Source organism: Candoia aspera, chromosome 4 (assembly GCF_035149785.1).
Source record: "Candoia aspera isolate rCanAsp1 chromosome 4, rCanAsp1.hap2, whole genome shotgun sequence".
NCBI classification, from domain to species: Eukaryota; Metazoa; Chordata; class Lepidosauria; order Squamata; family Boidae; genus Candoia; species Candoia aspera.
In genome coordinates this window covers 102,238,737-102,376,558 of record NC_086156.1, presented here as the reverse complement: position 1 = coordinate 102,376,558, position 137,822 = coordinate 102,238,737, and the positions used below count along the sequence as shown (strand labels likewise).

General features: G+C 44.8%; 7 protein-coding genes across 11 annotated transcripts in view; 4 read left to right on the top strand and 3 right to left on the bottom strand.

The window, feature by feature from the left end:
- Window positions 1-4,110: 4,110 nt before the first annotated feature.
- PRR14 (proline rich 14) lies at window positions 4,111-16,220 on the bottom strand. Of its 2 annotated transcripts, none has more exons than XM_063301380.1 (12): window positions 16,065-16,220; window positions 12,918-13,100; window positions 12,549-12,816; window positions 11,331-11,461; window positions 10,841-11,096; window positions 10,676-10,725; window positions 10,193-10,284; window positions 8,365-9,079; window positions 7,459-7,558; window positions 7,205-7,311; window positions 6,428-6,499; window positions 4,111-5,244 (listed from the first exon to the last, which is right to left on the bottom strand). In XM_063301380.1, the coding sequence occupies exons 2-12, from the start codon at window positions 13,013-13,015 to the stop codon at window positions 4,995-4,997; spliced, it is 2,139 nt and encodes a 712-aa protein (XP_063157450.1). In that variant the 5' UTR covers window positions 13,016-13,100; window positions 16,065-16,220; the 3' UTR covers window positions 4,111-4,994. The 2 variants fall into 2 exon arrangements, with proteins under 2 accessions (XP_063157450.1, XP_063157451.1); XM_063301381.1 differs by lacking the exon at window positions 16,065-16,220 and adding an exon at window positions 15,951-16,018.
- A 9,009-nt stretch (window positions 16,221-25,229) lies between these two features.
- On the top strand, window positions 25,230-44,583 carry LOC134496778 (uncharacterized). The gene is made up of 9 exons (XM_063302489.1): window positions 25,230-25,863; window positions 26,483-26,623; window positions 26,738-26,854; window positions 28,353-29,353; window positions 34,568-34,581; window positions 34,803-34,897; window positions 35,383-36,099; window positions 41,372-41,405; window positions 41,738-44,583. Exons 1-9 carry the CDS (start codon window positions 25,765-25,767, stop codon window positions 43,711-43,713), a joined length of 4,194 nt encoding a protein of 1,397 aa, XP_063158559.1. The 5' UTR covers window positions 25,230-25,764; the 3' UTR covers window positions 43,714-44,583.
- Window positions 35,194-36,247, top strand: BORCS6 (BLOC-1 related complex subunit 6). The gene has a single exon (XM_063301377.1). The coding sequence runs from the start codon at window positions 35,404-35,406 to the stop codon at window positions 36,109-36,111; it is 708 nt and encodes a 235-aa protein (XP_063157447.1). The 5' UTR covers window positions 35,194-35,403; the 3' UTR covers window positions 36,112-36,247.
- Window positions 44,584-45,119: 536 nt separating the features above from the next.
- ITGAL (integrin subunit alpha L) lies at window positions 45,120-113,123 on the bottom strand. The gene is made up of 30 exons (XM_063301379.1): window positions 112,890-113,123; window positions 93,224-93,341; window positions 89,164-89,258; window positions 88,765-88,829; window positions 86,243-86,357; window positions 84,270-84,400; window positions 81,605-81,750; window positions 80,418-80,562; window positions 78,617-78,767; window positions 77,802-77,869; window positions 70,207-70,339; window positions 69,171-69,319; window positions 68,186-68,323; window positions 67,467-67,670; window positions 66,426-66,556; window positions 64,919-65,079; window positions 63,011-63,162; window positions 62,425-62,553; window positions 62,043-62,116; window positions 61,248-61,389; window positions 60,916-61,020; window positions 58,955-59,034; window positions 58,272-58,358; window positions 57,529-57,601; window positions 55,692-55,805; window positions 53,164-53,232; window positions 51,323-51,427; window positions 48,827-48,922; window positions 47,911-48,018; window positions 45,120-46,360 (listed from the first exon to the last, which is right to left on the bottom strand). Exons 1-30 carry the CDS (start codon window positions 113,011-113,013, stop codon window positions 46,175-46,177), a joined length of 3,594 nt encoding a protein of 1,197 aa, XP_063157449.1. The 5' UTR covers window positions 113,014-113,123; the 3' UTR covers window positions 45,120-46,174.
- Window positions 113,124-115,730: 2,607 nt separating this feature from the next.
- Window positions 115,731-123,532, top strand: SEPTIN1 (septin 1). Its single transcript, XM_063301375.1, has 11 exons — window positions 115,731-115,960; window positions 116,065-116,155; window positions 118,546-118,632; window positions 118,733-118,856; window positions 119,298-119,432; window positions 119,802-119,919; window positions 120,743-120,844; window positions 121,030-121,129; window positions 121,228-121,393; window positions 122,327-122,411; window positions 123,110-123,532. Exons 1-11 carry the CDS (start codon window positions 115,958-115,960, stop codon window positions 123,188-123,190), a joined length of 1,092 nt encoding a protein of 363 aa, XP_063157445.1. The 5' UTR covers window positions 115,731-115,957; the 3' UTR covers window positions 123,191-123,532.
- A 1,887-nt stretch (window positions 123,533-125,419) lies between these two features.
- Window positions 125,420-132,448, bottom strand: DCTPP1 (dCTP pyrophosphatase 1). The gene is made up of 5 exons (XM_063301376.1): window positions 132,310-132,448; window positions 130,474-130,740; window positions 129,424-129,545; window positions 129,193-129,303; window positions 125,420-126,170 (listed from the first exon to the last, which is right to left on the bottom strand). Exons 2-5 carry the CDS (start codon window positions 130,726-130,728, stop codon window positions 125,942-125,944), a joined length of 717 nt encoding a protein of 238 aa, XP_063157446.1. The 5' UTR covers window positions 130,729-130,740; window positions 132,310-132,448; the 3' UTR covers window positions 125,420-125,941.
- Window positions 132,449-134,592: 2,144 nt separating this feature from the next.
- Window positions 134,593-137,822, top strand: part of QPRT (quinolinate phosphoribosyltransferase) — a 9,756-nt gene continuing 6,526 nt past the window's right edge. Inside the window, exons 1-3 of one of the 4 annotated variants that reach the window (XM_063301367.1) lie at window positions 134,772-134,832; window positions 136,639-136,769; window positions 137,189-137,745. In XM_063301367.1, the coding sequence (XP_063157437.1) occupies window positions 137,194-137,745 (552 nt within the window). In that variant the 5' untranslated portion in view covers window positions 134,772-134,832; window positions 136,639-136,769; window positions 137,189-137,193. Of the gene's footprint in view, window positions 134,833-136,638; window positions 136,770-137,188; window positions 137,746-137,822 lie in introns of all 4 variants that reach the window. The other 3 variants (XM_063301369.1, XM_063301368.1, XM_063301366.1) reach the window with 3 other exon arrangements.

Here is a 137,822-nt window from a genome sequence, read left to right as displayed (position 1 = left end):
TTTTGGGAGTTGAAGTCCACACAGCTTAAATTTGCCAAGGCTGAGAAACACTGGCTTATTCAACAATGATCTGTGTGGGACAGTTGTCAGAAGAAAACCTTTTCTCTGACCTCATCTTAACAACTGTCATCTAAAACAGGAATTTTCTAACTTTTCAGGCTGTGGAACCTGTTAGTATTTTAAAAAATCCTGCAATCCCTGATCAAGACGCTAAGCTCTAGTGACAGAAAATCAACTGCATTTGAATAAACTTTTTTTTAATGCCCTTAATCTCTCAAGGAACATCATCAAGTTCTCACATAACCCTAAACACAGAACACAGTTTGAGAAGCCCTGATTTAATGTATGTAAAAGAAAAATGTAATAAGCCTGAAATGTTTTAGAACGAAGAAGTGCTTTGAACCGATGAAACAGGGATTGAACTGTTTGGCCACAGCCATGTAACAAAGGGTGAAGAATTTGAAGAAAATATCACTTTACCAACCATTAAGCATGAGAGTCACTCTGTTATGCTTTTGGTGTGTGTGGCTGCCAGCAGTACAGAAAATCTTGTGTGGATGCAAGGAAGAATGGATTCCCCAAATATCAACATATCCCACAGTGAAGAAATTGAAACTGGAAAAAAGGTTGGATATTTCAGCAAGACAACATCTCCGAATCAGCCATGAGGTACTTAAAGAAAAAAGAATTAAGATTTTGAAATCATTTTCACACTCCCCAGACTTGTGACACTGTGAGACAATCTCAAAACATGCTGTGCATGCAAGGAGACATAAGAATATTTCTGAACTAGAAGGGTTCTGCAATAAAGTGTGGAAAAATACTCCAAAGCAAGAATAAAAAGATTCTTAATTGTATCAGGAAATGTTGGCTGCTATTATTTCTGCCAATGGAGGTATTATGAAGTAAAGTCAAGGATGTCCAAACATCTGCACCTTCCATATTCATGGTTTTCTTCCTCTGAATCTGTAAACTGTACAGAAATAAGTATGAAGTCATATTTGCAGAAAGATGGCATGTTTAACTTTGTGTTACATAGAAGTTGTGTTGCCTTCTACTCACTTAGGGATTCACGGAAACATACGATTATACCAGGCATACCTAAACTTTTGTGTGCAACTGGATATACTGAAAATTCTATAGAATGCAGAATTAAGGAACATGGAAGTAACATATAGGCTGAAAAATAGGACAGTCTGTATTGGATGAACACCAATGCCAAATCAGAAAGTAAACCTGGAGAATGTTGGCAGCCTGGCATGATGCCATACATTTCTCTAGGCAATAGAAATGTATAAAGATCCAAATCATTGAAATAGGGAGAAAACTTCATTCTCATCTGAATGGCAGCTAGCAGTTGTTTGGGACATTCCACCCATTGAGGAGGGGCCATGTATACAGGCATGACATCTATTGCCAAGTTCAGTTTCAGATCTACTCTAACACTGGCAGCGCTGCTAAATGAAATAATCATTGTCTCACAGAGAGTTACTCAGAAGTAATTTCACCAATATGATATTTAGTTTAGTTTTTCTTATCCACTTCTGTTTCTTAGAAGGGTTAATTATTTTTTTTAAAAAAAGATAATCCTGCAGGTTTTTTTAACAAAGTGGTATGTATCGGTATTGTTAGATTCTGATTTTCATTGTAAAACAGTCACAATTTATGAAATTAGGGAACACTGTTCCTACTTGATCATGCTACTCTGCTGTGGTAAGCAGTCACAAGATCGATTCAACGGCATGATGCAAGAGAATGATTGCCACTTGTTATACTATTGAAAACTAACCCATGTCCTCAAAGCCAGTTTAACTTTGAATTAACATGCGTAGATTGCAAACATGCAGGTAATCACTAGATGGCAGCAAAGTGATACAGAACTTGCTTATCTGTTGCTGCCATCTACTGGTCATTCAGATTTTTGTAGTTTAGGTATGGCAGTCATAATCCAACCTCTTGGACACAGTCTACACTCTGGTCTCATCATCTTCAAGGTCCCATTTTGAATTCCAGACATCCAAATTGTCAATCACATATCCAAAAAGCACTCTCTAGTAGAGGGTAAGAAAATACGACCTAGGCCATATGGAATATGCCCACATAAAAACTAAAAAATAGACCTAGTATTCAATGTATTCACCCAGAGAGTTTGCATGCCCTCAGGCTAGAAACAGGGATGCCTAAAATTGATGTTAGGGCATGGAGGTTGATGTTAAACTACTGTCAGAAGGTCCAGTTCTTCCCCTCAAGACTACTCCCATTAATAATGATCGATAACTGCCCCTTAAGCTGGAACAATGTCATAAAACAAAAATTCATGACTTGTGGGTTATCATCAGAGTCTCTATGAACCTTGGGCTATGGCCGTGCCAAACATACACTTCTCCAAAGATTTAATGACATTGGATTTCAGGCAGAAGTAAGTATCTTGTCACGGAGAAATAAGCGTTGGATAACAGAGCTTTTGAGAAACGGCCAGCTGTCTCTCTTCACTGACGTTCCCCAAACTAAAGACGGCTTTCTTTGGGGCAACAGATAATATTTTGCCTTTGGCACTATTTGTCATATTTCTTCACTGCCCATCTCGTATTACAACGGCTCTTATTACGGAGAAGATACCCTAAAGTCCCATTTGAGAAATGGGTTGCCTGGGGAGATGTTGAAACAGTCCAACACACACGTACCATCTATACAGATACTCATAATGCTTATATCCTGCCTCTTCTACATCAGTACCCTGGGCGATCTGACAATACTGACACTTCCATCCTTTTTTCAGGTTGTAGATTGCTTATAACTCAGATCACAGCAAAATTCTGTGCAGCAGCTGTGAAAATTAGGCATCAGTTCGTGAAGGGTCTCCCACAGTTTTAACATACTTTTTATATCAACTCAATTGTCTGTAGAACTTGTGGTATCTAGTCTGGTGCCTTAACTGCTATGCCAAACTGGGTCTCTATTATTATTATTAATTATTATTATTATTATTTTCTTAGTTGTATGTTTTCAGACATACTTTCTATCTCTGGCTGCAATAAAGATTAATTAATTAATTCAGTGCATTTAGCTGTTTGGACAGCTTGAGTCCACCTCAGGTAGAACTGACAGAAGACAAATTCTCAGAGCTACATTTCAACAGCCAACAGATCATGCAGTATGAGAAGGGCAAAACAGCTGGATCCATCCCACATCTGCACCTGCACCTACATCTCCAGGTACAATCTAAAGAGCAACACAAGTAACTTTGTCTGGGGGAGCAGATTATCTACTGCAGAAAAACTAGCCAAGAGTTATGGAGGCACCTAAAGACATGATACCTGAACACAAATGTTAAGAATCAGAATTTTTAGATGTTTTTGGAGGAAATGAGGAAGCAATTTCTGCCTCTAACAGGCTCTCTCTGACTTCCTTCTGTTGTAAGGAATGGAGGGAATGCAGGTTCAAGCTGGAACAAGGCCTGGGCAATGAAATCACAGAGACTGACACAAGTGCCTTCAAAACAGGGGCATCCAAAAGGAACCATTCTCAGATTTGGAAAAATATGATCACCTGCCAATGCTCTCCCTACTTTTTCTGTAACTGCAAGTGGTACAGGGCACTGTAGGGTAGGTTGTAATAGTTTGTAGCGTGAACAAGTGATCAGTAGTACTAGTTTTCACTATTTGTAAGTGGGAAAGACCTTGCAGGGGCGGGGGGCAGATGCTGCCTAGGATAAGAGAGGGCATAGCCCACAGCTGCATAACGGGCAGAGAGACTCAGAAAGGACCCTCCCTAACTTCTCAGGCTGTAAAAGAGACGGCGGGAGATTTATACTTCCACACTTGCAAGATTCTGTTAATGTAGCCTTACAATAAAGTAGTATAGCTCATCTGGTTGTGTTTCCTGTCTGGTCTGCCTGGGAAGGCTGACAAGTTGTGAGTCTGCGTCTTGAAACCAGCACTCCAGAGAAAGGCCATCACGAGGACTTGGTACTGTAGCACCAAAGGAAGTACGGTCCACAGCTACATTTTCAGTTTGTTAGACCTGGAGGGAACACTGGCCCTGAAACTTACCTATGAGCCATTTTTGGCATCCTCATCAACAAGACTGGAAAAGGAATAACTGAATCTTTTTTCCTCCCAAGCAGAAAAGTTTATTAGAAATATAGATTAATACAAAAACGCAAACAACTCCCCAGCCCCACCCAGCCACGCCTAACAGAACACAACCCCAGTAAGTCCATTTAAACTTGGAATACTGAAGCAGGATTCACAGCCATTTACGTTTCAACAACGGCTGAGGACACACATCCTTTCCCAGCCTCTTGGCACATCTTCCCTTCCTTCCCATTTTTTCTCCTGCCCCATTACAAGCCTGTTTTTGCTCTTCCTCTCCTGTCATTCCTCTTCGATCAATGGGCTTTTATGTTCCAATCTTCTGGTTTAGTCAAGATGGCAGCCACAGGATATGGGTAACTTGATCTCCACATGGTTGGACACATCCCCTGCTGTGCTGAATCTCTAGCAGGTGGGTCCGCACACTCTTCCTGGTGAGGCACTGATGGTCTGACTGTGCACTGGAAGCAGAATGCAGGGAATGGGCACCATCAATTTTTGGGTGCCTCCAACGTTCTGTTCTTCAGGCTTGTGAGCAAAAGAAAAAGGGGAATGGCAAAATGAAAAATCGGGCAAGGAGGCAGTTAGCTGAGGGAAGCTGCTGGGTGACATCCAGCCCTGTGTTCATGACAGCAATGTCTTGGCTTGGAGGTCAACCTAGGATCCCTGGATGATGAAACAACTGTCACTGGAGATCAATAGGTGGGAATGATATGGAGAATGAAGAGAACCAGGGGAGAAGGTTGGAGTGCTCATGGGGACTTGGTGCTTGGGGAAAAAATATTAGACAAAACACATGACTGGTGTGAGAAAGTGTCTTGGGGAAGGGGGAAAGACAGAAAGGCAAGTCATCCTAGATATACTTTTCCTTCTCGAGAGTGGACGTAGACTCTGCTCGGTTCAACCCGCTTCCTCCTCAGACAGGGCATCCAGTTCAGCCAGCCGCTGCTGTAGCATCTCCTCCAGTTCAGTGGACGGGGGCTGAGCCCGTCTTCCCCTTGCCCGGCGTCCTCTTTGGAAGCGGGGTTTGCGCTGCTTGCGGGGAAGGCCCCCCTCCCTGAACTCCATCGCCCTCTTCAGCTTGCGTTGGCTGGTGAAGACAAGGGCTCCATTGCGTTCCAGGGGTACCTCAAATATGGTCTCAAATGATCTGCGAGGGGAGGGAATAGGAGATGGGACACCACATTTAAAAAGGAGAAGCCATGTCTGAGGTTCCTCATAGTGAGACCAGCTTAGACTGGGAGCTATCCAACAGGCTAAAATAAAGAGATTTAACTATAAAACTCCTCTTCACTCCCAATACTTTGCAGCTGGGGGAAAAGATCATGTGGTCATCAAGCGCAGAGCGTATCGGGATGTAAGGCGTGGGACCGAGTTGCAATCGGACGATTTGGGCAATCTCAGTAGGTACGCACGCGGTCAAGAGTGAAAGAGATTGGAAAGGGGGTAAAATGTGAAGGCAAGGAAAAACTTCAAACCCCTCTACAGCAAAACAACTTCCTACTGGATTTAGACCCTTTTGTATTCACCGCCGACTTGTTAAGGAACCGCTCGAGCCACCCCAAGAATGAGAACATTCCAAAAAGTGCCAATAGGCAGCTTATTATAGAAAACAGCACAGAAATCCTGCACAGCAGCAGTAAATGGGAAGTACAAGATGAGCCAGGATCGTAATCGTTATTCAATGCTGAATTCCCTAAGTCCTCCATGGTCTATCAGCTAGATGGATGTGGCTGACCGGCGCATTTGAGTCCAACGCAGTTAACAAAACTCGCACATCGCTTTCACAACAGGGAGCAAATGCTAAAGCAACAGAGCGTTGATACTTCACTTGTGTTGCTTTTTCAACACTGCTGCTCCAAAGCAATTGGTTTCTACTATGAACAGCCTCGTAGTTTTAGACATGTTAGCTTTCTTCCACCTAGTGCCCTCAGGTCCACCAATGTCCCAACCTTCCCAGCCAACGTTGTCAGAGGATCTTTGGTAGAAACCCTGGCAAAGCATTTCCTTCCCTAGCATGTTTACTCTACCCGGCCTCTTGGGGCTGTGCGCCCTAGACTCCGTCTTCAAGGACTGAATATAGACCTTGTACTATGGCTTGCTTAACTACGGTTTGCAGAACAGCTCATAATTGGTTTAACGAAGCTGCTGAGCCATAAACCAGAATGTATAAATGGTGAGGTGCACGCAACATACTCAGCCACAAAACAAACTTGTGACTCCACCACGTAGGAGCTCGGCCAACCTCTGTCAAGACAGGGACCATACAAGCCCTTCTGCAGCATTTCTGTAAGGACATCATCACCAGCATCTCCGAGAGCCACCCTTCTCACCTCTTCTCTGTGGGTGTGTGATAGTTCTTGTTCGTGTAGATCTCCTCCAGACTGAACTCTTTCTTGTTCAGCCTGAGGAAGGAGAGAGAGAGAGAGAACATATTACTTTGAGATAGCTTGGCCAGCAGGGAAAAAAATATGTTAGACAGGAGAGTCATTCCACAGAATAAAAAAAACATTCTCTCACAGTGTATTGGGTTTTCCCTGCTACATTCTCAATTTTCAGACAAGCTTCTTAGTTCACCATTCAGTTAGATCAGTGTTTCTCAGCCTTGGCAGCTTGAAGATGTGTGGACTTCAACTCCCAGAATTCCCCAGCCAGCCTTGAAGTCCACACATCTGCAAGCTGCCAAGGCTGAGAAGCACTGAATCAGACGCCAGCAGATCTGCCCACCGGGCCATATTGCCAACAGCATCTTTGCAAACCATTTCAGACTCAAGGTTCCAGGACTTCCTTCTCTCCAGCCCTGTTCTTCAGAGTTCCCAAAAGTTGCTCTCTGACCCACCACCAGAACACACAAGTCCTAGGTTTGTTCCAGTGCAGCTGAAAAGCAAATGACCAAGCTACAGGGCGTAAGCACCAGAAACAGCCCAGCCCTTTCTGCTTACACGTTGCCCCCTCCCGCAAGGCACCCAGCTGCCCTCGGGCTCACAGAGAATCCGAATCCCGGGCTCTCAGGTCACCACCGGGCTCTTTTGAAGCCCAGCTCCACCTTTCTGCGGAGCGCCTTTCCATTTGGGGCACATTCTCCCATTTTCTTTAGGGCATGCTCTCACCTGACCGGACGGGGAAGCCCCATGGGAGTGAGATTGGCTTGGTGCCTGGCTGGCGTCTTGCGGATTCTTATGCAGGACACCTTCCCTATAGTGTTCTCTTGGGATCCCTGCAGGTTTTAGGGAAATTAAGCGAGGATAAGAACGCACGTGACTGGAAAGCCAATCCCTATGAAGAGGGAGGGCATCTTAATCCACCACCACCCCTCACTGCACAGCACTTCCTCTGTTATGCCCCCTATCAAACAGCGACTGACCTTCATCTCAACGTCTGAAAGCATCAACCGCTCTGATGCAGCCATGCCTAGGCCCACAGCAGGTACCCTTTGCCCACCACCTGGGGAGAGGGAGATGCTCCTAAAAGGACAAAGGAAACAAAACACGTACAGGTCAAAGAGAGTCCAGATGTTCTCCGCATTGGAGGAGTCTGCTCATCTGCCAGAGGAGGACAGAATAGGAAAAGAACTTAAATTCAGTCTCCTCCCAGTCCTCCTCCTCACCCTAACCCTCCAGACGTGTTGGATTACAAATCCCCACATCCTCCGCGAGCACCACCAGGAGCTGCCTAGCCCAACACATCTTTTGTGGAAAAAAGCAAGCAAGCTGACTGAACAGGATGACCTAGGATTAAATACGCAAGGCTCCGTGGGCGTTGCGGGAAAGGCGGAGCAAGGGAAAAGGCAAAAGGAGCAGAGACTCTCCTAGCAGGTTCCAGAACGTGTCGAGAATCGGAAATGCAGCGATGCCTTATACGGAGAGACGGACCTCAGGGGATCCCAGACTAGCGTAGCCTTGATCTTACAGAACGGCTTCCTAACACTCTTGCTTGAAATCTTGTACAGCAGCCTTTCCCAGCAGTGGCCTCCAACGTATTCTTGGACTGCCACCCCCATTACTCCAGGCCATGCTGGCTGACAGCGGAGCCCAAGACCACCTCCCAGCATAAAGAAAGGTGCCGTAAAAGTCGCAGCCTTTCCACAGGGAGGGATCGAGGCTCCTGTTGCTTTTTGGTCCTTCCTTTCTTTTTAAGGAACAGCCTGGAGATGAAGCACCTGCACGTGCCTTCAGGACTGCTCTTGCCTTGTTAGGGTGGACTTGCGGTTTTTTGAGCTTCCCCAAGGACAACATACATCTTTGGGGAGCAGGGATGAAAAAGCTTTTACCTGGAATGGGCCGGGTCCGATTCATGACAGCAGGATGACGCAAGGGGAGAGTAGGAGGACGGATCGCAGCGGGCGGCGTGAACCAAGGGGCCTAGCAGGAGGCGGGCAGGAGGAATGCTGAAGGGGTACACTTCCTTGCGCAGGCAGGGCAGAGTGGGACGGCCCAGTTCTCGAAATACCTCCAGACTGCAAACCGTGTGTCGGCGTTGCCGCAGCTGCGACGGGGAAGGCCCAGAAGAGGCGGTTTGCCAAGAGCAGGCTCTAGGAAAATCAGGGCAGGAGTAGCTCCGTCCAAGGCGGGGCTGAGCAGCCGGGTCTCCTTCCTTCAGGCGCCACTGGCGGATGGGGGGCCTCCCGCTCACCATCAGGTCGCTTGCTGCTGCTTTCTCTTCTTCATGGCAACAGCTCCTCTTCCGGGGACGCGGTTCAGAAATGGCAATTTTCACCTCAATCTTGACCCCCGGGCGAGGGGTAGCTGGCGGAGCACCTGCCGCATCATCCGCGTCTCCTGGAGGATGTGGTAACAGGGAGGGGGGCCCCTCAGCAGGCGGCAGGGACGGTTTGGAGGGGCTGAGGAAGATGTCGGCGAAGGCCTCCAGTTTCGAACGCATGCTCTGGAAGACGGGGGCCAGGCCCCAGGGCCTGAAGCGGGGGACCGCAGATGAGCTCAAGAGGGTCAAAGCTGAAGGAGGGCTGGCTGCTTCAGAGGAGAGATCTGTGGAAGGGGAAAGAAATGGCAGTTACACAGGAAACAGGTCATAGAGGAAAAGCAGAAGTATCTTGAGGGCTGTTTCCACAAGAGGCTCAAACGCAGCTCTGCAATGATTTCACAGCCACAAAAGGAGAGTTCGAAGTATTCTCCTTGCTGACACCCATAAAAACTTTTTCAAAGGACATTGGTGGTCAGGAAACCTTGCTTCCAATTAATTAAGAGGGAACTCCTAGATCACGGTCTTAGCAGGTGGCAGCACATGGCTGACTTTGGCTGATTTCAGAAGCTAAGCAGGGTCAAATCTGGTTATTACTCAGAGGAGAGGCTCCTGACCCCCAGAAAATTCCAGAGCGGTTGCTAGAATTGGAAATTGAAGAAAATCCTGGAAGGAGGCAGTTGTAAGCCATTTTCATATTATTGCCAAGAAAACTGCATGGATCATCAACGTGAGGGTGTCTGACTTTTACCAAAAGGTCAGTTTGCCTTGAAAAGAGCAGCTTTTTGTTGTAGATCACATCCTTCCCTAGGAGACACTGCAAGCGATAGGAAGGCCCAAAGCCAAGAATCCTCTGGAGCACCCTTTCCCCTTCCTCATCCTTCTCCCCTCTTTTCCTTCCTTTTTTCATTGTTCCTCTTTTCTTGCTCTCTCAGGCACAGTAATATAGCTAAATAGTTACAAGGGCACAGTAGTTCACGTCACTTTCATCCCCAACATTTGTGCGTGTAATGCTAGTGTGCAAAAGCTAATCAGTAAAGGAGAGAGGAGGCATTCTCATCACCCATCAAGATGGAAGAGAGGGCCCTTCCCCTTCCATATGGGTCTGGAATCTCTTGGCCACACAGAGCCTCATCTTTTCCAAACAAGTTCAGGAGTGGTATTTCGTGACATGAATCCCTCCTTGCCTTCCCCATCCGCCAAATGGTGTAACATTTCAGTGCTATTCCTATGTCGCCTTTGGAGGTCCTCTCCCAAAAATGCAGACCTTGGCCACACAAAGGATGACACCCCCCCCCCCGCTATAAATGTCTAGGTGTAAACACGTCTTTTGCCCACCACCTGAATACCTGGACAGACAGACTGCCAGGTCACTTCATTTAGTTCGAAGCCCCACCGACCTGGGCGACAGCCACAGTCACGTAGATCTGAAGGCGCTGGCTTTTCTGCACTCGAAGATGATGGCTGATGAGGCAACTCCAGCTGATCACTCCTGAGCAAGAGCAGAAGCAGTGGGAAGTGATGGGCAATCATTTTGGCTCTTCGACCTAATGACGTTCTAGGACAGCCTTCTCCAGCCGGGTGACAGTTGGAGATTTACCCAGCTAGGGGCTTTAAGGTGGGATAAAAAGCATCAGCATTAACCCCTGGACAGCCTTCCCAAACACGGGGACTCCAAAGAGACTGGACTTCCACTCTGGTAATTCTCCAACCAGCAATGGCGTTTGGCGATCTTGGCACTTGGAAGGCTAACGCATCTGGAAGGCACCTGGTTAAGGAAGACTACACCCAAGATCTATCAGCTGTTTTGCTGCACAATTGTAACCCTGGTGAAGGGAGGAGGGCGGCATCATCACTCCGCCACCCTAGGTGGAAACGCTCACCTGCAGGGGGATGGAAAGTTCTCCAGCAGCTCCTTGGCAACGCCGGCATCCTGCCGGCGAGAAAAGATGTCTGAACCAACATGTGGACCAAGCCACCTCCTCTTGACCCCAACCTGTGAAGGTCTGCCCATCTTTTCCCAGGCTTATTTTCCACACCAAACTCACCTGGGCTTGGTTCAACTGAGAGTCGTCCAAAGTGGGGGTCAGCTGATGAGCTTTCTCCTCTGGGATGGCCTGTGTCCCCTCTCTGCCATTCATTAGAGAAACCCCCTTCTGCAGGCGCTGCCTCTTGGCTTGCAGGCGCTCTGACTCACGGCAGCGAGGGGGAGACAGCCTTTGGTCCCACAGATGCCGGCAGGTGTGAGCCAGCTGCTTCCAAGGCTCCTGGCAGGGCTGAGAATCTACCTTAGGGGGAAGCAATCTGAGGGAGGAAGACAGACAGGTAGCTATCTGAAACAGTGTTTCTCAACCTTGGTGGCTTGAAGATGTGTGGACTTCAACTCCCAGAATTCCCCAGCCAGCAAGCTGGCTGAGGAATTCTGGGAGTTGAAGTCCACACATCTTCAAGCCACCAAGGTTGAGAAACACTGTTTCAGACAGCTGCTGACATCCATAAACCACACTATCAATCTTTCTCTCCTGGATCCTTGCTCACCTGCACACAGTGCTACTCTGCCCTTTTCCTGACCAGGAAACTTCGGTCTCATTCCCAACTGTCGGCTGGAGGGGATTTGTGGAAGGAAACAAGGCAGGCCTTTGTAAAAGTGAGCACCTTTGTGAAATCTCCTGGACAGAGGGAGAGACAACCCAACTTTCAAACATCTCTGAACGTCAGATCAGAAAGCTCCCTTCCTCACTTCACCATCCAGTCACACACTTGCTTTCAAACAGAAGTTCCTCCTTGGGTAGAAAAGATGAATTGGTTCCTCTCCCACTGAGCCAGAGAGAACTACAGATCATATGATGTAACTCGCCTGATTCAATTACACAAAACATGGCACTTGCAGGAGGATCTCAGCTGGAAGGGACATTGAAGCCACCAAGTCCACCTACCTGCTCTGTGCAGGAATCCAAATTCCAGCACGTAAGATTTGTGAAGAGTTTTGGAAGGGCAAGAATTGTAAGACGTTTCTTTTTTCCTATCTCATTCTGCCCTACCATCATAGGTCCTCCTGGGAATGTAACTAAATGCAACCAAAATGCCTACTATTATTGTCACCATCACCACATGAGTGATTAGAAACAGGAAAAATAACTTGCAGGTTTGAAAGGAATTCTAAACATAAAACAGCTCAGATAAATCAAAAGGTCTCTGCTTAGTAACAAAAAATCAGGCATCACACAAACAATGAAACAATCCTTCATAGCTTGCTGGGTCACCTGGTGTGGAAGAGACATCTGTAAAAGGGCATTTTTAAAATGACTTTTGTTTTGTACCCTGCCTTTCATTTATATTCAAGCCCTATGAGTGGAGTTTTCAGTGTGCTCGTGGGTAGATTTGGGGAAAGGAGTGGTTTCAGTACTTTAGCCAGAGGGCCCAGAAATAGACTGGGCACTGATTCAGCTGGCACAGCACCAGCTTATTACTTCAGAATGCCCAGTCCCAACTGATAATGAAGAGGCTGACATCTGCCTATGCAAAGCCTGTGAGATACAAAAGGCTCCCCGCTGCAAAGATCTGTACTCAACGAGTTTTTAAACCCATATGTGAATGCCTGAATAAAAATGGAACAAAGGGCAGAGGCGTTTCTAGCGAAGAAGCAACTGGAGAGCATCAAGATGGAATTAACCGCCACCCCCCATTTTTATTCAGTTTGGTAGCCTATCCCAGACACCTCTTTAACATGCACCCCATGTTTTACAGCATCCTTACAGGCACTTGGGTTGTGGAAAAGTCTTGCAGATCAACAGCCAGCACCCTTCGCTGTTTCTTCTCCATGGGAGATGCCACACGCCACAGGGTCTCTCCTGTCCCACCACAACTGCCCCTGCTCTTTTCTGCCATTGGGGGGGAGCCCTGTAGAAGCCGCTGCCTCTTCTTGGGTGACCACCTTTCATCCTCACACAAGGGGGGTGAGGTTCTCCCTCTGTCCAGGGGCTCTGGAGGAAGTACAGGGGTTTCTTGCTCCTCAGCCGCAGGCCTGCAAAAGGTCAAAGAGACTCTTAAGACAATAGCATGATTCCTCCTCCTCCTCCTCCTCCCACTTGGAATTCCCAGGCAAAAGACACACCGTTCTCTCACCTGAATATGAGGACTTTTCGTCGCCTGACTGTCTTCTCAAAAGTGGATAATGGCCGAGGATCCCTGCCAGAAGTTCCTTCAAGAAGAGCGCATTCCATGGCTGGACTCAGACCCCACACCCCCTTGGGGTCAGCAGCTGGGAGGCCCCCCCATTTTTCCACCAGATCCTCATTTCTCACTTCTCTGTTTGGAGTGGGGTGGGAGAAAAATCAAATAAACAAACATTGACTTATTTTCATAAACAACACATGCACATATACATATTGCTTCTCATCTGCATAAATCCTGAAATAATTGGCAATGAGAAAAATACTTCATTAAAAATTATCCACAAATCAAGGTAAGAACAATGGCAGAGTTAATGGCTGGGAAGCCCAACATTTTAAAAAGATGGATTTTGTATGGCCAAAAAATACTAAGCTTGAGGCTTGGTACACCCAAAAGGGATTATGCTGAATTAATTGTATTCTCTGGGTAGTTCTCAAGGAACTATAAAACAATCACAGAAGCCTAAAAAGAAAGGAAAACTAACAAAAAGTGATCACATTACAAAATTAAATAAGTTTAGTAGCACCAGAACACTGCAGTGCTTGAAATAGCCCCCCAAATACACTGCAAACTGAAAATACATCCATAAGGCACCCAAAGAACCATAGCAGAGCCTCTCTAAGAAGGATATTCAGAGGAAGTAATTACACTGTTATACCCCTATGGATAATAGGTCTGTCATTCCCCACCTTCCCCAGTTTGGAATTTTAATCATGTTTAAATTTTAAAAAAATCATTTTTAATCATTCCAGCTTGGAATCAAAATGCATTTATTTGAAAGATATTCCACCCACCACCCGTTCTATTCTCATAACCTGTTAATGCAGCTGAGCATCCTAAAAACAAGAGAAGGAAATCATTTTTATTGACGAATTAAAGAAAAAAAATTGACAGCCTACCTCTACACAAAGCTGCAATTCAATGGAACATACTTACTCCCTAGCTTTGACAACAGATCAAGTGTGTGGTGGGGCGCGCTTTTGTAAGAATGACTGCAAATCCTGCTATCAACTTTGAAAGGGTTGCTGGTTCAAATAATTATTCTTCTAAATGGTGCTGCACAATACCCAGTGGTAAGTGAGGAGGGGGGATTATGTCTCTCCCAGAGAAGCTAATTATAAATCATTAGCAAACATCTAAATTGTATGTTACTAAGACTCATTCTTCCTCCCACAGGGGTCTTCTGGGATAATCAAAAGTTAAATTCAGATAGTGCTGGGAAAGCTTTCCAGCCTAAACCAGGGATTGCTTTATACATACATACATACATACATACATACATACATACAGTGTGTGTGTGTGTTCCTTCAAGTCAGTGTTGACTTCTGGTGACTGCCTAAACTAGTTCCTGCAGTGTTCTTGGCAAGATTTTTGGAAGCGGTTTGCCACTGCCTGCTTCCTAGGGCTGAGAGGGAGTGACTGGCCCAAAGTCACGGAGCTGGCTTTGTGAACTCATGGTCTCCTGGTTTCTAGCCTGGTACCTTAACACTACACCCAACTGGCTCTGCTCTATATAGTATAAAATAAAATAGGAAAGAGGTACTGTACTAAAGCAACCAGAACAGGGCAGAAATCATCCCCCATCACTCCACAACTTCTAAATGTACCAATACACATGATAGGCTAACATTTGCAGGTCAATTTGAGTCACTACATGACAGAATTCAAAATCCAAAACTATGTTAATTTTATCACCACCACTCAAAAAACACAAAATAGTACATCGGCTTTCAGGTTCCCTAAGCTTCCAAGCAAGGTGTTGGAAAAAGCAGGGTATGGGGAAGAAGCAATTTCTCCTTCACATCAGCCTTTTTCACACTCTTTCCTACTTTTGGCCTTAATAAAATACTTTTTTTTTACATGTAGCAACACAACTATGATTTTCCCTCTTTATATTTAACATAAATGAAAACTTTCTCCTCTCCTTTCACTCCCCACTACTGATAAAAGGGTTTTGCAAAATTTCTCACAAAAGTAAAGGGGGGGGGGGACAGCAAAACCCAAATCATGGGATAGAAATCAAGATTAACTCAACCCAGTGAGTCCTGCCAGGCCGAAATGAATAGAGGCCAACCAGAGCGCCAGTCTTGCTAAGCTGATAATTTTAGGAAACATCCATCCCGCTTTTGCTACATAGACTCAAACAACTTAGCAAGGAAGCAGTTATTCCAGCATCTCTCCTCTCCCAATCCTTCCCCTGCCGGCAGTTTTTCAAATCTCGCTTTCTGCAGCGCTTGGCTATGAACACACAGCCAGAATTCCGTTACAATGAGTCTCTCCTGTTGTGTCCGGTGACTCCTGGCACCGATTTTACCAACCTTCTCCCGATGAGCAAGTGGAGGGAGACAGGAGATCGCCTAAGCCCGGGCTAGGCTTGAAGCAGCTTTCTCCCAAGGCTATTGGCACTCCCTTAACCGCAGTGCAAGCGATTCCAGAGAAAGGGTAGAGCAGTGTTTTTCAAACTTGGCAACTTTAAGGTGGGTGGACTTCACCTCCCAGAATTCCCCAGCCAGCATCGCTGGCTAGGGAATTCTGGGAGTTGAAGTCCACCCACCTTAAAGTTGCCAAGTTTGAAAAACACTGGGGTAGAGCGCAAGCAGAGCGGAGCCTTACCCAGCCTCGCTTTGCAACCTTTGTGCCCCTCCCGGCTCGGGGAGGTGGGCAAGAGATCTCAGAGGACCCCCCCCACACACACACACAGACAAACAGTCGCGCTGACCCCTCCGCCCGGGCAAGGAAGCAGCGGCCCCGCCACTCCTTCGCCCGGCACGGAAGAAGCCGCGACATCCGCTCCCGCCGGGCACTCCAGCGCTGACGGCCGCCGAGGGAGCGAGCCGAGGATGCCCGGCTGCCAGCAAAGCAGCCGGAGCGCTGCCTCCCGCTCCCGCCAGGACTCCTCACGGGGGCGCCCTGGCAGCCCCCCGGCTGTCCTCATCCGCCAAGCAGACCTCCTCAGAGCCCCGCACGCCCCGCCGGGGACCTCACCTCCAGCCTCCGCAGGGAAGAGATAGCCGCGCCGCAAAAGGGAGGGAACGAAATGAAAAACGTCTCCCCCACCCAGTTTAACAGCGCTTCCTCCTCCCCCAGCCCTTCTCTCACCAGTCCCTCGGCACGGCCCGATCCTGCTCCGAATCCAGCTCGTCCAATAGCGGGGCGCCTTGTTTTTAGCCGCAGCCAATGGCCTCCTGCTTCTTTCCTTAAGCGGCAGCTAAAGAGTTGCCATCATTACTTAGGGCAGGAGCGGGCAATCTGTAGCCAAGGCCCGGATGTGGAGCCCCCACTCCTTTTCGGCGGCCTCAGAGCCCACTCGGGATGGGCGGGTGGGTTTAGTGCTGGGGATTCAGGAGGGGTGTCTTCAGAGACAAAACGGGTGCTTTAAACCTAGTATAGCCTTAACAAACCCCTATCAGTTTAGTTCCACCCGCCACCCCCATTAAACGGATTTCCCGGCTACCAAAAGGTTTGAGAAAATATACCTCTCTCACCCTGATTTTCTCCCATCTTTTTAAAGGACTCACGCTTCGGTGACGTCATTACGTCACCGGCCGCGCCTCGTTCGGCTCCGGAAGCCTCCGTATTTATTTATTTGTTTTTTAAAAGGACGAGCTTTGTCAATTCCGGGCCTAGGGCCAAAAAAGGGAAAAAATGAAGCTAGACGTTGCGTTGGAAGAAAAGCGTTGTAACCCCCCTCTTGAGTTCGGGTGGAAGGACTGTTGAAGTCAATGAGCCCACCATTTTGGGTGTGGGCAAGAAAAGGAAAGTTACGAAAATAAGACACCCCATCAAAAAGCGGTAGCCATTTTGGAATAGGGCAGGTTCAATGTGGAGCCGTCTAGGGTGCCGCCATTTGAGGGGAGGGCCAGAAAGTATAAATTTAAAGGGCCAGTGCTTTCTTCATACTTTCACCCTTTGGAAAGGTGCTACCGTTTCAGTTGCTATTTATGTGACAATTACTTTGTTCTGAGGCGAAAGCTTGATTTCAAAACAGATTTTAAATGCGAAAATCTAATTTTTGAGCCGATGGGAGAAAATGGGGGTGGGGGTGGGGATTGGATCTTAATCAGGTCCAAGGATTTGGCTCATAGTTTCTCCAATATCATAATTTGCTCCTTCTGGGAAGAAGGAAATGGGCTGATGGGACGAACTCCCTCTCGCGGGAGGTTTCCACACGGGGCCTGGATGGCCAGCTGTCAGGCATGGCTTTGTGGATTCCAGCGCTTTCTAGATGGGCTAGATGACCATTGAGATCCCTTCCAGTTCAAACATCCTCTGTTTCTTTGTAGGTGTGCTTGAGTGTAAGTCTCTGTAATTTCAGCTACTTTTAAATAACGCCCCCCCCCATAAATGAATTTTCTGGTTGCATTTTTTTCCTCTGAATCGGGAATATAATAGCCTGATATCGGGAGGGGGATTCTGGGAGTTGAAGTCCACAAATCTTAAAGTTGCTGAGGTTGAGAAACACTGCTCGAACCAACACAAGACCAATCCCCAGCCCAAGAAAGCTGTTTGGTAGGAAAGCAGCTTTTTCTCATGCTCAGTCAGCAAGGAGAGCATTGTCCCTCACCCAGTTGGATTTGACAACTGGTCTGCAGGCAGGAAAGACGGGAAATGCAGAGAAACTATCCTTGCAGCTAAAGAAGTGTGTTTATTTTCCTAAATACCATATATGTTCTGTAAGTTGTTCCTCGTTTTCAGTTTTCAGGGTGGGAGCAAAGGGACTTGATTGATGGTTCTGGGTAATTTGTCGTTTAATCATATTGGAATTCCTCAGAAGTCTCAGGGAGACAGTACATGTTTCACAATGCACTGGGATGTGAGATTCCCTTCGCAGTAGAGAATTGACATGGCTGGGTAAAAAACCTGAAATAAGTCTTGGATAGGATATTTGAGAAAATTTTAATCCAAAGTGGCTGAAGGAAATGGTGTGGGGATTTTTGTTTGTTACGGTTATTTTAGAGTAAAAGGCATTTTTGCTGTAGAAATCCATCGTGGAATAGATTGGTGAAAAAAAATCACGGGAGTGAGAAAAATAACCCTTTGTTCCAGTTAATTTGTTCTGTGTGGATTTAATGGCACTTTATTTTTCTTCTCTTTTGTAGACAATTGGGATAATTTGGCCCTTTTTCAGATCAGAAGTTTCTTGCAAACAAATTATAGCTGTTTTTACTCAGAATAACACCCACAGCGTCCAATAAGTCCATACACACTGGGCTGCAGGCTGTTAGAAAACCGCTTTTAATTTTTTAAACAGTATGAAGGAAATGCCGCCATGTGGTAGACTTTTTTGACACACTACTGCACCAGAGGTTACACTATTACTGAACAATGCCTAAGTCCCTGTAATTTCAACTACTTTTAAATAAACCTGCCCAAAATGAACTTTCTGGGTACATTTTTTCCCTCTCTCTCTTGGATTTATCATAGCCTGATATCTGGAGGCTGCGCAAAGGATGTGTTTGTCTTATTTGTCCAAGTATACTTCTACCCTGTCTGACAGTTGTAACAATAAATTTGCATTAGATCTGTGATGTTTCAGCAAAGGTATTAGATGAGAGGTGGGGAACATAGGTTCAAATCCCCACTTAGCCATGAAGCTTATGACTTTAGCCCTACCCTCTTTTTTGCCCAACCTACTTCCTAAAGCTGTTGTGAAGATAATTTGGAAAGGAAGGGATGAACCTGTTTAATGACTCTTAGGCCATCTGCTGGGAAATTTGCAGTGGAGGGGGCTTATACTCTTCAGTCCAGCTTGTGAATTTCCCAAATCTATTCAGCTGGCCCTTCAGCAAAGGATCGTTACCTTGTCGTGGTGCTGGAGCTTGAGCACCTCAATGATGCCATGAGCTAAACCGTGAAGGGCCACCCAAGACGGGAAGGTCATGACAGAGAGGTCAGACTAAATGCGATCCCTGGGGAAGGTAATGGCAACCCACCTCAGTATTCTTGCCGTGAAAACTAAATGGATCAGTACAACCAGAGATATGTCGGTATACCATCGGAAGATGAGACCCCCAGGTCGGAAGATGGTCAAAATGCTACTGGGGAGGAACAGAGGATGAGCTCAACTAGCCCCAGACGTGATGACGCAGCTAGCTCAAAGCCGAAAGGACGGCTAGCGGCCGACGGTGCTGGTGGTGAACGGCGAATCCGATGTTCTAAGGATCAACACACCATCGGAACCTGGAATGTAAGATCTATGAGCCAGGGCAAATTGGATGTGGTTATTGGTGAGATGTCAAGATTAAAGATAGACATTTTGGGCGTCAGTGAACTGAAATGGACTGGAATGGGCCACTTCACATCAAATGACCACCAGATCTACTACTGCGGACAAGAGGACCACAGAAGAAATGGAGTAGCCTTCATAATTAATAGTAAAATGGCTAAAGCAGTGCTCGGATACAACCCAAAAAACGACAGAATGATCTCAATTCGAATTCAGGGCAAGCCATCTAACATCACAGTGATCCAAATATACGCCCCAACCACAAATGCTGAAGAAGCTGAAGTAGAGCAGTTCTATGAGGATCTGCAGCACCTACTGGACAACACGCCTAAAAGAGATGTTATTTTCATCACAGGAGACTGGAATGCTAAGGTGGGCAGTCAAATGACACCTCGAATTACAGGTAAGTATGGCCTGGGAGAACAAAACGAAGCAGGACATAGGCTGATAGAATTTTGCCAAGACAATTCACTCTGCATAACAAACACTCTCTTCCAACAACCTAAGAGACGGCTTTATACATGGACTTCACCAGATGGACAACACCGAAATCAGATTGATTACATCCTTTGCAGCCAAAGGTGGCGGACATCTGTACAGTCGGTAAAAACAAGGCCTGGAGCTGACTGTAGTTCAGATCACGAACTTCTTCTTGCACAATTTAGGATCAGACTAAAGAGATTAGGGAAGACCCACAGATCAGCTAGATATGAGCTCACTAATATTCCTAAGGAATATGCAGTGGAGGTGAAGAATAGATTTAAGGGACTGGACTTAGTAGATAGGGTCCCGGAAGAACTCTGGACAGAAGTTGGCAGCATTGTTCAGGAGGCGGCAACAAAATACATCCCAAAGAAAGAGAAAACCAAGAAGGCAAAATGGCTGTCTGCTGAGACACTAGAAGTAGCCCAAGAAAGAAGGAAAGCAAAAGGCAACAGTGATAGGGGGAGATATGCCCAATTAAATGCAAAATTCCAGAGGTTAGCCAGAAGAGATAAGGAATTATTTTTAAACAAGCAATGCGCAGAAGTGGAAGAAGACAATAGAATAGGAAGGACAAGAGACCTCTTCCAGAAAATTAGAAACATTGGAGGTAAATTCCAGGCAAAAATGGGTATGATCAAAAACAAAGATGGCAAGGACCTAACAGAAGAAGAAGAGATCAAGAAAAGGTGGCAAGAATATACGGAAGACCTGTATAGGAAGGATAACAATATCGGGGATAGCTTTGACAGTGTGGTCGGTGAGCTAGAGCCAGACATCCTGAAGAGTGAGGTTGAGTGGGCCTTAAGAAGCATTGCTAATAACAAGGCAACAGGAGACGACGGCATCCCAGCTGAACTGTTCAAAATCTTGCAAGATGATGCTGTCAAGGTAATGCATGCTATATGCCAGCAAATTTGGAAAACACAAGAATGGCCATCAGACTGGAAAAAATCAACTTATATCCCCATACCAAAAAAGGGAAACACTAAAGAATGTTCAAACTATCGAACAGTGGCACTCATTTCACATGCCAGTAAGGTAATGCTCAAGATCCTGCAAGGTAGACTTCAGCAGTTCATGGAGCGAGAATTGCCAGATGTACAAGCTGGGTTTAGAAAAGGCAGAGGAACTAGGGACCAAATTGCCAATATCCGCTGGATAATGGAAAAAGCCAGGGAGTTTCAGAAAAACATCTATTTCTGTTTTATTGACTATTCTAAAGCCTTTGACTGTGTGGACCATAACAAATTGTGGCAAGTCCTTAGCGGTATGGGGATACCAAGTCATCTTGTATGCCTCCTGAAGAATCTGTATAACGACCAAGTAGCAACAGTAAGAACAGACCACGGAACAACAGACTGGTTTAAGATTGGGAAAGGAGTACGGCAGGGCTGTATACTCTCACCCTACCTATTCAACTTGTATGCAGAACACATCATGCGACAAGCTGGCCTTGAGGAATCCAAGGCTGGAGTTAAAATCTCTGGAAGAAACATTAACAATCTCAGATATGCAGATGATACCACTTTGATGGCTGAAAGTGAAGAGGAACTGAGGAGCCTTATGATGAAGGTGAAAGAAGAAAGTGCAAAAGCTGGTTTGCAGCTAAACCTCAAAAAAACCAAGATTATGGCAACCAGCTTGATTGATAACTGGCAAATAGAGGGAGAAAATGTAGAAGCAGTGAAAGACTTTGTATTCCTAGGCGCAAAGATTACTGCAGATGCTGACTGCAGTCAGGAAATCAGAAGACGCTTAATCCTTGGAAGAAGAGCAATGACAAATCTCGATAAAATAGTTAAGAGCAGAGACATCACACTGACAACAAAGGCCCGCATAGTTAAAGCAATGGTGTTCCCTGTAGTAACATATGGCTGCGAGAGCTGGACCATAAGGAAGGCTGAGCGAAGGAAGATCGATGCTTTTGAACTGTGGTGTTGGAGGAAAATTCTGAGAGTGCCTTGGACTGCAAGAAGATCCAACCAGTCCATCCTCCAGGAAATCAAGCCAGACTGCTCACTTGAGGGAATGATATTAAAGGCAAAACTGAAATACTTCGGCCACATAATGAGAAGACAGGACACCCTGGAGAAGATGCTGATGCTAGGGAGAGTGGAAGGCAAAAGGAAGAGGGGCCGACCAAGGGCAAGATGGATGGATGATATTCTAGAGGTGACGGACTCATCCCTGGGGGAGCTGGGGGTGTTGACGACCGACAGGAAGCTCTGGCGTGGGCTGGTCCATGAAGTCACGAAGAGTCGGAAGCGACTAAACGAATAAACAACAACATTCAGCTGGCCAATGTGGGACACAGAATGCAAGATTAGTTTGGCTATTGGCCTGAACCAGCAGAGCTCTTACGGTCTTTTGCTTATTAATTGATTTATTGTATTTATAACACCTTCAACCACATGACTGTCTAACAGGAAGATAATTATAGTAATCAACACATTGGACGGTCCAATTATTCTTGCGTTCTCTGAGAACACTGTCCGGTCTTGTTCAGTAAAGTAGCTATATTCCAGTGACACATGGAACTGCAGAGTAGCCAACTTGATTTGGTTGTGTAGTGTAATGTAGTGTAGTGGTTACGAAATTGAGCTCCTGGAGAACCAGGTTTAAGTTCCCACCCTCTGCCACGGAAGATCACCTGAATGACATTGGACCAATCTTGTGTGAAAATTGGAGGAGGGATCCCTTTGCAGATCAGTGGCATCCACAGCATATTGCAGTGACATCAAAATGGCGAGACATTTGCGAGGACATAGTCAAGCAAATCCTAAATTGCATACACATCTCCCGATGTCTGGTACAAGGACATAAGTTGCGGCCTTTGCACAATCATCATTACGCATGGGTCATCATTTCACCCTCCCTTTCTCTCCCCAGAGATGCCCATATGCTGTCTTCTCTGTCAAAAGTTCATATGCCTTCAGCCATTACATGACAGGATGACACTCCAGTGACAGTTTTACCTCTCACTTTGATCTTGTGACCAAGAAAACTGGCACGTTCTGCCATTCATCCAGCCTGTTCCTAAAGACACAGAAGCCTCTGCCGGGAAAGAAAATGGTTGTATCTCTTCCTTCTCTTCAAATAATGCTGAAAAAAATGGGTAAGAAAATATTGTTTGAAAGGAACCACTTCTTAAAAATAAACACTGATTACCATAGGAGTTATAATCCATCATAAAAGACATGATGTTGAGGAAGACTGTCTCATCCTCAATCTCTATCAAGCATATTTTAATATGGAAATCCTTTTGTTTAAGTGCCAGTTGCCTGAAGAAAAAATTCCTGTTATAAGAGAACGAGAGCCAGTTTGGTGTAGTGGTTAAGGCACCAGGTTAGAAACCAGAAGCCTGTGAGGTCTCGTCCCACCTTGGGCACGTGGTCAGCTGGGTGACCTTGGGCCAGTCACTCCCTCTCAGCCCTAGGAAGGAGGCAATGGCAAACCACTTCCGAAAAACCTTGCCAAGAAAACTGCAGGGACACTTCCAGGCAGTTTCTGAGAATCAGACACGATTGAACGGATTAAAAAAAAAAAGAGTACAAGACTGAGAGGACAGCCCAAAGCTTTCAATCAATGGGAACATGCAAGAACTTAAGTTACATTCCTTCTCCTTTAGAAACAGAAGATCCATTTGGACAGGACTATTTGCATGATAAAGTCAAAAAAGTCAAGATGGTGGCCAAGCTGTGTGGACTGGGGAATTCTGGGAGTTGAAGTCCATATGCTGGCCGGGAAATTCTTGAAGTCCACAAATCTTAAAGTTGCCAAGTTTGAGAAACACTGAACTAGCAGAACATTTTACCGAAGCACTTTGTGAAAAAAACACTGCCTGGGTGGTTGTGTATTGTGTGAAGCCATTCCCTGCAATTAGGTTAACTGAGTTTACGAAAGGAAAGTGAGCATTTGTGATTATCAGTGTTTTATTAGGTAAACTACTTCGGAAGCCTCTGAGATTCAGGAACAGGATGTCAGTTGGTGTAACAGCAACAGTAAATAGCATTTATTTCTCGACTGCAGGTTTCTCTTTAAAATGCCTCCTCAGGAGAGCTACTTTATAGCGATAACCCCCTAGAGCAGCGTTTCTCAAACTTGGCAACTTTGAGACATGTGGACTTCAAGTTGAAGTCTTCAACTCCCAGAATTCCCCAGCCTGCATGCTGGGAGTTGAAGTCCACGGGTCTCAAAGTTGCCAAGTTTGAGAAACGCTGCGCTAGAGGGTACGGAAGCTGACGTCTGCGGGGCCAACGGTAACCGCCGCTTCACGGTGCTCAAAACGGTCAGACACTCTTGTCCCTGCCTGTTCCAAAGACCCGGGGCGTATGGAAGTCGACTTCAGGCTGGGAAGGACTCAAGGCAGGGAATTTCCCGGGGGAGCCTTTCCCCGCGCTAACGCCTTGCTTCGTTCCCGACGTTTCGGAAGGGATTCCTTCCCCGGCTGCTTCTGCCAGCCGCACGTTCCGCCGTTTCCCTTCCCCGCCGAGGCGACGAGGCGGTCCCAGCGGCGAGCGGCGTCCAACGCCTCGCGACCGGGGCCGCAATCGCAGGGCGGGGAGGGCTCAGCGGGGCAGGGAGGGAGCGAGGGAGGGAGTGGGCGGGGATAGAAGTCGGGCGTCCAACCCCCAGCTCGGGTCTGGCAGAACGGGGCGCCGCTCCAGCAGTCGCCTCTCCCCGTCTGCAGCCAACCTCTCCACCAATTACAAACCAGGAGGGGGGCAACGTGAGCCAATCTGCACGAATCGCCCGCCTTCTGTCATTCCCCCCTCCCCTCCGCCCGACATTCCTCCCCTCCCCCTCGGAGCCTTCCCCCCTCCTCCAAGCAGGGTCGCTACTTCGGAAGGGCGGGCGGGAGAGCGCCCCGAGAGCCGATCGTGCGCGCGGTCGGGGCGTTTGCCAAGGGCGGGGGAGGGAGCCTTCGGACCTTCCTTCCCGGCTCTTCTCCCTCCCCCCCCTCCCCCCCGCGCATCGCCCTGTTCCCCAGCATCAGCGCTGCTCCCCTCCCCTCCAGAGGCCCGAGCGAGCGGGGCGGACGAGAGCGGGGTGGGGAGCCGGATCGCAGGAAGCAGTCATCCCCTCGCTCAACTTCCTTCCCGGAGTGGCCGCTCTCCGTCTCTCGGCCCCCCGGCTCCAGCCTCCCCAACTCTCCCTGCGCTGCGCAGAGGAAGGTGGCGTGGGAGGGAGAGCCACACGTGGGCTGGGGAAGCAGCTGTTGCTGTGCCCCCCCCCGCCTCGCCCCCGCTGTGGAATGAAGGCTAAGCCCGCAGGTGAGTGTTAGGGACCCAGCCAGCCAAAGCGAGGGGGTCGGGGGCAGCGGTTCCTGGGTGCAGCCTGTCAAGCTGGGGGCTCCCATCCCTCCGCGGTGGGTATCTTTGAACCTCTGCGAAGAACCACCCTTCCTCCGTGGCTTGGATTCCCTTTTTCTAAAATAAAGGCAAGCCTCCCTTTATTTCCTAGGGATCCCAGTCCAGACAGGAGTAAGTCCTGGGATCCAGTTTCCATCTTGCCTGGAGATATTGTACTGCCTTGCCTTTAAGGCCCCCTGGAAGCAAGGGTGGTGCTAAGGACTTAACAGAAATCAGGACCTTCTTCAAGGATGAAGCCAGTGGTGGAGGGCTTCGAGTGCCACACTTGAGGTGGCCTCGCCTACTTCATGGGGTTGTTGCAGGACCTGATGGGTGACAGTTAACAAGTTACTTGCTTCCCAGCTGCTGTATTAAAGAGGGAGATTGCCTTTAATTTGGTTTCTCTCCTCCAAAGCCATGCACTTCTGCCTTTGCATTCATGATGGATCAGGACAAGGAGAGCACGGGAAAAGCCAGGTTCAAGGGAATCCCCATTCTAGAAGCCCTCACAGTGGGTAAAAATGAGGGCAAAATAAATAACCACTAACCCTGAGCATCCTCCCCTCCCCAGTTTAAAAATGCCAAACACGTTATCTCTCTTTCTTCTCAGACTACTACTATGAGAAGACCTGAGTAGGATATAGGAGGTGCTTAGAATATTTTGATATCTCATTTGGACTTAAGCCTAACTTTTTAATGGATCCCCCCTCCCCTTCTGTATTTTCAGAAGATACAGATGGATGGACCGCTGATGAAAGATGAGGGCAAGTCCTGGGCATCCTTGGGACTCAGTGCTAGACTGAAGAAGGGAGTGGCAAGGATACCAGATATCAAGGTGCACGAAGCCCACGAAGCCAGATTTCTAGGGATGAAGCTGTGTGTCTTTCCTGAAGTTCAAGGAACAAGCCAGATCTGAAACAGGCATATCTTTCTTGGATTTAACATGATGGCTAAAATCATGGTTAGGTTCAGTGTGAAACATGCCTCATACATGAATGAACGCCACACAGATTTGAGAAAATGAGTGCAGGAAAGAAACCACAACCAGGATTTTAGGATTCTTTCAGAGTGATATGAAACACTTTTGGTATTTCAAATGGCCATTCCCTATGACATATAATGGGAACATGTATCTAAATCTTAAATATGTTTGACTTGCTGAGTACTTAGTATTAATTTTGTCTTGTTTCATAGAGCTTCACAGGATTCCTTGCTGACACTTAGTTGTAGCAATTTGCAACCTAGTGAGGTTATTATACCTCACTGTGCAAATTATCATTATGTGTATATGATGAATCTTTATAGAAGAATGGCTGCCCAGGATATCTCAATGTATTGTTGAGATTCACTTTTAAGATTGGTTGTAAGATGTTCTGTCTACCTCTTTTTCTGAGAGCAAACTGAACCCAGTGTAAATGCTGAATCTCTTGTTCTGCTCCTTTGGTGTTTTCCAGCCGGATCCTTCATCCTTCCAGGATAGATTGTCAGCAGTAGTGGGTGGTAATGAAGAAGAGCTGTTACTTAGAGTAAAGACTGAAGAAAAGAAGGAAGAGGATCTGGAAGTTGAGATGGACTTTTCTGCAAATGGGAAGCTGGTGGGTGGAGACAAGGAGGAGAGAAGTGGATGGGTAGAAGAACCACCTTTCGAGGAAAGAAGCAGTTATTTAAGGTTTGTTATTATTTTGATTGTTTTGTCTCTGCTAAACCAGCTTGATCCTGCACCTTCACGAGGTTCATCAACTGAGGAAGAGATGAAGGTGGAGATTGAGGAGCAGAAGGTACAAGAATTTGAGGTGCAGAAAATCACCATCCCAACTGAGGGTTCGGTGAGTAGTACAGAATTGCAACTGTGGGAACTTCAAGGTACCTTGAGGAAGAGTTGGGACTTGGCCTGAGCTGTTGACTCAGCAATCTTGGGAATATGGGGTTCTCCATTAGGTCCAGGCCTGCATCCTGAAGATACCTGTTTGGGTGAATCTCGCAAGAGCAGGGTTTTCTGGTTATTTGATAAAATAGCTCCACAGCTGTGCATCAGCACTTGGCATGTCAGACCTTCCAGGCCCTTGCAGTATCACAGTTCATACAACTGCCTAGCAGAGCATCTTTCACCCCAGATCTTTGAAGGAGAATTTGGCCAGGGCTGCAGCACTGGGGAAATCTGCTTTAAACTAGACTTCCAAGCCTAGTATCCTTAAGATGAATCTGGACTGCTGTTCCCAGAATTCCCAGCCAGTGTTACTCAGGTTTTTTTAGGGTTTTTTCCTGTGCCTCTTGGATATGGAGTAACCATTGCTAGCTTCACCCCACCTCTTATATACCCACTGGAGGCATCTGTGGGGGAAGGGTCAAAAAAGTCAAGATGGCTGCAGTGACTGTGTGATCAAAGCCCACCCCTTTGCACATGACACACTGAAAATGGGTGGGGCTTCAGTTGTGTGGCTGTAGCTGCCCTCTTGAATTTTTTGACCTCCTCCCTTGCAGGTGCCCTGATCCACACATAATAATGAATGGATGGATGAGAGGCCCAGACATTAGGAAAAGTTGAGCTAAAGTGTTTATCTTAGCTGTTGAGCAGAATTTAGCACATATTAGTTCCTGTGCTGATTGAGAAGGATGTTCTAAAGTTTGCTGCCCTGAGTCAGGATGGAGTTGGGTGGCCAATAATTTAAATAAATAAATAAAGTGATGAGAGAGGACAGAATGCTTTTGAAAGAAAAATATATTTCTCCACTTGAAGTTTTCTGGAGTAGCCCCCCGACCTTATTTCCTAGAATCCTCAGTTCATCAAAAAGAGACTTGAAGTTTCTGTTGTCCAATGCCGAGCAAAGAGGAACTTTGTGTTCCCCTTTTGGACTGGGGCATTCATGCAGGGGTGTATATGTGTCAAAAGCTGAAATGGTGGCTGCAGGAATGCAAGTAAAAAGGGGCTTTGATTGTGTTGTTGGGGTCACCATCTTGATTCTTTTTTGACCCCTTTCTGCAGAGGCCCCTGCTGGTAGAAATTCAGTTAACTATAGCAGTGTTTCTCAACCTTGGCAGCTTGAAGATGTGTGGATTTCAACTCCCAGAATTCCCCAGCCAGCATAGCCAGACATAGCTGGCCAGAGAATTCTGGGAGCTGAAGTCTACACATCTTCAAGCTGCCAAGGTTGAGAAACACTTAACTACAGTATCTTGCAAAAAATTAGAAATGCCACTACTAAAGGGATGGGGCCCGAATAAGCCTCGCTTTCCTGAGTGCCCATTACAGAAATATGTAAAAAAGGCAGATGCAGGCACACCCTTTTTTCAAAACCCACAGCCACTTCTTCTCCATCCCTGCAGTCTTCCTCTTCACACCCAAACACTTGCGCTGTGTGCGGGAAGAGCTTCAGCCGCCGTTCAAATCTGGCCAAGCACCAGATCATCCACACGGGAGAAAAGCCCTACCGTTGCAACGACTGCGGCCGCAGCTTCAACCAGAGCTCGGCACTCACCAAGCACCAAAGGACGCACACCGGGGAGCGCCCCTATGTCTGCGGGGACTGCGGGAAGGCTTTCACAGCAAGTTCCAACCTCCTCCAGCATCGGCGGTTCCACACCGGGGAGCGGCCCTATCGTTGTGAATTGTGTGGCAAGGCCTTCTCTCAGAGCTCCAATTACAACTTGCACCGGCGCGGCCACACAGGGGTTACCCCTTACCAGTGCAGCGTGTGTGGGAAGCGTTTTACTGGGAGTTCGTGCCTTACTCGCCATCAGCGGACCCACACCGGAGAGAAGCCGTACCAATGCCAGGAATGTGGGAAGCGGTTTTCGGGGAGTTCTACACTGGCTAACCACCGCCGTACCCATACGGGTGAGAAACCATACGGTTGTGTCGAGTGTGGCAAGCGGTTCACCCACCACTCCAATCTGGTGGACCACTGGAGGGTACACACAGGAGAAAAACCGTACGTGTGCACAGAGTGTGGGAAGAGCTTTCGGCTGAGCTCCCACATAATTCGCCACCGTCGCACTCACGCCAACGCTCGTGGCCCCAGTGTGGGCCACGACCTCCTCTGCGGGGTTGACACAACTTTTGATGATGCCAACATCATCAAGGGCCACCATGATGGAAGCATTGGGATCCCACACATGACTGTCCATGATACTTTGTGCGCTGATACCAGCGTCACCAATGGCAATAACAGCTCAGATGAAGAGGAAGGTGACCGGCTTCTTATCTGTGGCCACTGTGGTAAAGGTTTTCATCTGGAGTCTATCCCCCAGAAACCTAACCAGGATGACCTGGCACTGGGTGAAAGGCCCTATAGTTGTACTGAGTGTGGTAACAGCTGTTGGACATAGCTGGTTCTCTAAGGCGTTGGATCAAAAAGAAAAGCCCAACGTATAAGAAAAGAGAATTATCGATCTCCCTGTCAATAACAGACTGGGATGTAGATTAGGGTGGGGGTAAATCTGACCCCTTGTTTACTGAACAGGCTGACCCTTGTATGGAGCTGGCCTTGAGTCTGCTTCTTTGGCACCTTCAGTTCATGTCCAAAGGCCTCTTCTTGCTTCTGGGGTGAAATTTAGGTCCGTGTTTTCCAACCTTGGCAACCTTGAGACAGAAAGTCCACACTTCTTAAAGTTGCCATGAGAAACTCTGATCTAAGTTAAGGTATGGATTTCTCTCTTCAGCTCCCTCTTCTGGCAGGGAAAGGTACAGTGAGGGAATGAGTACAGTTGAGTCGTGTTTCTCAAGCTTGGCCATTTTAAGATGTGTGGACTTCAACTCCCAGGATTCTCTAGCCAGCTTTGGGTCAGAGTTGAAGTCCACACATCTTAAAATGGCCAAGGTTGAGAAACACTGCAGTAGAGTGACAATAGATGGAGAGACCTGTTAGGGCTTGTCCAAGTGAGCAAAAAAAAAAAAAAAGCTGGCTCTATATCAGTGTCTTTCTCCTCCTTACCACGATCTTCAGGGGCTTCTAGAGTAGCCAAAAAAGTGAAGCCCGATATGGATATAACCTGGGACGCTACAGGGACGAACAAGTCGAGAGGAGACTTTTTAATACCTGTCCCTTGACCTTTGGAAGTAATTTACTTTCTAATAGTGGCTGATGTTTGATTGCACAGCAAAACAAGCTACACCCCTGAAGAAATTCCGGATGGACAAAGCAGGGTTTTGCTTGGCCGCCAGGCATAAATCTGATCACTAGAGCAAGCTTATTTAGTTAGCATGCATGTAGAATTTTTACATGTCCTGGAGCTTTATATTCGGGCTCATCTTTAGCTTCGTACCCGGGAGACGAAGTGTCCCAAGATCACACTGTTTTCTCCAGTACCTTGGTTAACCTCTGATACTCTGAAGAACAGCCTTACCAATTTTCTACTCTAGAGATTGTTTGAAAGGCCAAGCTTGTTCTGCTTGGATAAAAATGGAAAACAGTATCTTACGAAAAATGCACGCTAGGCTAACCTGAATAAATTGTGCCAATTAAGCCCATTCCAGAAGGCTTGCTTATTTTGTGTTATTTATCCTGTTTTCCCAAGTCCCAGGTAAGGTGAGCTTCTCTGTAGATGGAAAGCCTCAAATTCATGAACATTACAAGTCTTGATTATCCCTGCAGTTGATTTCTGGTCTCACCAGGCACCGGCTCACATAGCACCGTCGCTATATTTTACCTTAATTTATTGAAAGAAATGATACAGCTGATGGATACAACATCCTACTTCAAAACCACAAAGCTCACAATACCTGAGTGAGTTACTGTTGATATATATGAGACTGTTCATCATCATCGGAAGGGCTAGAAATGGATGTGCATGTTTAAGCCAAAGTTTCTGAACCTCAGTGTATAACTGCTTAGTTGCCATTTGGTAAGATAAAGTTTAAAAGTTAAAAAGGATACGTGGACTTCAACTCCCAGAATTCCCCAACCAGGAAGTGCACATATCTTAAAGTTGCTGAGGTTGAGAAACATTGGTTTAAAGTAAGTTCATTATGTTAAAAATCTCTCAGTTCTGTAGAATGCTAATACTTGAAACTGGCAGCTGTAGTATATTTTTTTCCTGCTTCCAATTGTACTGCCCACTATATTTTCTGCTAGCCCATGTGGCAGAGTAGGGTAAATGTATATTATACATTATACATAAAATATATATTAAATTTCTTTCCTGTGGCAGTCATTATATAGTCTTCCTGCGGTGATTTAATACGAAACAAAAACAATCCTACAGTCCAAATTCAAAAGTCAGCATATAATAGCAGATTAAAATAATAAATACAAGACAAAGAGCAGGTTAAGACATTTCACAATTGTTTAAAATGTTTAAATAAGCATACTCGATCAAGAAAAACACCTTTGCTGAATCAGAGCAAACAAACACAAGCCTTGGGGATGGGGGGCATTCCAAAGATGAAGACATTAAAAAGGATCCCTAATATTTGGCTGCAAAGATGGTTTCAGATGCTGACTTCAGTTAATGAGCAGAAAGCTCCAGGTGAAGACCTGCTATTGTGTATCTGAGCTTTACAGAAAAGTACCAAAACTTTGAATTCATCAAAACAGAAATGGGCCACTGTATCATTTTCAAAACAAGCAAAATACAAGGCCAACACTTGATTCCCAAATGGCAACCAAGCAGTTGTACACACAGTTGCCATCAATTTATTTTTCCTGATCATTCAATCTTCTCTCTGAAAGTTCATATAGCAATTTTAACTTAACTTGTTATATGCACTTTCAGAGATAGGATTGAATGATCAGGAAAAATAAATTGATGGCAACTGTGTGTACAACTGCTTGGTTGCCGTTTGCTAAGATAAAGTTAAAAGTTAAGAAGTTTTTTTGGCTGGAACAGTTACAGAAAAAGCCATTAAACTTTCTATGTCAAGCGGTAAGTATTCTGGAGCACAGCCATTAGGAAAAACATACTCCTTGTTTCTCACAAATGTGTGAATTGTGAAATTTCACCTTAAATTCTTCCACACTGATAATATGTTTCTAGACTGACCCTGTGGAGTACTGTGGTAATCAAAATTATTTCAGCAATTCCATCTTTCCCTCGTTGCTTTTTTCCAAATAATTTTTGTGAAAAGAAAATGAGAGAAGAATTGGAAAACACAGGAAGGCTACAGGTGGAAAATGTGTGGGATCACGGATCATGCTAGGTCACTGTTTATTATTTAAATGTATTGGCCACCCAACTCCAGCGGACTCACTGTTTGTTGAGTAAGTTATAATTAACTGGGTTCACACTTTGTATATGTGTGTGCGTGCCTTCAAGTCAGTTTTGATTCGTGACGATAGGGACAAATCCATGCAATTTTCTTGGCAACGTTTTTGGATGTATTTTGCCACTGCCTTCTTTCTAGGACTGAAAGTGGCTGGCCCTAAGTTAGAACTAGAACTTGGGTTTCCCTTCTCCTAGTCCACCGCCTTAACCACCACATGGGAAGTCATAAACCACAGTTCATGTGGCACAAAGGTCAGATTTACACAATACACTAAGCAAAATCTATTTATACAATACACTAAGCAAAATCAACCATGCTTAAAGCATAGTGTAGGATGTGCGCTGAGTTAATACAGTGGTACTTAAAATTTTGTGAACCCATTTGAATTTTCAATATTTCTGCATAAATATGACCTAAAACCTGATCTGTATGCTTTTATGTAGAGCAGCTGTTGCCCTGCCAGGGGGTCTACCTTGTTGCAGCACCACCAGAGGATGGGATGCTGGGTGATGACTCAGAGAATGGGGTTCCTTAATTCTTTTATTGAATGAAAAGCCTGGAAGAGGAAAAGCACAGCATTCTGGTCCTTGCCAAACTGGGCTGCCAGGCTAAAAGAGCTAGAATGAAGGCTGACTGCAAGGTTTCTGAATAGAAAGAGCCCCTTACAATGCTTATTATTTTATTAATTGTAACGCATTATTCCCATTTTTCAGATAAAAAAAGATCCTAAATTCGTTTATGAATAAGTCCGTATCCTCCAGCTTACCTCCTAAAAAATACAAGGAAAAGAATTTGAAAGAGAGGAGGAAAGACAAACACTATAAAGGCACTGCATATGTGAAATAATTGTTTTGTTTCTGAACAAGTGAAAGTCATGTTTGTATCTTGGTAGTGCTGCACAAGCCTTAGGCTACTCTTGGGTGATATTTATACAAGTAGTTACTTCACTTTATTAAGATGTGTCTTAAAGATAATAGAAATGCAAATATTATCTTGGACTAGTAGGAACAACAAATGCAAATACGTAGTAATTATTGGTTATGAAACTGAATTTTTTAATTCATCCGTTTAAAAGAAAAAGGCAGAAGCAATGCAAATAATCTGTTACAAAAACTTTTTCATTCCAATAAAAGGTGCAAATTGAATCATAATCATAATTTCCCAACTCTTTTTTAGCTTTTGCATCATTACTCTTCAGTGTTGGTGGCATGGCACATCATTGGAAGAGAAAAAGGGTGTTTTGCTACTTATGCCCCCCACTCGCCCCATTTAAAGTACTTCCTGGGAGTAAACTTCAATCTAAGATAACCTGCATAGGTTGGCCTGGAACAGCCTTCCTCAACTTTTGGACCCTGGAGGAACCCTTGAAATATTTTCCAGGCCTCGGGGAACCCCTGCCCATTCAGGCTCAACTACAGGCCAGAAGTTACAAAATTATTACATTCATTTCCTGTGTAGGCCTGTATATAGGCATTAACAATGTTCTTAAACAAAAATAATGAAGCTTACCTCTTTAATGTGAAGTTGCCCGAATTTGAAATAATTTTTTAAATAAACCCTAATCTCTCAGGGAACCCCCAGTGACCTCTCAGGGAACCCTAGGGTGCCACGGAACCCTGGCCTAGAAAGTGCCTGACTGAGCAATTAAAGATCTAGAGCTGTTTTCTCCAACCCTATTTTTTAAGTTATGTGCTTATTGAAGTCCAGTACAAGATCTTTTTCTCCCCACAACAACAATCCTATGAGGTAAGTTGGACTAACAGGAGGTAGCTGATCCAAAGTCACTGAGTTAACTTCTCTGGCGGAGGATAGCCTTGGACCAACACCTTAATCACAACGTCATACTAGCTCTCCAGTTGTTCTCTCCAGGCTTCTCTTAGTTTAAGCCACCACAGCTATTGGCCATTTGATAGCAGTTACAGCCCAGCAACTTAGAGCAGTGTTTCTCAACCTTGGCAACTTTAAGATGTGTGGACTTCAACTCCCAGAATTCCCCAGTTGAGAAACACTGATCTAGAGGGGAAGCTGGTCTGAATTGCCCTTTGGACCACTTCGTTTTGTTCTCATCCTCAAAGTATTGAGGATTAATAGGGTATGTCCTAGGCTGAGACCTGTAATGTTTGTTCTTTCTCATCTCCTTTGAAAATAGCTGGATCTTGTGAGAAAAAAATTGAAGTTAGTTGTACAATTTGAAGTGAATGCTTTGTAAGGAGTTCTAATAAGTGATGAACTGAAAGGGACTGGAAACCTGGATTAAACAGAAGCAGGGCAGCATTCAAATAATCAAGTATACACGTCTGCTTCTGTACACGTCTGTTTACTTCTGGTCTGTCAGCAGCTGCCTGGTGGAAGGTAAGTTTTGGAAATAGTCTTGCATATCCCCGGTGCCTTAGTCGCTCTCACCTTTTAGGGCGGATATCTCAATGACCAGCAATCCTCCACCTATGCAAAGCCAAGGATAAAGAGCTTTATCGTTTAAAGATGGGGACAGGCGACCAGGGATAACTCCCAAAGAATGAAGGGCAGAATACGGATTTAGCTTGCAGGACGGCAGTTCCACGTTTCTGTCACAGAATATACTCTCTTCTGCTTGGAAATAACAGCTGTATTAAATCTCATCCGGCTGCACAAAGAGATCCCCGGGATGAAAAGGAAAGGAGTAAATGAAGTAAGGCGGTAGAGGAAAAATACGTATGTCAACATTTGGGTTCCGGGAGACGAGACGATGCCTCTACTCCTTTAACGCCCGCTCGGGCTCCCCTTTTCCCACCCAGGGTGATATGTTGCGGGTGTCACGCTCCTTCCGGCAGAAGAGAGCCCAGCCAAAGAGTGTCCGATTTTTCCACCTTGATTGGTGGACCTTTCAAACGAAAAAAGCCAATGAGGAGTTTCCCTCAGTCCTATCTACCAACCTGCTCTTTTTCCCCGCCTCTTCCTAGCCGATTCTCCGCCCCTGAGGAGCGGAAGGGCGGCCGTCCGTGTTCAGATGCGGGAGATGGGAAAAGAGAATCGCTTTCGTGCTTTGCCTGCGGAAGAATCTCTCTTTCGTCTGAAGCTCCGTGCGGCTGTTCTCTGCGTTTTGCCCCCCGGCGCCTCCTTCCGCCTTTGCCTCGCACCCTCCTCCCTCGCTTCGGTGCCTCCCCCGCTTCCTAGGTTCCCTTCCTGCATCACGTGATGGAGGGGCAACATATAATGGCCCAGGTCCACATCCAAGCTCCCTCGTCCTCCTCTGTGGCCGGGGAAGAGTCCAGGCGGTTGCCGAACCCCGTGCGAGTTGCAGCCCGGGAAAGAATGGCGGGGGGACGCCTGTTGGACAGTCACAGCCTGGATGGGATAAGCCAGGTATACGGTGCATCCAAGAGCCAGGAAGGAAGGAGGGCCACCATATCAAGCGCCTTGGAATTGGAAGGAACCGTGAGTTACGATGGGGACCTGACCCATTTTGTGGCCAACAACCTGCAAATGAAGATCAAGATGAGCTCTCGGGGCAGTCTGGACGATACGGAGCCCATCTCCTCCACCTCGGTGTCATCCCAACTGTCTGTCCGAGGCAAAACCGCAGACATCCCACAGGTCGACCCACAGGTCCTTTGGGATCTGGAAAGGCTCACCAGGGATGTGGCACAGAGAGTGGACCAGATGCTGAGAGCCTTGAACAGCGCTATCCAGAACATGACGGCGCTCAGCGTGGGGTACATCCAGACCTACCGAGATGCTGTGGACAGTTTGGGCGAATCCGTGGACATGAGCATCAAAGGGATGTACACTCTGATGGCGAGGTGCGAGGAGCTGGACCGGTCCATGCAGCCCATCCACATCCTCGCTGACCAGATCCGGGAGATTAAGAGGACTCTGGAGGCCTTTGAGGCAGTCTGCAAATAATGCCCTTTTTCAGAAACGGTTAACTTGTGGAGTGGTGGGGAATGAACCAGGAGTGAGCGTTTGACTTCCTGCGATTCAGGCTTTGAAAGGGAAATTCGTGTTTTTCATGTTGTGAAATAAATAAATTATGGCCATACTTGTCTCCTGTTGTGACATTTGCCCTTTTCAGTGTTTACTAAATATTTCACAACCTAACCCAGAATTTTGGAGACCCCCAATAATCACAATTCTTCCATCCATTTCTTCCCTGAAAATCTCAACACATTTGCTACATCTCACCCCTTCTAGTTAACACCAGTTACCACTATCAGTCAAAATACAACATGCAAGGCAGAAAGTGGCTTTTTTAAGGCTTTTCTAGGCAAGTAACTTCCAACACTTTCCCTGCAGAGTCCCTTTTTTCATATTGTACCTAAACCCGGTTGCTTTTGCATGATGAGAATATACTGTACTCTGAACCAAATCCTTGAAATAAATACTCCGGATTATCAGGAGACGTTAGAGTTAGGATTTTTCTTTTACTTTTAATGTTCTTTTATTTTTCTATCGTTTGCAAGCGGCTGTGAGCCGTTTGGGAACTGATTAGGTGCCTTCAAGTCGGGGCTGGACTCTTAGCGACCACGTAAGATTGTTTTTTCTCCAGAACTGAGCGACATATAACTTGCAAACATAAATAAAATCATAACGGCACGCTCATGTTAAGTGCAGGAGAGGGGAGGGAGCCAAAGCTCGGGGAAGGGGGAGGAGAAATTAAATCCGCCTCTGCTATGAAATACGACGCGGAAGAAAATCAGCCGCCACGCGCCTCCAGAGGTGGGAGATAAGCCGAAGAAGGCGCGTGCCTCTTCAGGGCTATTTATAGAGCTGCCCGAGGAGGGGGCGGAGTTAAAGGCGAATGCGCGCGCCCTCAAACCGTCGGACACCTTCCCCGCCCACCCCTGCCCGGGAGTGGCGAAAGTCCGCGATTGGAGTAGCAAAATTTTCACCAGAGGCATGAAAGATCAAATTACTTTGGCGGGAGCCCAATAAAATAGCAGGAAACATTTCAGAACAGTGGCTCCTTAGCTCATGCTGGTGATTTTCCGCAGGTGATATGCTATATATTATGATTCTGCTGCAGATTTTTCCTGAATTCGGGGATGGAACAGAAAGGATCTCAGTGATTTTGAATTATGCTTTATGTTTTACATATGATAAATAGGAAATGTTGTTTTCCCATAAAGCCCAGAATATAATGTTTAGGGCAGAGGAGAGGTAACAGAAAAGGAAAAAAAAACAGATTGAACTAAAAAAGTATTATTTTAGTTGGATCAATTATCAAACAATCCTGCCTACGTTCACTTGGAACACATTTAGGGGGCTTTTCCATTAATGCAGAGAGACCAGCTTCTAGGCTGCTCCGCCTGACTTCCATGTAGCTGGCCTGTGCTCCATTGTGCATAGGCAAGCTGATTTAAAACAGGATCAGGTTAATGGAGGTGAAGGCTGTCCGTGGCTGCTAGTGCTAATCATCAATGAAATAATGACATAATCTCCGATGATGAAAGCAATTCCCAGGAAACATGAATATTTCCCATTTTGGGGCTTCCTAAGAGATAACCCCCGGAGGAACGGAAATGGCATTCTTGCAGTATATACTATCCCTTCTTAGAAACCAGCCAGTTTGGTCTAGTGGTTAAGGTGCTGGGCTAGAAACCAGGAGGTGGTGAGTTCTAGTCCTGCCTGAGGCATGAAAGCTGGCTGGGTGACCTTGGGCCAGTCACTGTCTCTGCGCCCAACTCACCTCACAGGGTTGTTATTGTGGGGAAAATAGGAGGAGGAGGAAGGAGAATTAGGTATGTTCCCCGCCTTGAGTTATTTATAAAAATAATAAAGGCGGGATAAAAATAAAATAAATAAACTCAGCTACAGAAGATAATAACCCAAATACAATGGAAATTTAAAAATGAACTCCCTTGGAAAAGAATTCAAAAGTGGAAATGTAGCTGCCAAAATGGCTTTCTCCTTCTTCCCTCTAAATATCCTTCGGTGGACTGCTAGATTTTGTTTAGGAATCTTAAAATTATTTTAGTATGGAGCAAGGTTCATATGGGACAATTTCCTCATCCCAATCACTGAGAGGTTTAAGGGTCACAGAACTCTGAACTGAACCCAGAACAAAATAGAAAACCTGTGTAGAAATTTCATGAAGACAGTAATTTGTCTGTTTGTTTATTCAGTTTGTGTGGCTGCCCATCTCAACAAGTGACTCTATAGGGAGTAATAGCGTCCTTGTACCTAGACCCCGTCCACAAGCAGGCTGATGCATTCTGGACCAAGAGCAGCTTCTGAGTATGTTTAAATGGTGTAATAATAATAATGATAATGATAATAGAAGATATTGGACATTGCAATTCCTGGAGACAGCAGAAGAGAAGAGAAAGAACTAGAGAAAATCACAAAATATAAAGACCTGCAAATAGAATGACTGTGGCAAAAGAAAGCAAAGATAGTACCAATAATAATAGGCGCCTTGGGTGCAATTCCAAAACATCTGGAGCACCACTGAACACCATCAGCATTGACAAAATCACCATCAGTCAATTGCAAAAGGCAGCTTTACTTGGAACAGCTTACATCATGCGGCAATACTTTTAATGTTATTAAACAGCATCTGCCTATCCCAGGTTCTTGGGAAGGACTCGATAGGTGGACAAAAATGCCAAATCCAGTCTAAACTTCTGGCTGACTGTGCGACTAACAATAATATATTAAATTTATATGCTGCCTGACTCCCAGCGACTCTTTACAATTGTTAAAACGTTTAAAAATAAAGAACAACCGAAAAAAACCCAGCACAAACGAACAAGGATGGCACAGAAAATAAACCCAGAGGGGAACAGAAAGGAAGAAAGTGGCATCAGTCATCCTCTCCAAAGGAAGCAAGTGCATTGCAAAAATCCACAGATGATAAAACTCAGGTATCTCCAGGAATAGGTATGCTGGAAGCCCCCAGCTTTGCTTGTCAAAATGCCCAGCCATGCCACAACCATTGTAGGTCAAGGCTGCTGAACCCAGATAACTTTCCAACTACAAGCAAACTTTTCAAAGAATTATTCAAGCTAGTATAGTACAGGTTGAGTCTTCAATCCATAGTCAGCCCTGCTGCCAAAGGCACCACATTTTTGTGGCCATTCTGTCTGTTAGCCCGAATCCAGGTTGCTGTCTCATATATAGACCATGAATGTACATAATGGGTGTTAACAATGGAATTCAGGATTCTGCCAGAAAAAGTGAACTATTTTAATACATTCTACTTTTACTATGTTTTCCTCAATTATCCTTCCTTGCAGGGTGACAGTTCTTCACTTAAAATATTGTTTCTAAACCTTGTTCACATACTATATAAATACTGTTATTTGCAACAGCAGTTAACTGAATTAACTCCCACGTGCCCTAAGAGGCATCTTGAGTGGGCATGAAAAAACAATCGACGGAAACCATGAGATTACCAGAATAATGCTTCAAAAAATAATAGCGAAACTTGCGTTTGAAATAAAGAACCTGTATTAAATTCTGTAAAACTGCTGTGGAATAAGGACGTTTTTCTAACGAGGGTCGCGCAGCAGCAGCACTCGGGGAACCGACTGAGTTAAAACAGTAGAGCTGACCAGATTTGTGCTGCCTAGAAAGGACCCAGAAGGAAGTACGGCAGTAGAAGGGTCTTAATCATGAAGGGACCTTCCTGTTACAAGCGGATCTCTATAGCTAGGCTCCTAGCAGCCTCCCCATGCCCACTCTTTAATGGAAACAAAGCCAGTGGGGAGCACGTCAGGGAGACCACACCAAGTAACAAGGTTTGACATGGCTGCGCTTGCAGCATCTCTGGACAGCCTGAGGAGAAGATGAAAGGGCTGTGAACATGTGGGAGTCGAAAGAGCAACCTGGTCAGGAAATTGTAATGACAGCAATTGGGGTGGAAGAAGCTAAGGAGAAAAGCTCCGTTCCGGCTCATTCGCTGTATTTTTATTGTGCAAAATAGTCGAGGAATGGCTTTGAAATAAGAGATCTATGATTTGGTTGAATACTTTTTAAAAAAATCTGTTATGCTAGGCTCAACTCTGTCCTATCTGAGTAGGAATGTCGTTGTATAGGGAATAGGAATCTTGTTTTTAATGGTTTGGATTTATGAAAGATGTCTGCTCTATGAAATGTAAGGGGATTTGTGCATGTGAGGAAACTAGCAAATACGTGTATGTGTGAGAGAGGGAGAGAATCATTTTTGGGACTCTAGGGACCAGACACTTTTTTTTTTTGAGACAGAATTTCACAGACATCTGCTTTCCCCCATGCTATACAAATCTGTTTCTTTTCCCAGAATCAGGATTCCTCAGAGCTAACTGTTGCGATTTTCCCATATGGAAAGTGGGAAACAAGCATATGTTCTGGACTTCCAGGACTCTAGTGAAGGAGAGACATTAAGAGGTGAGGAATAAATCAAACATATACCACATAATAAGAGTGAGCTGTGAATTTGGAATTCTTATTTCAAATCTCAGTTTTACCTTATTAAATGACCCTAGCCTAGTCAACAATAATAGCTCTAAATAATAGCTCTCTTAATAGCTTTTTAAAAACATATTCGTATTGGGTATGAACCCTTATCCCAGACCTATCATAGAAGAATATTGGCATAGATCTTGGATTTTAGTAATAAGATTTAAATCAGGTCTGTCTTCTAAATGTAGAAGGTACTTCCAAGCTTTAATCAGTGTATTTGCTTTTAACACGTTGCTGCTTAAGAACGTTTTATTGGGGCTGCTGCTTTTATTGTGTTAAATGTTATATATTTAAATTTTTGTGTTCTGTTACATATTTCAGTTGTTTTAGATAGTTGTTTGATTTTGCTGTGCTGTAAGCTGTCCTAGAAAACCTGAAGGTGTTATAAAACAATAAATAAATGCATGCTTGCTCCCCAACCCCTTGATTCACAACCAAAATCACATAACAGTCATCTCTCTTCTTAAGTTTTCTTTGAGGCTTCAAATATTAAATTCTCCATGCACTTTATGGGATATATTCTAAATACTTAGAATACTATTTAACCTAAGCTCTTTAACTTCTTTGTTTGATTACATAATACAGGAAACAAATGTTGCTGTCTGGCTTTGTCTCATTAAGAGATATGCTAATGACTGTGAATAAGATTGAAAATGAAACTCTATGCTGAAATTATTCATTGACTGTTTTTTACATTATCATTTTTCAGAGCTGAATTCTGCTTCATTTCAAGTCTTATAGAGATTCTGCTAGATGTAGGTGGACAATAACATTTAAATTTTCAAAGATTTCTATGTTTTACAAGGATTCAAGGGAATCTATGTTCAGACTACTTACCTTAAATGGGAAAATCAGTAAATAAACTTCTAATAACTAAATTAACCTCTCTGTGTCATCTTAACTGGTATGGGCTTGTGGCAGTGTAAATCAGGAATGGACTTGATTCAAAGAAAAATTCCTTTGAGTTTGCCATCAATTATTTATTGCCGTATAATCTGCTTTCCTAAAGCAGTATAAAGTAAAAAAAGTTTGAATTGATTTGGCCAGAATGAGATTAAAAATTGTGATATAATTGTTCTGACTGTAGGCATTGAGATGACAAACGAAAACAAGGAAGAGGAAGCAGAATCACAGAACAAACAGAAAAAAGACAAAGAAATGCAACACAGAATCTCTCCAGAGAAAGAAATTATAATGGGAGACCATCGAATGGAAAGCACTCGGCACGAGGCCTGTAATGGTGAATCTGTCATATCTCTGGAACAGGAATCTACAGATCATCTTTCTGACAATGACAGAGTGCCCAAAGCTACCATTTGTCCCGACTGTGGGAAGAGCTTTAGCAACAGCTCCCACCTAATCCGTCACCGTCGCGTCCACACAGGTGAGAAACCGTACAAATGTCCACATTGTGACAAAAGTTATCGCCAAGACTCTCACTTAGTTCAGCATATGCGCTCTCATACAGGTGAGAAGCCGTACCGGTGCACACACTGTGGCAAGGGCTTCTCACAGAGCTCCAATCTCATCATCCACGAACGGACACATACAGGTGAGCGACCCTTTACCTGTCCAGAGTGTGGGCGGAGTTTCAGCCATAGTTCTGATCTCATTCAGCACAAGCGGATACACACAGGTGAGAAGCCGTATGTCTGTTCCATCTGTGGGAAATGCTTTTCTCAGAGCTCAAAGGTTACCCAACACAAACGCTTCCATTCTGGGGAACGTCCATTTTCCTGTGGAGAGTGTACCAAGACTTTTCGTCTCCGTGCTGATTTAGTCCGTCACCTCCGTGCTCATACTGGGGAGCGGCCTTTTGGCTGCCCAGAGTGTGGAAAACACTTTGCCGAGAGCTCCCATCTTATCCGACACCAGAGGATCCATATGAGCGAGCGTCCCTTTCGCTGCCCAGACTGTGGGAAAGGATTCAATCAGAGCTCCAACCTCCGGCAGCATCAGCGGGTGCACCGAGGCCAGAAACCCTTCAAATGCAATGAGTGCGGGAAAGGTTTTGGTGTAAGCTCGGCACTCTTGCAACACCAGCGCACTCACACAGGTGAACGACCCTATTGCTGCAGCCATTGTGGGAAGAGTTTCAGTGTCAGCTCCACCTACCATATACATCAGCGTATTCATGCAGGACAAAAGCCCTATTCATGTGCAGATTGTGGGAAAGGGTTTGTGCGTAGTTCTGCTCTTCTTCAACATCAAGCAACTCACACTGGTGAAAAGCCCTTTCGATGTCCCTATTGTGGAAGAGGTTTTGGACAGAAGTCAGCACTTTCTCAGCATCGGCGAGCCCATGTGAGAAGAGGGGAGACATTGACTTTGATGGAAGGATGGGCAACTGCTGGGCTGGAAGGTGTTGGGGACCAGGGGGTGGGAGGAGAAGCTGACAGCATGTGGCAAGGGAATGGAATAGGGATTATGGAGCCAGAGTGGCACGGTGATGGGGACGAGACCGCAAGACAGGGGTGGGAGGAGGATGGTGATGAGGCCATGAGGGTGGAATGGCAGGATGATGCTGATGAGAGTCTGGAACAACCATTACAGGATGATGGCAGAGAAAGTATGAGGCAGAACTGGAAAGATGGTGTGGAATCCTCCATGAGGACCGAGTGGCAGGATGATGAGGATGAAAGACTGGAACAGGGATCACAAGATGATTGTACTGAAAGCATGAGGCTGGAATGTCAGGAGGTTGATGATGACGACGACGACGACGGGGTGGAGGAGAGTTTGCAGGATGATAATGTGAGTGTGAGACTAGAGTGTCGGGATGATGATGAAAGTGTAGAAGAATATGTACAAGATGACAGTAATGCAAACATGAGGGGAAAATGTCAGGATGAGATCACAAAGCAAAACTGGCAGGATGATAGAGATGAAAGCATACGGGAAGAATGGGAGACTACTATAGATAATTTAAGGCAGAAGAAATTAATTGTGGAACAGGAATGGCAGGACAGTGAAGATGGTAGTGAGAAGCAAAGCTGGCTAGGAGATGGGGAGGACAGCTTGGAGAGAACAAGGAGAAAGTCAAAGACAGAGTCACCCTGCTGAGGATGGGGAGCATAAGGAATTGAAATGATTGACTGGGATATAGCAGAAGAGAGTAGGATGCCGACAATGTCCATGTAATAGCCAAAACCAGCAAACCAGCAAAAGACAGTGGACAAACAGCAGAACCATACCCTGATGCAAAGTGGTCACGTCCTTCTGCAGCAAATACAGCTGTATTTATATGTGTAGGATATTCTGTGGTGTCCACGCTCCATTTGAACGTGTTCCTCGCTCCCAGTACCTGCATGTCTGTGCCACGTAGCACTATGTGATGGCTGCCTCATGGTCAAGCTATATGATCCAGCTCCCTGTATCATTCCAAGTCTTGTGCCATGTGCTGATCAAATTAATTCCAAAGGGTGATTTTATTCAGTCAGTTTTTAAATTTTACTCTACGTATACAGTATACATGGTGTATTATACTACCCAGTCCAACCCAAGTTTTGTTAAAAAAAATTAGTTTCAGAACACCTCTAAGGTAAGATGCCTTTTCATAAATAAGTGGGTGTCTTTCCTTATGGTGGGGGCAATTCTTGCTGGATTCCAAGACTTGATTTAGGAGAAATGGTACCATTTCAGTCTAGAAGCTTTGAAATAAATGACTTAGGAGGTTGGGATTCAGGGGTGGGGGGCAAATATATATATATATATATATATATATATATATGTTTTATTTTCACAATTTTTATTTAGGAGCCCAACAGAATGTGGGGACACTGTAAGACTCCAATATTTAACTAGAACAGCTTTTTAAACTTCTGTTGCATGCTCTGGATCTCTCCCAATTGTAGTTATTTTTGTAACATTCTAATCCCTTGCTCTTTTCTGTGTCTCCCTCTGATGAACTAATAAATGCTCTTTTTGATTCCACTCAGGCACCCTGCATTCTTGAAAATTGAGCCAGGGTTATTACTCAAGTTAACATACTTCAAACCAGTTTCAAGATATGTTGCATATAACTTGGATGTGTGATCACAATTTTTTGTGAATATTTTTCCAAGCAGGAATGAATGAATGAATGTGTGTGTGTGTGTATGTGTGTATGCTCAACCTTGATTTTTTTCCCAAACAGCAGCATAGCAAATCTCTTTTCAAAGTTAGGGGAATTTCATTAGTGATTTGTGATATACAGTGGTTCTGGAAATGTAAATTTTTTTGGTTCTGAAAAACTGATTCCATTTATTAAGGTAAAAATGCTCTAAAACAGCCATTTATTTTGGCTACTGCCTGTGAAATTGTTTACTACTTTAATTTCATCTTTTCACATTACCTTCACTATAGAGATACTCTGAAAAAGTTACACGGTGGCAAATACATTACAAATATATGTATTTTTTTTAAAAAGCACTTATTGTAACATTGTAAGAAAAGATCAATATGATGAGGAAATAGAAATAAAGGCCAAATTCAACAAACCTTCCCAAAATATTTTAATTTAATGCAGATCAATAATCAGTGCAAAATGAATATACTGAAAAGCTCAGACAATCCCTGAGTTTGAAAGCTGTATAGGTTTGATGCCACATACCCTGCCTACATTTTGCTTTCAGCTTGATCCTGATTTATGGATTCTGTTCTGCTGCAAATTTTCTGATGACAGAATGCTTCAGTATTTCCAAGGGCTTAGCCAGCAACAGACTGGCGAGAGGGAGCACCCTTTGCTACCTTTCCTGTCTTTTGTTTTGATGTTTGCGGGTGAAGTGCACGTATTAAACATGGGAAGAAATATAAATCAGATCAAGAATATTTAGAGACAGCTGCAGGGCCAATGGTGTTTAAGAGGGTGAAGCTTCTGACCAGGGCCCTATCCATTCTGTCTCTCCTCCTCCTACTCTTTTGAGGATTCCTGAGACCAGGATTTCAGAGTCTGGTAAGAAAGGGGAAGAAGTAAACTGGTTGTTGGATTTGCCCCCCCACCACCGCCGTAATCTCAAAGGGGAATTTATTTATCTAATGGTCTATAGGTAGGTTACTGTCCAGAATTCCAGAGAATTGCCTTCATCCTTCGCCAAGTGAGGGGAGGGGGGCAACACTGATTTGCATAATTCCCTTTTTAAATCTTACCCATTTCTGATGTGCAACTGATAGATGAAAAACGGACAAAAATCTGCTATTCTCTAGAAAAGAGCCTTAAAAACAATACGCACAGAAAACAGCTGATTTGTCTCAGATCACGGGGCTAGCAGAGGACGCAGGCAACACGGTCATTTAGAGGAATGCCACTCCCGACTTCATCTTGTTCTGGCCATCTCATCATGTCATCTGCTGCCTCCACAAATACAGATTATGGTTCTCTTTCCAGTAGAAGCACTTGAAATAAATGCAACCATGGCTCCTTTTTTCATTTGTAAAAGGAAAAAGAAAGCCTTCATTGCCAGCACCAAAAAGTCTCTCTTTTTTTCCCACTGAGCATTTATATCAAGTGGCCTGGCTGTGGTCTCTGGAGAGGAATGGGATTTGGTCATTGAATCTCCTTTTCTTCATTTGATGGTTCTGTAAAGAGTTTGGTTTCATTCTCTTTATCATTCCCTACGTTAGAACCTTCTTTCTCTGCACCATCCTCTAGCTTGTCAGCTGTTTGTAACGCACTCTCATTTTCCTCCTGAAGTTCTATCTTCTGCTTATAATTACGTTTGAAGAATCCGCACTGTAATGCAAAGCAGGGAAAACCATTAGAAGCAGAAGGTGGATATGGCAGACTTAGCTTCGCCTTTAAGATTTTGACCTGGCCTGAGGCAAGATACTGCCTCCCAGGCCTTTTCCAGCAATCTTCCATTTCGACAGCCTCAGTTTTTAATACGGGATGCACATTAAATATAGTTCATAGTTTCTCCCGTGCCATTTCCTTTCCATTTATGTACATGTATTAAAAGAACAGACAGACAAGGTTAGTGTGGATTTGCTTATTTATTTATTGGTAGCTTATTCATGTACTTATTTATTTACTGCAAGTGCTTTAATGCTGCTTTAATTTAAAAAACGGATCTAAGCGGCTTGATATCATTCAGTTCAGGCCAAGCTGTGCAACGCTTGTGAGCTAAAACATAAGCTCTTCCACAGAACCAGTATTAGGAATGTTGTATGTTGCAAAATAAAAAGTGTTCTAGAAACACAAATAATCTAGTCCTAATTAACATAATGAGGCCAGTTGCTTCTAATGGGAGATTTAAGCATTATCTGTTTGTATCTATGAATCTTAGTTTTACTGGATGGTGTAAGGCTTTAGCACAGTGTTTCTCAGCCTTGGCAAGTTTAAGCTGCGTGGACTTCAACTCCCAGAATTCCCCAGCCAGCATGGCTGGCTGGGGAATTCTGGGAGTTGAAGTCCACACAGCTTAAACTTGCCAAGGCTGAGAAACACTGCTTTAGCATAAACAGTCTCTTTATGGTTAAATGGGATGGAATCTGGTCAGGAGGCAGCATTTTCATGTTATAGATTTGCATCCCCATCTAAATGAGAACACTTTCTGGAGCCCTTCTGTGGAGACAATAAGGCCACATTTTATAATTCCCAAGTTTCTGCCCTGGGAGAAGATCCCATCCTAATATAAAAATCACTAGTTTATACTTTAGTTTGTCCTCCCATATGTTTGTGTGAGAGAGCCCAGGGAAAGCAATGAGCTATTGATAATCCTTGCGAAAATATACATATAAAATTATTATAAAAATAATATATTAAACACTATAAAAATAAATTTTTTTTTCTCCCTTCTCCTGAAATATATTTCAGGAAAATCCAAGTGCAGCAAAGCAACTTGAAAGATAAAGCAGCTCACAGCCCACAAGTATGCTGCTTTTCTGATAAAATTGTTTTTCAAACTTAGTAAAATATTGTAGAGCAGCTAAATCAGATTCAAGAATTCTTAAGAATTTAAGAATTCCAAGAATTCTTTCTTGGACCCATGAAACAATTTTCCATGCCAGAGGCAAAGTCAACCACTATTAGTAGGGCAACAACTAGGAAATGATCCCCACTCAGTGGTATAGTCCATGCTTTGCAGTCAAAAGATCCTAGGCTTAGTTTCTGCCATCTCAAAGTAAATCCTAGCTGAAATGAGCTGAAGAACTTTTGGATATTAGCAATGCTAGTTTTAAATATTACTGATCAAATAATTTTTTTAATCCAACTGACCAGAAACAGCCAAGCTCTCAGTTCCTCAAAGCTGGTATGGATTTCTGAAATAAAGCAATTCTTACCTTGTAAAGTCCTACAATGAAGAGAATAAGCAAGAGCAAGCCTCCAATGGCACTGCCTATTATAATTGGGAGATAATTCATCATGATGATCACCTCCACTTCTGTGACCTGTGGGGTATGTAGAAGAAAGGGTGCTCAAAGGAGAAAGAAGAAAGGGAAACACAAAATTCTAACAACCTGTAAATCAGCAAACATCACTTAAGGCTGGCATATGACCCAATGCCATCTCTTCTCCATCCAAGTTTTATTTAATTAAGTAGCTGCTTTAAATAAAAATGATAGCTAGCAGAGCAAGCCTCCTATTTTCCTTCCTCTTCAGCTGAAAATTCTAATAATACAGACTTTATTACCTCATATCATTTTCCCTTCCTTTCTCCTCCATTTATTATTATTAATACTCTGCCTTTCAATCCACTCAAAGCGGCTAACGCTCTAAAAAGCAGTGAAAATCCAAGAAAAACAATTCAAAGGGAGTGGTTGAACATGTTTTGTAATGATGTCTGATAAGGAGGTTTGGATGATGAATGCTTATCCAGTTGTTGGTGTATGTGGTTGGTTCTAACAAAACCTACTGCCAAATTATACTTTGGATTATTTTTGAAGGGATGATATGGCTTATTTGATACTGGAGGTAAAATTGGTAGACTGCATCAAAGCTATTCTAAAAATCATGGGATCTAAGATTTGTAGCCTGTTTGATCAGTTGACCATGCTGTAGTAAAAAAAAAAGGCCATAAATTTAAAGATGGTCTGCAACCTTTCTGTGAACTTTCTGAATGGCTTTGAGAACTTCTACCCTAAAATAAATGGATTGGATGGAGGAACACTAGAGTGGAAGAGATAACAAATAAATACCACAAAAAATACAAATAAATTCTCAGCGAGGGAGGAAATAAATTCTCAGCAGCAAACCCACCTGAACCTGGGCAAATTCATGACTGTAGAAATTTTTGAATCTTCTAGTATCAAATTCTACCCACAAGGCTGTGCAAAGCTTGGAATGAAGGGAGTGCTAACAAGATAGAGAAAGGGATAATGAACTTGAAATTGTATCAGGCAGCATAGGTCATATGAAGAATATCCCAACTTTTATAACAGCAAGTCATTTGTTTTAAAACACATGGGGTTGCAAGAACAAAATCTGAAGTCTATGTGACTTTAAGAAGCCCACGCAAAAATGTCTGCATCTGTTTAAGGTTTATAATTATAAATATTGTAGGTGGAAAGCCATGTTAGTCTATGGCAGTGTTTCTCAACCTTGGCAAGTTGAAGCTGTGTGGACTTCAACTCCCAGAATTCCCCAGCCAGCATACCTAGCTGGGGAGTTCTGGGAGTTGAAGTCCACACAGCTTCAACTTGCCAAGGCTGAGAAACACTGGATTATGGTATCCCAAAATCAGAAGGAGTCTGGCAGCACATTTTAAGTAAAATTTGTTAATCATAAGACATAAGATTTTGTGAACTACAGTGACTTCATCAGATGCAAGCAAGTAATGATACTGATACGGGATTTACATTAAGATGGGGAAAGAAAGGTAGGGAACACAGCATGGATATGCGAGACAGATTACAAATACTGTGTGAATTGACAATTGTAATGTGTTCAGAATCCATTAACACATTACAATTGTTGCAAGCTTCAGAGATAGCCTGAAATCTTTTGATGTATATAACTGTTTGATGTTCAGCAATTTATCACTTAATTGTGCTGGCAAAGTTTCTCTTTTTCCAAGATGGCTACTTTGAGATTTGTAATGGAGTGTCCTGGAAAGTTGAAATGCTCTGATATTACTTTATCTTTGTTTTGAGTTCTGAGGTCAAGCTTGTGTCTATTAATGCTTCACATTAAGAGCATGGGGGATATGCCATCATCTGCCAGCAATGCCACCCTGGATTCTGCAGAGGACACCCAGGCCAAACTTGGCTCAAAACAATTAATGGACATCAGAACTCAAAACAAGGACAAAATAATATCAGAGATTTTCATTCTTTCAGAACACTCCATTACATTACAGAGACTGCTGAACTCACATACATCCAAAGGTTTCAGGTCTCACCAACTAACAGATTTTTAACAGATTTTTATGATTGTTCATTGATTACAGGTACTCCTCACTTAACCGTATGTCTAGAGATGGTTCAGACTTATGACAGTGCTGAAAAAAACAACTTATGACCAGTCCTCACACTTACGACCATCCCAGTGTCCCGGCAGTGACATGATCATGATTTGGGCACTTGGCAACTGGTTCACATTTCTGACTGTTGCAGCATCCTGCGGTCACATGTTTGCCATTTTTGACCTTGCTGGCTGGCTTCTGGCAAGCAAAATCAATGGGGAACTGCATGGTTTGCTTAATGACCACCTTGTTTGCTTAATGCCTGCAGTGATTTGCTTAATGGCCACCGCAAAAAAGGTAATAAAATCTGGTTGGATTCACTTAATGACTACTTTGCTGAAATTCCAGTCCCAATTGTGGTCATTAAGTGAGGACTACCTGTATATATTTGTGGTCTGTCTTACATGTAACTTGCATCTGCATAACTATGTCTTCTGACTTTCCCTCCTTTGCCCCACATCCCAATTTAAATCCTATATGAGGCAAGTTACTTCACTGCATCTAGTGAGCTGTAGTTCATGAAAGCTTTTGCCTTTAAGAAAAGTCTGAAAAAGTGCTACCAAATTCCTGATTTATAGTTTATAATGTAAAAAATTCTTATTTAGAATGATCAATATGTATCACACTATTTATGTGATGCTCTTTGTTTTTATTTATATCAATATACGTTGATATAAATAAAAAGAAAGAAATACTGTATAATTTATAAACAAAATATCCAGAATTACAGAAGGCGTATCGGTCAGTAACACAGAAAATGTTTATGCTGAGAGGGCCTAATCCCTGATTCAATTCCCAATGTATCAAAATCAAATTAAATAAAAATCCTGTTCCTGGCTTCTTATCTTGTGCTAAGACTAGGTCAGCTAAACCATACTTCATAGAATAAACCAGAATGTATTGAGTTTGCTTCATACTCCACAAGAAACCATGGTTAAAAATCCACAGTAGCTGGGTTCCTACAGCATGCTAACCAGACAAATTGTATCAAGGTGTAATATTAGGTTATTTTGAAACCTGGATAATGTCCACGATACAAAGATAGCTAGATTAGAGATTTGCTCACACCACAGCCTCTTGATAACACCTAGTCTCAGTATATTGCAGGCCTGAAATTTCTTTCCTTTGCAGTCCGCAAGCTGCATGACCTTGCCTACTTAAATATTCAGACGTTGAATAAGTTGGAATCCAGATCTATTAGATGAGGGAAAAATAAATTTTCCCAGTCTCCAGGTTTCAGATATAAGAGGAATGGGGTTGGTGTCCATTGTCAGTCATTTAGCTGTTTTTACCTCTGTACTGTTTTTGGTATACATTATTCCAGTAATATCAATTGTAGATGTATTTATCTGTCCAAGATTACACTTGTAGATAAGATATTCATCAATTGCACATTGCTAGAAAGAAAAAAGTGGAGTTAAAGAAACATTCCAGCTGCACCTAAAACATCTTTTTCAGGAATTGTTAGATTTCTTAAATGACAAGTAATGTCTATTTTGATCAAACCAGTATTCCCATACATAGCAGGCCGCCTAATATACTCCCTTGTGAATAATAATACCACAAAAGAAGAAACAGTGGGGGACATTTTTAGGGCAGAGCTCTGTCCCCAGCTGGTAAGAAGAAATTATTTCTTACTATTTCTTTGAAAGATAAGTCAGAAGCAAGGGCACCAGATGACCCAACTGTGGTGTTACTTCCTCCATTAAGTTGGGAATAATTATCTGGGCAGCTAGTTGTTTTAATGATCAGGCAATTCCATCATGAATCACACCATTTATTAAAAATATTTCAGTAACTGGACATGCCCCAAGCGATCTACATAAGACCTACACAAATGATTTACACAAAAATTAAAAGGCAATCTGTGATTTATGGATGATACAATTCCAGGAAGATATCAGTACATTTCAACCTATTCCTGTGTTCCTAGTACAGAAAGCCCAATTCATTCAAGAAATCTACTTGGATGGAAGAAACTGGGGTGGTTTAGCTAATCTCTTTGAAGAAGGACTCTATCCTACGACACACAGAGGAGGAATTATGCTAACCAAGCCCTTCCTGTTCTTTATCTCAGAGGGGCTGGAAGAGTATGATTCCTCCTCTGTGTCCATTAGGATAGAGACCTACCTTTAAGAGTGTCATAAATGTTCAGTTTCTTCTGTCCAAGTGGATTTCTTGAACGAATTGGCCTTTCTTTGCAAGGAACAGAGGAATAGGTTGAAATTAGTTCAAAATTAGATACACATTTGTTCTTGAGTAGCTGATATTTTTACAGATAGTCCTTGACTTAACGACCATTCATTCTGCAAACGTTCAAAATTACAATGGCACTGGAAAAAGTGACTTACGACAGGTCCTCGCACTTACGACCATTGTAGCATCCCTGCAGCTACATGACCAAAATTCAGGTGCTTGGCAATCAGCATGTATTTACAATGGTTGCAGCATCCCGGGATCACATGATTGCCATTTGCAAACTTCCCAGCCGGCTTCTGACAAGCAAAGTCAATGGGGGAAGCTGGATTCGCTTAATGACCGTGGCAAAAAAGGTTGTAAAATTGTGTGTGACACACTTAACAACCACCTTGCTTAGCAATGGAAGTTCTGGTCCCAATTGTGGTCATAAGTCGAGGACTACTTGTATTGCCTTTTCTTAAGCACAATTCAAAATGAGGTTGCTCATTCTTAGATTTCCTCCTTCTGAGTCCTTATCGCAATATATCCCTCTCTTGATCATTCATCTCCACCAGCCTCCACTATCCAAATATCTCCCATAAACCAAAAATACTTCTCTTTCTGCCTTGCTGTCCCTTATCCTGGATCTAACTCCCAGACTCCTATGAAGACTATTAACTCCTATGGACTCCTAGCTCCTATGAAGTGGATTTCCTTTCCCAATCTACCTTGTGCTAACCCCTGATTTACTGGAATCAAGACTATTTAAGTGAAATAAATAGATGTTTTTCCTTGGTTTATCTTTGCTTCCTTTTCTCTTTCATCTCCCATCTGTTGTTTATACAATATGAACCACCTAGGGCATGGGCCTGCACATGCACAGCAGCATATTTTTAATTACTTAATAACGTTGCATTGTATTTAGAGATGGAAGTCTCATACTAAGATAAGATACCTTAATTAACTTGGGATAATTCCTTGTGGCTTTGTTCATTTCATCAGGCTGGCAACTCACAATGGGATCCTAAAAAAAACAATTCCACATTATTGCCATGCAAAACTTATGAATTATTAGCTTGCTGCATCACATTTTTAATTGATATATTTGCCATGTGCATTTCCTACTTCAGTTTTTACTGTGCACTCACCCAGAATCATCCACAGAATTTTATAGAGCCAAGCAATTATACAATCCACTTTATATGGGTCAGTTTATGTTTTTTACTGTTTCATCTACCATTTTCTGAAATGTAAAAACTAACCAATCTTTCCTGATTACTGTTCTGCTGAATTAAACTGCTCTCCACCCATGCAAATCATCAGGAAATTATAGTGGCTGAAATTTGTTCCCCCACATTGCTGACCCTCCATATCCTAACCTCTATAGCACCTGACTGGGCTCTCTGTTGAATGGTGGTGTCCTAGTTATGGGCTTATCCACACAGCCTCCATGCCACATGTACCATTTCCTGAGGATGCCTCCCCCTCGTAGACAGGCTGCTGCTAAAGAAAGATGAAGCCTGGTCAAGACGTTCCAGCACAGAAATAGAGTTTTTTCTGGAAAAACAAAAGTTGACCTCCTTCCCAGACAATTCCTGGCACACGGAGGAGGAAGGCTGAGGTGATGCAGTCTGGGTGATGATCTGCTCTGCTCCCTTTGATCTGGCATGGAGCCCTCTCCTCATTGGGCTGGGCATCTATACCTCTGTGCTCTTTGTGAGCAGGGCCAGAACCCGGCTTCTGCAGCCATCTCAATATTGTTTTCTTGAACTTTTAGCTTGACTGGTCAACCTAAGGAGCAGTCACTGCCACACCCCCTGTTGGTCAGTACCGGGTTCAACAGCAGGTAGCAGGAGGAAAGGGTGAAATTGACCAACTACTCTTTGTTTCACTAGCTAAATTCCTTCAGAAAGAGAGTTGGGGCAACCAAAGGGAGTCCCATGTCTCTGCCTGCTTCCCACCTGTCCTGACACCTCAGAAACCAGGTTGAGGAACTGGCCTCTGCAGGACAGGTTTGTTTGATGATGCAGGTGTCAAGAGGAAGGGTTTTTTGTCAGGACACAGCAGCGAAGATGCTCATTCCAGGCAGTCTGGCGGATCCATCCGCATCCATGAGCCTCCCTTCCAACTGAACTTGTGAGTGGGAGCAGTGGCCAACTTGCTCTCCTGACTTCCTGGGCTGGAAAGGGTCCCCACAAAGCTGACCGAAGCTGGCAATGGGGTTGGCAAGAGCAGACCTCCTCTCCCTGGTTAGAGTTTGCTTGGCTAGTGGGTCAGAACTGGAGGGGCAGTGTCCCTTGTTCCACATGCATGGGCAGCAACGGAGGTTCTGGGCACTGGCACCAGAGAGGGAAATACCCTCTTGTGGGCTCTCTAGTCAGTGCAAAGGCCCTTTCTGCCTGAATTGACTCCTAAAAAAGAAAGGTGTGCAGAGGCTGCTGGAAGCTTTCTTCTTCTCTTAAAATAAAAACACACACACAATTAAAATGATGCTGAAAAGCACCCATTTTACAGTGACTAGAGGTCTGTGATGACTGTAAGGTATTGGGAAAGAGACAGGGATAACATTTGGCTCCATTGTTCTCCTTCTGGATGGACAGTAGTGTGAATCTACCCATCAGAAAAGAGCTAAAGCCCCATCAGAAAAGACCTAATGCCCCATCAGAAAAGAGCTAAAGCCCATCAGAAAAGAGCTAAAGCCCATCAGAAAAGAGCTAAAGCCCATCAGAAAAGAGCTAAACCCCATCAGAAAACAGCTAAAGCCCCATCAGAAAACAGCTAAATCCCCTGACATGTGGATAGTTAGTAACTTTTTTCTGCTTTTTCGGAAAGAGGCCTAACAAGTGGTGCTTGAAGTATGCTCAAAGTATTCCACCTTTCTTCTTTCTGAGTTTTATCTCTGTATGTATCAAATGGTGCTGAGGAAATATATAGTAATTCTAATCTGTCACTCCTGTAAAAAAAGGGCTGGGGCTTTGCATGGTTCTGGTGCCATCTTCATTTTTTTTACCCCCTCCCTGCAGACACTCCAACCTTTTTGCTGGTAGAAAAGTATGCCAGCATAACCTGTGCATCCTCTTTTCCTCCACAGTAATGAGACTGGTGAGTCACTTATTCTATGTATCAGAGAATCAAATACATATGACATCATGTGAATCAAATGGATAGTGCATTATCCTAAAGTACTTCAAAAAATTTAAATGTGTCTGGTAATTGGAAATTGGTGTGTGAGTGTCAACCTGTAAGATTCAGGCATGACATCACAATCCAAGCCCCACCCCTTTTATGGGTGTATTACATTAACGAAAGGAAGGGGCAGGCTCTGATCACGGTGCTCCACCTGCCAAATTGCAAGTTTTGGTCTCATCTCCAGTGGATGCTGCTGCTGGAAACAACCGGATTTTCTAAAATAGAGCCTCATTAGGTTATATTTGAGCCCAGAACAACAGTTCACATGAGTTTCCACTTAGTCAGTTGACATACCATAGTTAGGACACTATCAACCATCCATGCCAGTCCAGCAGGAAATTTAGTTGGCACCTTCACATACACCAGTAGTGCAGGTGATGGGGATGCCTCTATGGGCCAGTTTGTTACCTGAAAGTGAAGGAAGATAAAGAAAGTAAATTATTGAGATGCAACAAAATCATCCTCAAGGAAAAGCAGGTAGGTAGAGAACACAAAAAGTGGGCAGTGGCAGTACAACACAAGGCAGCTTTGTACATCCAGATCAGACTTTTGGAGTCATGTAGCTCAAGCTTGTTTCCTCTATTAGCAGGGTGTGTTTCTCAACCGTGGCAAGTTTAAGATGTGTGGACTTCAACTCCCAGAATTCCACAGCCAGCATGGCTCCCAAGTGGGAGCTTAACCACTCAATGCAAGAAGGCCCAGTTCCAATCCAGATTAGGACCAGGGTGTCTGAGAAGAAGGCTTCAATCTTATCACCCTTCCACCATCCTAATCTGCTTTAGCCGCTCTCCCCACTTCTCCATGCCAGCATTTTAGTTTTTTGAACAAGCCAACCATGCAGAGCCAGTTCATCACACAAAAACTTCACCTCTGGTTTAGCCCCCAAGTTTAGAGACAGCTGGGATTAAACCTGCCTGCCACTAAAACAAATGTTGTGTTCCCATGCTATGTCTCCTCAACATTTTAGAGTACAAAAAATATCAGGAAAAAGGTGGAAATATCTTTTCTTAGAGCACTTTCTATTGTCTAAGAACTGCTATCCTTTGTTATGCTCTGTTGTTCTGTTTTTAATTATTTTAAATTGTATTTTGGATGTTGTAAGCCTTTTGGAGCAGGACAGGAATAATAATAATAAATTATTAATTATCATAAATCAATCATTAATTTATCTATAATAATAATAAAATTATTATTAAATTATTAAATTATTATTATTAAATAAAAGAGTGTTAAAGAAAGAAACTGAAGGCTTTATTTCAGCAGTTCAAGAACAAGATTTGCCGACTAATTGCACGAAAGCGAAAATTCATGCAATCGTGTAACAAACAACAGTGAATGTTGCCTTTGTCGTAAAAAGGATGAACAATTGACCATTTCATCCGTGGCTGCAGCAAAATTTCACAAAGTGACTACAAGCAGCATCGTGACCAAGTTGCCAAAATTATTCATTGGAAACTTTGCCAGAGGTTTTGATTTGAGTGTTGCAAAAACCACTGGGACCATCAAGTTGAGAAGGTTTTGGAAAATGAATGGGTTAAGATCTTATGGGACTTTAAAATCCAAACAGACAGGCACCTTGTTCATAACACACCTGATATAATAGTCATTGAAAAGAAGGAAGTCTGGTTCACTGATGTTGCTATGCGGGTGATGCTAGCATTGAGGAAAAGCAATCCGAAAAAATTACAAAATAGCGGGACTTGAAGATCGAAGTTGAATGCTTATGGAAAAAGAAATCTGCTGTTATACCAACCGTGACTGGAGCCCTTGGAGCAATACCTAAAGGACTCCCTCGATATTTGGAAATTTTGAATATATGGGATCTGAAAACCCTAATTTTACAAAACAATACTCTGCTTGGAACTGTCTATATCCTCAGATGCTACCTTAATAATTCTTAGGTCCTTGGTTAGGACTTGAATTATTAAGTTTTCACCAGTCTTTGCCTGTGCAGATTACCAGAAGGAGAAGGCAACGGAGGAGGAGGAGGAGGAGGAGGAGGAGGAGGAGGAGGAGGAGGAGGAGGAGCTGCCTCTTTGCGCCACTTTCTCCAAGACCACTGGATTCCAAGCACCATAAAAGACATTACAGAGTTCTTATTTTGGGAGAACGCTTGCAAGCACTGACTCACTTTATATGAGTGTGTCACAGTCTTGTTTTCTTGCTGATCAGAACTGAAGTTAACATAGCTAGATGTTTCTGACCTGCAAGGGACAAAAAGCAGGGATGGAAGATGATGGAAGCAAGAAGCTGAGGAGTGAAAGCCTACCCCAAAGTGGAATTTATGCCACTGCATATCATCACAACCCCTTTGTGTCCACTGTCTCCAAGGGAACACCCACAATACTAGCTAAAAAAGGAAAAACAAATCTGCAGTACCTCCAGACAGTGGGCTCCTGATGCTGTTAAATCAAAAGATATTATGCAGCCCTTCAGTCTTTTTAACTGATTCTGTTTGTGGAAAGAAAAAAGACAAGTGGTGGGAGAAAAAGGGAGGGCTACAGCTCAAAGCTGAGAAGGTGTGGACTCTGCCTAAAATTCTGTGAATCCAACGCAATAAAAGCTTCGTTTGGAAACACCCCCAATCTTGGAACCAAGCAAAGCAACTGTATGGTATATTCTGCGTTTGTGATGCCATAATTAGCTATTTCTGATGCCATAATAAGCAGCAATTGGAAGCCAAGGAAATGACATAGCTTCTGGGAAGTGAGTGCAGAAGATTTTGCAGGAATTTCAAAATCAGGTATTTGTAAAGTTATTAGATCAGAGTGTGGTTTATGAATGATCTCTAGATCGTTCCTGATGTTAGAATTATGGACAGCTCTGCTTTCATTCCCAGGAGAAAAACGGAAGAAAAGGCAACCAGAATCTTACCCCTTGACAATGATGTTGATGGGGTACTTTACAGGGATGCTGTGACGAGCTTTGTTGTTTTGAAGAGTTTCATTCGCCTCATTCTCACTATAAGACAGTGATACCAAAAGTACACAATATATTCTTAGAACTACTTGTTCCAGAAGTGATCTGGATTTCTGCATCCATAAGCAACAAATACATTTGGTTGTAACAAACATGCAGCTGATTCTTCTCCAGCATCTGACACTACTTTACACCAGTGTTTCTCAACATTGGCAGCTTGAAGGTGTGTGGACTTCAACTCCCAGAATTCCCATGGCTGGCTGGAGAATTCTGGGAGTTGAAGTCCACACATCTTCAAGCTGCCAAGGTTGAGAAACACTGCTTTACACTCTGATGGCTTCTGTTGTGCTGTTTTCTGCAGCAGTAATCTCATCTTTTTTCATTCCACTTTCCTCTTTCCTTTAAGATCTTAACATTTTCCGACCCAGCCAGTTTTACCACGAGCACCCTGCCACCCCTACGTGATTCTCCTTTCCAAAACTTTTTGTTAATCCCCCAACTTTTCTCTCCCTGCTCTACCTTGAGTGGAAGATTTAAGGTTAAGACAGCTCATTGTGCTTTTGGTGTGGCCCCTAACACAATAAGGCCGCAAGAGATCAAACAGAATTGGTCCAGTAGAATCAATATTTGGAGTTTACCTGCTGACATATGCCTCCATCTCCAAGTTCTCTCTCCAGGCAAAGCTGGTAAGGACACCAAATTGGAGCTGGATCAAAGCCTGAGAGAAAGCAGATCAACAGTTAGACAGTTCACAACATCTGCCAAACATTTTGCTGTCTCTTTCGTTCTCTGCCCTTTGAAGCTCCAAATCAAGCACCTTCACCCCCATAGTAAAGGTAAAGGTTTCCCTTGACGTAAAGTCCAGTCGAATCCGACTCTAGGGGGAGGTGCTCATCTCCATTTCTAAGCCATGGAGCCGGCGTTGTCATAGACACTTCCGGGTCATGTGGCCAGCATGACGACTCGGAACGCCGTTACCTTCCCGCTGAAGCGGTACCTATTGATCTACTCACATTTGCATGTTTTCGAACTGCTAGGTGAGCAGGAGCTGGGACGAGCAACGGGAGCTCACCCCGCTGCGCGGTTTCGAACCGCCGACCTTCCGATCGGCAGCTCAGCGGTTTAACCCGCAGCGCCACCGCGTCCCATAAAACTCACTAAATAGAAGATGCATGCAGGTAGTCCTCATTTAACAACCATTTGTTTAGTGATGGTTTGAACTTACAATGGTACTAAAAAACCTATTTATGATCGGTCCTCACACTTATGACCATTGCAGTGTCCCCGCAGTCACATGATCACAATTTGGGTGCTTGACAACCGGTTTGCATTTATGACTGTTGTAGTGTCCCATGGTCATATGACTGCCATTTTCAACCTTCCCAGCCAGCTTCTGGCAAGCAAAATCAATGGGGAATTGCATGATTTGCTTAATGACCACATGGTTTGCTTAACGACTGCCACAAAAAGGTTGTAAAATCAGTTTGGATTTGGTTAATGACCGCTTCGCTTAGCAACTGAAATTCTGGTCCCAATTCTGGTCACTAAGCGAGGACTGTCTGTATCCTGACATTCAGAATTGCAAGAATATTTTTTTAAAAATTCACATTTTCTGCTCTTCGTCCTCTGAATTCTCATGGCCAAGATGCCTAAATACAACTCCAGAGACATTGACGGGGTTCACCCAATGGTGCCGTGCCAAAATGAGATTGGGCTGTTGTTGCTTGGAAGGACGTTGGGGAAAGCCAGCTGCTGTGGTTTGTAAACTCCTGTTTCTAGCTTAGCGCAATATATGAGCCAGCCATTGTGGATTATTCAGAAAACCATGGCTAAAGCCAAGTGTGGCTTAATGTAAATTGTGAGCTTGCAAATAATTTCTTTCAGGGTACCAGTTTTGCTATAGGCCTCATCTTTGAGCAGCTTCTGCTTCCAAAGCATGGGCAAAGTCATAATCTTTAGTATAGAGGATGCTAGTAGGCAAAGGCATAAATGCAAGATGGTCAGCTGCTACATGCTACTCTGACATAAGATGACTAACTGAACTGCAAACCGTAGCTTGGCCCTAGGAACAGTTCAGGATCCTTCGTCCCTGTATTGACTAACCTAGCGTTACGGTATGTGGGGATGACCTCGTGGGAAGAGCTGCAGCCAGGGCATCAGTCAGATAAGCAGTAACTTGGCCCACAAAAGGAACGGGGACATAGCAAACATCCAGGAAGGGACCCCCCCCCCCGCCTAGTTTCTTGGGCTGTAAAGGTGAGGGGGGAGGGATGTACTTTCAGACTTGCAAGATTCTGCTAATGTAACCTTACAACGAAGTTAGAGCTAGCACTTCTGGGTGTGCTTCTTGTCTGGACTACCTCGCAAGGCTGATACCCAGCAAGATCGCGCTGGAAAGGAAGGAGATAAGAAAGCACATGTGCTTAATTTTGAAATCAGCCTGTCTGGCAAACCCAGGAAATTAGGTTAGTTGAGTAAACCATGGTTTAATTAAGTACTGGTAAGCATTTCTTGCAATACAGCCATCAAGTCCTGCATAGAAGATGGTGAAGATCAACCACTGCCAGCCCCCTGCCACCGCACTGGTGTTATCCGATACCTTGGTGCTATTCCTGAAGATGGGGTGGCTGATGTTGCAAGCAAGGCCTTTCTGGTCCTGACCAAGCAGCATTCCATTACAGCTCAACATGATATGAGTGTTGGACTGGGAAAGAAGAGAAGCAGTGGTGAGACTCATCTTGAGACCTTTGGGCCCTTAGAAACACCCCACCCCAAAAAGTCTCAAGATGTCAAACTTTGTGGCTTTTTTCTTATGACAATTCTTCTGATGGGGTAAAAGTTGCTGCTTAAATAGACGCTAGTCTGAGAAAATCATGGCACAAGGGTGGCACCCACTGTGAAGTCCTGCCTTTTAAAAGGTGGAATACATACTTTCAGCACAGAAGATTTGCGAAGAGAAAGGCCTGGCAAATAAGGCACGTAGAGAGTTGTAAAATATGCATCTTCCCGCTGGTTCACCAGTTCCAAATTCATTTCTAGGGGATGGTGAGAAGATATGACCAGTTCCTTAGACCTGGGTGTAGGGGAGAAGAAGTTGATTAGCACTATTCCATTCCCAAATTCAAGAGCGAAATTTCATAAGTACCCTTGAGAGCTGGCGTAGCATTCGTTTCTCACTTCAGCCAGGACCTTGCTAAATGGCCGTAAGAGCGCGTTTACACAATGTGATTTAACCCTGGAATCTTTAGAACTGTGGAAACTGTGGTAGAAGAGAAGCCAGGAATCTCTGAAAGACCATTTGTTGATGCCTCAGCAGCCAGAAACCCACGGATTCTTCCACAGAGCCATCTTTGTAATCTGTGGCAGATCAACTTGTGGAACTGGGTTTATTTTAAACTGAGTCTTACTTAAAATATCTGCTGCTGCCGCTAGAAATATTCCCCTCCCCACACCCAATCTTGGCACATTTTGGTTCTGTTATCGCTAAGTTTTATAGTGTAAATGTGCCAAACCTGTCTTTGCTCAGCTTCTTTCAGCTTCACATTAAATTTTGGTACCTTACCAAGCTAAATGTAAGGATTGTTAAAACAATGTATTTAAAACCAGATGGCATAAATATGGCTTAGTATTTCCAAAACTTAAATCCTGCCCTTCCTGGATAGCTTCCAATTTTTCTCATATCCTTCAAAGAAAAGCGACTGACAGAATCACGGAATTTATGCTTACCCCGAAGAATGGAAGGCAAGTTTCAGATCAGTCACGCACACGTCATCCATCCCACAGTTCTTCTCAAAAGGAATCTATTTTTGATAAGAGGGTAGGATAGGAAATATTTATTTACACCAGTTCAGTGTAATATCTTACCCTGCTGAAATTTCCCAGATTGAGGCCCACCTCTTGGTTCCTTTCCAGCTGGCTTTAAATCAGTGGATCCCACCTATCTGCATCCTAGGAAATTCACTTGTCTCTAACTGCTGAAGTTCAGTTTCACTCAAAACAATGTAAGTTCCTGGTTTCCTGCATTCCTAGTTCTTCTGCCACAAGCCACTGAACCACATCTGCCTTCATGGCTAAATTTGTTATTTCCCCCCCCAAAAGAGGCTCTCACCTCCACCACTGTCCTATTGTTTAGAGGATTCAGAATAGGCCTGGGAGGTCCATTCTTCAGCTGACCGTCTTCCTCAAGGGACAGGTTCACAAGGAGCTTGATGGCTGACAAGTAATCCTCAATGCAGTTCTGAAAGGTGAGGGAGGGAGCTGCTGTATAACTCTTAAGCAAGGATTCTTGTAATGGCAATGTGGCTAGTAACCATTACGTTAGCAATATCCGAGGGCAGCCTGGCCAATTTTCTCAACGAGATATTGGTGCCTTCCTTGTTACACCAAAGCACGAGAGGAAGAAATCTAGAATCTAATAGCTTTGAACAATAGATTCCACATTTGAAAGAAATTACTTGTTAGAATTCTGGTGCTCTCACTTCATCCTTTCTCCAATAAATCTTAGACACAGACAGAGACATAACTGAAACTTTTTAAAAAGAAGATAAAAACTAATACAAACTAATATAAAGTAAGTAGGTATTGTAGATATATGACAGACCTTCCCTGAGCCTGTACCACTGGCAACACCCAAGGAATGCCCGGAGAAATAACTTTACCCCAAAGAAGTTTAAGAATGAGAAGTTTTGATTTACCGTGATATTAATTTCCTCCGGTATGCACACTGATCCTAGAGAGATTTCTTTGACCCCAGTTATAACATTCTTGCCATTCCTAAATTCCCCTCGGAACTTCACCCTGTCTGGGTCGATCTCCAGGCGAAACAAGAGTTTGGCAGAGAGGTGTCCTGGAGGGAAGAAAAAGATCTTTGCATACAAGGCAAAGCAGAGATTCCTCAAGCCCTCTGACTCCTTTGGTGGCTACCAGAGCATCCTCCAGATCATGCTGTAACAAAACTGCAACCCTCCCCCCTGTGGCTTAAGAAAAAAATACAAAATCAGTACAGGAAGTCCTTGTTTAGCAGCTGCCTTGTTTAACAACCATTCGCAGTTACAACAGTGATGAAAAAGCAACTTTGCAACTAATCCTAGCATTTACGACCTTTGCAGGTCTGTAAAGCAAAGGAAAGCTGAAGTAAGATCATAAACACAGTCACGGTTTCACTTAGCAACTGCTTTGCTTAACGACCAGTCTCAATAGTGGTCGCTAAACGAGGACTACCTGAAATTCATACCTTTGTAATGCTTTACGTACATGTCTTGCACATAAGATCCCCCCAACCATTTTTGTTTTTCTATGAAGTCTAAAGTGGCACTATTAATAAAGCAGAACACAACATAGTTGTTTTATCACAAGATCTTCCTTTATTGTTATTATTTGTTTGACCAGAGGGCATTCTTACACCATTTAGCGAGAGCCACTCTGGTGTACTGGTTAAGGCACCAGGCTAGAAATCGGGAAACCGTGAGTTCTAGTCCCACTTTAGGCATAAAGCTAGTGAGTGACCTTGGGCCAGTCAGTCTCTCTCAGCCACAGGAAGGAGGCAATGGCAAGCCACTTCCAAAAACATTGTCAAGAAAACTGCAGGGACTTGTCCAGGCAGTCACCAGGAATCTGGTGAGTCAGTCTTGACTCAAAAGCATACACATTCCCCCCCAAAAATTCCATGCAATGCAGGTCCTCTGCAGTATTAATTAATAGCTGCCTCCCTGAGACTTCATCCCATTCTTGCTCTTTCTTAGGAATGCTGCCAGCCGGCCAAATTATCTGATCCATTAACTGCCTTATAGGAACTGAGTCTGTTTGTTTGTTTGTTTGTTTGTTTAACCACCCAGAGTCCCCCTTTTGGGAGAGATGGGCGGTAATAGAAATCTGAAAATAAATAAATAAATAAATAAATAAATAAATAAAATTTATGTATTTGCCAAATCTAAATGGCTGCCCATCTCACACAAAGTGACTCTGGGCAGCATCCAGCAAAACCAACTATTAAGACCTACTACAGAACCAATTAAAAACAATTAAAGCAATAAACATAAATAATTTTTCTTTAAAAAGTTCCAAGTAAAGGAGGCCTTTTTCCCTTTTAGGGAATGCATGACAAAATTGTGCTAACTGGAAAAAGTATTAGAAGGAATCATTAAGGAAAGCCACCAAGGGGCTTATTACGAGCCGCTGGGGTCTGTTCTTAAAGAATGCCAATGCCGTTGCTTCATTGAACAGAAAACTACTTCAAAAAGGCTGAAACTCTCACTTGAAGCATTTAATGAAAGATACAGCTGAGTCCAAAGCCCTGCTGGGGCTTTGCTAACCCAACACTACCATACGGTTTTAAGTGAAAAAACAACAGCTTGTGAGGGATATAGTAGGACACCAACATAGAAAACACTTAAATCTAATGGACGGGCCAATTCTACATTTGGATTCTTTCCAAGTTGGCAGTTCCATAGGAAAAGCAGCTAGGATGGAAGAAACCATGGGCTGTTTTGACTTGTCCTCCTATCAGTTGCTATGCAACCAATGTGAATGTTGGATTCTTCTTTGGATTAGGAACAGGATCAAAGTAAAGCCTTACAGTTTGGTTATTCTCCAGCCTTCCTCACCTGAGTAACTCTTGGTGGCAAAGCTGTTGTTGAAGCAGATAACAAGTTTCAGATTTATATTTTGCCAGGACTTGCTATCCCCAGAACATTCAACATCTTTCACCGGAATTTCCTTGGGCTGGGAAGTCACTTGCGTGGCCACGTTAACAATTGGTCTGGATCTGCAGGTACCAGAAACAAAAATAATTTACTAGTCCCTATGGATCAAAGTTTCTATGTCTAGGTGAGGCGGGAGGAGGGAATCACCATTTATCACAGAAGAGAAAGAAATGAAGGAGTTGCAAATTGTGTACTATCTGTAGATTCCATAGAAAAGGGAAAGCACTGTGTTTATGCAATAAACAATGTAATGTAAGTAATAATTTTCCAGTTTAGACAGACCCCCATCTTCTTAATCTAAGCAGTAGTGCTTCTGTCCTGTAGTTCACTTCCAAGCAATCCAGGATTTTATTTCCAATAATTTACTCCCCCCCATCTCAATCAGTTAGAACAAATTCAGTCACCTTTCACAAAAGTAAGAATGCTGTATTTTCTCTTTTCCTGCAACTAATTATCATTAACAAGAGTTACCGTTTCCCTTTATTCTACCCTTAATCTACAAGACTTAGTTCTGCTTTCAAAACAGGAGAGAGAAGGGGAAAAATCAGATAGTTTTTCTTTCTCATGCATATATGGTATCTAATATAAATCTCAAATTCCTTATCTTCACTATTTAAATGAAAGGCTATATTTTCAATTATTCTGCCGAAGCCTCAAGAAAGGAGTGTCTTTTAAATATCTAAAGCAGTGTTTCTCAACTTTGGCAACTTTAAGATGTGTGGACTTCAACTCCCAGAATTCACCAGCCAGCCATGCTATCTACATATCTACTATCTTAAAGTTGCCAAGGTTGAGAAACACTGATCTAAAGCCTCTTTTCCTTCTTGCTATAGTATATCTTGAGGGCAATGAAAAGCTATCTACTTCCCACAAGTTGTGAAGTTTTCATTTTGACATTCGTTTAGATGTAATCCTTTCTCAATTCATTGTTACTTCTGTAGGAAATCCTTTCTAATATATTGTTATTGCTATAGGAAATGAAAACTCTCTTAATAAGTTCCTAGTTAAAGAAAAGGTGGAATTTGAAGATGTGCATCACATGTCCTGCAACTGATCTATGGTCCTTCCTCCACTTTCTGAAGTCTTACGGCCACTCCTGTGTCAGGCCTTCCAGGTAAAACAGATAGGAAACATGACCAGATGAACCAATTCTACTTTATTGTAAGGCTACATTAATAGAATCTTGCAAGCCTGAAAGTACAAATCTCCCACCCTCCCTATTTATCGTTTCAGTGGTCAGGGTGGGTCTTTCCTAGGTTTCTTCTCTGGACCCTTACCCTCTTGTGGAATTCCTTTCCTTTTATCTGATCCTTCCCTAGGCAGCATCTCTTCCCTCTGTTCTCCAAGGTCAACCTCACACTCCGTCGCACCTGGCACAACCCAAGACTATGAATTCTCCGTCACTTACTGGAGCACCACCACCTTTCCCAGGGCTCCAACTGCGATGTTTGTGAGGCCATCTCCACTGAGGTCCGTCTTTCCATGGATGGACTGTCCAAAGTATCTCAGGCCAGGAGAAATGCTGGCTCCACTAATTCTCTGCAGGAGATAAATGCTGTTGACTTACATGGAAGTAAAGGCTGGAAGGGCCTTTTGACTGATCCTTTCCAAGCATCAGAAGGGTGGTGCTTAAAAGACCAATCTTTTAGGCTGCATTTTACGATTTCCGTTGCTGCATTTTAATATATTTTATTACTTTTTTGGAATGATGATAGATTGTCATCCAAAAGTTTTTTTTTTAAATGCAGCTACCCTTCCCAAACCTGGGGTAGAAGAAAGCAATCAATAGTTCTTCCATTTGTAATCCTCCTCTTACCATCACCCCATCATTTCATATCCTTTTTATCTTTATTACAAAAGATCCATTAAGGAGGGAGCGACAGAAGAGATGCAAGGTTCCTTTGGTCAGCCATGATGAGGCTGTCCATCCAAAGACATAACAATTGACAGGCAGAAGCATCCTTGTAGGCCATGGAGAGCTCCTCAACTCTCCAGGCAGCTAGTTCTATTGTTCTTCCAACCCAAAGACTGACTTTCAGAATGTGAAGTGAATGTGTCAGAGGAGTTCTGTGAAGCCCTGTCTTGAGCACGTCTCCTGATTGATGGTGACTTGCACAGAAGTGTTCTGGGCGGGCTCCTGGCTAGCTGAGTGCCCTGGGCTCACAGGGACCTTTATTTCTTAGACAAGAAAAAGGTATGTTCCCCTTCAAATCGAGGGCCGTTCCTGGTGATTTTACAGGAACATCCATGCAGTTGCATTGGCAACAATACGGAAACCGTTTACCATCGGCGTCTTCTGGGGTGCCTGCATCTCTAGTGGTTTCCAACCCAAGTACGACTCTGACCTGACCAGCTTAGCTTTGGAGGTCAACAATGATCAGCTGGGGGCTGCATGCTAGCAAATCTCTCAGGTGGTACCAGCATGCTAAAATCATTGCTGTAGTCATACCTGGCTGTACCCCACAGGCAGAGCCTTCTCATGGCCATTGTAGATGTAGACAGCTCCCCTCTCTTCATCCTCTAAGGGAGCTCCTATGGCCACATCCATCTGTCCATCCTCATTGATGTCTGCCAGATCTGTGATGGCTGCTCCAAATCTGCCCAAGGGGTATCCTGAATCCCCGTTAAATTCTTCGAGGAGAACAAGATTATCCTGGAAGGAAAGGTGTCTTTGAGAGGGTATTCACTCTCCAAATCCATGAGGCAAGGTGGGGATCCCACAGATAGATAGAACACAGGTAGTCCTCGCTTACTGACCATTCGTTTAAGAACAGTTCAGAAATATGACAAGGTTAAAAAAAAGTTACTTATAACCTGTCCTCAAAGTTACGACTGTTGCACCACCCCATGGTCATGCAATTGAGCTTTGGGCACTTGGCAACCAGCTCACATTTACAACTGGTTGCGGTGTCCTGCGGTCACACAATCACAATTTGTGACCTTCCCAGCCAGCTTCTGACAAGCCAAACCAATAGGGAACTACTGATTCACTTAACAACCATTGCAATTTGCTTAACAACCATGGTAAAAATGGTCATAAAATCGGGTCTGGTCACATGATGCCTCGCTTAATGACTGCCTCGCTTAGTGACCAAAATTCATGTTCCAACTGCAGTCGTTAAGTGAGGACTACCTGTATGTGTTGCCCTGCCCATTTTCCTTGCTCACCTCTTTCCAGCCATATGCATAAACCCGGCCTCCCCTTGTTTCTGAGAAATATTGCTGGGCCCCAATAAGCAGCAGGTCAGTTTCTTGATCACCATCTATATCCACAGCACAAAGCACCCCGCCAAAATATGACCCAGTCTGCAAAAGAAGTATCAGAGGGCAGATAGTAAAAGAGTGCCAGCACAGGATCCCTAGTCATATATAACAACACTTGATCTTTGTACTGTACTTTGAAATGCTCATATAAATTTACATTGTCTGACGAAGTCTGGCCTGTTTGAACGTCTGAACAAACACTGGGGTTTTTTAACTCATGACACTAGTTAATTGACAAGGTATTTACAATTTGTCTCTCAAGTGAGCCTTCATCGGCAAAACCATCCCGTCTCCCCACCACTTCCCCACCACCACCGCCCCATCTCTCTCTCTGTCCTCTGTGCACTGCCACGCTGCGCATCTGATGCAGTGAGCTACAGGTCGCAAAAACCCATGCCTTGCAATAAAATTTGTTAGTCCGGGCTACCAGATTCCTCCTGATTTTTGCCTCATCTCTGTGTATTTAAATCCTACTGTACATCAATGAAGTCATTTCCACGCATAAAATTTGTTATCTTAAAACAGTGTTTCTCAACCTTGGCAACTTGAAGATGGGTGGACTTCACCTCCCAGAATTCCCCAGCCAGCATGGCTGGCTGGGGAATTCTGGGAGGTGAAGTCCCCATCTTCAAGTTGCCAAGGTTGAGAAACACTGTCTTAAAAGGTGCTACCAGGCTCTTTCTGATTTTGACTACCAGAGACTTTGTGATTCTAGCTTAACCTCTCAGCCACCTCTCTGCCATCTACAAGGGAAAGAGAAGGAGCAGAATCTGGATTAGGTTCTGTTGGGCCACCCTGGCCATCCTTTTGCCTAGCTGTAGTAGCCAGATGTTAGGCAGCAGTGGACCAAAACATCCAGGGAGATCCTTATGATTCTCTTTTCCCTTACCTGTTGCCCTTTAATTTCCTGCTTTAATGTCCAATTCTGAGGGATAGCATTGGCCTCAAATAAGAGGACCCTTCCCACATGTTGATATCGAGGGGCACCAACAGCATAGAACTTTTTCTGATGATGCTGGAGAAATCCAAGTGCATAACCTGTGAAGGTTAGAAACATAGATGGAAATACCAAAGAAGGGTCAGACCGGGGGCGGCCTCCTGCACAAAAAAGCAGTTTATCCTTCTTGAATTCTGCAGTAGGGAGGATTAGAAACTCTGCCTGAATTTACACACTGTGTTACACCATGTCTTATTTTCACATTGGCTTTTTAGTTAAGCCACAATAACTAGATTTACACATCACACTCAGCCATAGTTTGTTTTACTTACTTGGGAAAGCATATCTGAACAGCTAGGGTCATACATCATGCTACACTACAGACCATGGTTTATAAACCATAATCCCTGGGTTCACACATTATGTTAAATTGCTTTTCCTGCTTTTAGCAATTGGTATTTAGAGACCCATATAAACTGTTGAGTCCACACAGCCATCAGCTATGGCTATAGGCATAGATTTCATAGAAGGGGGTTATGATAGTCATTTTATATCAAAACGCTTCTTCATATTTATGAATAATTTTAAATGTATCTGAAACAACAAGAGCCAACCACAAGATTGAAAGGCAAGCTGATGTGTCACCCCATGCCCCTTAGGAAAGATGGCTATATACCACTCAATTCTATGAGATAAGCAAAACAACAAAAAACAGAACCCAATTTCTACGAACAGAGAGCTAAAACAGAAAGCTTTATTGTAAACCGCCCAGAGTCTCCCCTTTCGGTGGCAAAATTTGATGAATGAATGAATGAATTAATGAATGAATAGGTAGGTAGGTAGGCAGGTAGATTGATTGATTGATCGATCTATCCAGATCCACTTTCCATAAATGGCACCTGCAACTGCCATGATCCCCAGGAAACGTGATGATGGATGGGGAAGAGTGGTCCAGATAATATTGGGAGTGATGGCATTCCCTACTCACCCAAGTATGCCCCCTCCATCTCTTTCCGGCCTGAGGGAATTGTGATGAATCTTTCACCGGTGAAATCCTTCTGCTGCTCTAGAATGCCTCCAGCCCAGTTGTTAGCCCCCACAGCACCTAGAACCACCCGATCCTGCAGACAAAAAGATCTTGCTTTACAAAGGCAGATCACCAGGAAGCAGAGATCGTAATACCATATACGCTCATCTAGAAGTGTTACTCAGCCCTGATTTGCCCTTAAAAACAAAAGTTTTATGGATGATGAATCTATACCGGTGTTTGTCAACCTTGGCAGCTTGAAGACGTGTGGACTTCAACTTCCAGAATTCCTCAGCCAGCAAGGCTGGCTGGGGAATTCTGGGAGTTGAAGTTCACACGTCTTCAAGCTGCCAAGGTTGACAAACACTGATCTGTAAAACTGCCTCTGTTTCACTATCACCAGAATGGTGGGTAGATCACAACAATGGTTATGTCTTGATTGGTCCCAAACTGATTGATTGTCATGCGCTGCCTACCTCTGAATAACGTTCAGACACTGGGTTGCAAAGCAGGCTCTGGTTTATTTCAGGATAGGTACAACGTTGTTAGAAAAAGCTGAGAGTGACAGGAGCGCGCCGGTGCGGGGTTTAAATACCCCGCGCCGGTCAGCGCCCCCTCGCTCTCGGTCACGTCACCCCCCTTTGTCCCATGCGTTGCCCTGCCATTGGTTGAGGGTTTCTAGGATCGCCCATCCTCAGGTTTTCATTCTTCTGCTGATTGCTTTCAGCTGGGCGATCCCCGTGGTATTGCTGCTGATGGCTTGGGTGGCTCCGTGATCCGTTTATCTATTGTTTGTTAGCCGTTAGTCGTTGTGGGTTGATGGCTACTTAACTTGTACCCCTTCACCTTATTTCCTTGTCATTGTCATGAGTGCCATTGCGCTGATTACTTTAGCTCAACGGCACTCATGACATACTGCCCCCTTTCCGAATAGTGTTCTCCCCCGGGTTTCTGGGTTTCCCCCATGGAGCTGTCAAAACGCCATTTTTTTTTTTTTTTTTTTTTTTCAAAGTTCCCGCCGGAGTAGTTGTCGCCCCTCCCTTTGCTCCTCCCTCTACCACGTGCCTTCCCAGGGTGTGTCCATGGTGCGCATGCTCGGGTTCTGACCTGGCGTGCGCATGCTCCAACCACACCCTGTTTGTTTGGCTCAGTTCGGCGAGGCGAGAGGCGTGGCTGGTCGGGTGCTGCTCAGCTCCAGGTAGGGCCCTTTTTTGCTTATTTGGAGTGCGTCGCCTTTGTTGTGTCTCCTGGGCGTTGCCCCCAGGTTGCCCTGTTGACTTGCTTGCCACTCCCCCGCGGCCAGGGGGCGGGGGGAGGGTGCTGGCGATCGTTTGTCACCACCCCGTGGGCCCGGGGCGGGGGGAGTGAGTCCCGGGGGGGGGAAGGTCCACCCAAGTCGCGGGCTTGGGGGGGGCCCCTTCCCTTGGGGCACGGGAGGCGGGGGGAGGCCTGCGGGGGGGGGGGTTGGTTTTGCTGACCTTGATTGCGGTTTGTCGGGGTATGCCCGGTGGAATGCTCTGGTCAGGTCAGGCGCTTTAACGTTGTGCGCCGCCACCCATTCCGGGTGGGGGAAGTGTTTCCACCTGACCAGATAGTGTAGGGTTCCTCGTTGCTTGCGTGAGTCGAGGATGTCCCTTATCTCGAAGTGGTGTTGCCCGTCGATCATAAGCGGTGCGGGCTGAGGCGTGCTTGGGTGCCATCGGGAGGTGGTTGCCGGTTTTAGGAGGCTGGTGTGGAACACCGGGTGGAGCCTCCGGAGGTTGTGTGGCAGGTCCAGGCGTATTGCTACCGGGTTCACTATTTGCGTGACTCGGAACGGCCCGATGTACTTAGGCCCCAGTTTTTTCGAGGGTTGGGTTGACTTTAGGAACTTGGTGGAGAGATAGGCCATGTCCCCCGCCTGGAACGTCGGTTGTTGGCGCCGGTGCTTGTCGGCCTGCTCTTTGTAAGCAGCCTGTGCCTCCTTCAGCGCCGCCGTGATTACTGGCCATGCTTCCGCGATCTTCCGTCCCCAGTCGCTGGCGTCCACCTGGGGTTCCGGGGGTTGAGGTAGCTCCGGTATGGGGACGAAGTCGCGCCCCGAGACTACTTCGAACGGGGTTTTTCCCGTGCTCGTGTGGACGGCGTTGTTGTATGCGACTTCGGCGAACGGGAGCAGTTCAGCCCAGTCGTCCTGGTGGTAGTTCGTATAGGATCGTATAAATTGCTCTAAGGTGGCATTAAGAACCTCAGTGGCTCCGTCCGTCTGCGGATGCCAAGCCGTAGACAGGGCCTGTTGGGTCCCCGTCAGCTTCAAGAAGGCCCGCCAGAATTTGGAGGTGAACTGTGTGCCCCTGTCGGTCACCACACGTGCGGGACATCCGTGTAGCCTGTACACGTGGATGAGGAAGAGTTTGGCTAGTTGTTGTGAGGATGGGACTGACGTGCAGGGGATGAAGTGGGCCTGCTTTGAGAAGTAGTCCTTCACCACCCAAATGGCCGTTTTCTTCTGGCTGGGTGGGAGGTCCACTATAAAATCCATAGAGATTTCCTCCCATGGGCGGGAGGGTTCTGCCACCCGTTGCAATAGCCCCGCGGGTTTGCCTGGTGCCCGTTTGGCCCGAGCGCACGTTGGGCAGGACGCCACGTAGGTTTTTACGTCTCGCCTGAGCGCGGGCCACCAGAATTGCCGCCGTGTTAGGTGTAGGGTCTTGAGGAACCCAAAGTGTCCCGCTTGCTTGGCGTCGTGTGACCTATGCAAGATCGCCTGGCGTTGCGAGTCCGGGACGTAGATTCTGCCTTCCCCCCATGCTAGGTCTTGCGCCATCGTTACCTTGTCGGGGTTTGCCAGGAACCAGGGGTCGGTTTTGAGGGCGGCGGCGAGGTCCGTGCGCATTCCCCCTGGTAGTTGCGGTTGCCTTCTTTCCGTCGCCGGTTGTCCCGCCGTCGGCTGCGCCGTAGCGTCGAGCTGCCTCCGTGCGCCGCTTCGGGTGGTCACGGCCATCCCCAGTTGCGAGGCGGATAGGACCGTCCCAATGGTGTCTGGGGCGGGCTCTTCGTCTTGGGGCAGCCGGGAGAGGGCGTCGGCCAGGAAGTTCTTCTTGCCCGGCATGAACTTCAACTGGAAATCAAAGCGGCTGAAGAATTGTGCCCATCGGACCTGTTTTGGGCTAAGGCGTCTAGGCGTTCGTAGGGCCTCGAGGTTCCGGTGGTCCGTCCAGACCTCGAATGGTTGGGTGGCTCCCTCGAGTAGGTGACGCCATGTTTCTAGTGCCGATTTCACCGCAAAGGCTTCTTTCTCCCAGACGTGCCATCGCCTCTCTGTCTCGGAGAACTTCCTTGACAGGTAGGCGCATGGTTTCAGGAGCCCCGTGGAGTCTTTTTGTAGGAGGATGGCTCCCAGGGAGAAGTCTGAGGCGTCGGCTTGGACCACGAACGGCCGTTCTGGGTCCGGGTGCGCGAGGATTGGCTCCGTCGTGAACAGCGCTTTCAGCTTGTCGAATGCGGTCTGGCACGCGGGAGTCCAATTCAGCACCGTGCCTGGGTTCTTGGCGCGTCTGGTGTCCCCCACCCCTTTGGTTTTGAGGAGGTCCGTTAAGGGTAGGGCTATCTCAGCGAACCCCCGGGCGAAGGACCTGTAGAAATTCGCGAATCCCAGGAAGCTCTGTAGTTGCCGTCTGTTGCGGGGCCGCTCCCAGTTTAGTACCGCTTCGACTTTTGCGGGGTCCATCTCGATGCCGTCCCCGGAGATTCGATACCCCAAATAGTCTAGGCGGTCTTTGTGAAACTCGCACTTTGTGGGCTTTGCATAGAGCTGCGCCCTTCTGAGCTTGTCGAGGACTTGCCTGACTAAGGTTACGTGTTCCTCGTATGTTTTTGTGTAAATAAGGACGTCGTCGATGTAGACCAGGACCCCTTTAAACAGATGTTCATGCAGTACCTCATTGATGAGCTGCATGAACACCCCAGGGGCCCCCGCGAGTCCGAAGGGCAGTACCTTGTACTGGAAAGCGCCTAGGGGGCAGTTGAACGCCGTCTTCCATTCGTCCCCCTCCCTGATTCGGATGCGATAGTACGCCTCGCGCAGGTCCAATTTGGAAAAGACTTTGCCCGTGGACAGGTGGGCGAGCATGTCCTTCACCAGGGGTAAGGGGTATTTGTTGGACAGGGAAGCCGCGTTTAGGCCCCGGTAGTCGGTACAGAGCCGTAGGGTCCCGTCTTTCTTCTCCCGGAATAGGACGGGGGCTCCGACCGGTGAGCATGCTGGCTCTATAAATCCCCTGTCTAGGTTTTTATCGATGAACTCCCGGAGGGTTGCCATCTCCTTCGGGGTCATCGAATAGATCTTTGGTCTAGGTAGGGGGACGTCGGGCAGTAGGTCGATTCGGCAATCCGTCTTGCGGTGGGGGGGTAGTTGGTCTGCCTCTGCTTCTCCGAAGACCTCGGAGAAGTCGGCGTATTGTTCCGGTAGGTCTGCAGTGGTAGCGGCGTTGTCTTGTGTGGTCGCCTCCGCTCGTCCTACCGTGGGGTTGCTTTTGCCAGCTGGTACTGGTGCTCGATACTCGCCGTCGCCGAATGTGAAGGTGCGGGTCGCCCAGTTGATCCGCGGGTTGTTTTTCGCGAGCCATGGCATCCCCAGGACTGCAATGGGCCGTCCGATGGGCGTGACTACGAACGATGTGCGCTCGGTGTGAGTGCCCATTTGCAGGGTGACCGGCTCGGTTTGTAGCGTGGCTGGTTTCCCCCCCGCTGTGGAGCCGTCCAGCTGGTGGAATGCCAGCGGCGTGGGGAGGGGGAAGCAGCGGAGTTCGAGTTTGGCGACTAGGTCGGGGTGGATAAGGTTTTTTGAGCACCCCGAGTCCACTAGTGCCGCGGCCGTGGTGGCTCCGTTGCCGGCAGAGAGTTGAATTGCTGCCAATATTACGGAGCTTTTGTCGTTTCGTTGAGGTGGTTCGCGTTGCTGTCCCGCCGCCTGCCTCGCCACGCGTTTCAGGGCAAGCGGGGAGCATTTCCCGCCGGCTGGTCGGGGTCGGTATTGTCCTCTTCTCCCCAGTAAGCGTCCCAGCCCTCTTCCGGTGTCGCTGTGGCCACGGTCATTCGGCGGTGAGGGGGCGGCCCCGGGTTGGGTGGTTTGGGGCTAATTTTCGGGGCGGGCTTGGGCGCGCTGGTCGGCGGTCGGTTGGCGAAGCAGTCCGCCGTCTTGTGCCCTAATTTGCCACACCTCCCGCAGGGCTCCCGGTTGAACTTCTTTTTAGGGTATATGGGGCCGGCCATCCCCCCGTGTGGTGCGGGTACCTTTTTCCCGACGTAGTTTGTGTCTTCCGTGGTTGTCATAAGGAAGGTGCGGTGCGCGTGTTCGGCTTTCCCCGCGAGGTGGATCCACCCGTGTAACGTTTCTGGGTCGTCGCGGTAGAGGGCCCATTGGAGAACGTCGCGGTTGAGCCCCTTTTTGAAGATTTCCAGCAGGGTGGTCTCAGACCAGTCGCAGACCTTTCCCGCGAGGGCTTTGAACTCCAGGGCGTAGTCAGGGACCGTGCGTGCGCCCTGTTTAAGTCTCTGGAGTGCGCTTTTCGCCCGTACTTTGGCTAGGGGGTCTTCGAAATAGTTTTTCATCTCGTTGATGAAAGCAGGGAAGGTGGCGAGGGCGGGGGAGCTGGACTCGTACAGTTGGACGTACCAGTCCGCCGCCCTGTCTTGGAGTTTGATTGCCACGGCGCCGATCTTGTCGGCCTCGGAGTCATAGGAGTGTCCGTGCCTCCCCATGAACTCCCTAGCGTTGGTGACGAAAAACGAGAGTTTTGAGGGGGTCCCATCGAAGAAGATGGGGAAGTCCTTTGGGGCCCGGGCGTTTTGCGCGGCCCCGCCTCTCGCTTCCCGGGATGTGGTGTCGGCCGCCTGTGCCGTCTGCTGGCTTTCCGCTGGCTCGTGTGGGTTCGGTGCTTCGCTCGGGGTGTGGGCTTGTGCGGGGACGTCATTGGGTGGCGCGGGGGGCATAAGCGCCTGGAGCATGGTCCGGAGTTCCGTCAGCTGAGCCCGCATGGCCGCGAGTTCAGCTCGTGCCTCCTCGTCCACAGCCCGCCCCGCCGCTGGGGCCGGTTCCGTTGGCGCGTCCTCGGGGGGGGGGGGTTCATCGTCCCTCCGCCGCGGGTCCGCTTCCTCCTCCGTCTGATGGGTGTCTCCGTCGTCCTCCTCCGTGTCGAGCACCGTGGGGCTGTCGCTCCACGCCCGTTGCTGGGGTGCGATGTGGGGCGCGGGGTCCTCCGCTGGTTTCGGAAGTCGTGCTGCTCCCTCCCGCGGTCGGGTTGCCTCCGTCGCCATCTCCCCTTGGGGTTGGAGCTGAGGCTCGGGTCGGGTGGGGCGGGCGTCCATGGCTCCGGGAGTCCGCGGTGCCTCTGGCCTCGGTCGGTCCTCCTCTGTCTCTTGCCGCGCGGCTCGCCCTCCTTGCCCGCGCCGTTCCGGCCTCATCTTGCTGGTCTTCTCGCCGTCTACTCCTCCCGCGGCTCGTTGTCGTCCGGTGGGGCTCGGCGAGGCTGAGTTTATGACTCTCAGCTTTATGTCATGCGCTGCCTACCTCTGAATAACGTTCAGACACTGGGTTGCAAAGCAGGCTCTGGTTTATTTCAGGATAGGTACAACGTTGTTAGAAAAAGCTGAGAGTGACAGGAGCGCGCCGGTGCGGGGTTTAAATACCCCGCGCCGGTCAGCGCCCCCTCGCTCTCGGTCACGTCACCCCCCTTTGTCCCATGCGTTGCCCTGCCATTGGTTGAGGGTTTCTAGGATCGCCCATCCTCAGGTTTTCATTCTTCTGCTGATTGCTTTCAGCTGGGCGATCCCCGTGGTATTGCTGCTGATGGCTTGGGTGGCTCCGTGATCCGTTTATCTATTGTTTGTTAGCCGTTAGTCGTTGTGGGTTGATGGCTACTTAACTTGTACCCCTTCACCTTATTTCCTTGTCATTGTCATGAGTGCCATTGCGCTGATTACTTTAGCTCAACGGCACTCATGACATTGATCCACAGAACTCCTTGCCATTCATCCACTGGTTGCTTTTCCTGCTATTGAATAAGATGAGAATGTGTGCCTGGATAACTAGCCATTTGCAAAGGAACTCTCTTTGAAAAAGGCTTGGGAAACAAACATGGAGAAGGAGAAGGAGCAAGTGCGTCTGAGCTCACTCATACATCCAGGACCTATTCATTTGTTATAAATACAGCTCAACCTCTTGTAATCAGATCAAACTATCTGGATGGAACCAGGGAGGAGCACGTAGCCTCAGGGTTTTACAGCTAGATAGTCCTCAACTTAGGACCACAAATGGAACCGGAACTTCCATCGCTAAGTGAGGTGGTCGTTAAGTGAGTTGTGCCTGATTTTACGACCTTTTTGCCATGGTTGTTGAGCAAATCACAATGGTCATTAAGTGAATCATATGGTTGTTAAGCGAATCCATGTAAATGTAACAGAAAGAGCTAGCTTGAAGATTCCATCATGCAAATATAGGATTCGTAAAGCACCTCCCTCCTGTTGCAATAGATGTGGGGATTTTTTGTGGGGGCTTTGCAATCCTTTGGCCTCACCTGGGATATATCTGCACTGAATCCGCTGGATGACAATTCCAGGTGGAAGGAACTGCTGTCACTGGTACCTGTCATGAACACAGATAGGAAGGAGGGATGGGAGAGGCTCTTGCATAAACATTGCCCCCTCCCATCCCAGAAACTGTAGGGTCTGAGGATCAGGTAAAGGAGAGCAAATGTGGGGTATTGCCAGCACACGTCCCCATCAAAGAAATCCAATTTAGCATTTGGACGTCTTCATCACCAACCCCACACACTGATATGGAAAAAGACTTGGGGTGTCTTCTGAGTGCATTAGCCTCCCACTGAGCTATTCCAGCCAAGGTGTTTGTGGAATGAAGGAATGAAAGGATGGTGACTGGGCCAGAGGGCCTGGTGTCCCCAAAGCCTGGGCTGGAAATGGCCAATTCTCTCTTCAGAGTTGGTTTCCATCATTGGATAAAGTCATCGCTGGAAATTCTGCCTGCCAAGAGCAATGTTAGATGCTCCTCCAGGCATGCTGGGCAAAGCACATATGTTGGAAGACTCAACTGGAACAGGAAGAGTTCCTCAACGTGGCACCATCAGGATCAGTTGAGAACATCTTCCCAGATTCACAAACTATTATTGCCAGTAGAGATGTAGTCCAAACACATCTGGAGGGCATCAGCAGGGGAAGGCATGTAAGTGGGCAGCTCTACAGAATGTCCCCAGTTATCAGTTTCTTGATCTCAAACTTCACACACAATTAGGACTCTGTTTCAAAAGCAGACTGATGTAGCATTCCTCCCTCAATCTTTCCATATAGACCTCAGCCCCTCCTGGCCGCAACGTACCTTCAATGGCAAAGATTTTAGACTGGAGGTCATTGAAACTGTCTTTGAGCTGCTCAAAACTGGCAAGGATTTTAAAAAATTGATCTGTGGGTTTTGAGGCAATCAGTTTGAGATTCTTTTGAGACTCATCTGTATGAAGGTGATTACCAATCTGGAGAGACAAGGAAGGAACTATTAAGACAATATTTTGGGTTTCTATAGTCAGCCTTGAAAAGGGAGAACTTTGAAAGATCCAGAAAAAGGAAAGAGTGATGAGGTGGGTGGGAAGCAGTATAGAATCAGGTACATGATAATTTATTACATACTCTCCATATGACTAAGAAGCAAGGAGACTAGAGGTCAAAATACCATAGACCTCTGCCTTCTTTGTAATGTTTGTTTAATTTTTCTGATTAAAATGTCTCCCTCAATATAGACATTAATGCTACAGGTAGTCCTTGCTTAACAATCACAACTGGGATGGGAATTTCAGTTGCTAAGCAAAGCAGTCATTAAGCAAATCCAACCAGATTTTACAACCTTTTTTGTAGCGGTCATTAAGTGAATCACCACAGGCCTTAAGTGAACCATGTGGTCATTAGGTGAATCACACAGTTCTCCATTGATTTTGCTTGCCAGAAGCACATTGGGAAGGTTGAAAATGGTGATCACATCACCACAGGATGCTGCGATGGTCATAAATGCTAACCAGTTGCCAAGCACACAAATCATGATCATGTGACCGCGGGGATGCTTTAAGTGTGAGGACTGGTTGCAAGTTTTTTCCAGCACTGTCGTAAGTCCGAACCATCACTAAACAAATTGTTGTTAAGCAAGAACTACCTGTAGAGGAACCATCCCTGATTGGCCTATTTGTTTGTGGCACTGAATTAATAGAAAAACTGACTCAATACCAACAAGCAATGCAGCAACCACAATATTTAGAAAATGCTGAGACTATTTGACATTCTTGGCAGGTCTCAAGAGGAAAAAAAAGGTAAGGAAGATTGGATCTGGTTAATTTTTGAAGGCAAGATGGTAGGAAATCTCAGTTTGAGACTAGGAAGTTGAAAAAACACTCTTGAAAAAGGCAATGATTTCTGTACTGTTGCCAAGAAAACCATATGGAGGGTTCAGTGTAATGATCAGAACTCAGGTTCACCTTGAGGAAGTCTTGAACTTTATACTCAGAAAGGTTCAGGATTAACTTTTGTTAATACCTGAAAAAAAATCTGAGATTATTAATTGAAATTTATTTCTTCACTTTTCTCTTTTTGAGATACTCTTGATATACAGGTAGTCCTTGCTTAATTACCACAATTGAGCCTGGAATTTTGGTTGCTAAGCGCAGTGGTCATTAAGCAAATCTGACCCAATTTTACGACCTTTGTTGCAACAGTCATTAAGCGAATCACTGCTGGTGTTAAGCAAACCACGTGGTTGTTAAGCGAATAAAGTGGTTCCCCATTGATTTTGCTTGCCAGAAGCCGGCCAGGAAGGTAGAAAATGGTGATCATATAACCATGGGACGCTGTGACAGTCATAAATGCAAACTGATTGCCAAGTGCCCAAATCTTGATCATGTGACCATGGGGACATTGCAATGGTCATTAAGTGTGAGGACCGGTCATAAGTCATTTTTTCCAGCACCGGTGTAAGTCTGAACCTTCACTAAATGAATGGTTGTTAAGTGAGGATTACCTGTATTAACAATTAATGAAAGTAGAGTAGTAGAAATATGTAATGTGTACGGTAGATCACTTCAGTGCTACTTGCTGGCTCTCCCCATTGGCCAGATGGACAACGCTTCTGGATACTTTACCCCAATGATAAGGCGGAAAATGTTCTTTTTCTTGACAGCTTCTATATGTCCCCTGTCCCTGTCGGAGGCGTCCCCATCCGTGATAATGACAATCACTTTGTTTGCTCCTCTTCGCATGCCACGCTCGGGAATGAAGACTTCATCTCTGCCACCAGCAAACACAGGAATTATTATCTAAACCAGTGTTTCTCAAACTTGTCAACTGAGAGTTGAAGTCCACACATCTTAAAGTCGACAAGTTTGAGAAACACTGATCTAAACCAAGGAAAATGCTGAGCACACTTTAGCTATTGTGACCCGAAGGCCCATTTGGAACTTTAAACATGCATTTCTCCCTCGCAGCCTTCCCATAATCTGATTCTTCCAGAGGTGGTCAGGCTAAATCTACACTAACCCAACAAGGCAATCTGCTGGGGTGAATTGAGGTTAAGGCTACTGTTTATGGAAGGTATCTAATTTGGGAAGCTGCATCAGCCGAAAGCTAATACCTTTTGCTAAACTACAGTGCAGACTCCATATTAAATTCCCTCTCTTCCATCACCATACCCAAGCTAGATGCAGAGTGTAGCATTATTTCTGAGCTGGTTTGTACAACACAGTAAGCCAAGCCAGGAACTAATCATGGCTAAACCACTTATCGATTACTTTGGCATCAGACAATATGGCAAGCTGCAGCCATTTGTGGTTATCCCACTTTGTAGTGGCTGGATGGCTGAAACTTCCAGATTTTGTTTTCCAAACATTTTCACAGGACAGTGAAAAGCAATGAATGAATTGGGAGATGTTTTAGATGGGGAAAGCTATATATTCCTTCTCAGCTTTATGGCCCCATTTCATCCCTGCGGGAATATCGAAAACAGGAATGCCAATACAGCCTCCCACTAGTCTAGCCAGGGGTTGGAAACATTTTTTTTTAACACAATAAACCAGCTTTGGGTAACATGCCCAACTGCATTAGGCAAAATGTAATTTCAAATTGTGGTTAAAGCACTACTGTTCCTCAGATTTAATGCACATTTCAGGTCTGGATGTCCTGCTTGATTAATCACCAGATGTTTCTGTGCAATTGGGATCTAAATCTTTGGAAAGGGCACACCATCCTAAATCTCCAACTTATCTGGGTTTCTTAACTTCCCAAGCTGTCCCTCTCCACCCAACCTCCCACCATCAAAAGGAAAAGTACTCACGCCACAAATTTGATGGCTTGGAAGGTATTGGTCACGTGCTGGGCATGTATCACTTTGGCCAAGAGCTTTACAGGATTTGGATCGTTGATATAGTCATTAAAATCAAATTCGAGTTTAGGTCTTTCTGAAAACTGCACGGCAGCAAACTAGAAGGGTGGAAAGAGAGAAGAGGATGGTGTGAATGGCAGGGCTGCCAAGGTCTTGTGCAAAACCAAGCCCCTCTCTCATTGCCAAAGATGTTGGAGGAAAGGGTGCTATCGAAAATCATTAATGTTAACCTTAATGTTAATCTGGGGTAAATCCAGAATCTTGGAAACTCCAAGGAGAGTTTATAATTAAGGCAGCCTCATTAATTAAGGCAGAGTCTTGCTGAATAATTTCTTGCCAACATCTCATAATTTGCCTTTATGAAACAAGAGCCAATGGACCCAATTTCTGCCTGTGGATTATTTATGCCTACTCTTCCTTCCATTCCATCTCCTGCCTCCCCACAGTGATTGTAGTCTTGTCAGTACTGACTCCATAGAGAAAGACTCAACTGGAATATTTTTCTGAGCTTAAAAATAGTAGAAGCTTAGCATGTCAGCACCGTCGTAAATTTGAATGGTTGCTGAACGAGTGGTTGTTAAACGAGGACTACCTGTACGAACAAGGGGATTGGTTTTTTCCTCTGGCTTTTGCCCACTGTAATGGTATGTGGGAATGACCTTGGGAGACAGGAGGAAGAGCCGCAGGCTAGACAACTGTCATGCAATAGTTATCTCATCCCAAAGAAACAGAGGAAGCATTTCAGAAGGACCCTCGCTAGTTTTCTAGAGAGTAAAAGTAAAGGAGGGGAAAAATACTTTCAGACTTGCAGGATTCTGTTAATGTAACCTCACAATAAGGGTAGAGTTAGTACTCATGGTGCTTCTTGTCTGGATTATCCTGAAGGGCTGACACCCACCTTTTTCAACATATCACCATCCAGCAAGGAAAACTCCACCAATTAGGACACTGCAGCAGAAATGGGGAGGATCTGACTTCAGGACCCTTCCTTCCTTCCTTCTCTTTCTCCTTCTTTGCTCCTTCCTTCCTTCCTTCCCTCCTTCCTTCCTCTCTCTTCCTTCCTTCCTTCCTTCCTTCCTTCCGGCTTTTGCCCACTGTAATGGTGTGTGGGAATGACCTTGGGAGACAGGAGGAAGAGCCACAGACTCCTTCCTTCCTTCCTTCCTTCCTTCCTTCCTTCCTTCCTTCCTTCCTTCCTTCCTTCCTTCCTTCCTTCCTTCCTTCCTTCCTTCCTTCCTTCCTTCCTTCCTTCCTTCCTTCTTCCTGCTTGCCACCCAATCCCAAAATGACTTTGGGCAGTTTACATGTATAAGTAAATTACTCCATAAATTACCAAAGAGAAGCTGCCTGGGGCCTGACAAACAACCCAACCTCAGGCCTAGGAGCACAGCCATGCTTTTGAAGATGTATGGAACCCTTGTACACTGGTTTATCTATCCCCAGACTGGTTTATCTGCTCTCCATCCCGTGAACTATTTGGACAACTCCCAAGTTAAAATATTGGGAAATAAAGAAGAAACCAGGGCAGGAATAGTCCCAGGGAGGCAAAAGACTGTTAAACAGGAGCACTGAAGCAGACCAGCTGCTGTGTAAAGGCTCTTGATTTCACTGGGGAGTGGGAAGAAGTGATTGAAGCAGAAAGATATAAACAAGAACAGCCCAATTCAATTCCCCTCATTATTTTCTGGCCATGGTAGTGAAAAAAAGCAGGCTGCTGCATCTAAAGGTAAATATTCTCAAAGTGGCCCACAAATGCCCTCTCTTCTTCCCCAGAAGTCTGCTTTCCTCTTCCCTCCAGGCTTCCAACAGGATAGAAAGTTTTTCTCAAAAAGCAAGAAGAAAATGGGAATGACGTGAACTTAAGAATCAAAGTGCTAATGGCGTGGAAAGCTGGAAAGAAAGGGTTGTGACCAGGAGTGTGGGGGCAGGCCAACAACCCAAAACACACCTCTGACTATCCCCCTACAGGGCCCCTGTCTTCACCTCGCACGGAATGGGAGGCAAAGCAGAACAGGTCTTGCACTGAGACTGTTACTGGACACTGTTGGAATAAGGGGGGAAACGACTTTTATACTGATGCGGTGAACAATGCTTTGAGCTGGGAATGCCATAATTTTGCTATGGTTAAGTGCAGTCAGAGAAAGCGATGTGGAAGACCTGCATAGCTTTAGAAGACATCTCTTGTGTAAGTTTACTGAAGAGGCAGATTAATGTTTTTAATGATTATGTCTTCTGATATACTCCAAGTCAGCCAGGAAAGCCTAAACATTTTCAGGCAGCAGTAAAGACCATACTCTTCCTCAGGAAGGGAGGGAGGGAGGGAGGAAGTCTTTCTGCTTACCTTTAAAACAGAAATATTAGAATAGAGTTATGCTGTTTAAATGAGAGTGTAATGCTGGCTTGGAATTTAAGAACTGAAGGCCCAACATAACTGGAGGGCACTTGGTAGGGAAGGGAGGCTGCTGTTGTGTTGATCCAGATCAGAAGTTCATGCCTACAATCTGCACTGGGGAAAACAGTCTCCATGGCAAAAAAAAAGTTAATTCTGCCTCTTAAAAATGGAAAGTTCTTATGCAGAAACCCGCCCAGTACACAGTATTCAGTAAGTACACCTTACATGTACAGAACTGTTCCGCAACGCAGTCATGACGTCAATCATGAAGTCCTGGATAGTCTTGAACTCAGATGGCTTCATGCTTCCGGACCCATCAAAAAGAAACACCAGATCCACTTTCCCTTTCAGGCACTCTATGGGATGAAGTGAAAGAAAGGACATCTCGGGTGAAAAATGGGCAGGGAGGACGAAGTCGGGATTTCTAGGCTGTTGAGTTGCTTCCTGTTGACTGGTGTGCCAAAATTAGATAGGCCCAGGACAAACGCATACACGAGGCTGGACAGAAACTAAACAGGATTTGATTAAATATTGTCCAGGTGTTTAATAACTCCTATCTTCTGTCATATTAACAATTACAATTTGGCAAAAAAGCCTGTAGAAGCCACACCTAAGACTAAGACAACCCTGGGGTTTGAAGCAGGGAGATGGTCTAGAACAGGAGCCAGCAAAGAGGAACAGAAACGTACAACAACAACATATAGTTTTCCAGCAATCTATACAATCTCAAGAAAAGTTCAGAACAGCTCAGAGGGTTGATTTTTCATTGTTTAGAACTAGCTGGGTGGCCTCTGAAATGAAATCTTCTAAGACACAAAAGCCACATTCAGAAGTTCTTCATTTTTAGCAAAAGAATTGGTTAAACGCCCCCTAACCATCCCCCCCAAACACCACCCACCCACAATCCAAACCACACAAGATTTTCTTGTCCATTTGGCAGCCCTTTCTTAAATATGAAATATCCCTGATAAATTATATATCCTGGTCTGTCCAATTGGATTGAATCATATACATTTTTTGGATAGGTAAGGAAGAAGTCAACTGCCACCTCTGTCACATTTCTTGTCCAGTGATGCTAACGGGACAGAGAAGCTTCTTTGTCCCAATTTTAAAGGAGGTCTGATATGCTGAAATCAGCAAAGGATGCTTTGGATAGCGTGAAGCTTCCCAACAGGGCCTCCTGCAGCTTCCAGAATTTCCCCAGCCTGAAGTTCAATCACAGCTAAATAGCACCAAATTGGGAAAAGCTGGTCTGGAAATAAACATGGTCCTCTATTTGCTGTCCCTGCCTTTCAGATCCACTTTCCCCAACAGTGTCTTCCAGATAGGTTGAATTTCAGCTTCAATAATCCCTATCCAACCCAGCCAATGGTATTTTTTATTTTATTTCTTCTTTGTATAAATTCTTTTTTTTAAAAAGTTGATCTTTTAACTTTTTTGTAAGCAACTTAACTTACAAAAGTTTATTAATTTATCAGAAAAGACGGATATATCAACCATAAACAAAACTGTTGCTTTGGCCTCCAACAACGTTGACGTTAAAAAGATAAAATCTCCCTTGAGTTAAGCTTGACTCTTGGTGACTTTATGGATGTTTTGCTTGGAAACAATATGGAAAAAGCTTGCCTTTGCCATCTTCCAGGATGTTTCTTTTTTCCCCAACTTCCTAGTCTAGCTTCACCCTGCTCTTTTCTAGTATTCTCCTATACAAGTCCAACCCTGTTTACCTTTCTAAGATCAGCCAAGATTGGCTAAGAGCTGGGAGATTATAATTATTAATTTTACAAACTTTAAACTTAACTTTTAACTTTTTTTAAAAAAACTTTTTTTATACAGAGGAGCACTTATAGAAGTAGAAAAGCAGCATATACATATAACAACCAAATAAAGGAAATGAAATGAAATGATGGATACTGAAAGATCTGAAATGTTTTGCCTTGTTAGGAAGTCAGAAATCCATTCAGTGCTGGAGGAGGCAAAGAATTAAACCTGCTCTATTGGAATGGGGTTCTATCAAGATGTTCCCCAGCCAAATTCCCCCCAACTAAGTCAGATTATGACTTATCCTATCATTCTCAGTCCTAATGGCTATTGAGAGACTATGGGATACCCTGACTCACTTGGAGGGCACCAGAATGGGAAAGTCTATAGGCAGAAAGGCAGACTTTTAAAATATTAATAATAACGAATCTCCTTACTTTGATATCCAGTTGTTATGCTCTTGGGGTTGTGCAGTTTGATGTCAAACAGATAGCAGATTCCACTTACATAAAGATTTTTGTCACAGTGTTGTTCAATCCCTGGCCCACATGCCTGCAGGAGAGAACATGTTACTGTTCATATTGTCATCATGATAGTGAAAGAAACTGGAGACAAAGAAGTGGGGAAAGTTAGTGGCCATATGGAAAGCAAAAGCGATGCTGGGAATCTCAGAAAGGAGATTCCAGAGTAGCAATGTAGATCATCAGCCCAGGATGGGCCACTCCTATGACCAAAAACAGGTTTCCTCAATCTGGTACCTTTTAGGCATTTTGGGATTGTAACTCCCAGGGGAGATTCTAGGAGCTGAAGTCCCAACCCATCCAGAAGTTGACAAGTTGGAGAAGGCTGAGTTAAATTAAAGGAGTTATTTCAGCTTTGGACCCTGAGCAGAACACTAATGGATGGGACAGGCCTTCTCAGTTGTAGCCCTTTCTCTCTAGAACATGTTGCCCCCAGAAATATGCTTGGCTTTCTCATTCCTGGTCTTCTGGAAGCTTCTGAACAGTTTTCATTTTGGAAACATTTTTTGATTATTCTAATGCTTAGTGAGGGTAGAGCAGCCACCAGATTTTATATTTGTTTTTGTTGATTTTGGGGGGCCCTTGGTGTTCTCTGAGCTTGCCTTCCTTCCTGCAGACCTTTCATCACCAGGCTGGAGAACATCATCAATGCAGTGGGGAGTAGAGTTTGCTGGCTCTTTATATATGGTAGCTTGTCCTATCAACCTTGATTGGGATATTGTTTCTTCCCTAATTGGTTGTTTGGGTGGGCATCATCTCTTCTTTGATTGTTCTTGTTCATCTGGTGCTTCTCTGGGTTTGGTTAGGAGGTGTGGGATGAAGAAGGATGTGTTAAAGTCTGTTTGCTCTTCTCTTGACCTTTTGTGACTTCCCTTTTTGAAAGGTTTATAGACGGAACTTATTTCGGTGAGTCTATTAATGGTCAGAGTGCTGTGCTTGTAGGAATTCTCTTCCATTTGTGGCTCTGGCTTGGGCTAAGATGTCTACTGTTTCCCACTTGAAATTGTGGTTGAACATGTCAGTGTGTTGTGAAATTAAGGAGTTTTACTGTGTCATCTGATGGTCAGTTGATGCTTGTGGATGCATTCTCTCAATTTTCTGCCAGTTGCTCCACATAATGGTTTTCACTCTCCTGTGCACTGTATGTTGTAGATGACTGCTGTGTTGTCTTCCTTGGCTGTGGGTCTTTGGTCTGCTTAGGATCCTCTGGATAGATATTTTGGTTTATGGGCTACCATGATGCCTAGAGGCTGTACGTTGGAAGTTTCAGAGATATTTTTCAGGATAGACTTATCCTTTTCATGGGTTATGCAGGTTGGGAAGTTGTTAGATGCATGGATAGAAACTTCGAGGAAGTTACATGAGAATCTATTGTATTGGAATATGTTATATAGATAGTCCATTTCTGCTTTTTGGAGTTCTGGGTTATTGCAGTGTGTTTTTGCTTGTCTGTAGAGAGCTCTTACATAGCTTCTTTTTTGTGCTGTTGGGTTGTTGCTGTAATAGGGTGAGTTTTGTGGTACACTTGGGTGTGTAGTTTGCCATTGTTTTCCCTGCTGATGAGTATGTGCAGGAAGGGTCGTGTGTTGTTGTTCTCTTCCTCTCTGGTGAATCTGCTTCCATGGAAGGAATTACTGATGGTTTTACGTGTGGTCTCTAGTTGACCTTTTTGATAATGATGAACATGCTGTCCTCATAACTTTGGGTTGTATCTATAGGAGGACTATTGTTTCCAGACATTGCATCACTGGTTTTTGCTATAAATCCTGAAATGGGTGATCCTCTGAGTGTTCCTTTGATCTGTTTGTATATTTGTCCACCAGACTGGAAGTAGGTGATGAGGGAGATGACAGTATGGTCCAAAAGTCCAGGTATTTGAATGTTTGTGTGTTCTGTGTGCTTTGTGTGAGTCCTGTTAGGTTTGGTATTGAAGATCTGGGGGAGATTGCTATTTGAGATTCTTCACTGCCCAGAGTAATTTGTTGTTAATAATACATTAATGAACAAATTAACTGCCAAAAAAATTCCCCTGCACACGTTTGATCAAAATATATGGGATCTGAGTAAATAGTTGTCTCCAAGAAATTCTGCCTGCATTTTAATTCATGTGTGAGGGAGGAGGCTTTGAGGGGGCTTCACCTCAATCATCACCAAAATGTCTTTTGGCTGTCCCGGTAAGGATTCCTGGGTTCTAATGAATCTAGAGGAAAGAGAAGCCCTTGTACAAATGGACACCATGAGCGTAAGAATTGTAACCTTATAATAAAGAGTCCTTCCATTCTGAAGCTTCTGCTGCTCACTTAAGTAAAGCTTTTCTTCAAACATTGATTCAGGGACGAGAAGCAATCTTAAAGATCAATCTCTGCCTGTCAGAGGGCAGTTTAAGCCCCTGCCCAACCCTTAGCCCCAATTCACCCTCCCTTCCAGGGCAAACTCACAATCATCTTATTCCCCTGCATATTGCTTGCCAGGGTCATGCCAAGGTGGGGCACTGGAGAGTTCTCTGCAAAAAAAAAAAAAAGAGAGAGAGAGAGAGAGAGAGAAAGAGATCGATCAGTTAATGTGGAAGGACATATTACCTAAATTTCCTCCTCATCCATAAATACTAATTTTTTAAGTGAGTTTCAGAACACTTCACCCAGCCTCTGGGTTTCTCTCTCTCTTCCCCCACTCTCCTCACATACGTACATATAGAGGCTTTACAATGCACCCTACGATCATGATTGCGGCTCTTAGAAAAGATGTCTGGCTGCAAAATCATGGCCTTGTTCCACCATCATTAGCCTCCCGTGGGCCTTTTATTCACGGCCCGAAGAATGTAAAATCCTTCACTTTACCCTCGAGTGGAATGTCCATACAGTCTTTGCTCTTCAAGTGACATTGGTAGAGTTTGCCTGTGGAGTTCTGCTCCCCGGGAGCTCCCACGATGATCCTGGAAGGGTGTAAATAGAGGATGTGGGATACTATTAATAATAAAAGGTTAATATTTTTCCTAAAATCCCCAACTACAGTGCTACATGCTGCTGTTTCTTCTCAAAACTCTTTGAAAACCAACCTGGTCCTGCATTTCTTGGAGGAGAGAGGTAAGGCACAGAGTATCATGAGCCAGTCCGTGCTCTCTTTCCAAATGACCAAAAAAAGTAAATTCTTTAATTGTCTGTTCTAAGCTCCTGCAGGTCCTGGAAAAGCATTCTTGTCAACTCTGCTCCATGCAAAGAAGAAGTAAAATAAATTGCTAACCCCTACCTGCCTGTTTCCCTGTTTTCATGACAGGTTATGTGCGTTTACCTAGTTATTTGCAAAAAATCTTAATATTTGTAATAAGGTGAAGCTGCCAAACTACCAAGCTGTCATTCCTCCTGTACTATATCAAAAATCCCACTGAGAGTGGTGAATGGAGCAATACAGTACAGGAGGCATGTCCTTAATGCTGTACCCAGTTATTTCCTCCCAAAGCATCCAACCACATTATAACTGGCAACAGTGGCTGAAGTGGAAGAGAGAAGGCAACTGATTCTGAACAACGCCTATAGACCGGCAATGGAAACAGGATGAGGAACACTGTTGCGGGGTGGGGTGGGGGAAGCAGGAAGGTTGTGATGCAACAAGAATCCCCTGGCTTTGCAAAGCTCTACACAAAATGAAGAGAAACAAAAAGAGGTAGCTATCACCTTTTTCCACCCCCACCAAGAATGCTGTGAGATGCTTAAAAAAAAATCCCTATCCACTAGTCTCCTGCTGAAGTAGAGGGGAAAAACGGACAGAATTTTTCTCTGTTTTGTCAATTTCACCCCCAGATCCATCTCTGTCTCCAGGGAATAATTGTAAGACTCTGCAAAGAGCTGCAACAGCCCAGATCAAACGCAGCTGTGTTTTAAAAAGGAATCTACAGGTTCATCTGTATTTATCTGTTAGATCTAAAAAATCTGAGCAATTGTAATGAAGAGGGAGCCTGGAAGCCAGGACAACACCTTTCCTCTTTAAAGACCTGTGAATATCATATTCTGGCAGCTGAAGCTGGGAACTAGAAAGCAGGGTAAGGGAAGAGTTCCCACCCAAGGAAAACACAACATCACTGCAAACAGAAATATTTTTCTTTCTCCATTTTTAGTTTCTGGATGAGAGCTGGTTTGGCGCAGTGGTCAAGGCATCAGGCTAGAAACTGGGAGACCATGAGTTCTAGTTCCACCTTGGGCATGAAGCCAGCTGGGTGACCTTGGGCCAGTCACTTTCTCTCAGCCCTAGGAAGGAGGCAATAGCAAACCACTTCTGAAGAACCTTGCCAAGAAAACTGCAGGGACTTGTCCAGGCAGTCTCCAAGAATCTGACACAATTGAATGGATTAAAAAAAAATGAGGAGGAGGAGGAGGAGGAAGAGGAGATCCAGCACAATCAGACTTGCAAGATTCTCTTTTTATAGCCAGTCTCAATAAAAATAGTTTTAGACTTTGTGTGGAATTGATCTCCTGGTCTGGTTTACCTAATGGGCTGACACTGCTGGACTGATTCCGCTGTGGGACAGAAGATTTGGAAACATGGTCAGCCCTTCTTTAAGCCAGCATAGCTTTCTGCCAGCTCCTGCACCAGATAGCAGCACTTTCCCATGTGGAAGAGCCCAGAAACCAATGCATTGTGACAATGTTATTACATGGGGAAGTTGCACCTTCTGAATTCCTGCCTGTCATACTGCTCTAAAGGGAAACCCTACCCTTAAGATAATAGGTATCAATTCTGCTTCCTTCCTCATCCCACTGTTCGCCTTTACTCTCACTTCCTCAAAACTACAGTGGTAGGAGGTAGGATATCCTAAAACAGAAAAGGGAAACGGATTGGAAATAGCCTCCTTCCTCCTAGCTACAAATAATACAGAAAGAGTAAACACGCCCTGAAACAAAACAGGGGTCAGACTCAAAACTACTGAAAGTAGCTAGCATGAATATAGGCTTCCAATTCCCAGCAAAGCATACTGTTGTCTGGTGTGGGCTGTCATTGATTAAAGTTTGTAATGCTTTTCTCTGAACGCTTGGGCATGCAGGCCACTCAGATGTCCTCAGGAGATCAATGTGGCATTTGTGACCTCGGGTGACATACCACCTCTTCTGAGGAGGTCTCCCTGGACCCAGCTCCTTTTGATGATTTTCATCCAGTTTCTAACCTTCCCTTCTTAGTGAAGGTGATTGAGAATCAGCTAGAAAGGTGAATCTGTTGGAGAGGATCCTAGATGAAATGGATTTTCTGCATCCTTTTTGATAGGACTTCAGGCCTCCTTATGAGTCAGAAACAGCATTGGTTGTACTGGTTAATAACCTTCATTGGGAGTTTGATGTGGGTAAGGTGCCTCCCTTGTTCTATGAGTCTTCTTGGCAGCTTGTGATACTATTAACTGTAGTGTCTGCAGCAAAGGTCACTGGTTTCAAAATGTTGGGTGACATCAGAAGATTGAAGCTGCACACCTTTTTAATGGCTGAGCCAGAGATGCCACAGAGATGCCACCCAAACTAGTCTTTGCAGACTGTGAGGATCTGAATGGGGCAAATCAAGTTCAGATCAAATCTCAGTCAGTATTGCTAGTTGTCAATAGACATCTGGGCAACTTAGTAACAGCAGTTACTCTTGATGGGGTCATCCTCTGTTCACAATCTGCTGTTCTTCTTAGCTTCGCCATTTGGGCCAAATCCATTAATTTGGCCCAAATGGCTAAGCTAAGAAGAACCACAGATTGACTTAATAAAAGAGAATACTGTCTCTGGCTTCATCACTACTTGGCAACCACTTACAGACTACTTGCATGGGTTGGAAAAAAAATGAAGCTTTAATTGTGGGTTTTAGTGACTAAATGGTTTGCTTTGAAAGAAATAATATTAATATGGTTTAATTATGGGTAAGAGATTATATCTCAAATTGTATTTCTATCTGTACTGGAGAAGTCGGAAACCATCCCTTGCTTCTCCACTTTTACAATTTTTCCTTTTTTCTTTAGCTCTATCTTCTTGCTTTCTTTTATTTTCTATGCTGTATTTTAACTATATATGTTGAAATTGAATAAAGTTCTTATGAAAAAAAAACAATTATGGTTCTTCTTGACTCCCACTTAAACAGCTGATGGAAATTCTAACCAGGGCAGCCTTCACCCAGCTGCAGCTGGAACACCAGTTGCAACTTTACAAGGACCAAGATGCCCTAGGGACGGTAATCCATGTCCCGATGGCCACTTGGATGGACTACTGTAACATACTCTGCCTTTGGAGATGACCCAGAAGCTACAACTATACAAAATGCAATATGTAGAGTTGTGACAAGGCAACCCTGTCAGGTTAGAATAACACATTATTTTGAAATTACTGCACTGGTTGTCAGTCAGCTTCCAAGATGCTGAAGAATCACAGCTTCACTGTAATTTTATGTTGTCAAGCATTAGAGCAGTTTGTATTGATCTGTAAGCTTATCAGGAGTGACAAGCAAGCACTTCTCTTACAAAGTCAGGGCTCAACTTACATACTGAATTACAGTGACTTTACTGGCACAACTATAAGGTCTCAAAAGAGGCTGTGCAATTATAATCATGCAACCCAGTGGCCTTATCTTCAACCACCTCTGGTTCCGATGTAGAGCATCCTTGCCCTTGTAATTAACACTCTGCATGTTTTGTCCTTCCTCCAATCTTTTGCTCTTGCTGCCAGGTGTTAATTTTGCAAACGCACCCCAGTGTGGGGTTCCCTACTTAACATTCATAATGTCTGATAAAGCATTAAAAACCTGCTAGGAAAAAAGATGCTACTCCCCCCGCCCCCAATAATTAGAAGGATCCCAACCAGAAAAATTCTTCCAACTGGCAAATTTCTCCCCAGACTCTTGGACTACAGTGTATTGAATCTGGGAACAAGGATGGAGGGCTACCTTGCTTCAGAGCCTTTTCCAAGCTGGAGGACCTGGTACCCAAACTGCTTGCTGTGGTTTGTTGAGAACAGGATTACTGGAGAGGGATCAACATTATACCCCAGAGATGGTGAGGTGCCTGTAGAAAGAAGAGGGGCTGTCTTTATTCAGGGTAGAGAAACAAGAATAAATGAAGTATATGTTCTTATCTTTTCCAACAGACCTTGATCTGTATAACTATAACCATAACGTAGTCTGCATAAATTAGAAGGTGAACCTTTTCACGGCACAAGAAGGCCTGATTCCTCCATGATAACCATCTTCTTGCTAATGACATAACAGCAGCAAAGAGATGTTTTCTCTTCTCTCCAGTCAATTGGCAGCCTTCCTGAGATAAGCCCTGGTTATCTTGTGATCTGAAGCCAGTTCAGATTCGGAAGCCAAGCTGAATTGGCAGTTGCGTCTTCAACACTAGTAACAGGCCTGCATTCGCCATCATACTATGGAGGCAGGCAGGCAGAGAGGCAAATTCAGCTCTTTCCTTCAAACCACCAGAACAGCTGGAGGAAAATTTGGGAGAGGTAAATAAAAGACCAACACCAAAAGCCCCCAGCATGTTTTTTGTAGATGGTTGCTTTGTTCTGCTTCACATCAACATTTAAAATGTTTTTTTTTTAAGTTGCACCAATGGTAGGTAAAGAGAAGTTACTGAGTTTGCTTAAACACAGGACATCAGGGTTTCTCAACCAGGGTTCCGTGAGAGGTTGCTAGGGGTTCCCTGGAAGATCATGATTTATTTTAAAAAATCATTTCAAATTCGGGCAACTTGACATTAAAGAAGTTAGCTTCATTCTCTATTTTTAGTTTAAGAACACTGTGAATGCATATATACAGGCCTACACAGGAAATGAGTATAATCAGTTTGTAACTTCTGGCCCGTATTTGAGCCTGAATGTGCGGGGGTTCCCCGAGGCCTGGAAATATTTCAAGGGTTCCTCCGGGGTCAAAAGGTTGAGAAACGCTACAGTATATTGAATAAATCATTAATGGGTGGGTTCACTTATCATGTAAACCACAATTTGGTTACAACAAACTAAATCACCAATAAGTAAACCTTGTTTTGGCTCTGTTTGTACAACACCCTAACCTGCAATGAACTGAGCCATGGTTTAATTGCCTAAACCATGGTTCATTCAACTAGGGATAAGCATATTGAGTGAATATAGTCATGATCTTTTAGAGGTGGAGTACAGTATGTGACAGTATAATGCAGTTTAGATGGAGAATGCACCTAGATTTTAATGAAATCAAAGAAAATGTTGCTTCAAGAGGTAAGACATTTTTTTTACTCTGAGATATGGCAAATCTGATACTATAGTACAAAACCTATACGTTTCACGTATTTCAGTGGAAATCTTCAAAAAAACAGGCCACAAAGTTATTTTTTAAAATAATATTAATAATTATTATTATTTTATGAGATTTGCCCCCAAAAGTACAGGGTTCTTATTTAGGAAATTTCCTTGCCTGCTGACTTAGCCTTTCTTTTGAATCTGGAGGAAAGAAGATACTGATGTTTGGAAAAAAAACCCTCATCATATTTGCTCTTTTCTGAAAAGATAAAGATCTTAAACATATGCTTCCTGCACATTCATATATCATGAACTCACGGTGAATATTAAAGAAAGACACCTACTAATTTAGAAATCCGTACAAGCCTATGAAGATACTTTGTCTGAAAAGTTAAGTCAGTGTGGGCAGTAGCTATTTAAAATATACCAGAGATCTCATTAAATCATCAGAAAAGGATTTCCCTTCATGTTATTTTTCAGTGAGAATGGAAAATCACTGACAACATAGGCCTAGTTGTGGGGAAAGAAATGCTAAGCTAAGTGAAATTATTTGCCCTCTCACTATCAAAGGCAACTTCAAAATATACTATCTTGAGTCTGTCAGTACAGAAAAAGCAGTCAGAACTAAGGGGAACCCCCCCCCCCGAGGATTCAGATCTTTCTACACTACCATCATTTTTGCTCTCCAACCCTCAGAATGTTTTCAGATGAGGCCATGATTGTCCTCACAAGGACCAAAGTTGAAAGACAAGGACCGCACTCAGGGATCACCCACCCTGCTCCCTGCTAATCAAAAGCTGAGTGTGAAAATCAGCATTCAGTCATCGCTCACCTGCTCGCCCATTCATGGTCTGTTTTATTTGGCCATCACGATCAGAGTTAAGCTGCAAAGCTGACAATGTCCCATTCGTCCACCTAATTTATTAAAACTTCGGAGAAATGTCAGTATGAAAATATGGTAGCTCTGCATGGAGGGAAGAGAGCCCAGAAGCCAGAGGCAGCATGAAGTAGGAACTTCCACCAAGGAGAAAATGGTCTACCACCACTTTTGTTGGAAAACTGAATTCCGCTGAACCCCAGCTGAGATGGACTGCTTCTCCAGGCTTCGGGACGTGATGGGTTTGAAGGGCTGGGTGTCATGTTCACTGTTTCAACGTATAGTATACATCGCAATGTTTCACATGCCATGGCGCTGACGCGCGTTTCTGTTTGGGAGGGAGCTGCTGTGAGACCTTGTACCAGGCTCTGTATCTGTGTTCATTACAATGGAATGTGTTTGGGTTATGTTCTCTGTTCAAGGACTTTTCCCGCAGACCATCAGAAACCATTAGGAGCACCTGGGATTGTGAACTTGGGAAGATTCTACGGGGGAGGGATCTCATTTGCACCGAGGGTTTTTAGGTTGCGTTTGTCGCGCTTTTATCATTCTCAGCTTTCTCTGTGATCCTGCATGCTATTCTTTAATAAATCAGATATCTTTGAATTCCTGCTCATGAGTCTGATGGTGTTTTAGAACAGGCAACCATTACACTGGGTCTTTCACTTCATCAAGTGCTTCCCTGCGTACTGATCAGCAAGCTTGGAGAGGTGCAGATTTTGACAGACAACCAAATCCATGAGTCTGGCTCTCTGTCAAAACCACCTTCCAATCTCTACAATTGGCAGATGGTTTCCCACATCCCAACATTCAGAAAGGGCGATGGCAGCAAAACCAGGGGCTTAACCAATGGCTTTTCCTAACACATTCTGCATAGCTGAAATGAGGACCACCATATCCAGTAGCGAGCCAGAACCGGGGCTAAAGAGGCAGGACTGGGATGAGCAATGAAGGCAGCAAACTTCACGTTGGCATAGTTCTTTGCCAGCTCATAGATGTGTGAACAGCACTTTAACTGAGCCTTACAAAGGGCTGGGTCTGCGATCTTGGGAAGTGGCTAGTGCTGGGCTAGATAGATAATCGATTTAGCAATTTCATATCCGTCAAAGTCCATCACCACCAAGTCCCTTTCAGGAGCTCATGCATAGTTTTTGAAGCATTTTAGTAAAGGTTCTGAAGCTGCAGCTTGAAAAGGTGAAAATCTTACAAGCAGATGCTTGAGTTGTCACACAGGAAGAGGCCTTCTTTGATCCTCTCTCTCCATTTTTCACCCTCACAGTGAAAGCAACCCCTAATTCACACTTGTATAAAAGATGCAGCGATTATGGTACACTATGTAGTGCTGTGTGGCCTTTCAGACATCCTCCCTTCGGAGAATTGAAATGAAAAACGTGGTTCACGTTCAATCATTCCACTGTGAGCAGTTTCTTAAATTTATCACTTATAATAAACAAATAAATAAACGAGGCAAGAAATCTCCACCTGGTGTGAACACAGCTTGAAAGCCAATGGCTAATCCCTGTTTTAATTGTCTACTATTAGGCAGGAAAGCCGGCTGGGTGACCTTGGGCCAGTCCCTCTCTCTCAGCCCAAGAGCCAATCAGGCGGGGTATGAGAGTTCTAGTCCCGCCTCAGGCCTGAGAGCCGGCTGGGTGACCTTGGGCCAGTCCCTCTCTCTCAGCCCAAGAGCCAATCAGGCGGGGTATGAGAGTTCTAGTCCCGCCTCAGGCCTGAGAGCCGGCTGGGTGACCTTGGGCCAGTCCCTCTCTCTCAGCCCAAGAGCCAATCAGGCGGGGTATGAGAGTTCTAGTCCCGCCTCAGGCCTGAGAGCCGGCTGGGTGACCTTGGGCCAGTCCCTCTCTCTCAGCCCAAGAGCCAATCAGGCGTGGTATGAGAGTTCTAGTTCCACCTTAGGCCTGAAAGCCGGCTGGGTGACCTTGGTCCAGTCCCTCTCTCTCAGCCCAAGAGCCAATCGGGTGGTCTGAGAGTTCTAGTCCCACCTGAGGCATGAAAGCCGGCTGGGTGACCTTGGTCCAGTCCCTCTCTCTCAGCCCAAGAGCCAATCAGGCGTGGTATGAGAGTTCTAGTCCCGCCTCAGGCCTGAGAGCCGGCTGGGTGACCTTGGGCCAGTCCCTCTCTCTCAGCCCAAGAGCCAATCAGGCGGGGTATGAGAGTTCTAGTCCCGCCTCAGGCCTGAAAGCCGGCTGGGTGACCTTGGGCCAGTCCCTCTCTCTCAGCCCAACTTGCCTCACAGGGTTGCTGTTGTGGGGAAAATAGGAGGAGGAAGGAGCATTAGATATGTTCGCCACCTTGAGTTATTTATAAAAATAATAAAGGCGGGATAGAAAATAAATAAATAGATGGATAGATAGATAGATAGATAGATAGATAGATAGATAGATAGATAGATAGATAGATATTCACTGTTACATACATGTGTTGCAACAGTACATATTATTCCAATAAAGGATTGCATTCACATGTCAAGCTAGGTCGCTGTAAAGAGTCAGTAAGCCTACACACACTGCCTCCTTCCCCTTGCCTTTCTTGGGTGGTTCGTGACCCAGGTTGGAAGCTTACCTGGGCCACAGGTATCATGCAAGCCCAGAATGGCTGCCATTGGCATTTTGCAGAATCTGTTTCCAAAACCCTACCTTCTGCCAACCAACCATGTTGACTGCTGCAATTGATAAGATACAAGTGCTCTCAAGCAAGCCACTAGTTCTGGTTAATGAGCTCTGCACAATTGTGAGTATATGTGTGTATGAAAGATATCAGGGTACTAATGCTTGTTAAACATAGCAGAGTGAGATGAACATCATGTGAATGCAGCCAGTATCGCTTCCCCAGTACTAGGTTGTAATGGGGACAGCAGCAGTCAGCCACCTAACAAAGGATTTCATAGACAGTGAGTCAATTCAAGCCCAGACATCTATTTTAGGACAGGACCCACAGACATCAAGGAGAAATGCATGGGAAACAAGGTCTGGGAAAGAAATTAATTTAGTTCATATCTGAATGCCAATTTATCCAACTTTGCATTTTCAAACTAATATACAAACTGAAATATAGAACTCTTTTAGAATGGACACTTCTTTGAATTTTGCAATTTATTATTATTTATAAATTTATTTATAAATTTATTAATCAAATTTATCACTGCCCATCTCCCAAAAGGGACTCTGGGTAGTTTGCAATAAAACATAAATAAGAAAAATATAAAACTGTAAAATACTATAATACATAATAAAATAAACATGATAAAACCCCCAATGGCTGGAAGTTCTCTGTGATTTGCAAGCAGAGCAGGATCCTTCTAAGAGACTAACCATCCCCAGGAATGACTACTCTCTCTCCCGCCCCAGGCATGATAACAGAACCAGGTCTTTAGTTGTTTCCTAAAGTCCAGGAGGGAGGGAGCCAATCTTACTTCCGGGGGAAGGATATTCCAAAGGGCAGGGGCTGTTGCAGAGAAGGCCTGCCTCCTGGACCCTGCCAGATGGAATTCTCTTACAGATGGGGTCCGTAGCATGCCCTCTCTGCATGACCGAGAGGGACGGGTTGATATGATGGGGAGGAGATGGTCCCTTAGGTAACCTGGACCCCTGCCATGTAGTGCTTTAAAGGTGATAACCAACACCTTGAATTGGACCTGGAAGCAAACTGGCAACCAACGAAGCTCACGAAGCAAAGGGGTGACATGTGCTGATCTTGGGAAACCCAAGATGGTCCGCGCGGCTGCATTTTGCACCAGCTGTACCTTCTGGATACTCTTCAAGGGTAGCCCCATGTGGACCGCATTGCAGTAGTCTGTATGGGAGATGACCAGGGCATGAGTGACCATTCGAAGGGCCTCTCACTCCAGGAAGGGGCATAACTGGCGCACAACACGGTTGCACAAAGGCCCTCCTAGCCATGGCTGCCACCTGCTCTTCGAGCAGGAGTCATGAGTCCAAGAGGACCCCCAAGTTACACACCGGATCTGTCTGGGGCAGTGCGACCCCATCCAGCACTAAAGATGACAAGTTCCTGGGACACAAGGTGCCATTAATCCACAGCCACTCCGTCTTACTCGGGTTCAGCCAAAGCCTGTTGTTCCCCATCCAGGCCCCTACAGCCCCCAGACGCTCGGAAAGGGTGGTCACGGCGTCACTTACTTCACCCGGGATGGAGATGTACAATTGAGTATCATCAGCATACTAATGATACCTCATCCCATGGTGATGAATGATCTCACCCCGCGGTTTCATGTAGATGTTAAAAAGGAGAGGAGAGAGAACCGAACCCTGCGGCACCCCACAAAGAAGGGGCCCTGGGGCCGATCTCTCCTCCCCTATCACCATCGATTGGGATTGGCCCTGGAGGAAGGAGGTGAACCAGCGTAGAACCATGCCACCCACCCCCAACTCCCTAAGTCGGTCCAGAAGGATACCATGGTCGATGGTATCGAAAACCGCTGAGAGGTCAAGGAGAGCAAGGATGGATGCACTGCCTCCATCCCGCTCCCGCCAGAGGTCATCCATAAGTGCGACCGAGGCTGTTTCCGTCCCATAACCAGGCCTGAAACCTGACTGAAAGGGGTCTAGATAATTTGCTAATGAAAATTCAACAACATATTACATTAGGAAAAATTGTTTGCAAAACTGTATATTAGGAAAAATTGCAAACAAAGTGCATGTGCTCCCGTGCTCCTACATTTTCATAATGCCAATAAGATCTATCTTTTTTACTGTGCTTTCCAGATTTGATACAGTATATCTTGTTCCTCCTAGCTGGGGAATGTCTAGATGTGAGTTGCGCTGTTGGAGCTTGGGATATTAGGCAGTATATCTTTTTATGCCTTTCTTTTTATCCAGTTGTTATATTGGGTAAGGGATGCGGTGGCAGCAGCCGCTGAGCTGCCGAGCTTGCCGATCGGAAGGTCGGCGGTTCGAATCCGTGTGATGGGGTGAGCTCCCGTTGCTAGTCCCAGCTCCTGCCAACCTAGCAGTTCGAAAACATGCAAATGTGAGTAGATTAATAGGTACCGCTTCGGCGGGCAGGTAACGGCGTTCTGTTTAGTCATGCCAGCCACATGACCACGGAAGTGTCTACGGACAAACGCCGGCTCTTCAGCTTTGAAACGGAGATGAGCACCGCCCCCTAGAGTCGGACACGACTGGACTTAATGTCAAGGGAAACCTTTACCTTTACTTACAGTATATTGGGTATGTCTGCTGCTCACAGTCTACAGTATTATGACTACAGCAGTCTATAAACCCAGTAAGTAAATAAATGAATTAAAATATGCATCAAATTACACACAAAATTTTAACAAAAAATACTTGAGTTCGACTGACTGAATTTGAAGTACTTACATCAGTGAGAGACTTAGAAAAACTCAATTAGACATATTCACCCCACCCAAAAGGAAATGGAGAAAACCTTCAACTGTACTTGTCATGCATTCTGTTGGTGACCACTCTCTGATCCAGGCCTGCAAACAGAAATGCTGAGCCATTATCAACGATTAAAAAGTCTGGTGAGCTATGCTGGCTAATACTGAGCCTGTCTCAGTGTCTGGCTTGCTAAAGTCTACCTGCATCTGATGGCTACGTGAATGTGAACTTGTAGATCAAGAAACTGAACCCTAAAGGATCCAAGTTCCTAGGAGTACAACCTATTTAGAAGTTATTTCCAATACTTCCCAAAAGATAGAAAGGAACAATGGAACAGACTTTCCCAACTTCATCCTTCTGGACCTGGCTGATTACAATATTTAGTTCTGATTCACATACACATACTATTTAAAACAAATAACATTTTATTTGCTTTGGGGGTGGTCTGTAGGCACCATCTATAGTGCACGATTGCTTGCTGACCCCAGCACTGAGCCACTGTATCTTTATTGAATGAACTACATTTAAGTCATAAACCATGTTTAACAAGCCATAATGCTTGGGTTCATTCACACCACCAGCTAAAGTGAGATCATTCCACATCATGATTTAGCATCTTGTGTGTTTCTGCTGATATCAACTTCACTGAAGGGGTACTTCAGAGAATCAGCTTACTTAGCACCATTGCAATTGTAAGCTATTTTGTTTTAGTTTAATTTTTTTAAGTTAGTCCTGATGAGCTCAGTTAAGACTCAGCCTAAGAAAAGTACACAGAAAAGCCAGCCTGGAAATACTTTAATCAGATGGCAGGCCTAATTTTCTGTCTTGATGCAAAAAGAGAAACTGACTGCTACATCCTTCCTTCTCCATAATCTGACAGTACAGAGTGAAAGAGGAAGGATGGGCTCCCATGCTGATATGCAATTGAAAGTGCATGTCCTGGGAGTGAATGAAACTGAAATAGTCTGATACAACAGAAGACTGGCCTGGAGCAAGAGTTTTAGGCAAGAAGACTCCGGATCAGTGTTTCTCAATCTTGGCAACTTGATGATGTGTGGACTTCAGCTCCCAGAATTCCCCAGCCAGCATGGCTAGAAATGAAAGGAATTTCCAGACTGGGGGCTTTTCATCTGGCTTTAGAACCACCCACCATGTTTTTTTCCTACAGTTCAGAGAGCGTGTGGGAATTTATATGCTGTAGCAACAAATGCTAATGTTTGCAGCTGACTCTTCTACTTTGAATACCGGCTTAATCAGCAGAAAATAACAGGAAGGAACCTTTATTCATGGTCTTTTAATAAACATCAATGCATGTTGATCAACCTGCGGCTTAAGGGCCAGCCAAAGCATCCTATTATGCAAAAAGCAAGCGTACAACAAGTATCTTTTTCTTCACTATCTACTTTTCCTTACTATTGCAAGATGTCAGTTCCCAGTTTTCTGCCTAGTGAGGCTCATTCCAGATATAATTGCTATAGGGAGGAAGGGAAGTGGCAAGAGATCCATTATTTACCTTTCAGTGTTCTTAATTCAGGCCGAAAAATGTGAAACTCAAAGGTGTTCACAGAGCTGGCCTTGGAGATAGGCATCCATCAGAAAACAATGAAGTACTGGGGACCCTTGGCAAGAGGCCCTGGCACAGGCATACATTCCTGGATGCTCCCCCCTGTACACTTCCCTGTTCCTTCCTGGTTGTCTTTCCCCCAGTGTTTTATTCCTATTCAGTCTGTCTCCCCCTCGCCCAATTCCCTCTCTCTCTCTCTCTTTTATTCTCTGTGACTTCTCTCCCTTCCCCCACTACAGGCAGTAGTGCTAAAACCTTTGCTTTATTTCCTTCAACTTAAAATAAAACTGGGTGCCTTGCAGAGCAATACTACCAAAATCAAATCCAGCAGCATTCTTTCTCCCAAAGTCTCTAGGGAGAGAAGAGGAAGAAAGGGGACTGGATACACCACTGGTAAAAGGTCTGGGGTCTTCTAAGCTCCCTAGACTTGAACTAGCCTTGGCAGCCCCACTGAGATTAAGCTCCAGTGCAGTAGGGGACCTAACGTCTAGAGAGAAATCTGTCCTTATCCCCACCCTCCATCCCAGCATCATAGGGTTCCCTTCCTGTGCTGGCAAGTGGAATTATTGCAACATTACTTTTATTTCCTTCCTACTTGTCTGAAACCACAACTAGAGGAAGTGCCATTGGTTTCCCACAGGCTGAAAATTGCCGCAACTTGCTAGCTTTTGCCAACTCTGCATCTCCTTTCCCTCCCAGTCCAAGTAAGCTATTGCTGTTCCTGTTCAAAATACAGGTAGATCTGTTGTCCATAATGGATTGAAGGAGGGAAACAAACTGAAGCTTAGGACAGTCAAGATAAAAATACCGATCAGATGAGGGAGTAGGAACTCAACATGTTGAATAGGTTACACTTTCCTTAAAATTTCAGGTTTGCTATCAGGCAAACCTGGATTCTACCCTGATCAGCTTTGGGTGGTGCCTAGAAGTTCAGATCAATTGCTAGAATGAGAAGGACAAGGAAATGCCTGATCCTTGAGATGACAGATCTGGCCATAATAAGGCATGTCTCCCCAGGTCTTTCCAGACAAGACTTTTAATACACAATCACCCTGTCTCATTCAAGACCCAAAGTGCACTGCCTTTCGTTCTTCCTTGTTCAATGTTTGTGGATGAAACTGGTTCTTAGGATTAGCAGCCCCCCATTTAGAAGCTCCCTTACACCCCTCCACTGGTTGGAGCACCATAGCATGTCCCATGTGGATTGCTTTCAAAAGGGTTCAGGAATGTCCTTTGGTCAATAATGCTGCAGCTGGACTATTGACTAGGGCCCATCTGGCAAAATGAGCACATGTCCTCCTTTTTGTCCTCACGCCAGTCTTTCTCATGCTGGAAAAAGTAATTTCATATACATGTAAGCCTACGGATTATTATTTTTTTTGCAGTTTTTGTTGTGGATGCCAAGAAAATTAATCAGTGTGTCCTCCTTTGCCCCCATCTGACCTCCTTTCCAATTGTCCCTGTCCTCCTTTGCCTGTTCAGATACCTGGTAACCCTAACTGAGGCTGATACACTGTTTTTTTCTTCAGATTATATAAAGTGTTCACCTTTTTCTGACAGACTAGTAATCGTCAGAAATGATGATTGATGATTCCAATGTAAAGCATTGGTTGTTCATGGTCGATCGATCAATCGATTGATTGATTGATTGATTGAACAGCAGTAACTGAACAATGAATGTACAATTGACCAGCCACAGTCCATATACCCAGTATTGGTCCCACTGAAATTCTAACAACGCAAAGTCTAGTTGCCTCCTGATTTTTAGCAGAAGTGGTTTCTAAGTGGGTAGGTGCTGCTTATCTATTGCTGTTTAGCCCCTTTAAGCATGATTTGTAATGGAAAAGTTGTATATAAATTTAATAATTTGAGAGTTATTTGAGGGACCACCTCTCCCTGATTTCATCTGCTTGTCCTACCAGATTCAGCAGGGAGAGTATGTACAGATTCCATCACTGAGGGTGCTACGTTTGCTGGGCCGTAGGTGGTGGGCCTTTCCTGCTGTGGCCCCTGCATTGTGGAACCTTCTCCCCCTGAGGTCAGGTTGGCCTCATCACTGTTGAGCTTCTGGAGGTCACTCAGGACTTGGTTATGCCAGCAGGCCTGGGAACCCCAAGGGATGGGTGAACTAGCGAGGTGGCTCCCTTATTTTTAACATCCCTTCGTCTTTATTCTTCGTTTTAGTTGGTTTTTAATGTTTTTAATGTTTTAATTTATTGTTTTTAGCTCTTTGTACGCTGCTCAGAGTCCCTTGTTTGTAAGATGGGTGGCTACATAAATTCGAAAAACGAACGAACAAACAAACAGATAGATGTTTCAGAAAAACGCATACAAAACCAGCATAAACGTCTTCCATCTACATCTCCTTGTTCCATACCTCTGTGGAGAACGGGGCCTATAAAATAATGAGTATGGTTTCCCTTCTGGCTCTTCATCAAGGATCAAGTGCCTGGATGTTAGTATCTGTTTTCTTTGCTGGGATAACGACTGCTCGGTTCTTTAAGGCTTACAGAAGCAAGGAGCTTGGTTTTTTTGCCACCACCCTCTCACAACACCTAATGCTTTACAGATGATTCCCACACCCGTTTAGATGTGAAGCTGTGGGGGGTGGCGGGGAAAGCAAGAGAGCTTATGCAAAGAGAAAACAAAACAGGGGAAACGGCACTAGTGATATGTGGGTGTTTATCTGTGATTCACACAGCACCACATGAGATGACTGTAGTGTGATTTCCCTTCTGGTTAGGGCCACCTCAGCATGGCTGGCTGAGGAATTCTGGGAGTTGATGTCCACACATTTTCAAGCTGCCAAGGTTGAGAAACACTGCTCTAAGCCATTGCCTTTTCTCCAAGATTTCAGTACTGTAGATTACAAAACTGACAAGCAAGTAGCAAATCACTCAAGAGAATGGAGGGGAAATGGTGTGTATGAGAAAATGTGAATGTGTGTGAGAGAGAAGTGTAAAATACATTTATACCCTCCCTAACCAATCTAATTAAAAAGTTGCAAATCAGGCGAAAGGTTGCTTTAAGTCAGGCCCACTCAGCTCCGAGAGCTGGAGCTGCCAGACCGCTTCCCTTGAAAAAGCATGATGGTTCTGAATGGTTCCTCTGTACAGAGTTGGCCCAGGACTCTTGCTGCCAGGAACGGACCTGTGGGCCTCTTGCTGCTTTCTACTGGAGGTGGGCTGAGGTATCTGCAGGCTCATGAGGCTCAGCCACACCCTGAGGGACACACATGCAAGCTCAGCTGATCCTACCACATACAAGCTCTCCCGTTTCTGCCAGCAGCAGCCACCCTGCCCCACCTAAGGCTACCAGATTTGGGTGGAAGAATCCAGATGGCCCTGTAGTTCTTGCTGTCATCTGATGGCCCTCCAGATCTTATGGTCCTAGCCCATGCCAGAAGAAGCATAACTTGACTGCTCAACTGAGGAGAAACAAAAGGGCCATGGAAGAGGACAGTTCTGAAAACTACCCTACTTCCTCAAGCCCTTGTCAGCCCTTCAAGGTAGGCCAGATCAGGAAACAGGGACCACCAGAACTATTGGAACTCTACTTTATAGTTCTAGGGTATAATAACAGAATCTTGATAAGAGTGTCTTCTTCCCTCCCTCCCTCTTATCACCAAGAAAGTCAAGGCAAAGTAATCTTGAGTTTCTTCCTCACCCTGTCCAGTCTTTCTGGGCTAAGCTGGTGTTTTTATAATGTCTGTTGCATATCTTTGTCAAAGCTATCTCTGTTTTCCTCTCCACCCCTAGCTTATTCTGTGAATGTTTAGTGCTCCTTCAATTACCCCACTGAACAGGTGATTGGTGGCTGGAGCTGCACCCTAAAATGGGAGATGTGGCTCTCTTCAAACCCAGTTTTGTTTTGTTTTGTTTTGTTTTAGAGAGAACTAGCTGTCCTGTGCTGCTGATGCAACCTCTTACCATCATGTGCAAAAAAAAAAAAGGGTGGGGCAGCAGATAACCAAAAGGTACCAGTTGTCTCCATCTTGTGCAGGTCCCTGACTGTGCTGCTGATAGAAGAGCGGGAAGGCTTTCACAATTCTGTTATTCTACCCTTCAATAGTAAAGTCACATTCCTGGAATCTTTGTGGCATCTATTTTCTGACCTGGCCTACCTCAAAGTCCAAGGGTTGACAGAGAGAGAGGACAGTTAGGCCTTAAGATCTGCTCTTCCCCCATCTCCCCACCCCAACTCAGTCCCTTCTTACAAATCTGTATTCTTCCAACCCAAATCTGATAGCTTCAGGTGTGGTGGAGTGGTTGCCCCTGGCAGAAACAAGTGTTGGGAGGCATCAGCTGGCACAGAACAATCGTCCTGAATGAAAGAAAAAAATGCCTCTCTGGGGCAGAATTCCAAGAAGAAGCAAGAAAGAGCTTTCTAGGTACTCCAGAACAATCACCATGAGCTTCTGACCCGAATGAGGATATGATGGTGACAAGATTCTCTGAGCTTGCTTCTCTTTGTGCACACCTTTCATTACCAGGCTGGGCAATGTCATCAGTGCAGGGAGAAGTGGAACTTGTTGGCTCTTTACATGTGGTAGCTTGTCCTACCAGCCTTGACTGGGGCATTGTTTCTTCCCTGATTGGTCGTTGGCTGGGGTGTTATCTCTTCTTTGATTGTTTTTGTTTACCTACTGCTGGTTCTTGCTTCCCTGGGAGTTGGTTAATAGGTGTGAGATGAGGAAAGTTTAGGTCTGTTTGCTCTTTTCTTGACATTGGTTGCTTCCATTCTTGAATGGTTTATAAATGGAGCTTATATCAGTGTTTCTATTAATGGTCCGAGTGCCATGCCTGTAGCAATTCTCTTGCATTTGTGGATCTGGCTTGGTCTAAAATGTCTACCGTTTCCTAATTGAAATTTTGGTTGAACACATCAGTGTGTTATGAAATTAAGGAATTTTCATAGATCTCCTGACTGTCACTTGATGCTCATGGATGCATTCTCTCAATTTTCTGCCCATTGCCCCACACGGTCCTTGCATTGTATGTTGTAGATGACTCCTGTGTTGTCTTCTATGGCTGTTGGGTCTTTGGGCTTTCTTGGGATGCTCTGGATAGATTTTGTTGGTTTACGGGCTATCAAGATGCCTAGGGGTTGTATGTTGGTAGTTTCAGAGAGATTTTTGATATGGAGTTATTCTTTTCATGAGTTGGGCAAATTGGTAGTTGTTGGATGCATGGAAAGACACTTTTTGAGGAAACTCTGGATATCCATTGTGTTGGAACATGTTATATTTCTGCTTTTTGGAGTTCTGGGTTATTGCAGTGCATTTTTGCTTGTCTATAGATTGTTCTTTTGTGTCCCTTTGGTGCTGTGATAGTTTACTTAATTGATGTGGCTTGTTTTGTAGTACAGTTATTTTTCTCTGCTGATGGGTATGTTCAGGAAGGCTCATTTACTGTTGTTCTCTTCTTCTCTTATCATTCTGATTCCATGAGAGATATTATACATGGTCTCCAGTTGATCTTTTTTGATAATGATGAATGTGTTATCCACACAACAGATCCATACTTTAGGTTGTATCTGTGGGAGGACTATGGTTTTCAGCTGTTGCATCACTGTTTCTGCTATAAATCCTGAGATGGGTGATCCTCTGGGTGTTTCTTTGATCTGTTTGTATTCTGTATTTGTCCATCAAATTGAGGGATGAGGGAGAGGACAGTAAGGTCCAAAAGTCCAGGTATTTGAATGGTTGTGTGTTCTGTTAGATTTGATGTATGGTGTAGTACTGTTGCAATTGAGACTTTTGCCAGTTTGGGATCTATGTATGTGAAGAATGTGATGATATCAAATTAAACCACGATTTCATCTTCTTCAATTGTTTTCAAGTGGACCAGTCTATTCACTGGTCAACACAACCCTGTGTTCTTCAGTGGGTAGATTGGGCCGAAGCAGAGTTTTACTGCCTGATGGCCTTTGTATCTAGTAACCTGAAATTTTAATTCATGTTCTATAGGTTTCCATTTTGAATACATAGTCTTAACATCACCTTTGGCAGGTACCCATGAAGTCCATTTGCAATGTTAATTTAGGGCTGAATATAGTGAACGTTTTACTATGTAGTGAAAATAGTATTCTTACAAAACAAAGAACTGAATGCTAGGTTTTTTTACCCTTCAATGATTCACTTAAAAATAAGGAGCTGATTATTTATTTTTAGCAGAAAAAACAGTTATTGCTCCATGTTGGAAATTTCTTGCAAATTTAACAATTGATTTGTGGATGTAAAAACTTAGAGTAATGAACTTCCATGGGCAAGAATCATACTTTTATCAATTTGGTCAGGTTATATTCATGAAGTTAATTGTAGCAGGTATAGTTTTGTCTAAGTGCAAAAGCTGGCTTGCAGCTAAACCTCAAAAAAACCAAGAGTATGGCAACCAGCTTGATTGATAACTGGCAAATAGAGGGAGAAAACGTAGAGGCAGTGACAGACTTTGTATTTCTAGGTGCGAAGATTACTGCAGATGCTGACTGCGTCAGGAAATCAGAAGACGCTTAATCCTTGGGAGAAGAGCAATGACAAATCCCGATAAAGTAGTTAAGAGCAGAAACATCACACTGACAACAAAGGTCCGCATAGTTAAAGCAATGGTGTTCCCCGTAGTAACATATGGCTGCGAGAGCTGGACCATAAGGAAGGCTGAGAGAAGGAAGATCGATGCTTTTGAACTGTGGTGTTGGAGGAAAATGCTGAGAGTGCCTTGGACTGCAAGAAGATCAAACCAGTCCATCCTCCAGGAAATAAAGCCAGACTGCTCACTTGAGGGAACAATATTAAAGGCCAAACTGAAATACTTTGGCCACATAATGAGGAGACAGGACACCCTGGAGAAGATGCTGATGCTAGGGAGAGTGGAGGGCAAAAGGGCCGACCAAGGGCAAGGTGGATGGATGATATTCTAGAGGTGACGGACTCGTCCCTGGGGGAGCTGGGGGTGTTGACGACCGACAGGATGCTCTGGCGTGGGCTGGTCCATGAAGTCACGAAGAGTTGGAAACATAGTTTTGTCTGCCCTTATGATATATGGAAACTATGAACAATTTTTGGACTTTTTTGTTATATTTTCTATTTATTTAATTTATGTTTTGTGTTCTAACCTTGTCTACTCTTTGTTTAGGTCTTTCTCTTTTTGTGTAAATTACTTAAGTAATTGATTAATAACAATTTAAAAAAATCAGTGCACAGGGACATCTTAGACCAAGCCTGAAGTGAGAGGCTCTCATCCATTATATCACCACCCTGGCAGGAGACAGAGGTGAAGAAACTGAATGTTGCTTTTACTTTAAATGGGACTTGTCTTATAGTCCATCGCTGAGAAATTTCTTTCATGGGTTTCCTACTTCTTATAATGAGCATATTTACTTATATATTTATTTAATTTATCATAGTTCTTTACCGCCCGTCTCATATTGCACGACTCTGGGCGGTTTACAAGTAAAATTAAAAATAAAATATTAAAATAGTGTTGAAGAGCTGCATACTGGGAGGTTCTAATATTAGTTGGAAGGCCTGGAGCCTGGTGTAGCGCTGAGCCCCCCATTTTCTTAAACTAGCCCTGGGTGAGATGCCTAATCTTCCACTTAATCCACTACAACAACATCCATCTCTGCATCTCCAATGGATTTAACCATGCAAATGTTTGAAGAAAACTGTACAGCTAATCTGCAGAACATGTGAGGTTGCCTCACTGAGAGGACAGGCCCCTAATGTTTCTTGAGGGCAGGAATGTATGATGCCTGCCTCCCCCAGTACTCCAGGAAGACAACCCCTGTCCACAACTTGGTTGAGTTCACCAGCTGAGCTTCTTTTCATTTTGGCAATGTCTCCACTCCAACTGGCCACTCTATGCTACACCAGGAATGCTTCCTCACTTTGGGTCACTGGTCACTGCCCTCTCTGGACGTTTTGTCCTGGGCTGACTCTCCCCCTCTAAAGGGACCTCGTCCAGTGAACCTGAGCTTTTTTCTTCATTTCACCGGCGGATGATTGTTTTTTCTACAAGTTCACTAGTGGAGTAGTGAAAGGTTGGGTTCCTTCTCCTCTTTCTCCTTCTCCTTCTCCTTCTCCTTCTCCTTCCTTCCTTCCCAGTCTACCACTGGACACACGACCAATCATGAGAGGGCTCATACAAAATCTCTATCATTGGAAACCACATGCCCTCCAAGGTCCAACCATAGGAAGGAACATGATAGGAGTCCAGGTGAGATGGGTAAAGAAGCAGGGAAATCCACCAACTGGGGTCCGTGATGAGTGCATTCTGGTCAGAATACCAGACCATCACTGTGGCCAAACCAGAGGAAGGGGATAAAATCTGGAAAGTGATTTCTTAAGTTAATTTCCAGCCAGTTAATCCACAAGCAGCTTAAGGCTGTACCGTAATGCAGAAAAGCTTGAAGGTTATGTAGGTGATCAGCCTCAGGGAAAGACTGCATCAGTCTCTTTAAAGGCAAAATGTTCTGAAAAGATTTATTGCCATTGTGAGAATGCTCAACACTGCCTGGCACTTCAGATGAGCAGTGCATGCCAAACTATAAAAGTATCCTTAAAATTGGAGAGCTGATAGCTGAGTCTGATGCTGCAGTCAAGGAGTATCTAAGAAGCCTACTCACACCACTACCTTGAAAAAAAAATCCAAAATAAGATCATATAGTTACTGGCCACAAAAGAGAAGATGGTGGTAGATCTGATGTCAGAAGTATGTTACTCAGTTATTCCAGGCAGCACACTTGACATCAGCCTTATGGTACGAATAAATTTAATGATGTACTTTCTAACAGCAACAGAACCTTCTAAAAATATTTCTGCAGTGGTGGCTGTCATTTTCTGGAATGAATGAAGTATCTGATGATACTACAGGAGCTGGTATGGCAACTCTGCTTGTTGAAAAGTTGGAAGATGTGGTAGTTCCCATAATTGCCATGAGAGGTCAGGGCTACAATAATCATGTTGACATGAAAGGAAAGAAGTGCAAGATATGAATCTGAAAGCCAAACTTTCTAACCGTTTTTGTCCCTCGCAGTTCTCATTCATGGAATTTGCGGGTCAGAGATATTTCATCAGCTTCTATTGAAGCTGAAGATTTTTTTAATGAAATCAAAGCATCTATCTGTTATTCTCCACATTGACCCATCAGTGGCAAATGTTGATGCAACATTTGGAAACAACCTCTCCACTCTGAGTATTACAAGATGGGGCATCAAGTGGGAGAGAGGAAGCCTACTCGACACCAAAGTGGAGTAGCAGATGGTGCCACAGTTCTCTTTGACAGGAATTGTTCATGGGAAAACAGTGGCAGAAGGAATTGGAATCATAGAAATATCCCTATCTTCAAATTTCTGGTGGTTTAGTATTGTGACCTGACATACTGTTTGAAATAAATGTTGTTAGCAAGAGATTCCAAGGGGTTTAAGATAGGAGCCAGCAGTTGACAGGCCAAAGAAGGTAAACATAAAACAATTGTGAGGTTATTGTGGGGAACAATGGTAGGAGATCCCCAGATGAGTCAGATTGAGCTCCTGGAGAGAAAGCAGGCTATAAATCTAACATATAACTGAAATAAATAACCATTCATAATCAATCTTTCAAGGAAAATTGGAATTACTACATGGAACTAATGAATTGGCAAGGAAGCAGCCACAAGCATGAGCAGGAAAAAAAAAACAGATTTATACACTCATCTGGCTTGGCATTACCACTGCTAAGAGACTCAGCAAATATTTCCCAAACCACCCAGCCAAGCATAGCTAACTGCATTTTGCAATGGCTTCTTGTACGGGTCAGCTGGCACTTCCTGTTTGGTTGGTGGGGAGCGCAATTTGTTAGTTTGTACATTTTGAAGAATGACAAACTCCGGTTTCATGGTGACAAATCTCTCACCCTGGTTCAAGTGGCAAGGAACAAAATTAGAGCAGCAGAACTACTACTTTAGAACTGGCTCCAGCCAATTTTGTAACTCTTCTTCCCCACTTGATTTTCTCGGACAACTAATGCCTATTTAACCAGAAAATAGCCATTATTCCAGGTTCAGAGGACACAGAAGATTGTAGCAAAGAGTAGAATAACCTATAACAACCCAAGGTTATGCATGATTAGCACTGCTCTTGTCTGATGGTCTGAGTTTGAATGATACGATGCAATCCTATTATCTGGAGGTGCCCAGAATCAAGTCAGGAAGTTTTGCATGCAAAAGCCATGTTATTTTTGCTAAATAATAGCTCCTCCTTGAGTCTTTGGCTCAGCACTAAATCATCATCATCAACATCACCATCATCATCATCATCATCATCATCATCATCTCAAGCCCTAAGTACAACCATTACTTTGCAACCTAGTTTATGACTTGTTCTTCATGGCCATCTCTCTCAAAAACCATCCCATCAATCAATCTTTAAGAAAAGAAATACAGAGATATGTGCAGTGGACCCCAGCCTTTCACCCAACCGTTGGCAGGATTTACACAAACCGCTCCCATTGAGGCGTCTGACCACAAGGCCACCTTACCTTGCAAAGACAGTCCGAGCAGCAGGGAGAGAAGACTGCGTGGAAACGTTACCCCAGCCATGGTGAAGTGGTGAAAAAAGATGGAAGAGGTTACTTTCTTGAGCTCATGGCCAGAAGTGCGCATCAGCAGGTCACTAATTTGATAGCCCCCTCCCCAAAGCAGCTGAGACGGAACTCAAAAACAAGAAATGGGAAGAAGTGAGACGAAATTTCAACATCAGACAGCATTCTGCACGGCATGGTTCGAGGGGGAGGGAGGAGAAAAAAGAGGAGGAGAAAAAGCTTGTAGAGGACACACTTTTTTTTCCCTCCTGGGCTGACATCTAACATAGCCAACTTGAGTTTTAAATGTGAGGGTTCCTGAGCAATGCTCAGAAAGCAGGAACACTGTTGTACCTTTAGCATCCGCTCAACTGGAATGGGATTGTATGGATTTAATAAAAGCTGTCTGAGAAGCACCAGGGATCTGATTTGAAAGCATCACGTATCTTAACACTCATGTAATGCAAGCATTAGCAGCATCTTTGGGCCAAGAGTCACAGTCTTTTCCTGTGTTTCAACCTCTGGGGGACCATAGAAAGTGTGTCAGGGGCAGTCACCTCTCTAATCTCCTTTGCTTTAATGATGAAGGATTTTTTTCTGTCAGGCAGAATTGGGCAATCCATATGGCCCCGGCAGACCCATTTTCGGACTCCAGAACTCCACAAGACCACACTGCCATCTGCAGAGATGAGTTCTCCTGGCAGAGGTTGCCAACAGCTGTTCAGGCACATGGGAGTGTGTGGGAAGGCAATCATTTGTATTTCTGAACCAGAATTCCAAGATCGGCACTGTGGGCAGCCAGCCGACAAGATAGCAAGCTGGCTGCAGTCCAGTGACAGGCAAACTTAGTCAGACCTTTTAGAAGCAAAGAGTCCTTTTTACCTAAAGTTAAAGACAGCTATGGCAACATAGTCAAGGCTTGGCCGGGTCAAGACCAGGAATCCAATAAACTAAGGACAATCCAAGGGACAGACACCAGACACGGTGAGATGGAATCCAGAGTTCAAAGCAGGGCACAGCAAGGAAGCATGATGGAGCTGAGGCTTGAAAAGTTGTTTTTTGGGGGAGCACTGAATAACCCAAGCTGAGCCACCCTCCAAATGCAGAGCTGAGGTGCCTGACTCGTTGGTGTCTACTCTCCTGCTGGCCTGGTGTGGGGCAGTCTATCTGCCCTGTGGAGCTCAGCCCTCTGCTGTCGATCCTCAAAGCACGGCCCTGCTTGGGGCTGGGAGGCTGCTCTCGGGGTGCAGGTGGGGAGTCCTGGGGGCTGGCTGGATCGGCCTCAGCCGGGGTGGATCATTGGCTTCGGTCCTGCTGGAGTCGCCCCTCCAGGACTATTATCCCCAGGTGCCCCCAGCTCTACTTCCTCCTCTTCATCAGAAGACAAATCCAGCAGGGCCACACCCTCGGCAGAAGCAGATCTAGCTAAGGAGGCACTTGGAGTATAGATGACAAGGGAATGAAACAAGGAGGAAGGCCATCCAGCTGCACCAGAGAAGAATGCAACAGTCGCATTTAATTTCCCTGTAAATCCACCTAAAATGACCTTTTCATGATGAAAAGCTCAGAAACTGAGGCGACTAATAGTGGCAAGAGATGAAGATGCGGAACGCATGGGCAAGCTGTGGCCAGGAGCGTCCATGGTGAAATCATGGGGGAAGTTATTTAAGGGGCAGGTCTTTGATCGCATGGTTGTGGCCGCCATATTGACTTTTTTGACCCCCTCCCCGCCTATGGCTCAGCAGGTGTTGTTGAACTTTGATTCCCAGCCTAGTTAAAAGTGTGGCCAGTGATGAGGGTTGTCAGCAGTGGAAACTGAGAAATAGCTACAGAGCTGGCCTTGTTCTAGAAAAGCAAATTGAAAACAAAACATCAAGTCCAGATACAGGCCTATCTATTGGGGATTTCTTGAAGAAGTGGGGTGTGAAAAAGCTAATCGTGAACCACAAATATTTTGCCAAAATTAGCTTTTACACTGGAGTGTAGGAAAGGGATTGACATAATGCCATTAAAATTATCTATCAGGATCCAGAGAATTACAGGCCAATTCGTGTAACGCTGTTCTTCATAACTTGGCAGCAAATATTTTTAAAGACTGTTTTCAAGCAGCCTGTGTGTGTGTGTGTGTGTGTGTGTGTGTGTGGAAAACGTCAAGACCATGAAAATAAAGCCCTGCCCACACTGTGTACACAACACATTAAAAGCGGCAGGGCTGTAATCACATGGTTGCAGCCGCCACCTTGACTTTTTTGACTCTGGGCACAAATGCCTTTGTTGTCAAGCTCATAGAGGGAACAGTCTTGCTGAAGAAGCAGGACCCTGGATAAGGGTGGGGATGTGCTGTTTTACAGCCTGCTTTTGGTATTTCAGATTCTCTTTAAAAACGATTGCAAAGGAAGGAGAGAGAGAAAACTAAGAGGAGGAGGAATCGGGGTTTTGTTTTTTAAAATAAGGTATAAACTGGGAGTTTTGCAACTTTGCTGGTTTGGAATCTCTTTATAGGGACCCTTTTGGAAGAAGCAGCAGCAAATCCCTTAAGTGTTTGAAGGTACGAAAACCTGTTTCCACCAGAGAGCATTTGGAGCCCACCAGTAGCCGTCTCATCCTGGGATCCACCCCTGTTTTTATTTATATTTTGTTTTCCCTTTCTCTGTTTCTCCCCTAAACGGCTTTTTGAACATCCATCAAATATCCACAGGGGCCTTTGCTTACTTGCAGAAAAATGGAATGTGGGTTAGTAAGTCATAAAAGTAGAATGTTTGTCAAGCAAGAGCAGGAGAGAAGAGAGAGGCAGACACCCACACTATTTTGAGGACAGCGTATTTTCAGCTTCAGTGCAACGCAACCCACAGGTAGAAACTGAAGGAAATGAAAACCAGGCAGCCAACAGGAGATGTGGAGGCCTTGATACAGATGCAAAATGGGCTTCCTGTTTCACCACGACAGGAAGTGGCGGGCAGAGGGAACAAGGTGCGCACGCAGCAGACAGCCCTGCCGTGTCTCACCACTTCGGCAAGACACCCGTTATGGTAAGAGAACCCAGAAAATATCCCCCCAATCTTTTACCTTCTTCCCTTTTGGTGGTCCCCTGAGAGCAGGTTGTCCTGACATCCCCTTTCTTTGTGGCCTCCAGGATAAAGATTATGTTGGCTTCGCTACGTTGCCCACCCAGGTCCACAGGAAGACTGTGAAGAAGGGGTTTGACTTCACTCTGATGGTTGCAGGTAACCAGTGAGACCACCAGCTTTCTCCATCATAGCAAACCCCAACATCCCTGCTCCCACCTGAGCTCAGCAAGTCCTTCTGCTTTTTCAGAGCAGATGTTCTTGCCTCTTGCAGCTGTTTTCTCTTCCTGAACTGATTTAGGCATGTTATTGTGGAGACAGAATTTTACCAGCATCCTTCTTATAAGGAATGTCTGTGTTCAGCTAACTGTGTAAGCTGTAATTGTCAAGGAAAATAATAAGCTTCCTTGTCTCGAGAGCTCCAAGGCTCTCCTGGGGGATAAGGATGCCTAAGAATAAGTTAGAATATGAGGGAGGCTGGCAAGTACATGATAGGTATAAGTTGGGAGATGGCACAAATGGAAGATAAGGGAAGGAAATACAAACCAGAACCAGCAGAAACCAGGAGAAGATAATAGAAGAATGCAAGCGTGCGCACGTGGGGGATATCTTGTCCGAAAGTAACCGGACAGGTAATTGTACTGTTAAAATCTCCTCCCACAATTAGATCATTCCACTCCCAAAGGAGGGGCCAAGGTGGAATTGCACACCTGAAGGAGGGGAGAAATCCCTAAATGGTGATGGGTGTCGATGTAGTGTATAGTTAACATAGAGAACACAAATGTATGCATGCCTGTGTACCCTGTGACAGAAATTGCCCAATAATCATTTTATGCTTGTAACTGTATCTTATGGATAATGGTATAAAAGATGCTGTCTACTAACACAAAGGGCTGTCCTTTTCAGAGGAGAGGCCCCCTTGTTACTTGAGCGCTCAAATAAAAGGGTTATCCTATTTCTCACTTGGTGTGTTTATTGGGACCCATACCAGGTTTAAAGGACTCCGGTCCTAAGCCATGATTTGTGGCCCTTCATTATTCTATGGTACAAAATTCGAGCATAAGGGCTAGATATGCCTCCAAAATGGTTTAGAAGAAGCACCTGCGAACCAGTGTGAGCACAGCTCCCCTCTGCTATTCATTAAAGCAGGCAACTCATTCAAGCTAATGGGACTCTTAAAGCTGCCTCCTCCTCCTCCTCCTCCTCCTCAGATGAAAGTCTGGGAAAAAACAGGCTTTTAATCGCTAGCCAAGAAATGCTGTGTTCACATTTGCACAAGGCCTGAAGCACGACTGAGTCCTTTCTGGAGAGTGCCTAGCCCTAGAAAATGTGCCCCTAACTGCAGGCTTTGGGGTACAGTACAGTACAAGACAGCCTTCCTCAAGCTGGTGGCCTTCAGAGCTGCTTTGTCCCCAGGGATCTCCAATAGTCCCAAGGCATGTGGAGATGTTGGTGAAGCAATTAGAGCGTCTGTCTTGCTAGACAATTGGCAGGGTTTTTTTGCATAAACTCCTTGGACTGCAGTGTGAGAGGTTGAGAACAGGCCGTGTCTTGTTTTGTTTGTGTCTTATTTTGTTAAGAACAGACAGTTTTCACTTTTGAAATTAGTATGTCTGGACGAATACAGTTAACATCTGGTATTCACAATTCTTAGATTTTTATAGTGCTAATCTTGAGAGATGGGTATCTGCAGTGTATGATTTGTCAAGTCTATGTGTCAGTGAAAAAAAACCCACAAAAAAGCATAAGAAAAAACTGTTTCCAAAAGTACATATTTTAGGCAAAAATGTGTGTAAGAATGTTCAGGCTCTTAGTGTGTTAAGGACTGAAAAAACAGAAACAAAAGAGAAATGGACAAATCTACCACTGGCAGTGGGACTTACATGCAGGATATGGCCCCTGTAACCCTCAAATCCCCATGGCATTCTGCTAAAACCAACTAGGCTCTTGTCATCTTGCAAAATTCAAAAGGGACAACCATGCATTCACAGAATTAGCTCCAGCTTCATTTCTATAGTCACAGGATGAATACTACATTCATGTTCAGATGGCACACTAAGGTTGGCTTGGCTTTAAGCATGGTAAAATACTTACGAAGCTAATACATGCAAAATGACATGTCAAGCTTCAACCAATTTTAGCTTGCTATCCTCATCCTTTTGGGTTGCTCTCTCAGCAACTGCTGTGATAGCTGACTGGTTGTTGCTTCCTCTGGTGGCCCAGTGGGAGTTTGAACATCAGGAACAAGGTAAGGGAAGGTTGAGGTTTCCTCTTACCTCATTTGAGTCATTGATTCATTTCTACCATAAATTATATCCTGGGCCTTGGTTCAGCCTTGAATGATACCCAGATGTTTAGTATGTGGTGTAGACCAGGTCAGTTGCTGAGTTCACACACATGCTACTTTATACAGAGTCAGAATGCCATTTGGATGAGCATGTCAGGAGACCCCAGCCAATGGCAGCTCACCCAACAAACCATCATTAAGCAGTGACTTTGTATGTTCCCAACTTGTACTTGCCCTAAAACTTTCTTCATTCATTCCATAGGAGAATCCGGACTGGGAAAGTCCACTCTTATCAACAGCCTTTTCTTGACTGATCTGTATAAGGACCGAGCGCTTCCAGATGCTCAAGGTGAGAGTAGAGCTGATGATTTAGGGATGATGGGCCTGGGTGAGTAACCTGATTAGGAGACCACTCCGTGGATCCTGCTTTCTTCTTCTCTGCTTCACAGCCAGGATCCCCCAGACTCTGGAAATGGTCAAACATGCAGTAGATATTGAAGAACGAGGAGTGAAAGTCAAGCTGACAGTGATTGACACCCCAGGATTTGGGGATGCAGTAGACAACACTGAGTGGTAAGAGGGCACCTCTGTGCAGGCTTACTGTATGCCTTAATTCTGTGGATGAAAACCAAATCAGATTATGCATGCTCACAAAAAAGTACGCACACAATCCTGATTGGAAAGAAGCTTTGTCATGAGTTTGCAGTAAACGAATGTAGAGATGACCTTGGGGGAGATATGAAAAAAACATTCAGGAGGGACTTACAAAAAAGATTGCACAGTTCAGAAATTGAAACAAGGGTGAGAAAGAAACTCAGCGTAACTTCACCTTGATTTTGTTTCATAGAAGATGTGACAAGAGAAATTCAGACAGACACTTTCCAGACTCTCTTACACTGCCCTGCAACGACAAAGTCACATTCCAGAAATCCTTGTGGTGTCTGTTTCTTGACCTGGCTTACCACAAAGGGCAAATGCTCAGTCCCTTTCGTTTCTTTCCCTTTTATCCTACAGCTGGAAACCAATTGCCCGTTACATTGATGGCCAGTTTGAACAGTATTTTCAGGATGAGAGCGGCCTTGACCGCAAGAATATTCAGGATGGGCGTGTCCACTGCTGCCTCTACGTCCTTTCACCTTTTGGACATGGGTATGATGTGCACAGGCTTAGGGGCAAAGCAGAATGAAAAGTGGGTAAGAGCCTTGCCCCTGGTCTCCTGGGAGGGCCAGGGGTCTCCAGCTGAAGAGCAGCTTGACTTCAGATAGAACCCAGCCCACCGCTTGCATCCACCACCCAGTTCAGTGTTGGGACTGGTCAAATGATAATAAAATACTACCGAGTGTGTTCAAAAGGCCTCCCATGCTAACCAACCATCTTGACATCCAGCTGGTGGGCGAGTTTATTATTTTATTTGAAATCAATGATCAGCTGGGAGCAGGCAAAACCTAATTGTGTGGCTGGTATTGAGGGTGTTTTCCAAGGACAGTCAGACCTCTGGCTCCTCCTCTTTTGCTACAGGCTCCGCCCCCTGGATATAGAATTCCTCCGAGCCATCCATGACAAAGTCAACATTCTGCCCGTGATTGGAAAAGCAGATTGCTTGACTCCAGTAGAGGTGCAGCACAAGAAAGAAAAGGTACCCCGTGAGAAAAAAAAAATCTGCCTCAGGGAAATAAATCTTGTAGATTACAAGAACACCCAGACCCCTTTCACATGTATTATTGCCGGGCTAGTTCTCCCCCCCCATCGTATATTTGGGGGAAAGGAGAAACAAAAGCATTGCGGGCTTGTCTCTACAAGCTATCAGCCAGCGGAACAGGCTGCCACTTGAAACAGTGAGTTCTCCGCTGGAGGTCTTCAAATTGAGGCTGGATGGTCATCAGAGATGCTGTTGTGGTTTCTGATCTGAGCAGGAATGTAATGGTATGTGGGAGTGACCTTGGGAGACAGGAGGAAGAGCTGCAGAGTAGGCAACAGTCAGACAAGGGGCGGCTGAGCCCGCAGAAGGAACGGGGGCGTGGCAAGCATCTCAGAAGGGAGCCTCCCTAGTTTCTTGGACTGTACAGGTGAGGGGGGAGAGATGTACTTTCAGACTTGCAAGATTCTGTTAGTGGAACCTTACAATAAAGTTAGAGCTAGCACTTCTGGCTAAGTGGCTGAACGAGATGACCTCTTCCAATCTATGAAAAATATTTCCTTTGACTAGGCCCTGACACCGGCTGTCCCAGACACATCCATATAGTTTTCTTGGCGACAGCACAGAAGTGGTTTAATATTTCCTTCCCCCAGGATGATTTTATAAAATTTCCCAATCAAGATTTCCTTGTGACCTCCCACCCAAGTCCTAGTCTTGCCTGCTTCTGCTTGAAAATACCCGCATTGAACAACCACCATCCCTTCCATAGCTGCATTTCAAGGCTGTTTTAAAATTACTTGTTTCCATCCCTTTGGACATACAGATTCGGCAGGAGTTAGCAGCCAACAGCATCTGCATTTATGAATTTCCTGATTGTGACTCTGATGAAGATGAAGAGTTCAAAGCTCAGGATGCTGAGATGAAGGTGAGAGCATTGCAATCTCCTGTATGTTGCCTGTGGTGCTCCCTGGGGTTAGATTAGTGTTTCTCAACCTGGCTGGGGAATTCTGGGAGTTGAATCCAGACATCTTCCAGTTGCCAAGGGCTAACTAACCCTGGGTTAGTTGAAGCAGCCAAGACTTAAGGATCTGATTCATGTTCTCCCTGCAGCGAAGCATCCCTTTTGCGGTCGTTGGATCTAGCCATGTGGTCAGAGAGTTAAAGGACAAAGTGTTTCGGGGAAGACAGTATGCCTGGGGAACAGTGGAAGGTATAACTCATTACAAGTGGGATGGGCAGCAGAGGGCACTCTGCCCTGGGAAGTCGGAGGCGATTCGATCTCCTGTTCTCTCTTTTCTCGTCCCCTAGTGGAGAACGCCGCTCACTGTGACTTCATTAAACTTCGGAACATGTTGATTCAGACTCACATGCAGGATTTGAAGGATGTGACCCACGAAGTTCATTATGAGAACTACCGCGCCCAGTGCATTCAGAGCCTCACCAGACCCGGAGCTCGGGATCGCAGTAGCCGCGCGTAAGCCAGCTTTGGGACCTTTCCAAAGTGGGAAGTTAGCTGAGGGAACTCGGATGATGAGGTCAAGAATGAATCAAGCGGCTGGCTGGGCTTGTATGGCACCATGAAAACCAAAAGCCCCAAACCGCAAGCAACTGGTTTACACACGCTGAGCCATAAACCATGGTTCTTAAACTGCAGGCTACGTTCACACAACTCGCTAAGCCAAGCCAAACATACATTACGGCTAAGTGAGCTATCTGAACCAGGCCAGTGCATGCCTCTCCCCTGACTTAACAGAGCATTCAGATTCAATTGAAACAAGACTTTTCTAAAACAAAAACTTTGAAGTGTTATCAGTGAAGAAACTGGCAGAAAAAAGAGACAGTGGAGATAACAGACTAGCTTCAGATTGAAGGCTTCTCTAAGCCACCTAGAACATTGTCCCCCATCTCTGCCAGCTTCTTTTAAGATAAATCTTGTTAACCCCAACTTATGACTGTAGATGGACTGTAGATCCATATAGATGACTGTATGGCTTATTATAATGACGTATGGTCATCCTTTATTGAAACTGTTATATAAAACTTTATATGCATGTAACATATGAGCAAGAAGCAGAGACAGAGAGAGAGGGAGAGAGATAATTGGCTGTGGTTTTGCTTTCTTTTTTTCCCCTTTTCTAGTCTTTCCTTCCTTTTTCAGTTCAGTTTATATAAAACTGTTTTTCAAACTTGGCAACTTTAAGATGGATGGACTTCAACTCCCAGCATGCTGGCTGGGGTATTCTGGGAATTGAAGTCCACGCATCTTAAAGTTGCCAAGTTTGAAAAACACTGATTTAAATAACGCACACACACTAATTTAAATAAAGCATAAACAAACAAAGCATACATGCATACATACCAAGAAAGTGACCCAGTGAAACATTGAAACCCTCCCTTGCCTCTCTAGGAAACTGTCACGCCAGAGCGCCACTGACCTGCCCGTCCTGCCCCTGTCTGAGACAGAGAAATTAATTCGCGAGAAGGATGAGGAGGTGAGTCACAAAGAGAAGCAGGACCGGTTGTGCAAACTTCTGTGCTTCCCTGGAGGGAGTGAATTTTCCGACCTTTCCATCTCCTCTTCCCTGATTGGCTTCCACCTTAGTTGCAAGGGGTGGGGCATCCCTTCACAACCTCTCAGCCTTGCAAGGTAGTCCAGACAGGAAGCACACCCAGAAGAACTAGCTCTACTTTATTGTAAGGTTACATTAACAGAACCTTTCAAATCTGAAAGTACATCTCTCCCCCCCAATGCCTTTACAGCCCAAAGAGGTCCCTTCTGAGACATTTGCCACTGCCCGATTCCTTCTGTGGGCTCAGCGGCTGCTTATCCGACCATTGCCCTGCCCATCTCCAGAGGTCATTCCCACATACCATTACACAACCAGGTACAAAAATGAAGGTCTCTCAGAGAAATGACAGACCACTTCCTCCCACTTCCCTTGATAGAAGACAACTGTGTTTCCTATCTCTACTTCCATGCCAACTACAGAGGAGAGGGAATGCAGGTTCCTGGCCTCTTAGCGAGCCTCGGTACGGGTTGGATGATTCGTCTTGCCCAGTGTAGTCAATCAGCTTCTCGCCCCAGTCTGCCCCCCAAATCCCAGCTGCTCTTTCCCAGCAGTCCCAGGCTGGGGATAAAAAGCTGGCTGCGCCGTGAGCACAAACTTCCTTTCTCCATTGCCTTTCCCAGTTGCGTCGGATGCAGGAAATGCTACGGAAGATGCAGGAGCAGATGCTACAGAGCAAGGGGGAACAATGCGACAGCTTCTGAAAGAGACTAGAGCTTTTTCCAAGAACCACAGGAATCCCAGAAGGGAGAAACACTCTGGCCGATCTTCCTGCAGCCAGGGACCAGAGGAGCCCACCAGCTTTGGAAAACGGCCAGGTTAGCTCTGGCAGATGAACTGTGCCTTTGGAGAAGTGAAAACAGGAAATCACTTAGGAATTCCCTCTGTCCGCCTGTTCACCTTTCGCACCCAGCCCTCTTCCCATCCACCAGGACCCTGAGCAATGCTCACTTGCCAGGATAGTAGTGCTTCAGTAATAATTCAAGACTCTCCAATAAAGGTAAAATGCAATTTTGGACCCAGACAGGCCTGGAATTTTTAGTGCACCTTTTCTCTCACAATTCCTTTCTTGCCAGATATTTATATCCAAAGTATAATGCATTCATGCTTCTGGACTGAATCTTGCCCAGCATCAAATAACTGCTTTTCAGTAGGACCCTATCATTATCCAGATCTGGTTTATTCAGTATCATATTGATTTATCAGGACACATTGGCTGAACTGACACAGCTCACTAAATCACAATATTGTTCCTTTTGTTATGGATGAGTTTTGCATGATGGCAGGGAAACCCAGGCAATTGTGATTAAACCACCATGGCTTAGCTCAGGGTTTCTCAACCGGGATTCCGTGGCACCCTAGGGTTCTGCAAGAGGTCACTAGGGATTCCCTGGGAGATCACAATTTATTAAAAATGGTATTTCAAATTCAGGCAACTTGACATTAAAGAGGTACGTTTCATTCTTTATTTTTAGTTTAAAACCACAGTTAAGCAGACATACAGGTCTACCCATGAAACTAATACAATAATTTTGGAACTTCTGGCCTATATTTGAGCCTGAATGTGCAGGGGCCCCCTGAGGCCTGGAAAATATTTCAAGGGTTCCTCCAGGGTCAAATGATCGAGAAAGGCTGGCTTAGCTTAACATGTTGCCAGTTTGAGCAGGAAAACCACCACAGCCACTTCATCCTTTAGCCTCCCACCATTTCTTCTCCTCAAAAATACCCTCTGCGTTTGCTCTTGAGACCCAAAGGGGATTACAAAGGAGGATTTAGAAAAACAGCTTGAAATGGCCAATTCTATTGGAAAGAACGTGCAGTCATGAAGAAACCTTCAATTCTTCAGGTCAAAATGGCAGCCACCTACTTTTCTTTAAAAACCAAACGAAAGGAAAGCCACAAGCTGGAGAGAATAATTCGGCCGTATTCAGAAAGCAGAGTGTATAAAACAGTGTTTCTCAGCCTTGGGAACCAAATAATTTTCTACAATACCCACAGATCTTCCACAAGAATGCTGAGATGTTACAGTTAAACAATTGGTAAGAGGCCGCAAAAAGACGACGCTAAGGCAAACAACTCTTTAATTCTTGGCTTAATACTATAATAGGCAGAATCATCAGGATAGTTTATTGGGTGAGCAAGAACGGAAATATGGTGGAAGGGTGACTGAGAAGAAACCTACACTAAGTGTCCATCCCTATCCACGACGACTCCAACATCATGACATTTGTGCTGTGACGTCATGATGCATGCTCCAGTTTCTGTACCTGTGCTGCAATATCACACACACGAGTGCGCTGAGTATGCGTTGTATTGCCACACGTATGTAAGGGGGGCATTTGCATCGGGGTATCACTTGTCCTTTCTGCCCACCTGTAGGAGCAAATGAATCAATGCAGAGAAGATGTATCTAGCAACCTCTTGGGGTTTTATTGTTTTATGCAGGTAGCCATGCTATGTTGCCAGTTTGAGCAGGAAAACCACCACAGCCACTTCATCCTTTAGCCTCCCACCGTTTCTTCTCCTCAAAAATACCCTCTGCGTTTGCTCTTGAGACCCAAAGGGGATTACAAAGGAGGATTTAGAAAAACAGCTTGAAATGGCCAATTCTATTGGAAAGAACGTGCAGTCATGAAGAAACCTTCAATTCTTCAGGTCAAAATGGCAGCCACCTACTTTTCTTTAAAAACCAAACGAAAGGAAAGCCACAAGCTGGAGAGAATAATTCGGCCATATCCAGAAAGCAGAGTGTATAAAACAGTGTTTCTCAGCCTTGGCAACTTGAAGACCTGTGGACTTCAACTCCCAGAATTCCCCAGCCAGCCATGCTGGCTGGGGAATTCTGGGAGTTGAAGTCCACACATCTTCAAATTGCCAAGGCTGAGAAACACTGGTAAAAAAGTTCTTGCCCTTTTATGCTTGACATACCTTGAGGAAAAGGGCACATATTTCTCCCTGCAAAATACCTTTTTCCACAAGCTGAGGTGTGACATTTCAGCTTTACATCCCCTTCAAAGAAATTCTGCAGCACTCCCTTGATGAGCACGTCTGCAATCCTTGAAGGTTGGGATGGAGAACCCACAACCTTCGAATGGTGGTTGGACTCCAACTCTGATGACTCTTGGCCAACATGGTCTCAGGGTGACTGGAATTGGAGCCCAACACTTCCTGGATGGTCACGGGTTCCCCAAATCTACTTGACAAAAGAAAGGAAAGGGCAAAGGTATAAAAACAGGGCTCTCCACAACAGGGGTATTTGCCTATCTTCGAAGCAGAGCTTGCTGGATTCATCCTGCAAAGCCGAGAGTGAAACAGGGGTCACTTGGAACTGCTCATCCAGATGAGGTCCTAAATCATGGAACAACAACTGTGTAGCTTGATTAGAAAAGAGCAGCCTCTAAAAGCCACAGACTGGTTTTCTCTTCTCTCCACCCAGGAAGAGGTTCTGTCCATACTTATTGCTGATATTCGGTGTATTTTTTGGATGAACCGTAGACCTGCTTGGCTGGGTATTTGAGGCAGTTCTTCTCTATTTTGTGGAGAGCAGCAGAAGGAAGGTCCACATGGCATTTATTTGCCAGCGCAACCAAATAAATGAGGACATCGCTGAGCTCATCGGCGAGGGCTTCACGCTCCGATGGTGTCCACCCTGGTAGGCCTTTTGGGGCTTCTTCCCGCCATTGGCTAAAGACAACAGACAAAAGCACTGAGTGGAAATGACAGCTTAGATGGACCCAGATTAAAAAGCGGGAAGAGAGCCAGAGGTAGGTTCTCTTCTTGTGATATGCTAAACCAGTGTTTTTCAACCTTGACAAGCCAATATCTACGGAAAAAGGACACTTTCATTCAGAGTGCCACAGCTAAAGAATCCTTCTCTCTCCTGCCTTTCCTCAGTGCAGTATTTCTCAACCTTGGCAACTTGAAGAGGTGTGGACTTCAACTCCCAGAATTTCCCAGCCAGCCATCTGGCTGGGGAATTCTGGGAGTTGAAGTCCACACCTCTTCACCAAGGTTGAGAAACACTGCCTTAGTGGATAATGACAGGCATGATCCCACATAAGCCGAAGCACTCTAATATTATTGCTATTCTCAAGCCGGGAAAACCGAGTAACCAACCGAAGAGTTATTGGCCAATTGCACTTTTGAGCACAATTTACAAGCTTTTAGAAAAGCTTCTCTATAACAGAATTAGCATCAAGATATTCGAGAGGGTTCCCATGGAACAAGCCGGTTTTCGCCCTAAACGAAGCTGCAGTGATCAGGTCTTGTCATTGAACATAGAAGCAGGATTCCAGAAAAAAGACATCAGTTGCTTTCCTAGACCTGTCTGCAGCACATGACACGGCATGGAGACATGGAGCACTCTACAAACTTGTACAAGTTACAATGTGTAAGAAAACTACCCGACTTATTAATAATATGATTGCAAACAGGACCTTCCAGGTGATGAGTGGACACAGCGTCAGCACTCAAGAAGTCCTTAATGATGACTTACCACAAGGCTCTGTTTTAGCCCTTTTATTTAATCTGTATATTTCTGATACGCCTGATACCATCTCCAGAAAGTTTGGATACGCGGATGGCTGGGCTATAGGCATAAGATCAAACCTTTGAGACGATGGAAGCCATCTTAACGTCTGACTTAGCTGCCCTGGGAACATACTTCCACAAATGGAGCTTGCAACAAAACATTGCGAAGACAGAAATAGCGTGCTTCCACTTATGTAACAGGCTGGTGAACAGACGACTTAATGTTCAGTTTGAAGCCACTAAACTCCAACGTAATACACACCCAAAATATCTTGGGGTAACCCTAGATAGGACGCTTATAAGAAGCACTTAGAAGATACCACAGCTAAACTGAGAACTAGAATTAACATTCTTCATAAGCTATGCGGTACTACGTGGGGTTCTTCTGCTGACGTGCTGCGCACTTTGGCTCTAGCGCTGGTTTATTCAACTGTGGAATATTGCACTCCGGTGTGGCTCAATAGTGCGCATGCAAAGAAGGTGGACATACAGCTCAACAGCACGATGCAGATTATTAGCAGAACCATCAGGTCCACTCCTACCTAATGGCTACCCATCTTGAGCCATATTCCTCCTCCAGACCTCTGGCGGAAGAATGCTCTTCTCCGAGAATATAAAAAGATAGCTGATAACTCCGAGCTCCCCATACATGGTGATATAGCGGAATTAGGAATAAACAGATTGCAATCTAGGCATCCACCTATGGCTTCTGCCAGGGAATTGGCTATAAAAATTTTTCATCTCCTCAATCCCTGGAGGCCATCTTGGCAAAAAGCCTGCCTCCAGCATTGTCAAAGCCTACCCTGTATGACAGCGAAGCCTCCTGCTTTTGATCAGCCACACAGAATATGGTCAGCTACCAATAGAGTGCGCACTAATCATGGCAGGCGTGCAGATTCCCTATGTAAATGGGGTAAGATACCATCTCCAGGGTGTGACAGCGGGGCTGACAGGCAAACTGTTAAACACAGAATAACAAGAATGTAAGACTAGAGTCTATGACGGGAACTTGGCAGATTTCCTGATGGCAACTGATGCTGCAACAGACTGTATTTGTAATCTTCATGTTTGCTCTTAGTTATAAATTTTTATATATTTTTATATTCCCATTTTTAAAATATAATATATTTGTAATATGTATGATGTGCTGCCATACAGTAAATAAGTAAGTGGATAGAATAGCGCTATGAAGCAACACTCCGCACTTGCGCTACTCCCAGGAAACGTGCTCTGGACAGGTTTTGCTTTTTATTTATTAATTTATTTACCCGTGAAATGAATTAACCCAGCCTTCATCCTGAGATTTAAAAAAAAAAAAATCAAACCGTGCCAAATCAATAAAACCATGAAAAGAGCATCACCGTATAGATCAGTGGTTCTCAAGCTCGGCAACTTGAAGAGGGGTGGACTTCAACTCCCAGAATTCCCTAGCCAGCCACTGGCTGGGGAATTCTGGGAGTTGAAGTCCACCCCTCTTCAAGTTGCCATGGTTGAGAATCACTGGTATAGATGATCTGTAACAAGAAGAGCAATTTAAGCTCAAACCAAGAGCACATTTCAGCAAAGCAGCATGTTTTAATCCAGCCCCCACCTGCTGGTATGGGTGAGCATTCCAGCAATTGGGAGCCACCACAGAGCAGGCCCTCACCCACATTTTGTATGTACCCCAGGGATCTGCATCCACTCACAACTGCAAATTGAATTTTCAACTTGCCCAGTTGTCTAATTCAAAATGTATCCTTGCCCTTGAATGGAGGAAGCCCCCCGCCACCAGTGGATCCTTCTTGCAAGGACATAACCAGTGCACTGTTGGATCGTACCCCTGGCCCATCTAGTCCAGCAGTCTGTTCTCCAGCAGGCACCAACCAACCACACAAGGAAGCCCACCTGGATTTCTGGCGGAACACAGATCACAGCAGATGGCCTTCAGAGGCAGTCCCATGGCCATCGAGGCCTACAGAATCTAGGCTCCTCCTGTGGACAGACCCTTTTCCTAAGTTAAACTGCAGAGGAAGGGGGAAAGTGGAAACCTAGGAAACACTCTTCTGCATTGCCTAACTCCTGGTGGGTGAGCAAATACAGCCGATATGAAAAAAGACACCAGTGGTTCCCAAGAAGGCATCTTTTGATCTACCTCCCCATCTCTCCCCACCATTCCCTGGATTGTCATACTCACAAGAGCTCTGCCAGCTCCCCAACCTCCCCAACGAGAGCAAGAAGCAGATTCCGAGGTTGGTGGTACTTTCCCCAGCCCCGCTCAGCGGCGAATGCAGCCTGGAGGCTTCGACTGCGGGACACAAAGCAGACAAGACTATGAGAATGCTGCAGAGAGAGAATAGGCTCTTCTTCCAAACGGGGAAGAAGCATGAGTTAAGGGTAAGTGGGACGAGATAAGAGGGCGTCTCACATGTCTTCCAAGGTGGGACCGGCACTAAACTGGAATGGTGCTGGAGATGTGCTGGGCCCATTAGTTACTACTGCCTCATCTACTTCTTCCTCGCTCGTCTTCATTGAACAGGAATGCCAGACCTGGCAGTGGAAATTAGAGCAAAGTGAATGTTTATCCTGTTTGGGGAATAATCAAATGACACCACCCCTTTTGCAATGGCCAGCTGACAACTGGATAGTAAGACTTTAGATGTGTGCTTGAAGTGGCAGCCCTTAGGGAGAGCAGAGAAAAGCTTAAAATGGATCTTTCTGTGGTAGCCTAGACTCACTCTGGGTCTGAGTATGAAACAACAACAAAAATCAATCTTGGGCCATAACTTCTTATAATCACTGGGATTTGCCCCTTTGTGTTTAGAGCCATTTGCAGTTAAGAAAAGCTTTATAATTTCCTTGGGTACTTGTCAGACTTTGGACCCAGTATCTAGAAGAGAAGAAAGTTAACATCCTACATTCACATGCGTAGAAACAGCATCCAGGCAGAGAACAGGTTTGCCTATAGGGTAAGCCACCATAAGGTTGGTCTGGTCTCAGCTTCGTGTTGTTGCATAAAGCCAGGCGATCATAATTACCCAAGAAACTATGGCTAAACTAATCACAGCTTAGCACAACACATGAACTCTGTCATTAGCTTTCCTCAAAAACTGTAGCTTTAAATAATTCTTACAGCCTCCCAAGAAATTCTTAGGGTCAAAGAAGGCTCAGGGAGACAGAACTTTCCAAGGATTAGACTAGTGATGAATGAGATAGATGCCTACATAAATTAAGGCATCAATGCAATTGATGTGCAGGTGCAGAAAATGCCTGGTGGGTGAGCAAATACAACAGAAAGGCACGCAAGCATTTTGAAAAAAAGACACTAGCTGTTCCCAAGAAGGCATCTTTTGTTCTACCTCCCCTGTTGATACCTTCTTTAATGCATCACAACAGGCCAACCTGCAGGCCCCTCTTGTGATGCACTGAAGCTTACATCCCTATGTGATTCGCTCACAGGATATACTCCCTGTGTTACCTCTGTCCTCTTGGCCATGGTGTTTGCAAGACCAGAACTTTCCAAAACACTAAGTTCCTTGTCAGTCTGGGATACAGGAGACTGTGCAGTGCTGTCACGCACAATGGTGGCTATGTGCTCCTGGGGATCAGCCGGATTCACACGCATCTCATATTTGCAGGCCCGGCAGGCTGCCCTCCCTTCCTCGCCTACAAGGGCCTGAAATTGGGCATCTGAGTCCTTTTCCTTCCCTTTGACCCCCTCTGATGATGCCATGATCAGTCACACCTGGAAGGAAGGAAGGAAGGGAAGGAGGGAGGGAGGGAAAAAAGAAAGAAGTGTTCAATAAAGTGGTCTGCTAAAAGCAAGAGATACTGCTTCAGACATTCTCCTGTAACACATTTCCTATATGAAAGCCACTTTTGCCAAGGAAATAGGATATTATGCTATGTCAGAGCAATCCTAACATCCTCAAAGCTTTAGATGTGGCCTCCAGAAACCTCTAGATTTTAACCACATTTTACTTTGGAGAAGTATTAAAAACATAATTAGAGAGTAATCCTCCTGACTTAATTTCAATTATATGCAAAAGAAATGAAATCGAATAAGCTTTTTATCCCAGCCCACCCATAACTTTTTAGAGTACAGCCCTTGGCACACCACTTAAAGGCCATGGAGGACCTATGGTTTGGAAAAAAATGGCCACATTCAACAAATTGAACACCAATGTGCCCTTTTCATCTGTAAGCCCAGGATGGAGTCTGCTGCTAGGTGAGTTTTGCCATAAAATTGCCCTGGGTGAAGCAGCTGCCCCCAGTGTTCTCCAGTTCATTCAGACACGCTCCCAAGACAGCAAGAGTCCAGCTGAGCCCCAATTTCCAAACTTCTCCAATTCACTGGAACTCAGTCCTCATGTCCTCAAACTTGGGCTTAATCTGAGCCAAGACTCTCCAGGGCTCAGCCCCAACCTCTGCTTTCAGTATGAGGGCTCACACCCCAGTCATCCCTAGGAAGGAGTGCCTCCAAACAAATCATTCAGAGTGATTTCTTCACCACGGCAACAGAAGCAAAATGTCACCTTTATTTAGTTCCAGAGGCTATCAGCTTCTTTGCGTCCTTTTGGGGCACTTTCATATGCAAGGAATAAGGCAGATTAGGGCATTAAAACAATCCATGGCAGTTAAAACGGCTAAACAAAGGAAACTGAGCACTGGTTTGATTTGCCCGCTATTGCAGGTTTGCTTTTGACTTACTGTGATGCCAAGATCATACTACCAGGTACAGTACTGTGGTTGGTAAACCATGATCAATGACATCATCCATTGCAGGTACCCAGCTAACTACGGTTTGTTCAGTAACCATGATTAAGCAAACCACCATTTAGCAAGCCAGAACATTCCAAGGGCTCTTTCTTTCAGATTGTACAGACTTCTCAGAGGCCTCTGGCTGGGTGCTCTGGGGAATAGGAAGCTGGGCTAGATAAATCCTTGCTCCAAGCAGACCTTTCACCACTTCCAGATAAGCTTCTTTTTCTAAACCAGTTCCAGGGCAGTCTTGTCTATTAGAAAGAAATGCCCTATTTTTTAAGGGTAGCAGGCAAATCAACATCATCATCATCATCATCTACCAGGACTCCCGGATCTGGGCTGCAAAATTCATTAGATGGCAACAGAGAGGTTAACTCCTTGCTGCCCTCTGGGAGTCGTAGGGAGTTTCGCAGCCCAGATCCGGTAGCCATGAATTCCATGAAATTGACTTGATGCACTGGGTGAAGTCCCATCTTCAGTGCAATTACTGAAGCTAAAATCCCTAGTATGTCTGGTGCTAAATGAATAAGAAACGGCAGTCAAAACCCACCTGGATTTCTGGCGGAACACAGATCACAGCAACCTACCGCGCGCACCCCAAAAACCACTTCTGATAGACCGCGTTTTTTTTCCCGGGTTCTGCCCGTCTCTGCCAATCAACAAGAGGCAGTCCAATGGGCTCTCATTGGGTAGCAGTTTATGACGTCAGCAGTTATGGTTGCTCAAAGGTAGCCATCGGAGTACCCGGCGAGTTCTGTAACCAATCAAAAAGGAAGGAAGTTAGAAGGAGGAAATCTGCGCCTGATTTCATCCAATCAGAGGAGATCTAACTAAAAGGAAGAAAACAGTAGATCAAAATAAAGGCTAGTTTGCGGCGTATGAGTGGGAGGGGAGAAAAGATTTTAAACAGATGTACAGCAGTTTTTTTCTTTATAAAACTGTAATCTGGTGCAGGTCTCGGCACTAGCCAATTTTTCCCCTTTTCCATCATTTTGTATGGATTTGTATCCATCCTGCCTGACGAGGAGATTTTAGAAACACTTTTGGAAAGTTTCAGTTTGAGGGAAAAAAAACACATGCTTCTTAAACATTGCAGCAGGGAGTAAAGAAAAAGTTTACTTCACTTAATTGAATTATCTTTTACTGGAGGTTTAGTTCACTATAAAACGATTTACAGCCTTCCCATCAATCACAGACCAAAGTGTATGATACAGCTAGCCCATAGGAAGCCCTCAGGCTGACTTGCACTCTCCAAAGAGGGGTTGCTTTCAATAAAATAAATAAAAGTTTCCTTTTCTTAACAACCAGTAATGGGAAGGGAGGAGTTCAGGAGTCAAATGAAGGCGAAGTTGGATCTCCCACTAAGGAGTCTGTGTTTCAAGGAAAGCCAAGAATATCAGACCTCAGTAACTGGTGCTTGGGATGGGCAACCTCTGAAAATCCCAGTATTGCTGACCTATTACTCTCAGCATCCCCTGGAAGCAGGACCGAGCCTGAGGGGTGCTGGGAGTTGTAGGCCAGCCATACTGGGAGTGTGATTGTTCTGTAGTCCTGAATTTGGTGTTGGGTGTGAATAGTCCACTTTCCCCCCTCTGTCTGTCTCTCCTGGAAAGCTTGTTTTTGTTATGGAGCTGTTGCATTTTTAGAACTGTAGTCCTAGGATAAGTCTCAGCAGTTGGCAGACCAAGAAGACCTCACTCATTTCAGCATAGCAATGTCAGATTGCTTAGCTTGGATGGGAGATTTCCAGGTCTTCCAGGATGAAGATGGAAAACGTTCTGGAAAAAGGCAATGGGAAACTATTATTGCCAAGAAAAATACCTAATGCGGACACAAAGTCGTCAGGAGCTGAGCTCAACTTGGAAACTTTACCTTTAACAAGTCTGATGCCTTCCAGATCAACTCCCATAATCCCCAGCCAAAATAGTTTGGGCTGAGCTCTTTCAAACCAGCAAGCCAGACCGGTGCAAGGTGCCATGGCTGAAAACTGGTTTGTGATTCTCTATTTTAAATTGGCCATGAGCCTGTTATCATACTTTTAATACCAACTGACCATAAAGAGTTGTTATGTGCAGCTTTTGTCTAGATACTTAATTGTTGCATGTCAAAATAGTACTGCAAGTACAGCAGCAGAGCCAGTAAAAAGGTGGGGAAAATGATCTGAGCCCAAATAGCCGAGTTCAGTGTATTGCAAAGGGCAAAGAGTTTTAATTCAAAAAAAATTAGTAAGCTATATCAAACAACAAAATATACTAATGATTGTACAATATAAAAAAGCCTACATAGTTATAGTGACTAAAATAAAAGCAGCAGCAACAACAAAATAATAAGATCCACAGTGTCAATTTATATCCAGATAAGATTAATTCAAACTTACTGCTTGCTTATTTTATTTAGTTATTATATCTACATCATATAGAAATATATTGTTTCATCTTCTCATTTTTAGAATAGAAAGACAGTTCAGAAATCAGTAACAAACATATCTTGAATCCATTCCTAAACATCAGGAAGGTAACATTCTACACATTTAGGAAAGACTTTTTTCTTTGCCAGCCCCAGGCTTGATAAAGCCACAGATCTTCATAAAACGACAAATCCCATAATTTAGGAATATAACTTAACATCAATTTACATCTTTTACTGTTAACATTTCTTTCCGGGAAAGGTGCTATCGGGCAACTTCTGATTTTTGATCCCGTTTGTAATACGTGCAAAATTCACTTGGATTTTTTCCCCCTAAGGAAATGCGTGCCTGGGATTGCCAGTTTATCTGATGTGCAACCAGTGTCCAGTTATTGCTCCTTGACAGCGGCGTGGCAAGGCTCGTTCGTCCTCTTACGCGGGTAACAGAACTTTTTATGCCCGTAAAGGAACTTCGTGGAGCTTGCGCGGCTGCGGGAGAGTTTGTTTATCTTAGAAAGTTCAAGGGTCCAAAGTTCTAATCCCACCCCTCACCACGGGGCCTCCCACCCTTCAGGAATTCCAAAAATTTGCTTTTTCTACCACCAGTTGGGCCCGAGAAAAGGCTACGGAGCGGAGCGACGCTCGGAAGCCCGGATCAGACTTTTAGGTGAGCAGCCCGGGTGCCTCTTTTGATTCTCTACGGCTGGGGTCCCTCGACAGCAGGGGTGGGGACTGCAAAATGAAGATCATAGCAAAACGGCCACGCCACGGCTTTACTTGATCACCTCTTCCTTTCCCTGGAAATGAACCGGAAATACAGCTGTTTTCATGAGACTTTGTTTATGGAGGTTTCTCTCGTTTAATAGGCTTCCTCCTTCCCCTGGGCTGTTTAAGGTTTAATCACGCCTATCGAGCAGTAGCACCAAATTGGCAGAGACTGCAAATCTTCTCCCCACTTGCCCTTTCAGTGGAAACGTAGAATTAAGTACCCATTTCTTTAGGAGGCAAAATTTATAGGTATCCCTGTTGGCCCGTTTGGGGAAAAGACTTCCAAAAGGAACAATACTGTAACTTTTTTTTTTAATTCACTTAACCACTTAATTTAACTTTACATTTTATAGTCGGTATTTTTATATATTTATTGCTATTTATGTACATTTATATTGTATTGATTTTATATTGTACAGTTTTTACTGATCGTTATTTTATTATCTGTAAGCCACCCAGAGTCGTTGGGTACGAGATGGGTGGCAGAGAAATCTGATGAATAAAAAAAATAAATCGATCGGGAGTGACAGAGCAAGCTTCTTCCTGATTGTTAATCTGTGACTTTTTAACTTTTCCTGACCCTCAATCTATTGATTTGGTTTTTTCTCTGCTCTGGGAATTACTGGGACTAGGGCAGCTAAGCTTTAGTTCATTTGGAGTGAAAAAGGGCTGGGAATTTAGAATATTTCTGTAATATTGATTTGCATCAGAAATGGTTCTGAGGCATTCTGGAATGGGATTCCCAGAGCAGGAGGGTCAGTATCTCTGTATACTAGTGTTTCTCAACCCTGGCAACTTGAAGATGTGGGAAGGGTCCTCTTATTTGAGGCCAATGCCAACCCTCAGAACCGGACTTTAAAGCAGGAAATTAAAGGGCAACAGGTAAGGGAAAAGAGAATCATAAGGATCTCCCTGGATGTTTTGGTCCACTGCTGCCTAACATCTGGCTACTACAGCTAGGCAAAAGGATGGCCAGGGTGGCCCAACAGAACCTAATCCAGATTCTACTCCTTCCCTTTCCCTCGTAGATGGCAGAGAGGTGGCTGAGAGGTTAAGCTAGAATCACAAAGTCTCTGGTAGCCAAAATCAGAAACAGCCTGGTAGCACCTTTTAAGACAGCGTTTCTCAGCCTTGGTTGAGAAACATGGCTGGCTGGGGAATTCTGGGAGTTGAAGTCCACACATCTTCAAGTTGTATACACTGCTGTATACAATTAGAACCCACAATTGCTGTTTGAGACAGACTCTTGAAAGGCACAGAGAGCCAACTGGGTGCTTGGTAGGTATCATTAAGTTCAAGCTGTTTCCTAGAAATCAGAAATGGGAGAAGTGGAATTTGTCTGCCTGCTGGACTTCTGAAGCCAGGCTGTGCCACCTCTGTGGGTGCACCATGACATGCCATTTCCCAGCCCTTTTTGGCCCCAAGCCAAGTGCCCTTGAACTGTCCCACCAAATTCCAAAGGTAGGTTTTCATTACTTTCAGATGGGAAACACTTAAGGCCTGTAATAGACACATAGACACAAACACCTCCCCCCCTTAGGCTGCACTTTTGCCCAAACTGAATCTTTATAATAACCTCAAGAACCAGCTCTACCATGACCTCCTCCTGGGTACCCCATTCTTGGAACAGTTTCCCGCTCAGAGAGTGGGATGCTGAATGGGGTTAATTGTGAATTCATTCTCTGATATGTGGATCTTTATGTAGGCTAAATCAGTGCCATCTGCTCACAAGAGGAACATGAACAGGATTTGCAGCTGAACTTTGGTGGAGACGTCGAGGGGAATGGACCCTTCCAGATGGCGAAGGGAATGAGATCAGTCCCTTCTGCTTTGCGGGTGAGAGAATTCTTGCATTCTCCCACTTTTGTTAGCGAAGGCCTTCAAAAACATCCTCCAGAGATAACGCAAGCAATCAGGAGACCATTTCCCAACAGTTACAATCCTAGGAAAAGATAAAAACTAGCTGGGCTGTTACCAGCGATTAACCAACAACAGGAATGATTACCCAATAGAGCTTTGATCATCTTAAATTCAGGCATTTCCAGGAGCTTCATTTTCTGGATGTTGAGAATGTGGTACAAGAGAACACCAAAGTCAATAAATGAATCCAGCAAATTTCTGTTCCCAGGAGGAGGTAGTTCTGTAAGGCATGAGATAATAAGGTTTATCCTTAATTCATACCATTAGCGGTGCTATTACTTTTCTGAAGCTTTGTCTGGTCCAACTTTGCCAACATCCTTCTGGTTTCCTTTTAGTCATCATGGCTTCCCACCCGAACCTCTCTCACCTTCTCCCTGCTGCCCGATTGCGTCAGCTCGCCCAGGATTGGCTGCAAGAAGATGCTCCCAGCTTTGACTACGGTGGCTATGCCGTGGGCAACCACCAGGTGTGTGCTGTGCTCTTTTGTAAATCCCCTGGAGTCTTAGCTGGCTTCCCTTTCTTCGAAGCCATCTTTGCTGAAGTCGGCTGCTCTGTGCAGTGGCTCCAAACCGAAGGCACCTGGGTTGAACCCGTCACCCGAGTGGCTGAAGTCCATGGTCGTGCCAATGACCTCTTGCTGGGCGAGCGAGTGGCTCTGAACTGTCTGGGACGCTGTAGTGGTGTTGCCACCTCAGCAGCAAAAGCTTGTCGGGCAGCACAGGAAGCTGGTTGGCACGGAGAGGTAGCTGGGACAAGGAAGACCACACCTGGGTTCCGCCTCCCAGAAAAATACGCACTTCTAGTTGGGGGAGCCTCCTGTCACCGTTATGATCTGGGAAGCCTCATCATGTTGAAGGACAACCATGTCTGGGCCTCTGGCAGTATCACACAAGTGAGTATGCAGAAGCAAAGGTGTTCATATTATACAATTATTGTGATCTAGGCTGCAATGATCTGAATGATTGCTAG

Coding starts and splice junctions, on each gene's coding strand:
- LOC134496778 (XM_063302489.1), top strand. CDS start 25,765: ATGGATGGACCGCTGATGAAAGATGAGGGCAAGTCCTGGGCATCCTTG. Junction 25,864..26,482: donor CAAGGATACCAGATATCAAG/GTGCACGAAGCC, acceptor GGTGTTTTCCAG/CCGGATCCTTCATCCTTCCA. Junction 41,406..41,737: donor TTATAGAGATTCTGCTAGAT/GTAGGTGGACAA, acceptor TTCTGACTGTAG/GCATTGAGATGACAAACGAA.
- BORCS6 (XM_063301377.1), top strand. CDS start 35,404: ATGGAGGGGCAACATATAATGGCCCAGGTCCACATCCAAGCTCCCTCG.
- ITGAL (XM_063301379.1), bottom strand. CDS start 113,013: ATGCGCACTTCTGGCCATGAGCTCAAGAAAGTAACCTCTTCCATCTTT. Junction 69,320..70,206: donor GATGGAGGGGGCATACTTGG/GTGAGTAGGGAA, acceptor TAACCTTCACAG/GTTATGCACTTGGATTTCTC. Junction 67,671..68,185: donor ATGCATATGGCTGGAAAGAG/GTGAGCAAGGAA, acceptor CTTTCCTTCCAG/GATAATCTTGTTCTCCTCGA.
- DCTPP1 (XM_063301376.1), bottom strand. CDS start 130,728: ATGGCATCATCAGAGGGGGTCAAAGGGAAGGAAAAGGACTCAGATGCC. Junction 129,546..130,473: donor CCATGGCCAAGAGGACAGAG/GTAACACAGGGA, acceptor TTCCACTGCCAG/GTCTGGCATTCCTGTTCAAT. Junction 126,171..129,192: donor GGGGAGCTGGCAGAGCTCTT/GTGAGTATGACA, acceptor TGTTGTCTTTAG/CCAATGGCGGGAAGAAGCCC.
- PRR14 (XM_063301380.1), bottom strand. CDS start 13,015: ATGGAATGCGCTCTTCTTGAAGGAACTTCTGGCAGGGATCCTCGGCCA. Junction 7,559..8,364: donor TCGGACCCGGCCCATTCCAG/GTAAAAGCTTTT, acceptor TTGTCCTTTTAG/GAGCATCTCCCTCTCCCCAG. Junction 5,245..6,427: donor CACACACCCACAGAGAAGAG/GTGAGAAGGGTG, acceptor CTCCCCTCGCAG/ATCATTTGAGACCATATTTG.
- SEPTIN1 (XM_063301375.1), top strand. Junction 116,156..118,545: donor CTTCACTCTGATGGTTGCAG/GTAACCAGTGAG, acceptor TTCATTCCATAG/GAGAATCCGGACTGGGAAAG. Junction 121,130..121,227: donor TGCCTGGGGAACAGTGGAAG/GTATAACTCATT, acceptor CTCGTCCCCTAG/TGGAGAACGCCGCTCACTGT.